The following is a 126,752-nucleotide window of genomic DNA, read 5'->3' as shown; positions in this document are numbered from 1 at the left end:
TTAATCTTATTACTCCCCCTCCAATGACTCACATACTTCTGTATACCCCAAAATTTGAGTCCTGAAGGGTCTTTATTATGCTGTTTTAAAAAGTGCCGGGAAACGCTATGTTTAGGGAACTCCTTTTTTATGTTTTGTACATGTTCCCTCATGCGTTTCCACATAGGCCTTTTAGTTCTTCCTATATACTGATAACCACATGCACATTCAAGGCCATAAACTACTCCCTCTGTATGGCATGAAATGAAATCTTTGATCTTATATATTGTGCCATCATAGTTGGCCTTGAAAGTGTTACATTTGCCGTTTTTTCCTTTGGTTGCTCTGCATGCGTAACATTTTCGGCACGGAAAAAAACCTACTTGGTCAAGAAATGTAATGCTCTTCTTTTTGACTGGTGGATCAAGTACATTTTTAACTAGTTTCGTCCTCAGGGAAGGGGCCTTCCTATATATAAATTTTGGATTATCTCCCAAAATCTTATTTAGATCAGGGTCCGTTTTAAGAATAGACCAATGTTTAGAGAATATTTTCTCGATTTTTTTATAATGGACATTGTAGTCTAGAATAATTGCCATTTGACTCTCAAAGTTCTCCTTTTTATTTTTGTCTACAATCAGTGACTCCCTCTCCATATTTTGAACTTCAATTATTCTCTTCTCTATTTCTTTCTCAGGGTAGCCTTTTTTGATAAACTTATCTCCTAAAGTCTTTGCTTGTTTCTTGTACTCTTCCTTATCAGAGCAATTCCTTCTCAACCTCACTAGCTGGCCCTTTGGTATATTATAGAGCCATGGGCGGTAATGGCAACTGTCTGATGGTATGAATCCATTACGATCCACTTCTTTAAAATAAGTATTTGTGTAAATTTTCCCTTGTTGATTCATAATGTTAAGATCCAAAAAATTAATCCTCTCATTATCAAAGGTCCAGGAAAATTTAATATTTTTCGTATTATTATTTAATCCATTCAGAAAATTAATCAACAGTTGTCTACTTCCCTTCCAAATGATGATAACATCATCAATATATCGATAATATGAGATAAGTTCACATGGGGTTTGTTTATAGATGGCTTCCTCCTCCCAGTGGGCCATATACAGGTTGGCAACACTGGGGGCAAACCTTGCCCCCATCGCAACACCCCTAATCTGCTGGAAAAAGGTATGATTGTGCCAGAAGTAATTATGTAAAAGACAAAACTCTAGACACTCCAATGTAAATTTCCTTTGAACTCGTTGGATATCACTATACTTTTCAAGTCCCCACTTCACTGCATCCATTGCTCCATCATGGTCAATAATGGTGTACAGCGAAGTTACGTCTGCACTTGCTAAAATTATTTCTGGATGACCCTCAATTTTTTCTAATATTTGAATTAAATGTTTCGTATCCCGTAGGTACGCTTTAGTTCTTTTAACTACTGGCTGTAGATAGAAATCCACATATTGACCAAGTCTTGATAGAACGGATTGGATACCGTTCACTATTGGTCTACCTGGTGGATCCTTCACATTCTTGTGTATTTTCGGTACAGTGTATATCACTGGAATACGGCAAGTTTCAGGTATCAGATATTTGGTTTCCTTTTTGTTCAAGATTTTTTTATTTTCCCCTTTTGTTACAAGTTTGACCAATTGTTTCTTATATGACAACGTGGGGTCTTTAGACATAACTTTATAAGTGGTATCATCTGCCAACTGTTGAGCTAATTCTTGTAAATAATATTCTTTGGATAACACCACTATGCCCCCTCCCTTATCAGCAGGCCTGATGACTATATTGTCTCTCTTAGTAAGTCTATTAATCCCTGTTTGAATGCCTATATTATTTATGCATTTGGGGATTTTCAAATTGTCCAAATCTTTAGTGACCATCTGTTTAAAAACTTCAATGTGGTCATTATTGTGTACCTGCGGATTAAAAAGCGATTTATTTGAAAAATGACTATGTAAAAAATTACTGCTAGCACAATTCGCTATGCTGCTCTTAGCTCCTGGTAAGTTTAAAAAATACTTTTTAATATTGAGTTTACGGATAAATTTTTGTGCATCTACATAAATAGCAAATTTATTAGCCACCTTAGGTGGTGCGAATTTAAGGCCCTTATCTAAGGCCATAATTTCTTCTTTAGATAATTCACATCCGCTTAGGTTAAAAACACCTTCCCCTATTATTCTCTTTTTCTTTTGTTGTTTCCTCCCTGCCCGGCACCCCCTCCTTTGGGTGGACTTTTCCACCTTACATTCTCCGGACTCCTGTCTCTCTCTAAAAAATCTCTCTGGGGTAATTCTTCTCTCAGTGGTTCATATCTATTGTACTGTTCTATAGGACTTCTTCCCTCACCATACGGTGGATACCATCTCTCTTGTGGGTATTGCCTCTCTGGATAGTAATTATTATATACAGGTCTTTGGTAATAATCTGGTCTATATGGGCCATAATAATTTGGATTATAGTTATTCCCTTTATAATGGTTATTCGGTCTTCCCCCATTTTGATATGGTCTCCAATTGTTACCACCCCCCTTAGACTTTTTCCGATTAGAACCCCCATTGTTATTGGGTCTCCATCCATTTCGGGGTGTATGATGTGGTGGACCATTAGGGTGATAATTGCCCTTCTTTTCTTTATTATTTTCCTGTTTTTCCTGAGTAGTTATAAACGAAAGTTTAACTGTTTCCCCCTTCTGTTCTTTAATCGGGGTTGTATTGATAGAGGCTATCTCTGATTCTGTGGAGGAACTTTGCCATTTGAATACCTGCTCTTTTTTGAAATCGTTAAGATCTCTTTGGTACTTTTTCATTTTCCTATATTTGGTTTCCTGATCAAATTTTTCCAAGTCTTTACTTAATCTTTTATTATATGGTTCTAAATCTGGAGAATCTTTCAAAGGTTCAATTCTGTTTTTTATTTCTTCTATCTGTGATTCGAGTTGTCTCATTTTCTTCTGTTTTCTTTTTAATAAGAATCTCAAGAGTTCCAACCCTTTATCATGAAAGAAGTTGAACCATTCATCAGTGGCCTCAGCATCAACTAATCCATCACAGATGGGTACGTCCCACCTAAATCTCCTGGGGACCAACCGGTCCTTGAGATATTTTTCAAAGGTGGTCATATCCCACCATGTGGATAGTTTCTTCTCCATTAGATGCCCTAATTTCCTATATAAGGTGTCTAGATCTCCATTAAGAGTGTTCTCTGTTTTAGTAAAAATGTCCTCTATGTTGATAGTTCTATTCTCTATGAATTTAAAAATCTCCATATTGGCTGCAAAAGGTATAATGGTGTGAAGTAAGCTAAATAATAAGGGATCCTCCTGCGCTCATGGGAATAATTGACAAAATACAGCTGCTGTCACTTAGCTGATACCAATAAGTGCAAAATAAAATTAAAAATTAGTGAAGCGCTTGTATCACATGAATACAATCATGTATTTCCATATAGTGTAATTATAAATCAAAGTGACCACTATATATAATAAATGTGTGTTGACTCCCTCTAGTGAAAAGAAAAAATAGTGTCAACCAAAATAGCTAAATAACACACATTAGGAAACTAAATATATAGTGCATAAATCAAATATAATGAACAGAATATATATATACGTGAAAACAGAATATTGGCCACATACAATGGTGTCTAAATTATACATAAATGATATATGCCATAGGTGAACAAGACAATATCAAAGGTGAAAAAAATATTCCATGCATGTGACTGTGCTTTAAGCTGGAACACACACGTGATCTCCACTTCTAAGTGCAAGTACTCTCCTTCAAATGGCAGCAATGCCTGCTCACCTCCCTTCCTCGACCCACACAGGGCCTCAAAGCAGTTACCACCTCAGTGGTGTATTCCTCTGGCAGACTCCTTATTCCTCCTCCTCTCTTATGCAACTCATAAAAAGACAAGAAAGCCTTCCATAGTGTAGTAAATTTAATAGGCAAAGTTAAAAATTACAAAGTTTTCCACTCACATGCTCCTTTCCATAAAAAAGCGTTTTTCCCAGCCTGTGGGTAGATATGCATGCACCTGGGGGAATCCAATATGGCCACTGTGTCCGGACATACGTCACCAGGAAGTAGACAAACCGACGCGTAGCGTCACGTGCGTCGTGACTTCATCAGGGTTACCGCCCCCTGGTGACTCAATGGTATTTATAGAGGAAAAAAGAAAAAAAAAAAAAAAAAAAAAAAAAAAAACCTAATTGGATTCCATTGTGAGAGCAGGCATACGGCGGACATCTTATTAGAGTCCTGCTCTCACATACATGAATCTATCCCATATACGAATTCTAGTGCTGGATACCAGATATAAATCTCCATATGTCATATTCAAGATATACACATATAGGAGTAAACAAATTATATATTTAAGCCTATATGAACCACATCTACATCTTTAATGGTGCAATAACACCAAATCATAAACTTTATCAATCATAAATATTAAAACCATTAATCTTAGTGGGCTTCCTTATTAAGTAGATATATAAAACATAAAAAAAAAAAAAAAAAAAAAAAAAAAAAAAAAACGCATGAGGGTACATGTTCCCTCATGCGTTTCCAAAAAAAAAAAAAAATATAAATATAAAAAATAGATAAAAATAAAAATAAAAATAAAATAAAAATAAATAAATAAAAAGTAAATCATTAATAAATAATGAAGAAAAAAAAAAAAAAAAAAAAAAAAAAAAAATTAAAAATATATATCTACACGACCATTGTAAATTAATTCGAATGAATGCTCAAAGAGCTCATTAAATACCGATTTAAAAGAACAATTAAAAATAAAAATAAATAAAGTGGCATGCACAAATACCAATAGCTTGGGTTTACAAAAATACATTCGTTATATTAACAGAATTAAAAAATATAATATGTAAGTTAATATTACCAGAGATATTTTATATGTAAATTGCTGTTACCAGATCAATTTTCTAACATTTAAAATTCAAATTTAAAAATCGCTAATAAAACAGTTGAGATCAAACTCAATATTAAGGCCATGCGGTGCCTGTGTATGCATGGTATACATCCATCTCGACTCTGCCTGACTAAGGGATTTAATCTTATTACTCCCCCTCCAATGACTCACATACTTCTGTATACCCCAAAATTTGAGTCCTGAAGGGTCTTTATTATGCTGTTTTAAAAAGTGCCGGGAAACGCTATGTTTAGGGAACCCCTTTTTTATGTTTTGTACATGTTCCCTCATGCGTTTCCACATAGGCCTTTTAGTTCTTCCTATATACTGATAACCACATGCACATTCAAGGCCATAAACTACTCCCTCTGTATGGCATGAAATGAAATCTTTGATCTTATATATTGTGCCATCATAGTTGGCCTTGAAAGTGTTACATTTGCCGTTTTTTCCTTTGGTTGCTCTGCATGCGTAACATTTTCGGCACGGAAAAAAACCTACTTGGTCAAGAAATGTAATGCTCTTCTTTTTGACTGGTGGATCAAGTACATTTTTAACTAGTTTCGTCCTCAGGGAAGGGGCCTTCCTATATATAAATTTTGGATTATCTCCCAAAATCTTATTTAGATCAGGGTCCGTTTTAAGAATAGACCAATGTTTAGAGAATATTTTCTCGATTTTTTTATAATGGACATTGTAGTCTAGAATAATTGCCATTTGACTCTCAAAGTTCTCCTTTTTATTTTTGTCTACAATCAGTGACTCCCTCTCCATATTTTGAACTTCAATTATTCTCTTCTCTATTTCTTTCTCAGGGTAGCCTTTTTTGATAAACTTATCTCCTAAAGTCTTTGCTTGTTTCTTGTACTCTTCCTTATCAGAGCAATTCCTTCTCAACCTCACTAGCTGGCCCTTTGGTATATTATAGAGCCATGGGCGGTAATGGCAACTGTCTGATGGTATGAATCCATTACGATCCACTTCTTTAAAATAAGTATTTGTGTAAATTTTCCCTTGTTGATTCATAATGTTAAGATCCAAAAAATTAATCCTCTCATTATCAAAGGTCCAGGAAAATTTAATATTTTTCGTATTATTATTTAATCCATTCAGAAAATTAATCAACAGTTGTCTACTTCCCTTCCAAATGATGATAACATCATCAATATATCGATAATATGAGATAAGTTCACATGGGGTTTGTTTATAGATGGCTTCCTCCTCCCAGTGGGCCATATACAGGTTGGCAACACTGGGGGCAAACCTTGCCCCCATCGCAACACCCCTAATCTGCTGGAAAAAGGTATGATTGTGCCAGAAGTAATTATGTAAAAGACAAAACTCTAGACACTCCAATGTAAATTTCCTTTGAACTCGTTGGATATCACTATACTTTTCAAGTCCCCACTTCACTGCATCCATTGCTCCATCATGGTCAATAATGGTGTACAGCGAAGTTACGTCTGCACTTGCTAAAATTATTTCTGGATGACCCTCAATTTTTTCTAATATTTGAATTAAATGTTTCGTATCCCGTAGGTACGCTTTAGTTCTTTTAACTACTGGCTGTAGATAGAAATCCACATATTGACCAAGTCTTGATAGAACGGATTGGATACCGTTCACTATTGGTCTACCTGGTGGATCCTTCACATTCTTGTGTATTTTCGGTACAGTGTATATCACTGGAATACGGCAAGTTTCAGGTATCAGATATTTGGTTTCCTTTTTGTTCAAGATTTTTTTATTTTCCCCTTTTGTTACAAGTTTGACCAATTGTTTCTTATATGACAACGTGGGGTCTTTAGACATAACTTTATAAGTGGTATCATCTGCCAACTGTTGAGCTAATTCTTGTAAATAATATTCTTTGGATAACACCACTATGCCCCCTCCCTTATCAGCAGGCCTGATGACTATATTGTCTCTCTTAGTAAGTCTATTAATCCCTGTTTGAATGCCTATATTATTTATGCATTTGGGGATTTTCAAATTGTCCAAATCTTTAGTGACCATCTGTTTAAAAACTTCAATGTGGTCATTATTGTGTACCTGCGGATTAAAAAGCGATTTATTTGAAAAATGACTATGTAAAAAATTACTGCTAGCACAATTCGCTATGCTGCTCTTAGCTCCTGGTAAGTTTAAAAAATACTTTTTAATATTGAGTTTACGGATAAATTTTTGTGCATCTACATACACCATGTGGGTTGAGGAAGGGAGGTGAGCAGGCATTGCTGCCATTTGAAGGAGAGTACTTGCACTTAGAAGTGGAGATCACGTGTGTGTTCCAGCTTAAAGCACAGTCACATGCATGGAATATTTTTTTCACCTTTGATATTGTCTTGTTCACCTATGGCATATATCATTTATGTATAATTTAGACACCATTGTATGTGGCCAATATTCTGTTTTCACGTATATATATATTCTGTTCATTATATTTGATTTATGCACTATATATTTAGTTTCCTAATGTGTGTTATTTAGCTATTTTGGTTGACACTATTTTTTCTTTTCACTAGAGGGAGTCAACACACATTTATTATATATAGTGGTCACTTTGATTTATAATTACACTATATGGAGATACATGATTGTATTCATGTGATACAAGCGCTTCACTAATTTTTAATTTTATTTTGCACTTATTGGTATCAGCTAAGTGACAGCAGCTGTATTTTGTCAATTATTCCCATGAGCGCAGGAGGATCCCTTATTATTTAGCTTACTTCACACCATTATACCTTTTGCAGCCAATATGGAGATTTTTAAATTCATAGAGAATAGAACTATCAACATAGAGGACATTTTTACTAAAACAGAGAACACTCTTAATGGAGATCTAGACACCTTATATAGGAAATTAGGGCATCTAATGGAGAAGAAACTATCCACATGGTGGGATATGACCACCTTTGAAAAATATCTCAAGGACCGGTTGGTCCCCAGGAGATTTAGGTGGGACGTACCCATCTGTGATGGATTAGTTGATGCTGAGGCCACTGATGAATGGTTCAACTTCTTTCATGATAAAGGGTTGGAACTCTTGAGATTCTTATTAAAAAGAAAACAGAAGAAAATGAGACAACTCGAATCACAGATAGAAGAAATAAAAAACAGAATTGAACCTTTGAAAGATTCTCCAGATTTAGAACCATATAATAAAAGATTAAGTAAAGACTTGGAAAAATTTGATCAGGAAACCAAATATAGGAAAATGAAAAAGTACCAAAGAGATCTTAACGATTTCAAAAAAGAGCAGGTATTCAAATGGCAAAGTTCCTCCACAGAATCAGAGATAGCCTCTATCAATACAACCCCGATTAAAGAACAGAAGGGGGAAACAGTTAAACTTTCGTTTATAACTACTCAGGAAAAACAGGAAAATAATAAAGAAAAGAAGGGCAATTATCACCCTAATGGTCCACCACATCATACACCCCGAAATGGATGGAGACCCAATAACAATGGGGGTTCTAATCGGAAAAAGTCTAAGGGGGGTGGTAACAATTGGAGACCATATCAAAATGGGGGAAGACCGAATAACCATTATAAAGGGAATAACTATAATCCAAATTATTATGGCCCATATAGACCAGATTATTACCAAAGACCTGTATATAATAATTACTATCCAGAGAGGCAATACCCACAAGAGAGATGGTATCCACCGTATGGTGAGGGAAGAAGTCCTATAGAACAGTACAATAGATATGAACCACTGAGAGAAGAATTACCCCAGAGAGATTTTTTAGAGAGAGACAGGAGTCCGGAGAATGTAAGGTGGAAAAGTCCACCCAAAGGAGGGGGTGCCGGGCAGGGAGGAAACAACAAAAGAAAAAGAGAATAATAGGGGAAGGTGTTTTTAACCTAAGCGGATGTGAATTATCTAAAGAAGAAATTATGGCCTTAGATAAGGGCCTTAAATTCGCACCACCTAAGGTGGCTAATAAATTTGCTATTTATGTAGATGCACAAAAATTTATCCGTAAACTCAATATTAAAAAGTATTTTTTAAACTTACCAGGAGCTAAGAGCAGCATAGCGAATTGTGCTAGCAGTAATTTTTTACATAGTCATTTTTCAAATAAATCGCTTTTTAATCCGCAGGTACACAATAATGACCACATTGAAGTTTTTAAACAGATGGTCACTAAAGATTTGGACAATTTGAAAATCCCCAAATGCATAAATAATATAGGCATTCAAACAGGGATTAATAGACTTACTAAGAGAGACAATATAGTCATCAGGCCTGCTGATAAGGGAGGGGGCATAGTGGTGTTATCCAAAGAATATTATTTACAAGAATTAGCTCAACAGTTGGCAGATGATACCACTTATAAAGTTATGTCTAAAGACCCCACGTTGTCATATAAGAAACAATTGGTCAAACTTGTAACAAAAGGGGAAAATAAAAAAATCTTGAACAAAAAGGAAACCAAATATCTGATACCTGAAACTTGCCGTATTCCAGTGATATACACTGTACCGAAAATACACAAGAATGTGAAGGATCCACCAGGTAGACCAATAGTGAACGGTATCCAATCCGTTCTATCAAGACTTGGTCAATATGTGGATTTCTATCTACAGCCAGTAGTTAAAAGAACTAAAGCGTACCTACGGGATACGAAACATTTAATTCAAATATTAGAAAAAATTGAGGGTCATCCAGAAATAATTTTAGCAAGTGCAGACGTAACTTCGCTGTACACCATTATTGACCATGATGGAGCAATGGATGCAGTGAAGTGGGGACTTGAAAAGTATAGTGATATCCAACGAGTTCAAAGGAAATTTACATTGGAGTGTCTAGAGTTTTGTCTTTTACATAATTACTTCTGGCACAATCATACCTTTTTCCAGCAGATTAGGGGTGTTGCGATGGGGGCAAGGTTTGCCCCCAGTGTTGCCAACCTGTATATGGCCCACTGGGAGGAGGAAGCCATCTATAAACAAACCCCATGTGAACTTATCTCATATTATCGATATATTGATGATGTTATCATCATTTGGAAGGGAAGTAGACAACTGTTGATTAATTTTCTGAATGGATTAAATAATAATACGAAAAATATTAAATTTTCCTGGACCTTTGATAATGAGAGGATTAATTTTTTGGATCTTAACATTATGAATCAACAAGGGAAAATTTACACAAATACTTATTTTAAAGAAGTGGATCGTAATGGATTCATACCATCAGACAGTTGCCATTACCGCCCATGGCTCTATAATATACCAAAGGGCCAGCTAGTGAGGTTGAGAAGGAATTGCTCTGATAAGGAAGAGTACAAGAAACAAGCAAAGACTTTAGGAGATAAGTTTATCAAAAAAGGCTACCCTGAGAAAGAAATAGAGAAGAGAATAATTGAAGTTCAAAATATGGAGAGGGAGTCACTGATTGTAGACAAAAATAAAAAGGAGAACTTTGAGAGTCAAATGGCAATTATTCTAGACTACAATGTCCATTATAAAAAAATCGAGAAAATATTCTCTAAACATTGGTCTATTCTTAAAACGGACCCTGATCTAAATAAGATTTTGGGAGATAATCCAAAATTTATATATAGGAAGGCCCCTTCCCTGAGGACGAAACTAGTTAAAAATGTACTTGATCCACCAGTCAAAAAGAAGAGCATTACATTTCTTGACCAAGTAGGTTTTTTTCCGTGCCGAAAATGTTACGCATGCAGAGCAACCAAAGGAAAAAACGGCAAATGTAACACTTTCAAGGCCAACTATGATGGCACAATATATAAGATCAAAGATTTCATTTCATGCCATACAGAGGGAGTAGTTTATGGCCTTGAATGTGCATGTGGTTATCAGTATATAGGAAGAACTAAAAGGCCTATGTGGAAACGCATGAGGGAACATGTACAAAACATAAAAAAGGGGTTCCCTAAACATAGCGTTTCCCGGCACTTTTTAAAACAGCATAATAAAGACCCTTCAGGACTCAAATTTTGGGGTATACAGAAGTATGTGAGTCATTGGAGGGGGAGTAATAAGATTAAATCCCTTAGTCAGGCAGAGTCGAGATGGATGTATACCATGCATACACAGGCACCGCATGGCCTTAATATTGAGTTTGATCTCAACTGTTTTATTAGCGATTTTTAAATTTGAATTTTAAATGTTAGAAAATTGATCTGGTAACAGCAATTTACATATAAAATATCTCTGGTAATATTAACTTACATATTATATTTTTTAATTCTGTTAATATAACGAATGTATTTTTGTAAACCCAAGCTATTGGTATTTGTGCATGCCACTTTATTTATTTTTATTTTTAATTGTTCTTTTAAATCGGTATTTAATGAGCTCTTTGAGCATTCATTCGAATTAATTTACAATGGTCGTGTAGATATATATTTTTAATTTTTTTTTTTTTTTTTTTTTTTTTTTTTTTTCTTCATTATTTATTAATGATTTACTTTTTATTTATTTATTTTTATTTTATTTTTATTTTTATTTTTATCTATTTTTTATATTTATATTTTTTTTTTTTTTTGGAAACGCATGAGGGAACATGTACCCTCATGCGTTTTTTTTTTTTTTTTTTTTTTTTTTTTTTTTTTATGTTTTATATATCTACTTAATAAGGAAGCCCACTAAGATTAATGGTTTTAATATTTATGATTGATAAAGTTTATGATTTGGTGTTATTGCACCATTAAAGATGTAGATGTGGTTCATATAGGCTTAAATATATAATTTGTTTACTCCTATATGTGTATATCTTGAATATGACATATGGAGATTTATATCTGGTATCCAGCACTAGAATTCGTATATGGGATAGATTCATGTATGTGAGAGCAGGACTCTAATAAGATGTCCGCCGTATGCCTGCTCTCACAATGGAATCCAATTAGGTTTTTTTTTTTTTTTTTTTTTTTTTTTTTTTTTTTTTCCTCTATAAATACCATTGAGTCACCAGGGGGCGGTAACCCTGATGAAGTCACGACGCACGTGACGCTACGCGTCGGTTTGTCTACTTCCTGGTGACGTATGTCCGGACACAGTGGCCATATTGGATTCCCCCAGGTGCATGCATATCTACCCACAGGCTGGGAAAAACGCTTTTTTATGGAAAGGAGCATGTGAGTGGAAAACTTTGTAATTTTTAACTTTGCCTATTAAATTTACTACACTATGGAAGGCTTTCTTGTCTTTTTATGAGTTGCATAAGAGAGGAGGAGGAATAAGGAGTCTGCCAGAGGAATACACCACTGAGGTGGTAACTGCTTTGAGGCCCTGTGTGGGTCGAGGAAGGGAGGTGAGCAGGCATTGCTGCCATTTGAAGGAGAGTACTTGCACTTAGAAGTGGAGATCACGTGTGTGTTCCAGCTTAAAGCACAGTCACATGCATGGAATATTTTTTTCACCTTTGATATTGTCTTGTTCACCTATGGCATATATCATTTATGTATAATTTAGACACCATTGTATGTGGCCAATATTCTGTTTTCACGTATATATATATTCTGTTCATTATATTTGATTTATGCACTATATATTTAGTTTCCTAATGTGTGTTATTTAGCTATTTTGGTTGACACTATTTTTTCTTTTCACTAGAGGGAGTCAACACACATTTATTATATATAGTGGTCACTTTGATTTATAATTACACTATATGGAGATACATGATTGTATTCATGTGATACAAGCGCTTCACTAATTTTTAATTTTATTTTGCACTTATTGGTATCAGCTAAGTGACAGCAGCTGTATTTTGTCAATTATTCCCATGAGCGCAGGAGGATCCCTTATTATTTAGGTTAAGGCACAATGGCACATATATGGTGGGATTGCCCCAAGATACGGGAGTACTGGGAGGAAATAATTCACCAAATACAGGAGATTATGTGGACTAATATTGTGAAGGATTCATGAGTATGCTTATTCCATAATACATAGTTTTCAGTGGAAAAATATAAGAATATGAGGATATTCCATTTAATAAATGCAGCAAAGGGAATGATACCTAAATTTTGGCAAGTTCAAGAGGCACCAAAAATAAAAGATTGGATAAATAGAGTGGATTATACATATAGTATGGAGGAACTGTAGAGGATAAAATGGATAAATTTAAAAAACATGGGGAAGATGGAATGAGTTTAAAATCTCAAGGAAATACACAGAACTGGTAGGAGTAGGGAATAGGCGTAGAGAATGAAGAGAAGAAAGGATAATCACCTAAGCTCCCACCTCAACGACAACAACCTCCTTGACCCCCTACAGTCCGGCTTCCGTCCCCTACACTCCACCGAAACTGCCTTACTCAAACTCACCAACGACCTGCTAACCGCCAAAGCTAATGACCATTATTCAGTGCTCCTACTCCTTGACCTCTCCATGGCTTTCAACAGTCGACCACTCCCTCCTCCTCAAAAAACTACACTCCCTTGGCCTCAGAGACTCTGCTCTCTCCTGGCTCTCGTCCTACCTATCACAACGCTCCTTCAGCGTTACCTATAATGCTACCACATCCTCCTCACTCCCCCTCTCTGTCGGGGTCCCTCAAGGCTCTGTCCTCTGGCCCCTTCTCTTCTCCATCTACACCTCCTCCCTTGGCCAACTGATACACTCTCACGGCTTCAATTACCACCTCTATGCTGATGACACACAAATCTATCTCTCGACCCCTTGCCTCACCCCTTCAGTCTCCGCCCAAATCACTAGCCTACTGAACGATATATCAGATTGGATGTCGCTCCACTTCCTTAAACTGAACCTCTCCAAAACCGAGCTCCTAGTTTTCCCCCCAGCCCATGCACCCCCCCTCCACTGACTTCTGCATCACGTCCAACAATGCCACCATCAGGCCCACCCCGCAAGCCAGAGTACTTGGTGTCATTCTAGACTCCAATCTATCCTTCCAGCCCCAAGTCCAATTGCTAACAAACTCATGCAGACTCCACCTCCGCAACATCACCAAAATACGCCCATTCCTAACCCCAGAAACCACTAAGCAAGTCATCCACTCCCTCATCATATCACGACTCGATTACTGCAACTCCCTTCTCACTGGCCTGCCTCACCACAGGCTATCCCTGCTTCAGTCAATCCTGAATACGGCGGCCAGACTCATCCACCTTACCAACCGCTCCGTTTCTGCCACCCCCCTCTGCCAATCCCTCCACTGGCTTCCGATTGCCCAACAAATCAAATTCAGAATGCTAACACTGACGTTCAAAGCTGTCCATAATACTGCCCCAAACTACATCACTGACCTAATATTAAAAAACCACCCAAAACGCACTCTACACTCATCACAAGACCTCCTTCTCTCTAGTTCCCTGGTCTCCTCCTCCCATGCCTGCCTCCTGGACTTCTCCAGGGCATCACCCATCCTCTGGAACTCCCTACCCCAATCCATCAGACTATCACCTACTCTCCTCTTCTTTAGGCACACCCTGAAAACCCACCTCTTCAGGGAACCCTACCCCACCCTCTGCTAATTCCCGATCTCCTCCACTCTTCCTACCACTCCATCCCCCACAGCTTTTCCTCCCGTACCACTATCCCTCCCTCCTAGATTGTAAGCTACAAGGAGCAGGGCCCTCTAACCCCTCGTGTATCGCACTGTATTGTTATTGTACTGTCTCATGTATTGTCTCCCATTGTAATGTACAGCGCTGAGCAAACTGTTGGCTATATAAATACTGTATAATAATAATAATATCTTAAAAGGTAGGGAAAAGAAAGGAGGAAAGGAAGGAGGAGAAGGCAGTCGCAGAGAGTATAGGAGGAACAGGAGGAATAGGTTGAAAAGGGAAAAGGAAATGGGGATTGATAAGGGGGGTTTGGGGTTATGGAAGAAGGGTATCGGGGAAAATATGTAGAGAAAAATGTTTTTTTTGTAATGATTAGTAATGTGATGGTTTATTTTTGTAATGCTGAAACTAATAAAAAACAAAAAAAAAATGAAAGTGAAACACTGATTATTAACAGGGATAAGGGAATATGTCTGGGTCTGACTGACAGGGGGACTGTCAAATCTTGCTTGAAATCCTTGAAATTCAAAATAAGCCCTGAACCCCACTAAATTCTGGTCATTTTCAAGGCTAATAGGCAAGTTTTTATTCAAAAAGGCATTGGGGTACCCTATAATGGGGAGAGGGTCCATTTATTGCAACTTTGAGGGTGACATGGAAAAAACACCTATCTTTTAATTGACATGATTAGGAAATGCATTTCAGCTGTCTCTAACCTAAAAGAGAGTGTCTCCAATTTTCCAGGGCTCACTGATGTTACTGAGTATTATATCATTACTGAACCCAGTGTCAAGGTTTGTGTCAGGTCTTATCGCTTTCTAAAGGATCAGGAAAAAGATGTTTCAGATGAAGTGAAGAGGTGAAGGTGTTGGAGTTTAGGAATAATTGAAAAATCTCAGAGTGAGTGGTTGATCAGATTTGTGTTGGTTCCCAAGCTTAATGAAGTTTCAAAATTTGGCTCTTATTCTTTGCACTGCATGGATGAGTTCACTGAAAGAGTAGGCTCAGCCCAAAATATCACTACTTTAGACCTTACAAAGGGATATTGGTAGATTTCTCTAATCGAAGATCCAGAAGAAAACAGCTTAAGCTACTCAGAGGCCTTCAGACAGCCCCAGCCATATTACAACAGGCAATAGATAGGATGTTAATGCCCCATCAGGAAATATGCCTTAATATATCTATATAACATTGTCATTTTCAGTAAAGACTGTGAATCCCATTTGCCCAAAATCCAGGCAGTGTTAGACGTACAGAGCAAAGAGGGATTTACTGTGAACCCCCAAAAATGTGTCTTAGGATGAGAGGAAGCTAAATATCTTGGGCACAAGAGGAGATGGTGAACCCACAAATCAGCAGTGTGGAGTCTATACAGTCCTTGCCCAGTTCCCTCAATAAAATGCAGATGCATGCATTCCTAGTACCCCTAGTGACGTACAACAGACAGTTTGTGCAAAATTCTGCCACCCTGGTGGCTCAGTCTAACTAAGGATTGAAGGCCGGTCATAATCAAGTGGAATGTGGATGCTAAAAAAGACCTTCCTGGAGCTCAAGTCAGCACTGTCCCAACATCCTGTTCTGGTATCTCTTATTTCTCAAAAGAATTTTTGGACTAGGAGCTGTTTTTTCACATGCCATCCATGAAGCCGCAAGCTATCACAGCCTGGTACCCACAGTAGAGATGCAATCACTGTGGATGACAGAAGGAGAGAAGGGACTGCACGGGTGAGTACATTGCTGGACCCCGGGACAGGTAAGTGTGTGTTTATTAAAGTCAGCAGCTACAGTTTTTGTAGCTGCTGACTTTTAATAAACACAAAAACATCCGGAACTCCACTTTAAGGACACATTGCACATTGAGATGAAGCTTTTGTTCACTTGAGTGTGAACACTATATGATGTAAAAAAATGAGACAAAGATAAATAATTTCAGAACTTTTTCCACCTTTAATGTAACCTATAAACTGGACAACTCAGTTGAACAACAAACTGAAATAGTAAAACTAAAACAATATGGTTGCATAAGTGTGCACACCCTTAAACGAATACTTTGTTGAAGCATCTTTTGATGTTATTACAGCACTATGAGTCTATCAGCATGACACATCTTAACTTGGCAATATTTGCCCACTCTTCCTTGCAAAAACACTCCAAATCTGTTAGATTGTGAGGGCATCTCCTGTGCACAGCGCTCTTCAAGTCATCCCACAGATTTACGATCGGATTCAGGTCTGGGCTCTGGCTGGGCCATTCCAAAACTTAAATCTTCTTCTGGTGAAGCCATTCCTTTGTTGATTTGGATGTATGCTTTGGGTCATTGTCATTGCTAAAAGATGAAGGTCCTCTTCATGTTTAGCTTTCTAGCAGACGTCTGAAGGTCTTGTGACAAAGAATACTGCTTTAGGTATACTGGACCAATTCCAGGTTTAAGTCTGGCCTTGTAAGGTTTACAGTGATTATACCCTACATTTATAGTTTACTGTTGTCCCTGACTTCAGGCTTCACTTTGTCTAAATCTTCCATGATCACAAAACAGTGAGGTGACTCCATGTGCACTCCTCCCTTCTCACTTACTCTGATTGTGGCTTTGAACTTTCCCAACAGATCTCTGCCTAGCAGCTTCACAGGGCATCCCGATATGATTTTGAAAGAATGGTTCACTATGGGACCTTTCCTATGACGGTCTGATACACTCAAAAGCAGTGTTTCCCAGGTTTTAGCACATGTCCCAGTGATACCAATTGAAGGTTCACATTCTACTCTTATCCCCTAATAATGATCTTCCCTTAAACTGGACTGGCTGGCTCCCGTGTCAATTAAAAAATCCATTTTTATGCCAACCATATATCCAACCATAAGTGTAATTTGGGGAAGTTGATCCCGGCTAGCAGTTAGCTGGGGAAATGCCAAAAAAAGAGGTAATCATGATAATTCCCTCTTCATTAATTGCCATTATAACATCCATTTTACAAAGTAAATCTCCTCCTAACAGATTATCTGCGCAGTCAGACATTATGGTAAATTCATACCAAATAATCTGTTCATTTCCTTTTCTGTCAGGGTCCCCTCTTACTGGCAAGGAAGGGGTCTTAAAAGTTGGGAGAACTGCTCTACTAATTCCCATCTCTAATGCAAATGCTGGACACAATAAGCAAAAGCAAGATATACACACAATACACAGGTAGTCACACACACAATACACAGGTACGTTTAACCAACACTTACACCAATATTCTAAGCATGTGAGAGACCCACTACCAAATGAACACCTGCCTTGGCACATCATACCATTCACTCGGCACTTGAAGAAATAACAGAATCCAACTGTAATATTCTTACACTGTCCAAACCTCCACTTTTATTATCACACAACACACAGGAGGATATATCTTATAGTCATCACAATCTGCATAATAACACACACCAATAATATTGTGAGCATTACAGCATGAAATAGACACATCTTTTGACAGCATCACAGCATAGAATTAATACATTACCAAAGCTACGGGAAGACGGGAAGGAACAGACCCCATCGGAACCATAATGCACAGGGGGTCACGGAGAAGCATTAAATGCGACCAATCAATGAGCCCATATAACTTTGGCAAGAGTCCCAGCGTCAGAGCGCCCCCTTTCGCATAGGAAGTCTCCTTACTGACCACGGTCAGGCTTCCCTTTTAAATATCCTCTTCTGGTTTCTGTCAACTTTCCTGAATTGGGCGGGCACCACGCCCACTCCGGGAGGAGCTAGCAGAAAAGTCCCATGAGGAGTCACACCCAGCCACATTACTGAATAAACAACATTTTATCTAGCAATATTACACTTTTGCCTACTTATCTACTCTTAACTTAAAGATTTCTAACCTTAAACATTTTAAAATGCACAAACAAGTTTTATCTAATTTAAGCAGTCTAATGTAACATTTCTAGATGTTACAAACACATTCAATCTCACAAACACTTATCTGCTTTAAGCAGTTTAATGTCTTGTGACTCTATTCCTTTAACCTAGAGAAATGACATCAATGTAATTTCTCAAGCTTCTGGCATCTAAGCAACGATGCTTTATTGTAAAAGTTCCCCAAGAAAAAAAGGGCCCAAGGCGGGCCCTTTTCCCTTCCACATAACTTCTATTAATGTGCTTTGATACAGCACTTTGGGAACATCCAACTTCTTTTGCAATTACCTTTTGAGGCTTTCCCTCCTTATGAAGGGTGTCAATGATGGTTTTCTGCACAACTGTTAGGTCAGCAGTCTTTCCCATGATTGTGATTCCTACTGAACCAGACTGAGAGACCATTTAAAGGCTCAGGAACCCTTTGCAGGTGTTATGGCTTAATTAGCTGATTAGAGTGAGACACTTTATACCTAGAATATTGCACCTTTTCACAATTTTCTGAGATTGTGGATTTGGGGTTTTCATGAGCTGTAAGCCCTAATCATCACAATTATGACAAATCACGGCTTGAACTATCTTGCTTTGCATGTAATGAGTCTATCTCATATATTAGTTTCACCTTTTAAGTTGCATTACTGAAATAAATGAACTTTTGCACGATATTCTAATTTTTCGAGTTTCACCTGTATATAGTGCCCATTTCTGCACTAGCCATATCCATCCCAGCTTCTTCCTTTCAAACTTTTCTAAATCTTTTCACATATTCCCTTCAGCCATACATGAGTGGCTGCCGGGGTTCCAGGATCAAATAGATCATGTATTATAAATATACTGTATATAGGCTGAAAACAGCCTATATCACCGTGCTAAAAAAATGGTGAAATGCAAATAAACAGTAACAAAGCTGCCGTTAACAAATAAATCAGCATGCAGTGACTATAAAAAATAGAAAAAAAACACATAAATGGCGCTATGTCATAACATAAAAAACTCTAACATAAGTCCATATCCAATCAAAAAATAAGAGGAAGTAAAAAAGAAACTTCCACCAAAAAATAAAAATTGTGAAAAGTTCAATTTGTTTCAGTGATGTGATATCTCTTTAAGATAGGATGATCCACCAGCAATATGATTTTGCAGTGATTAACACTCCATTGAATTCAACACTCTCCGGAAACTGGTGAATAACCACCATTGGAAAATCAGTAGAAGATCAATCTCCTTAACGGTGAATGATTGTGAAACCTCGAATTGGATAATCAGCCAGCAGTCCAAAAGAACCTCCAATCAGTTGCTTATTAATATCTCATGCTCTGATCTCCTCATCCAGAGTGGATGATATCAATTCCATATATGGGCAAAATAAAACAGCCACATAATGTGATACTGTAAAACACATTTATTGCCATAAAAAAATCCCTTAAGAAAAACCCTCACATTGAGTAAAAAGGTAATGCACATGGTAGGTAAACCATCCAATAAAATGGCCGCCGCTCACTGCGGCTAGTAACAGTCTCACCACACACTGGTAACTGTATTATCTTGCAACAGCAATCACGTGCTCTCACCGCGTGGTCTCAGCATGCGTGCTGATGGTCACACACGGGCGCAATTGGTCATTCTGACTTCCTCTAAGGGTGTGGCCATACGTGAGAACGGGCGGCCTTATATAAGGCCACTCCTTAAACTAATGGTTAGATAATTCAACTCCTGACTGCCATCTTGTGGATATATTCAGGATGGCATAGATAAACTAGATCAATCGACAATTGACTTTATGGGCATTATAAATTCTCTCTATACATGTCAAATACATTGCATCAGATTTAAATAGTAACGAACAAAACAGTTCAATATTACAGATCAAAAACAACAAACAATTAATTAAATACATAAAAATGAAAAAAGAAAAATAAATAAAATTTGATCACATTAAATTGGAAATTAAATTAAATAATACATATATATATAAATCATAACTAATAAAAAAATAATGAACACATTTAATTAATAATCAAATCAATAATCACTAATAAAGTAGTTAATATCTAATTCGATATTTAAACCATTGGGTGTTAAAGCATCAGTAAGGATCACATTGATGGTGGATCATCCTATCTTAAAGAGATATCACATCACTGAAACAAATTGAACTTTTCACAATTTTTATTTTTTGGTGTAAGTTTCTTTTTTATTTCCTCTTATTTTTTGATTGGATATGGACTTATGTTAGAGTTTTAATGTTATGACATAGATCATGTATTGTAGGCACCTTTGTCCAGTCAAACCCATGTCATATCCTAAAATTCTGTCAATTATTAATTATTAATCCCACTTCTGACACCAAATTGAAAGGATCAATTCCTGTCCGTAGCCCAACTGTCTTCAATTATTTTTGAGCTTCTGGATCCAAGAGAAATAAAGCTCAAGAAACCAAAGTGTGCAAGCTAAATCTCTGAAAGTTTAATGCGTGCAAGCAGTATTATACAAAACCAGAATGACCAATGAAATATTAATCTCTTAAAATAGAAACTACAAAAGGCTGATGATTACCATATAAGGTAATTCCATTTACTTAGAATAGAAACTAGACTCAGGAAACGAGAGCGGAGTAACAAGTGAAACTCAAAATCGAAACTAACTGTTCACACATCTAAAATGGAGGCATTATACAAAATGGATGCCAGTTAATAAGACATATTTCCTTACACCGACCACTTACCTGCATTTTGCAGGCAAGCATTGGCTCTGGGCAAAGCAACGTAATCTTATGGCACTATTTCAGGGTGTGAAAACGCCTGCACCCCCCCGCTGCCCCACCCGTTTGTCCAGGGAGAGAAGAGAGAACACGGCACTGAGTAAAAGCACTACATTTTACACGTACACGTTAGATTAGCACATTTAACCCTATGATCACCCCTATTAACCCTTTGATCATCCCGTCACCCAGCCAGTGCCATTAGTACAGTGTCAGTATATAGAATTTTTCACTGATCACTGTATTCCTGCCACTCGTGACATCAGATAGCATCAGGGTCAGTTAGCACCCCTCCCAGCCAGGGTCAGCTAGCGTTAGATTGCCCTCACACTATCGCACTCAAACTATAGGTCGCTAATCAGACCCCATTAGTAGTATAGTGTTTGTATGGATTAATATAATGATCATGAACAGAACTATACTAGTGCCTCCTTAATATAGTGTCCACAACAGTGTTAGCAGGATCAGCCCCGTTCGCTTTCAGCAATAGCGTTTAGCCCCTTCACTGTTTTTCACAGAAAATTTGTACCAATTGATTGTGGGCCAAAGCAATTTATACGCACAAGAATACGTGGCCGCCCACCCAAATTCAGCTCTTATCAGACAATTTGCATGGAAACCTATCACGGTTTCTGAATTTAAAACTTTTTTGGACCTAAACCCTCAACATGGGCATTACAAAAAAGATTGAATTGCGGTCATATTGGTCCACAGACCCAATTCATCATATGCCAGTGTTCTCTGCTGTTACATATATGCTCAACATGGATCAGCAATTTTTTTTTTCAGTTGCCGGTCGAATTTCATGTAAAAGCAATCCTAGTGGCCAATTAGCTGCTGAATCATTTTTACAAGCAGCGGGAAGGGGCATTCCCCCCCCCCGCCACCTTCCAGTTTTTTTGGGTTCTCCTATCCCACAGAGGAATCCGTGAATGCAGCTGGCAGTTCCGCTGGCTGGCCATAGAGCTGATCAGAGACCAGAATGGCTCCAATCATCTCTATGTTCTAAGAGACCGGAAGCTACGAGCATTTCATTACTTCAGTTTCGGAGGATATAAACAGCGCCATTTGTAAATTAGGAAAGCATCTGATCACACCGATCTTGGTGAGATCAAATGATGTAAGGGGAGAGAGATATCTAGAGTCTAATAGACCCCACATTTCTAAAAAAAAAAAAAATAATACCTGTCAATGCCTATTGCAGTCACATGGGATAGTTACATTTCCTGTGATAGCAATAAAAGTGATAAAAAAAAATGAATGGGACAGTGTAAAAATAATTAAAGAAAACAAAGTAGCTAAAAAAAAAAATAGCACCCTCGCCCCCTCCCTGCACCTGTGTGCACAAGCATTGACCCCGTGACGGTATGTAAACATGGTTGCACCATACATGTGAGGTATCGCCACAAATATCAGATTGAGGGCAGTAATTCTAGCACTAGACCTCCTGTGTAAATATAAATTGGTGACCTGTAAAGGCTTTTAAAGCATCACCTATCAATATTAAAATATAAGTACTTTGTCACCATTGCACCGGCATGCGCAATTTTAAAGCATGTCATGTTTAGTATCTACTCGGCGTAACATCATCTTTTATATTTTATCAATCAATTGGGCAATATATTGTGGTTTTGAGTATTAAAATTCTAAAAAGTGTATTTTTCCCAAAAGATTGTGTTTGAAAAATCGCAAATACTGTGACTAAAAAATGTCAACACCCACCATTTTATTCTCTAGGGCCTCTGCTTTAAAAAAAAATATGTTTGGGGGGTTCAATGTAATTTTCTAGCACAAAAAGATTTTTTCATGTGAAAAAAAGTGTCAGAAAAGGCTTGGTCTTCAAGAGTGGATGATGTGTGGCATAAGCTACTGTTGCCCCTAAAATGCCAGGATAGTAGAAGCAACCCGTCCAAATGACCCCTTTTTGGAAAGTAGACACTCCGATCTCATTTATTGCCAAATGTTTTTGGAAAACGAAGAAAGAAAACAAAAATTTTTTTTTCTTTTTCAAAACCGTGACAAAAATATCTGTAAAATACTCACCATGCCTCTTATCAAATTCCTTGGGGTGTCTACTTTCCAAAAAAGGGTCATTTTTTTTGGGGGGGGGGGTGTTTGTTTTATCCTGGCATTTTAGAGCCTCCAAAATTGTGATGGGTAGTGGGGAAGTTATATGAGGAAATATACTGGAGGTGGTCATTGGATTTTGGGGGTCTGTATATAGCTAGGCTGCCAAAAAGTCTCTCACATGTTGGTAGAAGTAGCAGAATGTATGTTGGAGTGTAATTCCACATATACCCATGGCATGCATGAGCAATTTATAATTTTATTGACAACTTTATATATATATATAAATAAAAATGTGTCATTTTCAAAACACTTGTTGCAAAAAATAAAATGTTCCATGGATTCAACATGCCTGCAAAATCCTTGGGGTGTCTACTTTCCAAAAAGGGGTCATATATATTTTTATCATAGTTTGTAGACGCTATAACTTTCACAAAAACCAATTAATATTCATGTATTGGGATTTGTTTTACCAAAGACATGTAGCAGAATACATTTTGGTCTAAATTTATGACTAACTGAGTTTATTTTTTATAACCAAACGAAAAAAATTTTTTTTTTCAAAATTTTCGGTGTGAAAAAAAAGACCTAATTTAGTTTGGGTACTGCATTGCACGACCGCGCAATTACCAGTTGAAATAGCACAGTGGCGAACAGCAAAAAATGTCCTGGTCATGAAGGTGGGGGGGGGGTAAATCTTCCAAAGGGCAAGTGGGATACGGAACATTTTGAAAACACATCAAATCTCAATGGGGAAAAATATCATGCCGGATATCTATACAGATATGGACTGGGTAATGTGTTAGGAATATAAGGATGTCCCATCGTTTGATGGAAATGATCAACCTACAGAGGACTGAATTCAAAGACACCCCGAAAATCAAAGTGAAAAAATAGTGCAGCAGGCTAGTCCATTTTGCTGAAATTTCATTGCAGCAACTGAAAATGGTACTCCGTAGTTTGTATGGCCCCCACGTGCTTGTATGTATGCCTGACAATCTTGGGGCATGCTCCTAATGAGATGACAGATTTTGTCTTGAGGTATTTCTTCCCAGATCTGGACTAGGGCATCAAATTTTACAGGAAAAAGCCACACCATCTAGAGTAGTTGTATTATATAGCCACAGCACATGGAAGAGGTATTGAAGTGGCTAACAAAGCCTTTTTCTTCTTCCTCCACCAGGCACACAGCAACCACATTTCAAATAAATTCTCAGCCTGCAGAGAAAAAAAAACAAAAAAACACCACACAAAAATAACACTTGCTGTCCCTTGAAAAAGTATTCATAACCCTTGAAATTTTCCACATTTTTTGTTACAACCAAAAACAAATGTATTTTATGTGATAGACCAACACAAAGTGGCGCATAATTGTGAAGTGGAAGGAAAATGATAAATGGTTTTCAAATTTGTTTATATAAATAAATATCTGAAAAGTGTAGAGTGCATTTGTATTCAGGCCCCCGGGTCAATACTTTGTAGAACCACCTTTCGCTGCAATCACAGCTGCAAGTCTTTTTGGGGATGTCTCTACCAGCTTTGCACATCTAGAGAGGGACATTTTTGCCCATTGTTTGCAAAATAGCTCAAGCTCTGTCAGATTGGATGGAGAACGTCTGTGAACAGCAATTCGAGTCTTGCCACAGATTCTCAATTGGATTTAGATCTGGACTTCGACTGGGCCATTCTAACACATGAATATGTTTTGATCTGAATCATTCAATTGTAGCTCTGGCTGTATGTTTAGGGTCATTGTCCTGCTGGAAGGTGAACCTCCTCCCCAGTCTGAAGTCTTTTGCAGACTCTTAACAGGTTTTCTTCTAAGATCGCAAATAATGAAGAATAGAGTTTAGAGGTTCAAATATATATTGCTGTACCACCCAAGATATGGCTTCCATCCAGTAGCCAAAAAATATGCAGACCAACAAAGAAATTGTGAAAAGAGATTCACAAGAAAGCGGCTACATTATGGACAGAATGCGATACTCGGAAACATTTCCAAAAAATTATGCTTTATTAAACATTAATGATAGGCAATAGGGCAATCACTCTGGTTTACCATCACCTCAGTGTGAGACAAATACACACAGACCTAAAACCATTTAAAACCACACCAACACCGGTCTGGATATATATGTGCTGCAGAGACAATGACAAACCTTGTCTAAAGCATTTGCGACACCGCACATTGGTTACACTCCCTGTAGGAGGCATTTCAAAAAATTGTACCATAGATATATATAATTGTCACATGCTATGCATAATAGCTAATACAGTTGCCATGTGGAGAGAAACATAACCCTTAGCCTATACAAGGCAATATGGGTAAAAAAATTTGCATAAAGGGGGGATATACCCCAATAATATGAATATAAATTCATGCAGTACAACCCTATTGAGGCACATGTGATTGGGGCCCATCTACCCTTGGTAGATGCAGATAGTTGCAGAAATTCTTATAAATGGAGGAGTCCCTGTTGATGTCCTTGATGGGATAATAGATGTAGATAGCAGAGCCCTGCTTTATATGGTTTCTTCACCACAACGTGTGGACTATAAACCACTTTGATATACGTAATGGAATGAGGCCCAATGGGTCTTCCGTTTGTTGCAATATATGCTGTATGCCTTGCATCTAGGTAATGCATCATAATGTCCCCATCCTGAAATAAGACAAATAATATAAGGACAGTCAATCTGGGTACTCCCGCTCTGATGTATATAATAGGTAACAAGAAGCCTTCTTCGTTATTCTTGGAACAGTCCACTCACCACCTGTGCCATGGGTAGTAAATAATGGAAATGTCCTTCATATGTACTGCTGTATTAATCCAGGGAACAACCGCTTACATCAGCCGACATCTCGCGGGTTCTGTTCTCTCCATGGCGCCTGTACAGCCTTGCATGACTCATGGCATGGGAAGATGGCCGCCTCCTTGTAGGTCGGCGTGCATAACGCCAATGCGCATGATCGGAAGTGATGTATCTGATGTATGACGTCAACGCGTTTCGCCAATGGGCGTATCTCACTCAGCTTCGTCAGGACCAAGGAGGCAGCCATCTTCACATGCCATGAGTCATGCAAGTCTGTACAGGCACCATGGAGAGAATGGAACCTGCGAGATGTCGGCTGATGTAAGCGGTTGTTCCCTGGATCAATACGGCAGTACATGTGAAGGACATTTCCATTATTTACTACCCATGGCACAGGTGGTGAGTGGACTGTTCCAAGAATAACGAAGAAGGCTTCTTGTTACCGATTATATACATCAGAGTGGGAGTACCCAGATTGACTGTAATTATATTATTTGTCTTAATTCAGGATGGGGACATTATGATGCATTACCTAGATGCAAGGCATACAGCATATATTGCAACAAACAGAAGAGCCATTGAGCCTCATTCCATCACGTATATCAAAGTGGTTTATAGTCCACACGTTGTGGTGAAGAAACCATATAAAGCAGGGCTCTGCTATCTACATCTATTATCCCATCAAGGACATCAACAGGGATTCCTCCATTTATAAGAATTTCTGCAACTATTTGCATCTACCAAGGGTAGATGGGCCCCAATCACATGTGCCTCAATAGGGTTGTACTGCATGAATTTATATTCATATTATTAGGGTATATCCCCCCTTTATGCAAATTGTTTACCCATATTTCCTTGAATAGGCTAAGGGTTATGTTTCTCTCCACATGGCAACTGCATTAGCTATTATGCATAGCATGTGACAATTATATTATATATACCTATGGTACAATTTTTTTTAAATACCTTCCTACAGGGAGTGTAACCAATGTGCGGTGCTGCAAATGCTTTAGACAAGGTTTGTCATTGTCTCTACAGCACATATATATCCAGACCGGTGTTGGTGTGGTTTTAAACTGTTTTAGGTCTGTGCATATTGTCTCATACTGAGGTGATGGTAAACCAGGGTGATTGCCCTATTGTCTATCATTAATGTTTAATAAAGCATCATTTTTGGAAATTTTTCCAAGTATTGCATTCTGTCCATAATGTAGCCGCTTTCTTGTGAATCTCTTTTCACAATTTCTTTGTTGGTCTTTCTTCTAAGATTGCCCTGTATTTTGCTCCATCCCTCTTCCCATCAACTCTGACCAGCTTCCCTGTCCCTGCTGAAGAAAAGCATCCCCATAACAGGATGCTGCCACCAAGTTTCAGAGTGGGGATGGTGTGTTCAGGGTGATGTGCAGTGTTAGCTTTTCGCCACAGATAGCATTTTGCTCTTAGGCCAAAAAGTAAAATTTTTTATCTCATCTGACCACCTTCTTCCACGTGTGCCATGACCTCCACAAAGCTTCTCACAAACTGCAAATGGGACTTCTCATGGCTTTCTTTCAGCAATGACTTTCTTATTGCCACTCTTCCATAAAGGCCAGATTTGTGGAATGCACAACTAATAATTGTTCTGTGGACTAATTCTCCCACCTGAACTGTGGATCTCTGCAGCTCATCCAGAGTTACCATGGGACTCCTGGCTGCTTCTCTGATCAATGCTGTCCTTGCCCAGCCTCTCTGTTTAGGTGGACAGCCATGTCTTGGTAGGTTTGCGGTTGTGCCAGACGATGGATTGAACAGAGCTCTGTGAGATGTTCCAAACTCGAGATTTTTTTTTTTTTTTTTTTTTATCTGCAGTGCCTTGAAAAACATTTGCAAATCTATATGAAAGCGGCACTTAATCATCAAGGCCCCTCTGTAAAGTGCTGTCCTAGCAGATAATGGTTTGAAATTCAACTAGGCCCTATCAATCAATCTTGTGTATAACCAGCCTATCAAGTTTTTCCCAAAAGATCAGTGCCATCAGCTATAACTAGCAATAGTGACCATTGTAATCCTATGGCAGGGAAGGCTTCCTGTTGTCAAAATATAATACCACAGCAGGAAGGATTCCTCCATCCACATTGACTGTATAGATGGAGGAATCTGATTATCTTTTTGCTCAGCCCACTGGTTGAAAAGGAGAAAAAAAAAAAAAATCATAAAAAACATTCACCCAGGATAACACTGCTCCTGCTCAGCAATAATAAATCTGGACGGACTAAGCAAGTTACAATGAATATCTAGTTGCAAGGCATATGGCATAGTGTATCTCCAGAGGCATAGTGTGCCAATGGCCAAACCATACTTGTAAATACAGAAATCTGTCTCTTTAAAGTACCAAGAGCCACAGATTGGTGGAAGGTCAGGATGCAAGGAAAAGAATATTACTAGGGATCACGCAACAAAAATGGACTCTTTAGGTGTGATGGTAGATCCCACAAGAAGCAGATTTTCTCACCATGAGCAAGGTGGGAATAAAAGTAAGCAATGCCTCTGTCTTTATGGCTGTTAAAACCCAGATCCTCAAGGATAAGGTCAATGACTGAGCAGGGTGGAACAGAGGTCACCGAGACAGGAGCTCTAACCTTTTTGGAAAAGGCAACAGTTTGTCAGTCAGGAATCTGTGCATGTCTCTGTACCAACATGAAGTGAAGAGCATCACTGCAACCAGTTCTATCTTGTAGAGCAGTAGAGGGAGTTAATACACCAGTCTGAACATGAACCAAGGATTCACCAGAGCATCCACTGGACCTGGCCACAAACCTATCCAGTACTTTGTTGAAGATAGGCTGCAATAACCCAGGTGCTGACTGATGTCAGGCAGCTGTGTCAGGGGAAGTGCAGGATCCAGTGCCTGAAACAAATTTTAAAAGGTCAGCTCCACTGCTGTGAAGTTAAGAGTCAGAAGAGAGGGCTTCTCCAGGGGGCAGCAGAGAGGAAAGCTCTAGGGCAGGGGTGTCAAACTGGCAGCCCTCCAGCTGTTTTGAAACTACAAGTCCCATCATGCTTCTGCCTTTGGGAGTCATGCTTGTAACTGTCAACCTTACAATGCCTCATGGTTCTTGTAGTTTGGCAACAGCTGGAGGGCCGCCAGTTTGATACCCCTGCTCTAGGAGGGAGAGAGTTGCATACTGCCGACAAGTAGTTTCATTTTTGCAGCTGCATGTCCTTGTTTAGATGGGCAATTAGGGGCAGTAAAACCACCGCTCAACCATCTGCTTTAACATCCCCTGGTAACCCCTGATGAATGAACCCTAACAGCCAGTCAACTAATATTTTCAGACACCAACAGCCCCTCTACAGGTTTATTTTTATTAAATACAAAAGTCACACAATTAAAAATGAATAAAAGCACAAAGACTAGCAGTTAAACAGGTGGTATAAGTTTTATTCCTTTACAAGTACGATTATATACAAATTAGTAACACATGTTACCATCTAATGCTTTTATTGACTCCTGTTTTTAAAATTAAGAGGGCATAGCAAACCATCAACCAGTTAAAAACAGATTTAAGAAAAGCTTAAAAACAAAACCATAACACAGAAAAAAAATAATTGCATTTTCTTATTAGTTGGAAATGCACACCTGCAAAGGCTTTCCAATGGAATAGAGCTGGAGGTCAGGTTACTTACCAAACACAGACACATCTTCAAAAGATTTTATGCAAATGCTAAGACCATAATATTTTCCATAAAGCATGTATGTCTATATGTATGTACACAAATGCTCCCATAAGTATTTGTATGCCTATATTGTCCTAAATATTTACATACAATGGCATTTTCAGCAAAAACTGTTACATTTAAGCTTCATGGATCCATATCTCGTTGCCTTTAAAAGCGATATGAGATTCTGATGAAGTGATTCCAGTTCTTTGATTCCTCATAACCTCCGTTCTGTACAACAAGCAGGTTGTTCTATGTGTTCCCTCAGATGTGCTCTGCACAACACAGGGTTTAAAAAGAACTATATGTAAAAAGATACATTCTGCCAGGCTGTACTGAGCAGTATTCGTCCAGCCATACAATACAGTCAGCTCGCAGAAGGTTTAAGCTGCCTTAGTCAATTTAAGAGAATTCAGCGGTCACTGTTACATAAAAACAAATCACAGCTGATCTCAATTTCCATATTCTAATTTACATAAATGAGAGAACAGACATTACCTGGTAAATTCTCTCACTTGATAAGTGCCTTGTTTAAAACTCATTTCATATGTTTTAGTGGCTATTCTGCATAGGTGACTTCATCAAGCTTTGAACAGCCCTTGTAGGATTGCCAAAATGCAGTTCACCTTTGTATGTTTTCCCTCGCAGTCCTGCCAGCCACAATGGGCCTCAATAATCAAAGTGCATGAAAGTCAAACTGTTGTTAAATGCCACAAATCTGCCTCCCATTTTTTCCCCTAGAATGCAAAAAAAAAAAAAAAAAAAACGTGTTGAGTATTTTGATAACTTCGGGTACTTCTGTATTGTTTGTGAAGAACTGTTTTCACAGCAACCAAGCACACCCTTCTATCCTCCCGTGAAAGTACATGCTGCGGGTTTTAGCGGTAGTTCTTTCAAATGCTTTGATACATAAGGCCTCAACTAATCAAATTGGTCAAAATAAACCTAAAAAACAGGAGGCATCCTGTTAAAGTGAACCTGCCAGTAATTTTAAACCTTCCTAAGCAAAAATCCTGTCTAAGAGCACACATGACTAGGTGCTACTAGTGTAATAGTCAGCCTTTACTGTGTGTCCCTCTGATCTTTGTTTCACTTGGTTATTAAAGGTCTCTACTCCCCTGAAGTTTGGGCCAAGCACCACTTGTTCTCCCCTAGGAGCACACAAAGGAGTCTTCTTTAGCTAATAAAAGTAGAAACCAGCACCTTGTCATGTCTGCTCTTAGGTAGCACTTCTATTTAAGAGAATAACAGAGCTGAAAGACTTGACTTTCAAATTCAAACTACAGAAAGCATTTCCAGCTGTGAGATGTGGATCAGCAGTGGACGTGCCACCAATTACTAAAGCCTATCATATTTCTTTGTTTTTATATTCTTTATCCATATTACTAACAATGACTTTTAGTCCTGAGCTGTTCAGAAAATATGTATAAGTATATGGGAGGAGGGGTGGGGGGGGGGCTATTTTAGGTGAATGAACATGCATTATTAACAGGCTTTATGCAAATGAATGCATATAGTTTGTTTAGCTTCTTTAAGCGTTGTTATGGAGTAACAGTGCAGTATATATAGTAAATGCAGTGACATTTCTATGTAAAAAGTTTTAAAAAGTCTTACACTAAATCAGCAGGAATGAAAATTTTTCTAGCATCTCTTATTTAAATGACAATTTCCATATATTTAAATATAAAGTACCACACTTAGTAGTGAAAGTAAGGAAAAGGAAAAATAAAACAAAATATTGATGAAAATCAAATGAGATGAAAGTGAATATACTGTGCAAAAGTCTGGCCACTAATAACAAAACCTTCCCTTAAAGTAATAACTACACACGACAAAAGGGCAGGGCTATACTGTTGATAAATGGCTGACAAGGTATCCATATCATTTCTGTTTATTGGCAAATTGATGTTTCCACCGCAAACTTGTTTTCAAAGTGTTTAATTATGGAGCAGCCTTGAAGATCCCGTTTCTGTCTCCCTGTGAAAAGATAAAAACATAAATGAAGTTGTTTTGAAGGGCTTTCAAGTTAAATATATTTGTTTCAAAACTGCATTGTCTTTTACTAATCTACTTAAAAAAAAAAAAATGAATTGTCTGGCAGGTACTTTGGCTTCTATGCATTGAGCCACTGAACTTAAAAAAAAAACAAAAAAAAAAACAAAAAAAACACCACAACAAAACCCCTTACATCAGGAGTTTTAATTTCACTTGCTGCATGCTTGCTCCAGGAGATATTGAAGCAACATAAAACCAAGCAACACTTCTATAAGGAGGGCAGCCCAGTAATCCTTTAGGTAGTCAGGTAAAGTTTAAAATGCTTGGTGGCCGATTTAAATCGCAGTGGTGCAGCTGCACATTATAAAGCATAGCAATATGCTCTATAAAATAACGTTTTGGTACTTACTGTAAAATCTGTAAAGTCTAAACTGGGAGCAGGCATGATCTTTGTTGCAAAAGAAATGTGCACGGTCTCTTCTGCCATAAAATGAATTTACCTGCCTGCCCACGCTTATCTTCTAATTCCTGCTGTGGCTGTGAGAAGCTAGGTACAACTACCGGCCCCATTCTCTATGATAAGTCGCCGGCGGACACAGGTATTTGGAAATCAGAAGATAACACTATGCAGGCAGGTAGGTTTATTTTATTGCTGAAGACACATTGCATGTCAATTTTTTTTGTTTATAGACTCTAGTTGTGCTTTAACCCCTTGACGCCGCCGCCTCCCAGCCCTTTAAGGGTTTCAGAAGCTGGGAGGCGGGGTTTTAAGGTCATGTGGCCGCTGTGATTCGCCGTCACAGCGGTCACATGATCGAGAAAGGTCCTGATCGAAAGAGGAGATCAGGACCTGTGAGTACCGGACATGTGTGCTGGGAGCACGCAGGGCACGCACGCTCATTACATATGTTTTTCTTAATTGCATGCAAATGTGCGGCCACTCGGCGTCAAGGCCCAGACGCCGGGACATTTGCGTGCGGCCGGCGTGAAGAGGTTAAGGTTGAGGTTCCTCCTCCACATTTACAGATCTGAGACAGATGCACAGTCCAAACACAGTAGAACTGGTAATTACACTGTCTAGAGCAGGTCCAAAGAGGTTCCTCACAGGGGAATCAGATGTTCCTTAGGCATTTCCCAGGCAGATGAACTGACATCACCCCCATGCAAGACAAACTTAAATGCGTTTAAGAGACCATCGCAGCTAAAGCACAAGGCCCCAGATATTTAAAAACAAAAAAAAAAAAAAAACAACACAACAACGACTACACAACGCGCTGGTTTGTCCTTCTGCTGGAGAGGTCCTCATGGGATTTGATCCATAGTATCACAAATCACTACCAACAGAGGACGAGGCTCTTCAATTCATTCACACTGAGACCGGTCAATAAAATCCCTAAAGGAAAGGATACCATCAACCCGATTGGAAGTGCGCTTGTTAAAGACAGATTAAAGAGAGTGTTAAGCCCTGCAATGTTGCCATTTCTGTCCCATTGGGGACAGTTCCCTTAATTTCCGGTTTCACAGCAAAAACAGGAAATGAGAGGAAATCCCTCCAAAGTGAAATAGTGTCCCCATTGGAAGAAATCCCATCTTACTGACCTGGTGTCAACACAAAATTTGTCCTGTTTATCATTACAGTTGAAAGTAAAGAAAAATCCTAAAGAGGGTGAATCTCAGTAAAAAGGGGCACAAACAGCAATAAAAACTGACATAAAATGAAAAGTAAAATAAGCAGTGTGTAGTGGTATCAGGCTGGATGGTGACTGGAAGGCTTGCAGCACTGCATAATGGTTACTTTGTACTTCTCCAGGGCAGCATGTATTCCTCTGTTATGCATTACAATCTATGAGAGCGGTTTATATTTGTTTACAATGTGAGTACACGGTTTGTGCAATTTATGAATTTTGTGCGATAATAAATGGATAAAATCTCAATGATATGAGCACAGCACTGTTCCATACACATTCAGGTGATTTAATCACATTGTAAAGAAAATGCTGCACAACTGCTTAACCTAAAAAGCTGCATTCACAGATAAAAACTGACTGGTGTCCTCTCCACTCCAAAACTTGAAAATGGTTTGCCTTTAGGTACACTTCAAAGTACAGTATATGCTGGAGCATCTACAGTGGCCAGAGATCACTTACCAATAAGTTTCCTTTCTATGGTCAGTAGCAGGGTGGATAAAAATCAATGATTTAAAAAAAAAAATTTAAAAACATTTTTTTTTTATTGAAATCGGATTTTTTTTATTTAAATTGGATTTTTGTTATTTAAAATCGGATTTTTTTAAATAAAATGCTTTTTGAGGAAAATATATTACCATTCAAAGGTTATTCCATCATGAAATAAAGATTAGTTTTTTAATTATGTAGACTAAGGCTGTATATGTTTAATTTTTTTGGTAAATAAATTCCATGAATCCATTCACAATGTCATGCTCTTCCAGAGGATTTTGTAAGATTATTGGGCAGTTTCTCTGCCTACAAGATATTATCACAGATGCTTGGTTTACTTTTGCAGTTCTCAAAACTGAATTTGACTCAGCGGAGATCACATGCCTCCTCTTCACGGCAAAAATGTTATAACATGAACAGAGTTAAGAAAAAGACCTTAATCCTAACTTCTACAAACCTATGAATACAGAATCAGCCCCTTCAGTGCTAAGTTTCAAGACGTTCAGTGAATAGAAGCAATATTTTTCTGATTGTTTGGAGTGGAATAGATCTGCACAAGAAGAAAGTGAAACTAAGTGCGAGGAGGAAGGGGCTGACAGTATAAGTTTCTTAAAATATATATATTTTGTTTCGCCAAATTAGTTACCAAACATGGATGTTTGTTTAAGCAAATACCATATGCTGGAATGTTATTGTTTCAGTTGAATAAATCTATTTAAATTGTTATTATTAAGGTAATGATTATTTTTCTCCTTCCTAAGTACAACAGAAAAGTTGTCCAAATATGAATGATTAACCTATTAAATTGGGGATAAAAAAAACTAATATGAAAAGTTGTTATTCTAAAAATCTTCATCTACTTGCATATTAAAGTTATACCAGCAAGAATTAGTCTTTATGTAGAAAGCTAGGATTTAAATCAAGCCTTACTGACTAGTGATTTAAATCGGTTTGATTTAAATAAAGTCCACCCTGGTCAGTAGGGATCTATTTTATTATAGGTTGGTAGAGAAATGACAGCGTATTGGGAAGGATAAACTGAAAAGCCCCTGTGCTTTAACAGCCAGATTGCTAGTGCCAGTAACCGTGAAGCAGAGCGGTAAACCGGACCTTAGGGCAGAAGGCCTGGATGAACTGGGAGGGCCAACAGTCGGGCAAATCTGGTCTCAGGAGTATGGGATGATCAAGAGACTGCACCCACTTGTCCTACACTACCAGAGTTTTGAGTTGTAATGGTCTGGAATAAAACTGGACACATGTGACCACCTTGAATGAGAACACCATCAGTGCCAAAACCCTCATTAAAAACCAGAGGGTTGCCTGGTTCCTGGAGTGTAGAGTCTGAACATGGGAGTGCTGGAATTTGCCCAGGGGAATAGAATAATATGGAAGATCAGGCTCTGCTATTCCAAGTGATGAGACAGTTGCATCACTGATTTCAGGAGCTTTAAGATACACTTAGGCTGATGGAGCCTGAGTTGACCCTCAGAAGAAGGCCCTCCCGATAGGCCACTATGCCCTGAGAGCAAAGCAGTGCAAGAACTGCAGATAAGCACCACCATGGTGAAGACCTGAGGTGCATTGGACAGGCCAAAGGGAAGGACAACAGCAAAATACAGGTACTGTTGATGCCCCGGAAAGATAGGGACATGCAAGTAGGCACCCTTAAAGTGCACAGAGGGCAAGAGGTCTCACAAATGGAGGTAAATAAAAAACAGCTCTGGTAGATTCCATGTAAATCAAAAAATATTTTTTGGATAGCGCCACAAAATGATAAATAACAAAAAGTGAAAAAAACAAATCATAAAAAAAAAAAACAAAAAAAAAAAACACAGCTGCAAACCTAACCTTAAAAAAGGTGCATATAATGGTAAACTAAACAGGTTGCGCTTTGCCACAATGTAATCCAAATATAACTGGTGACAAAAATAATATTGTATAATGTGAAAAATAAACAAAAAGTCCAACTATTGCGTTGTGATGAAGAAGAAAAAAAACAAACTTAAATCGTGTCCAACAAATTTCACCATGTGCCAATCCACCACCAAATAAATTGAATAAACTCACCAGAGCAATATGCTGACCAAATTATAAATCAGCATAAGCGCTTTCTGCTCTGGGAGCAATAATCTGCAGAAGGATGCAATAACTCTGAAGGTAGTATCCGTATATTCAAGGAGCAATACTCGGAGCAGGGAATACTCGGCAATATAGATCCACTTCTTAAATAAAACCTCTTCCTCAGATGTTCAGACCAACACTCAGGGTATAAGAAAACAGAGAACTCATGGTGCAGTACCTTAAAATCTTATTTATTTAAAACTCATTGCACTTACACATAATGGTGTCCCAGCCGACACCAGCAAACAAAGTGTGGTAACAATCAAAGGAACTAACCCAGCCTGTAGGAATATATTTGGTTTACATTGTGGCAAAGTGCAACCTGTTTAGACTCCATGTAAAACTTTTGTACCTGGGGAGGAAGGTGTAGAGAACATCTGGATCCAGTTTGGGCCTGATGCCTTTTTCCCCTGAGGATGGTGAACAGGTTGGAGTTGAAAAACCATAAATCACCGTTTCCTGGACAATGGCTATAACCCATTGATAGAGGAGGTGAATGTCTGCCAGACCCTAGATAGTTTGACAAAATGAAGTAGGGAAGAGACAAACAAAAAATTCCAGGTTGTAGCCTATGGATACAGTATTCTGGACACAGTACTCTAAAATGTGCTGGAATCGGGTGAACACAAAGGACAACAGTTGGCCACCCTCTCTGAGCGGGTGTGGGGGCGCTACTTAACTATGAGGAAGACTTGTTCTTAAATTTGGAGGACTTGGGGTCCAAGACTTCAGTGGAATAGTTTCAGACTTTGCCTTGGAGGCCTCAGAGGTACAAAAAGTGAGTAGGGGATTTCTCAGATGGAGATTTTCCCTTCTTTTCCTGGGGCAAAAAAGGGTAATCTTCCCAGTAGTCTCCTTTATAAAATTGTCCATGGATTTACCAAAGAGATGTTTCCCATCAAAAGGCATTCGTAAGAGGTGTTTTATTTGCACAAATACTCCACAAGTCAACAGATTTTCCAAAGGTGTACAAAAAGGAAGCTCATTTTGGATAGACTGTGTTAAATATTCACCAATCTACACAACGGAGTAGGGTCACAGGCATGAGCTCCAGTTGGAGGACAGAAGGATTCATTTGCATATATCCAGGATCCTGGGACACGATCTTGGATCGGATGGTTGATGCCTGGGAAATGGACATGGTCACAATGGCAGGTTGCAGGACAGGGGAGAATAAGGTTTTAGAAAAGACTTATCCTAAGGTTTTAGAAAAGACTAAAGACGTAGCCTTTATCCATCAGGTATTTAAATAAAAGATATCAGGAACAGTTAGGAGTCTTAGGACGGAAAAATCGCTGGGTCCACAATGGGGACAGTCCACTTCTAGGAATCATAGGGTATTGCTGGGCAAAACATTTAGGAAGAGCAAAGACCAATCAGGTTAATCACTTTACAAAGAAAGGAAGCAGAAGGGAACATAAAGGAAAATTCTTAAGATGCTGGGGGCTTTTCTTAGAGTCCAGACTCTTAACTTTGGGTATAGCTGACACAGGTAGCTCCAAGTGTGAAATGTGTCAGTAAGGACTGATATTGCATCCTAAAGTTCTGCCTGCAGACAGACTCCTGTACCAACTCCTCATATTAGAATACAATACAATCCTCCTCATCCTACAGCTAACTGTGCAGAAGCAACTGAAGCTCCAGGGAAATCAGAGATGGATGCCAAAAAAGAGGCTGTAGAAGCAAGCTAGCTGAGTCCACTATCATGGCTGCAATTTTTCCCATAGACCTCCCTTGATAAAACAGAGAAAGGAGTTGCCCCTGAATGAGTAAAGAGGTGCTACTGCAAGGGCAGGGGGCAGTGATCCAGGCTATTAGTGTCAGGGGCCTCAAGGAAGACAGTGAGGCTTGCTGGAAGTAGAAAGGGTTACAATGGGCTATCCTTTCAGCTTTCTTTGCCAGAGTCTAATGTCCTGAAGGCAGCAGCATAACTCAATTTATCTCAATACTTTATACTGTGTCCCTTAATATACGAATAAGAGACAATTTTTACAGAGTTTCACTGTTGTGTATACATTCTGACACAAAGCTAGGTTGCACAAGTTACCTCGAACTGGCTCTCTGCGCTGAAGTTTGTAGGTCTCCTTGTCCTGGCAGAGGCGGCGAATAAAGACACCCAGCTGGTCTACATTCTCAATGCGATCTGTGACCACCATCTGTTCATGAATTAAGTAGGACTGGGGAAGGTATGTTCCAGCCTAAAATTGGAAAATTACATTTTCAGAAGTGTTTTATATCTGGAATACTGATTTTTGTTTTCCAAAAGTGGTTTCAAATGTGCCATGCAAATGATAAAAGTCTCAACGTTTCATTGTGTGCATTCAGCGGATGAGGTACTCCGCATTAACATTTTTGTGCAGTTCACAACCATTTCTAAAAATCTTCCTTGTTTAAGGAAACCTGCCACTAAAAAAACATGAATGCTGCTATTGCTCATCTTCTGAAAACACTAGCCCTCTTGCTCCAATAATTAGTGACATAAAACAAGTAAGAAGATAGTGGTCTGACTTTACTCCAACTTTCCTGATCTGCATACTAGTTCCAGGTCAGTGACTCACATTTAAAGCCACATGGCTTGCATTTTTAGAAGGGGGCAAGAGAAGGCTCCTAGAATATACCACATGCAATGCAGGCCTCAATAAGCCACAGAGAGCACACTGCTCTGAGGTGCAGCACCACTCGTGAAACCATAAGTCGCAGACACCAGTATGTTCAGGGGTTTCATGGGCAAGCTGGAGTGACAGATTTTCTAGTAAGCTATACTGACATTATCCAATATCGTGAATTTGTTTCCACCTGCCTGGAGCAAAAGGGCTATAGCCTTTAAGAGCATAGAGATTTTACATCAACATTGCAAGAAAGCGAATGAAAAAAAATTCTGCAATACATTCAAGGTAGTGGTCATACTATTCACTTGGTCACCACAACATACTATAACATACCTTGATGTTGATGAGCAGCTCCAAGAAATTCCTTGGTGGCATAACAATTGATGTGTTCAAAGGGATAACATAGCATTTGTTCAGGCTGAGATCAAGGTAAGCGGTGAGTTTCTATGAGGAAAGACTAGTTAGTACAAAGCATCTTACATCACATAGTTCGAATACAAAGTGACAAAAACATATTTTTAGATCTGGAAAAGAGATTTCAGAAATTAAACTAGCCTGGGTTTCTTAGGTCTAGTCAGGGCATCAAACACAGAATGCTTTCATATACTTTCAAAACAATCCACCTTCATGTATTTCAGAGTGTTACAGTAACCTGGACCATTAAGCAAAATAGCAACTCAAGAGACATTCAGTCTCCAAGATACCCAAGGTCAATATAGGTTCATATAGAATAAGCCCAATCATCAATTCTACTGTGCCTACAGGGAGACTTCAGTGCTCTGGCTTTCCCACAACCCATCGGCTAAAACAGTTACCCTCAAGCATTATATAATTTCTGATAGCAGAGGCCCTAGAAAAAAAAACGGTGCCTGCTGCAATTTATGTTGCACAATATTTGCAGTGTCATTTATTAAAAGGAAATTTTCAGGAATACACTTAAGTGCATTTTAGTGGACACAAACAATACCCATTTTTTAATATTATATTAGGATTTAAAATTGCGCACACCCTTGAAGCTATGACAAACTATGGTACCTAAAATTGCCCATAGATAGCATGTAAAAGCTTTTAAAGTGTCACCAGTATAAAGTTAATTGCAAATTATAGCCCTAGAAGTATTGTCCTCACTTAGATGCATTTTTTACAGGGTGGATAAAAATCAATGATAAAAAAAAAAAAAAAAAAAAAAAAAAAAGAATCGGATTTTTTTCATTTAAATCAGATTTTTTTGATTTAAAATTGGATTTTTTTTAAATAAAATGCTTTTTGTAGGAAAATATATTACCATCCAAAGGTTATTCCATCATGAAATAAAGATTAGTTTTTTAATTATATAGAATAAGGCTGTATATGTTTAATTTTTTTGGTAAATAAATTCCATTAATCCATTCACAATGTCATGCTCTTCCAGAGGTTTTTGTAAGATTATTGGGCAGTTTCTCTGCCTACAAGATATAATCACAGATGCTTAGTTTACTTTTGCAGTTCTCAAAGTTGAATTTGACTCAGCGGAGATCACATGCCTCTTCTTCACAGCAAAAATGTTATAACATGAACAGAGTTAAGAAAAAGACCTTAATCCTAACTTCTACAAACCTATGAATACAGAATCAACCCCTTCAGTGATAAGTTTCAAGTTCAGTGAATAGAATAGAAACAATATTTTTCTGATTGTTTGGAGTGGAATAGATCTGCACAAGAAGAAAGTGAAACTAAGTGTGAGGAGGAAGGGGCTGACAGTCTAAGTTTCTTAAAATATATATATTTTGTTTCGCCAAATTAGTTAACAAACATGGATGTTTAAGCACATAACATATGCTGGAATGTTATTGTTTCAGTTGAATAAATCTATTTAAATTGTTATTATTAAGGTGATGATTATTTTTCTCCTTCTTAAGTACAACAGAAAAGTTGTCAAAATATGAATGATTAACCTATTAAATTGGGGATAAAAAACTAATATGAAAAGTTGTTATTCTAAAAATCTTCATCTACTTGCATATTAAAGTTATACCAGAAAGAATTAGTCTATGTAGAAAACTAGGATTTAAATCAAGCCTGACCGACTAGTGATTTAAATAAGTTTGATTTAAATCAAATCCACACTGATTTTTTATATTCTTTAAACACACGCTTTCAATTTTTTCCCATTCAAAAGTATAAGTTTACCTTTTTTAACATGGTACACCCTCATTCTGGGTGTAACATGTTACATATGCAGCAGCCTGCGCACACCATCCACCTCCATATACATTTTAATCTTCTCCTCCAGCTCTCTATCTATTTCTTTAGATTCTGAAAAAGCTGTGCAGGGCAGCAACTAGCAAGGTCATTCATTCACAGTGTTCTGTGAATGTGAAAACTACAAGTACCGACAGCCTTTGCGGCTTGCAGTTCTCAATGAACTACCAGGGTGCTGTTGAGCTCTCTAGATAGTTCTCTGAACTTCCTGTTAAAGTGCAACTGATTCTCCGTATTGCAAGTAGAGGCAGAAAGCTACACAGTCTGCAGGATCGTGGCATTACCCCCAAGATCTGCTAATCATGGGTGCAATGCTTTACAGATTCCTAACAAAATATAATTATTTTTTTTTACCTGCAAAAAATGTGAACTTACTCTTTTTTGTAAAAGTGAACTATTACTTTATTTCTACCTCGTGAGAGTGGCTTCCAAGTGCTATAAGAAGAAAAAAAGGAAAAAAAGGAAGAAGAGCGATACAGCTTCCTAGATTACATTTACAGGAAAGCAAATCGCCGGCTCTAAAAACAAATACCAGGATAATGGCTGAAAACCATGATCCTGGTATAACACCTTGCTGCACGCTGGGTAGCAAGTGGTTAAAGAACATTTCCACTTCTGCAGTCAAATTTGAGAAAACCCCCACTACATGTTTATTGTGTGTTCCCATTCACACAGAATGCATAATTTTTTTTTTTTTACATATTTCTCATCTTTTAGAGGTTTCTCAGGTGGAGGTGTTATGGCTCACTGCAATGTTATTATAGTATATTAAATTGAAATTCTCTAAACATCAGAAGATTCAGAATAGAAAACAAAAATACTAGCATTTACTTTCTATGCATACCATAGCTGGTAAATACATATCCCCAATTCCCCAGAAAATGTTTAGAAGAACCACCTCTATTTATTTATTCACTCAATGCCACCACTGTACCCAGCCTCAATGAGACTGTCAATTTTAGGCCCTTTTTAGAAGGCTTTGTGTCTGAGGGGGATGGAAAAATAATGTACCAGCAATGGGTATTGAAGGTCCAGGTATCACATTTTGTTGTTTTCTCCTGCATAATTTAGGGTGCTGCGTCACTCTGCCTCTGTTTGTAGAATTCTTGTTAGGGGTTATATTGCAATTTGACTAGATTATGTCTATTTTCTGACACATCGACATCTATATTGTGCCTTTCCATCCCTTCTTCTCCTAGTTTTGTTCCATTTCCGATTAAGTCTTCCTAGCTGCGACATGGTTGCATGCTTCCTTAACAGCAGCATTGTTATGCAGACTCATGGTTGGCAGCAGATTGTTTTTTGGATTGTATTTTGATTGTGTTTGTTGTGCCTTACTTGAGAAACCACCAAATGATCCCAGCGCTAGGCATGGAGAGGAGTGGAGGCCATCTTTCCTTCACTTATCTCTATGCCCTGGTAGGACCGGAACAATGTAATTTCCGGTTCCGGCGCCTTGCAAACAAGGCCATTTTTTAATTAATGAAATTTTTTTTTTTTTAAGCACTAGATCAATGCTTTACATTGTAGAGGAGAGATGTGGGGTCTTATTGACCCAATATCTCTCCATAAAGAGGACCGCCAATTAATTTATTTATTAATTTTTTATTTTCATTTTTAATTAAAAAGTTTAAAGCGTCACCCATGTAGATTTTTAAGTACCGTAGTTGGACGCCATTCCAAAGCATGACATGTTGGGTATTTATGTACTCGGTGTAACATCTTTCCTATTTTACAAACAAATTCAGGTATGTATTGTGGGTTTTTGGGGATTTTTTTTAAACCATTAAAGTGTTTCCAAAAAAATTGCATTTAAAAAATATATTTTTTTAAAACTGTTCATTTCGGTTTTCAGCCAAGTGCATCCTGAATTTTCCGCACCATAATTTGCATTTCGGTGCACCAATTTTTACCTTAATGCAGGGACTGCATTAAAGTTAAAAAAGTGTTGCCTTCAGAACCACTTTATGATACGCCTGCATAGTACAGAAAAGGTTAACTATGGCAAACATGGCTGAACAGCCCCTTCATAAAAGAGAACTACCTACAATTGTTTCTTGCTGGAGTATTCATAACATAGCATCTAAAAAGGGTAAGTTACAATTTTTAAATATTTAAGTTAAGTTATGTTTATGGGGACATATGTTATCCCAATTTGTCTGCAAAAGTGGACACACACATTCAATTATAAGAGGTGGGGACAGATGAGAATACTCTGTACTCTAAGGTGATGTGAAATATGGCTACATTTAAACGGTTACCATTTACATTTTAGTGTAAACATACATACAGCTGTGAAGGTACCAGGGCAGTTTGCTCTGGGGGGGCACTCAGCAGGCGGGAGGGGTCAGAAGTGCCAGTGTGGGACCCGAGAAAAGAAGGATCGAGGCTGCTCTGTGCAAAACCACTGCACAGAGCAGGTATGACGTTTGTTATTTAAAAAAAAAAAAAAAAAACACTGAGTCTTTAGTGTCACTTTAATTCTTCCTGTTGCCAAGATATTACAAGTAAAACAGGATATTCTGTACACAAGATCAGAGTACAAAAGGTGTATTGCCTTTTCGATCTAGTAATTTGCATTACACTATGAACTTTGCTCAGCAATTCTGACATATTGCCAGAGACAAAAAGTAAAAGCAACTGCTGCTAAACTTATCTTATGCCAGCAGGCATGTCATATGTTTATTCAGCATATGCACTTATGGGAACTTAGAGAGAGCATGTAATATGCCTTGTTAGGCAATAAATCAATCAGTACTATAATATGAACTGGACATCGAACCCTGCAGAGAGTAGAGAAAAGGAAAAAGGGATAAGAGGGACACTACATTAAAATAGTACAACTGGAAGAAACATCTTCCTTAAACATTCCAGGTCCATAAACACATAACTATTAGTAATGACTGCTGTACCTAAACAAAACTAGCTATTGAAAGCACATTTGCCACATTCAAGTTTTAGGAAAATGGAGCTTACCCTGTGGAAATCGTGTACAATGTCAGCTGGGTCACTATCAGCAAATTCAGGGACGGGCACATTGATCAGTTCAACTTCTTCATCTTCCAGAATCTGAATTCTCTCCTTAAATGAATGGTATCGAATGCGGGAAGAGTCTGCGTAAGGCTCAGCAAGTGTCATATCATCATCAGTGTATCTTATTCCACAGAAGTAAACGCCACGCTATTAAAAGAAAAACAAAAAAAACAAACAACATTACATGGGATGAACAGGACCCTCAGATTCCTCATGTATTGAGACTGCACTGTCTGCCCTTATGCTGTAAAGTGGTGTGCACTGTATAATGGGACACACTAGTTACAAGAGTGTACACATATACACATACATACATATATATACACATACACACACACACACACACATATACACACACACACACACATATACACACACACACACACAGTATAGCAAAGAATCCCCCGCTCACATTCTGTTGCTTTGCAGCCTGAAATGCAGGACAGACGATTTGGTTTAGCCAGTTGTATTTATTCAGTGCAACCTATAACATCCAGGCGAAAGATAAAACCAACACGTCAAAAAAAAGAAGAAAAAAGGAGAAAAATCTCCGAGTTGATAAAAGGAACAACTTCTGTCAGTATTTTGTTGAACCACCTTTTGCCTTAACCACTTCAAGTCTGGACACTTTTACCACTGTCCAGTGCAGGCTAATTTTCAGCTTTCAGCACGGCCACACTTTAAAAATGAAAATTGCGTGGTCATGCAACACTGTACCCATATGAAATTTGTATCTCCCCCCCCCCCCCCCACACACAAGTTTTCTTTTGGTGGTATTTGACCACCACTGGGTTTTTTTTTTTTTTTTCTTGCTAAATAAATGAAAAAAATATTTAAAAAAAAAAAAAAAAAAAACAAAAACAAAAAAAAAAAAAACACACACACACACAACACACATTTTTGCTTAATTTTTATAATTATAATTTTTAATAAAATTTTGCAATTAATCTTTATTCTTAAAATGTAGACCAAAATGTGTTCTGCTCCTTTTTTTGGGTAAAAATAACCCAAAACCGCGTATATTATTTAGTCTGTGTGAAAGTTAGAGTCCACAACCGCCGCCGCCACCCCCAGCCATATATACTACCCCTCTGCCCTCTTCCCCAATCTTGAGATCTCATTCAGATCCACAAGGTCCCCCCCCCCCCCCCATCGCTTTTGTCGGCAGAGAGCATACCCCACTGGCCAGTGGTGTAAATCAACTCCCTGTTTGAGTTCAGAAATACCGATACCCCATTGTGAAATGCAATCAATCCCTGCTTATATACACCTTACTTATGTTGTTTCGCCTCAGTCTTATATCTTTGCACTTCCTTATTTTGCCTTTGTATGCTGTATGTCAGCCTTTTTCAACCAGGGTGCCCAGGCACCCTGGGGCACCTTCAGGTTTCTCCAGGGGTGCTTTGGCTAAATGCCTAAAAACTGCCCAAAGATTGTATACAAACCAGTGAGTGAATGAAGCATGCCATTTATTTGCACAAATCCACATGTTTTCATTGTGCACTATTTTAACCTTCTAGTCACCTGCGTCCTAAGAACCAATGACATAATTGGTTGGTAAGGAGGTCATCGGGGGCCTGTACCGCCTCTGCAACACTGGGATCACATTACCTCAGTGGGGGAGAAAAGCTGAGAGGGTAGAGAGACGCTGGTATACTAGTCAGTACCAGTGTGCAAAGGTGTAATTGCTTTGCAAGAATAGATAATTTTTTATGGTGGATGTCCTACGTGCGTAGATGTTGTTGCATTGCATAAAAATAAATATATATATAATTTTAATTTTTTTTTTAGCAGTTTAGAATGGGGTGCCTCAAGACCGTGCACTTTCTTAAAGGGTGCCTTGACTGAAAAAAAAAAAAAAAAAAAAAAAAAAAAACACGCTTCAGAAAACATCGCTGTATACTACTTTAAAAAGTTAAGTTCTTTGTGAAATAAACTTGGTTACTCACTTCTAGCTTTCTGAAATGTGTTACGTTCCAAGAGAATCTTACCTGTGAAACAAAATACCTGTAGAGGTATGCACCACCCAGCACGATACCAGCCAACATAAAGGCCAATCCAAAACACATGCACCAACACCAGGCTCGTCTCTGTCCAAGTGGCACGACTTCTTCCACCTCCTGAAAAGACAAAAAACATTTATGACTAAACTTGTACAGATCTGTTCCCAGAAGCTATGACAGGATGACTATTACATGACAAGTCTGCAGAGCAGGTCAGTCCTTAATATCGATGGGCGCCACATAGCAGATATGTCTATATATCTCGCTCTGTATCGATCCATTCATCCCTTTCTCTCTTGTTTTTTTTTATATATAAACACCATATGCTACATTAGAAGTGCCACTGCTCATACTGACATCTGTGGGGGTATAAACAAGAGACAGGCTGGATGGGAGTAATGCTCAATTGTCAAAGTGCTTACTGAATGCATTACATGATCCTGAATATGAAGACAAAAGGATATATTTGGGATAAAGCACTACTGTACCTTTAACTAACTCACTATATACAGCACCTTACTGATGGGAACTAATTTGTTGTAATGCAGGCCAGGAACCCACAGTATTATATTTTTCAACATCTCAGGCTCCATGCGCTCTAGTGGTTTTGTTTTTTTTTTCAGCTAAAACCCACTGGGAAAAAAACACTGGTACTAAAACGTTTTAACAGTACATGTAGAGGAAAACCAAAACAAAACAAAAAAAAAAAAACTAGAATAAAAGCTGTGGGGAGCATTTTAGTAGCACTTAGCATCATTTAGCATTTTCCTCAAGATTCTAGGAGCTCAAAACGAAAAAAAAAAACCACACACCGCTAGTGTGCATAGAGCCTCAATATGCTTTTGTTACAGCAAAACTATAGTTACAATGTAACTTTCTCTTAAATGTTAAAGTGTTACTAAACCTACATCAGTAAAATCAGTCTGTATATGCAGTAAAGTATGCTGTGTATACTCACTGTGGACCTTACGGGCTTAATCCTCTGCATTGTGTAAATGCAGTTAAATCCTGACTTCTCTGATCCTCCCCTTTTTCAGTGCCCCCTCCCCAATTCCTGATAAGATATCTTATGCTCAGTTTGGTGTGTATTACTAGAGATTTTTTTTTTCTTGGGAGAGTGCATGTGATCAGCACAGGGCCGATCTGCACTGTCAAGACAGAGGTCAGGGGTTCAGCATCCTCCTGGGGGGGGGGGGGGGCGGCAAACACACATCCTCCAAGCCTTAACCAGTGCTCTGCTGAACACAGATAGAAGTCACAAAACTGCTCTAACTGCTGATGAAAAAAGGTATTTAGCAGTTTATATTTACTACAATAATTGCATTTCAGTGTACTGTGGGAGACCAGATATAGTGAATGCAGGCTCCTGGGTTTAGTAACATTTTAAGTGTAAATATATTATTTACAATGTAAACCTATTACACTAATGTTTCACAGCTGAAAACGTTATAATATGTTGGTTTTATACATTCAGATCACTTTCCAGTCCTCTCTTACTGCACATCAACCCCATGTTTATGCTCCCAGCATCTTTGAGATGTAGCAATGAGGAGTTTAAAAGCAGAAGAGTGATACAGTCATCTTTGCTGGCACCCAGTCGACTGACAGTCAGTGCAGACAAAGTTCACCAGGCTCCAGTGAACACATGCGGCATGTGCGGGACTGTTCCCCATTACCATTTAAGGAGGTCAGATCACAGGAAGAGGAGAACAGGATAACTAAAGATGGCACACCAGGAATGAAGCTCTGTTCTTGGCATTGCTTTAGTATATACACCTTTCATAGCAAATGGATTTAGATCTAATATTTAAAACACTATACTGGAGATTTACAATTCATTTTTTAGGACTGCAGGTAAAATATTTGACCTCCTGATGCCTAATTTTTCTCCACAAAGAGCTAAGGTGTGATCACATCCTGTACTTGTGAATAGGTGACTCACTCAGTGCTGTTAAGCAATAAACGTGATACTCTCACCATGACATGCTTTAAAATCAGCATAGTTCTATAGCTTGAACACACACGCACCTCAGTATTAACGAGTACAGCCCAACAGATGTCAGAAATTTGACTTTCCTTTCAAAATCATCATTTTCTATGGAACACTAGAACACAAAAAACACTCCCACATATGCGGGCCATTGATTGCAAACAAGATTTGTTAATTTGCACACACAAAAAAGTATTTTTCCTAACAAATTCATTCAAGACCATGTTACAAAAAATGATAGCCGTGGCCAATCACAACAAAAAAAGCCTGAATGAATTGATTTCAATTAAATGCTTGCTTATAGCAAAGAAAATCTCAAATTGGGGATGTGATCAGTATTTTTTTTTTTTTTTTTTACACAAAGTAGTACAATGTTACTATGGTAACATTACACTACTTTGGTCATAGTGTAATATGAAAAAAAAAAAAATCTTTAAAAAAAAAAAAAAATTTAAACACTTATCAATTTGTTTCCCGTACGGTCACCAGGCAGTGTCCCTGATTACCACCACACTAGTTATATGATGCTGTACTGCACTGGTGACAGTATGCAAAAATAAAAATTGTGAATATTTTTTTAATTTCTTCATTTTCCGAAAAATTTGAAAAAAATTACAACTTCAAAAAAACTCGCCATGCTTCTTATGAAGTACGTCGGTCTACTTTGCAAAAAGGGGTCATTTGGGGGATTTCTGCACTGTTCTGGCATTTTTGGGCCTCAAGAAATTAGATTGGCTATCATTACTTCAGGATTGATCAATTTTCAGATAGATCCCACAGTTTGTGAACGCTATAACTTTCCTACAAACTAAATAATAAATACGGATTTAGGTTATTTTCACCAAAGAAATGTAGCAGAATACATCTTGGCCTAAATTTATGAAGAACAATTATTGGCAAACTTTTATAACAGAAACAAAAACACTTTTTTCCCAAAATTTTCAGTCTTTTTTTTGTTAATTTAGCAAAAAATACAAAACCCCAGTGGTGATTAAATACCACCAAAAAGAAACCTCTAGTTGTGTGAAAAAAATAAAATTTTAGTTTGGGTACAGTATTGCATGACTGTGCAATTATCATTCAAAGTGTAAGAACGCTGAAACCTGAAAATTGGCCTGGGCAGGAAGGGGGTAAAAGTGCCCGGTATTGAAGTGGTTAAAGAAAACCCCTTCCATTTCATGCTGTCAACAATGGCACCACATGTCAGAAGGCCTGAGAAAGAAAACATTGTTTACACAAGAAAGGTGAAGGCTACAAGATCAGCAAAGCTTTACTTATATTATCCCAATCACAGCACTACCTGCCTGGAGTTTGCATGTTCTCCCTGTGCCTGCATGGGTTTCCTTCGGGTACTCAGGTTTCTTCCCACACTCCAAAGACATGCTGACAGGGCCAATTTAGACAGGAGCCAATTAACCTAAGTGTATGTATGAATGTGAGTTAGGGACCTTAGACTGTATTCTCCTTGAGGGTTAGGGACTGATGTTGGATGAGATAGATATACAAGTATCTGAAACAATAATAAATCAAGTCAGAATACTGTAGCAAAAAATTAAAGTTCGAACTGCAACCATCTCACAGAGACATCCAGGCCGTCCTTGTGCATTAACACCTCGACAGGAGGTTAACACCAAAGCAGCTGAAACTAACAACCCCTCTGCTACTTAAATTAATATCCCAGGAGTTTAATTGACTTGATTCTATACTGTGAGTAAAAAGTGTTCCTTTAATTTTTTTTGAGCAGTGTAGTTAGATATATTTATATTTAAAATGAGCAAAAAAAAAAAAAAAATCCTTTCAACATTAAGGTACAAAGAAAGATACAAAATGTAAGAAAATTCTGAAATCAAAACAAAAAAGTTTGGATGAAGGTCACTGAAGGAGTTCAAGACAAGTTAAAAATCAGGCATCAAGAAACGCCCTTCAAGCCTGAATGGTTAGAAAATATAGCTGGTATCTGTAACAGTTATAGTACACAACCAGAATATTAATAAAATCAATAGACAGTTACTGTATAAAGGTCTTTAGAGAAGGAAGTAAAAGAGCAATATCTATCTCCATATCCACAGAGCCTGACACTGCACCCGTGTTCTTCTGATCATGGGTAAAAGTTAAAAGAACATGCAACTCACGACTGTACACATGCTGCAGCTGTAATGTTTTGTAGCAAAAATTATGTCACACTCAGAGGGCAGTACAGAGTCTCTTTAAAGTGGTAGTAAACTCCACGGTATTACTTTGCTGCATTAAAATCATTAAGAAGCAGTGTATGTGTTCCTCTTTTTACATTTTGCCTAACCTGTGCCATTCTGTTGCAATCCAGCTAGGATTAAAGTAAAGACATCACGGCGCATGTGCATATTTGCAGGTATTAATGGAATGCTCTGTGTGCCCTCCTCATCTACTCTTTGCGGCACTGCATTGCAATCCCACAAGAGTACAACTAGGTGCACAGCTGTCCGATCCCGCATCGAAAATGAAGCTTGATCATCACTCAATGCGTGAGAGTCTGGCCATAACAAGAACGGGCAGAAGGGAACAGTAAAAATGGCACTGGCTTTGGATGGGAGTGAGGGAAAGCAAAATAAAAAAAAAAAAAAAAAAGGAAGGAACTGAGGGGGTTTATTTATAAGGTGGATTAATATAAAAGGCTTTTAGTGTAGTGCCTACATTAATTTTCAGGATTTCTTTGGGCAAGTTTACTACTGCTTTAAAGTGATTCTAAAAAGGTTATTTTTTTTGTGCAATAACAAACATGTCTATACTTGCCTGCTGTGTGTAGTGGTTTTGCAAAGAGCAACCTGGATCCTTCTCTTCTTGGGTCCCCCACAGGCTCTCCTGGCAGTTGGGCGCCCCCACAGCAAGCAGCTTGCTATGGGGGCACCTGCTTAGTGTGTCCATTCACATATGGAGCCACGGCTTAACCCCACCCTCTCCCCTCACTGGCTGACCAGCTGTGATGAGGAGGCAGAGACCCGTAACAGAGGAGGCTGTCATTCACATCGCTGGATTGCGATGAGCGTCAGGTAAGGATTGGGAGGGAGGGCGGCACTGCTACACACAGGTAAACCATCAGCCTTTGCAACCACTTTAAGTAATGCACATGGTTGAGATGTGGACTTTACAAGTTTAAACCCCATGGATCGCTTTTAAGAGAGTGGTAGAAGTGGCACACATGTGAAAGACACCTTCCTGTGTGTGGGTTTTTACACACACATGCACACGCATGCAGGCACCTCTTCTGAAGCACTGGTCACAACATGAATATTTTTGTGAATCCTGTTTCCATTAATTGATGCTTGTCCACTGGAACTGCTAAGTGCAATATTTTATTTGAGGGAAGGTTATTATTTGTAGACAAGACAATCTACTTTCCCAGGAATACTAACCAGATGGAAAGTTCTGCATGTTGGTTGTATGGCAAACATGCAGATGTTTACAGTATTCAAATACATGAGAAACAGCATATTTAAATTAGAGCAGTAACATTCATGGCCAAATTTCTACTAAATAACATACTTATCTGTGAAGGAGGATGTCCCATGTCACACAGGCAGCTGGATCCTGAAGAAATCATCGCTACAAGGATGCCCAGTCCTCTGTCTGTGAACTTCAATCGCCGTGGGAGGTTAATAACTGAGTCTTCTGTGAAGCTGCTATGAAAACTTGCCCGATTTGGACCCGCCTACTCCTCTATTGAAAAAAAAGGTCTCATTGTTTTCACTGCCTGTAACATGATTGTGGATGGGGTAGAGGAAATTGTGACTCTTTCCCATTCACAGCTCATGTTACATGTGGTGAAAGAAATTAAAGATCTTTTCTTAAATGGAGCAGGAGGAGGAAGAAGGGGGCAAGTCATTGTAAGGAACATTTTCACAGTAGCTTCTTTAAAGACCCAAAGCTTGCAGTACCAGACGTTTAGCAGCAGTAAGAGGACTGGGCATACCTGCAGTGAAGACTGCTATAGGATTCAGTTGTCTGTATGACATTGGACATTACAGGTAAGGTGGTTCACTAAAGCTGTAAGCCTAAAATAACTAATCTGAAATTTACGGTTTAACCACTTTCCAACTGGGATGTAGTCAAAAGACATCAGTTGGGAGTGGAACACCAGGTTTATGGCTGCAGCAATGTGTGCTTTCTCCTAAAAGTGAACGTAGCAGTGGATTTGCTGCTGGATCACTATTAGAAGCGTTTCTGGTGGTTCTCTGGCTTACCTGGCTGATCAGTGAGCCAGAGAACCAATCTGGCAATCGCAGCAGCTGGGCATTGAGATAAGTGAAGGAAAGATGGCCTCCACTCATTGCAATGGGCTAGGAGGACTGGAGCAACTTCATTACATCACTTCAGCCTAATGTAAACATGGACATTTCTTTTTTTTGTTTAAAAGCATTAGATTGATGCTGTTTTTTTTTCTTTTTAATCTAATGCTTTACATGGAAGAGGAGAGATATCAAACCACACGTGAGATATCACCATGAACATCAGAGCGAGAGCAACAATTCTAGCACTAGGTCTTCTCTAACTCTGAACTGGTAACCTGAAGACATTTGTAAAGCGTCACCTATGGAGATTTTTAAAGTAACGTAGTTTGGCACCATTCCACAAGCATGCACAATTTTAAAGCATGACATGCTGCATATCCATTTACTTGGCGTAACATCTTTCATATTTTAGAAAAAAAAAATTCTCATTCATTAAAATTTGTATTTTTTTTTTTTTTTAATTTTGTGTGTGGGGGGGGGGGGGGGGGGGGGGAATCGCTGTGCAAATACCATGAGACAAATTGTTGTGACCACTATTTTATTCTCTAGGGCAGGGGTCTGCAACCTTTAAGACATAAAGAGCCACTTGGACCCGTTTCCGAGAGGGAAAAAAAGACTGGGAGCCGCAAAACCATTGCAACATTTAAAACAAATCCGACACTGCATATATTGCGAAAAGCGCTCTGGTCATGAAGGGGGTTTAAGGGCCCAGTAAGCAAAGGGTTAACCAGGGCCACAGTGTATCGTCATAATCACAATCATAGCCTTAGGTCAGTGGTGGGCAACCTTTTTTTTCAACTGAGCCAAATCTCGCCAAAACCACGATTGAAATTTATTTTGAGAGAAACATTTTTAAAACTGAAAATACATCCCCCATATAGTAATTCATCCCCCATATAGTAATTCATCCCCCCATAGTAATTCATCCCCCCTATAGTAATTCATCCCCCGTATAGTAATTCATCCCCCCTATAGTAATTCATCCCCCCTATAGTAATTCATCCCCCATAGTAATTCATCCCCCATATAGTAATTCATCCCCCATATAGTAATTCATCCCCCATATAGTAATTAATTCATCCCCCATAGTAATTCATCCCCCATATAGTAATTCATCCCCCATATAGTAATTCATCCCCCATATAGTAATTCATCCATCCCCCATAGTAATTCATCCATCCCCCATATAGTAATTCATCCCCCATATAGTAATACATCCCCCATATAGTAATACATCCCCCATATAGTAATACATCCCCCATATAGTAATACATCCCCCATATAGTAATACATCCCCCATATAGTAATACATCCCCCATATAGTAATACATTCCCCATATAGTAATTCATCCCCCATATAGTAATTCATCCCCCATATAGTAATTAATTCATCCCCCATAGTAATTCATCCCCCATATAGTAATTCATCCCCCATATAGTAATTCATCCCCCATATAGTAATACATCCCCCATATAGTAATACATCCCCCATATAGTAATACATCCCCCCTATAGTATTTCATCCCCCCTATAGTATTTCATCCCCCCTATAGTATTTCATCCCCCCTATAGTATTTCATCCCCCCTATAGTATTTCATCCCCCCTATAGTATTTCATCCCCCCTATAGTATTTCATCCCCCCTATAGTATTTCATCCCCCCTATAGTAATTCATCCCCCCTATAGTAATTCATCCCCCCTATAGTAATTCATCCCCCCTATTGTAATTCATCCCCCATATAGTAATACATCCCCCATATAGTAATACATCCCCCATATAGTAATTCATCCCCCATATAGTAATTCATCCCCCATATAGTAATTCATCCCCCATAGTAATTCATCCCCCATAGTAATTCATCCCCCCTGTGTCAATTCACTTACCTTTTCTCCGCGCGTTCCTCTAGCTGTGTTCCCGCGCCGTTCTGGTCTTCAGGGCGGACTGTGAGAGGAGAGGAGTTCGTCACGCTGCCCCGCCTACATCCTGACAGCCAATGTTTGGAGGAGGGAGGGGAGCGGGCGCCCGGCACATAGAAGAGCTGCATTAAAAGAGCCGCGGCTTGCCGACCCTATTGCCTGTCACCTGGTGGGCAGTGTGCTCCGGAGCCGCAAGAAAGGTGAAAAAGAGCCGCATGCGGCTCCGGAGCCGCGGGTTGCTGACACCCGCTCTAGGGCCTCTGCTAAAAAAAAAATATCCATACCAGACCTAAGGGTCTGGTATGGATTTGGGGGATCCCGCTTTTTTGATGTTCGCATAGGGTTCCTTTTAAAATCTATACCAGACCTGAAGGGCCTGGTAGGGATTGGGGGGGACCCCTACACTGTTTTTAGACTCAAATTTTCATTGCGGCAATTCTATTGTTTACATTCAGCAGCTAGCAGGGAACCCCGCTGATGAGCCATTCATTATTAAGAACGCAGCTGGCTTGCCAGCCCACTTCTTGGCAACCAGCTATTCACTGGTTGTTAAGGACACCAGCGACTGTGGATATAAAAAAAAAACCCACACAAAAAAAAAACTCATAAAAGTAGCTACTAGGAGCTTATTTTTAAGCTAGTGTGTATTCCATAATACTAGAATGAAAATTAGAAAAATCTTTATGTGGTGTCCCTATTGTAATGCCAAATATCCTTCAGACTACAGCAAAATAGCATTCTCCACACCACTACATGATCACAAAAATACAGTGTGTTATCATTAGATACCTATTATTTAATCTAGAGATTTTACATTTTCTGATGGGATTCAGGGAATCAATAGGAAGTTAATGTGAAATATAAAAGCATTATTTAGAATTACAGAGAGCAAGTCATCTCCACAATTAGCGATTGATCATTATGAAAGAAAAGGCTCTGAAGCGGTTATATCATGCTGTAAATGTATCATTTTGTCCAAGGAAGCCTCTTATTAAATTAAGATGAATCTCCATGTATCAAACATGACTAATCTTCAAAGTAGACCATTCACAAACTCATATCACACAGGGGAAAACACACACACATTTCTCTCAGTACTATCCAACCAAGAAAAAACACGCTACTCAAGGTTAAGCTACATTGGTTGATCCTGATAATGAGAGATTCCACCACCTGCTGGCAGTCGCTTCATTAGCTTAGAGCTAGAGAAGATATTTAGTAGATCAGCCTTGCTTCTAAAACAACTAGCAATTAAATACTAAGAGATCGCCAAACAGACTGAACAAGTAGCTCTCAATGAAGTAGGCCACACAAGTGGCACATAGCAGTGATAAAGATCACATTGTTGTACAATACAGCCATGGCAAAAAATTGGGAATGACACAAATATTACATTTTCACAAAGTCTGCTGCTTTGGTGTTTTTAGATATTTTTGTCAGAAGTATAATTACAAGCATTTCAAAACTTGTCAAAGGCTTTGACAAGTACATTAAGTTTATGCAAAGAGTCAATAGATGCGTTGACCATTCTTTTTCAAGACATCAGCCTATCAGGGCAAATTGTAGTCAGTCAACTTCTGGGCCAAATCCTGACTGATGGCAGCCCATTTTTATATAATCAATGCTTGGAGTTTGTCAGAATTTGGGATTTTTTTTTTTTGTTCACCCGCCTCGAGGCTTGAGCACACATTCTCAATTTAATTAAGGTCTGGGGAGTTTCCTAGCCATGGACCCAAAATTATCAATGTTTTGTTCCCAAACCACTTCGTTATCAGTTTAGCCTTCTGGCAAGGGTGCTCCATCATGCTAGAAAAGGCATTGTTCATCACCAAACTGTTCTTGGATGGCTGAGAGAAGTTGTTGAGGATGTTTTTGTACTATTCTTTATTCATTGCTGGGCTTTTAGGCAAAATGGTGAGCGAGCCCACTCCACACATGAATGGTCTCAGGATGCTTTACTGTTGGCATGACACAAGACTGATGGTAGTGCTCACCTTTTTCTTCTCTGGACAAGGAGAAGGGAAAGGGGGATTCATCATAGAAAATAACTTTACCCCAGTCCTCAGCAGTCCAATCCCTGTACCTTTTGTAGAATATCAGTCTACCCCTGATGTTTTTCCTGGATAGAAGTCCTTCTTGACACCAGGCCATCCTCCAAAAGTCTTCTCCTTACTGTGCGTGCCGATGTACTCACACCTGCCTGCTGCCATTCCTGAGCAAGCTCTGCACAGGTGGTACCCCGATCCCGCAGCTGAATCAACTTTAGGAGACTGTCCTGGAGCTTGCTGGACTTTCATAATTTGGGATTTTCTTTTGCTTTCACTTTTAACCCCTTGACGCGGACGTCACACAAAATATGCGGCCTCACAGAACTGGGCTTTTTTTCATGGGGCAGCATATGTGCATACCTGTCTTTGTGCTGGGAGCATGCCACACAGCTCGCTCCCAGCACAAAGACCAGGGTGTCACTGAGAGCCCCGGGTCCCGTTCTAACGATCGTGACTCCCGATTCCGGCCCACATTATCGCTGTGATAGCCTCTGGTTGGCTCTCAGAGTGATCAGCCACTGTGAAGCCCTCCCCCCTTGTTTTTATTTCTCTCTGAATGGAGAGATACATTGTATCTCACTCCTTGCATAGAGAAAAAAAAATAGAATATTTTAAAAAATAAAAATTAAAAGAAAAAAAAAAATACCTAGATCAAGGTTTGGTGCCAGGGTTAGTGTTTGGGTTAAGATCTGGATTTTTTTTGATTGGAGAGAGGAACCAGGTATGTTTGTTTAAGGGGGCACGGAGCGCTAGGACAGGTAGTGGAGCATTTACCTTTATGTACAGAATGCATGAAGGTAAAAAACGGTTTAGGATTTCCATTTTTTGTCACATGCATGGATGTAGTTCACCAGTCCAAACACAGAACTGCCAAAGACAACTGCATACACATCAAAAGCCTGAAGAAAAAAAAAAAAATATTAAAAAAACGTGACTAGTGCTCTCTGGATGCTTGCTGTTGAGGATTACAGACAGCCCCAGTCAAGGAAAAAAAAAAAAAAAAAAAAGTGACTTTGAGAGCTTGTTTACATCATGGTGCAGAGACGTAATTTTTGCACGCATTCTCCAAGGGCACAGCAAAATCAATTGTTCTTTGTGCCCTGTTCACACCACAACACTAGTATCACATGCAGATTTTTTCCAGGCAGGAATCCGCAACATGTATAAAATTCACTGAAGAGTGCATTAAAATTGATGTCTCTGCAATGAAATCTGTAAGTCGGTTTCCATCAGTTTTTCTTCACGTATGGTGTGAACGAGACCTAAAATGTAATAATTGCTTTCACTTTAATTTCTCTCCCAGGTTGCTTTACAACACCAGCAGTCAGAATCTGTTATTGCAAACTTCTGGGCTCTTTCACACAGATGTTCCAATCGGGTATGCCTGCTCATTTTTCAGGTGGACCCGATAGGAACCTCCATTCTCCTCTATGGAGCGGCAGGTATAAACAGATGTGCCGTTTACACCCGCCGACATCTGATTCGATCTGCCAAAAAGGATGGATGGGGATCCTATTCCCCAGATGAAACCGGACAGGCGGTCCATTTTAATCAGACCACCCATTGAGGAGAGAGAGCAGCTCTGTGTCTGCTCTGCAGAAGTGGAGCAGACACAGAGCTGTCATCCGCTTGCTCAGTGAAGAGATCCCCCCGAGCAAGCGGAACCACTAAACTGGTCCACTCCGTGTAAAAGGACCCTCAGTCCTTCAAAAAAACAAAAAAAAAAACAAAGCCCAAACCTTGTGGGAACTAGGAGGAGATTACTACATGAGATCTTAAAATGATTTCTGAATTCCACAAATATGAACAAAATATATATAGCTATCTATATATCAGGGGTATCAAACTGGTGGCCCTCCAGCTGTTGCGAAACTACAAGTCCCATCATGCCTACTTTTGGGAGTCATGCTTGTGACTGTCAATCTTGCAATGCCTCATGGAACTTGTAGTTTGGCATATCCATCTCAGAAATCTTGCATTAATCTTTACATTCTAAATTGACCAATTCTGTTTTCAGGGCCTATAGCACCGGCGTGGCGAGTAAGGTTTCATTTACAAATATGCCTTCGTATAGATTACAAATCAAACAAAGCATACAGTTGCAAGAGAACAGAAGAGGATAAGGCTGGACTTGCAAACCTGTGACGACAGATTTATTTTAAGAAGCTGCAGCTGCATGATGTAGGGTGGTCTGCAGTGATGCATAGCTTTATTAGATAAACATCTGCTTTTCTATTTACCGCCACAGTTAACTATATCGTTTCATGTTACCCCAGCTGGAAGAAACCTTTAATAGAGCGCCTGTATTCCAAAATAACGTTTTAGAAGATGCAGACTTTCTATTAATCATGCCCTGGCCCTGCCTTAAAGTATATGTGAACGCTTATCTTGATAGAGATATAGTATACATATACACACGCGCGCGCAAAACTCGAAAAATTAGAATATCGTGCAAAAGTTCATTTATTTCAGTAATGCAACTTAAAAGGTGAAACTAATATATGATATAGACTCATTACATGCAAAGCAAGATAGTTCAAGCCGCGATTTGTGATAATTGTGATGATTATGGCTTACAGCTCATGAAAACCCCAAATCCGCAATCTCAGAAAATTACAATATTGTGAAAAGGTGCAATATTCTAGGCTCAAAGTGTCCCACTCTAATCAGCTAATTAAGCCATAACACATGCAAAGGGTTCCTGAGCCTTTAAATGGTCTCTCAGTCTGGTTCAGTAGGAATCACAATCATGGGAAAGACTGCTGACCTGACAGTTGTGCAGAAAACCATCATTGACACCCTCCATAAAGAGGGAAAGCCTCAAAAAGGTAATTGCAAAAGAAGTTGGATGTTCCCAAAGTGCTGTATCAAAGCACATTAATAGAAAGTTATGTGGAAGGGAAAAGTGTGGAAGAAAAAGGTGCACAAGCAGCAGGGATGACTGCAGCCTGGAAAGTATTGTCAGGAAAAGGCCATTCAAAAGTGTTACGGACTTTCACAAGGAGTGGACTGAGGCTGGAGTAAGTGCATCAAGAGCCATCACACACAGGACAGATCCTGGACATGGCCTTCAAATGTTGTATTCCTCTTGTCAAGCAGGAGGATGTATCAACACAATTCTTGGTCACTGGAGGACAGGAAGGCTGTGCTGTCACAACTAACCACACTGGGTGGGATGGATATGCTTGCACAACCAAGGGGACTGGCAAGATCACCAGGTATTTTACACAAAGAAAGTAATACAAAGAACAGAATACTTTAAGACAGGTACATGGTACAACAGACATATCAGGACTATGAAAGGTTAAGGTATCATTCGTTAATATTCATGTTCCATCAAAATATCTAGCAAGAGATTTTTTTTTTTTTAAATTACAGAGCAGAGCACCACTAGATCAGCTTAGGGCCCTTTCACACTGGAGGAGTTTTTGAAGATCTTTTGTGTATAAAAAATAAATAAAAGGCACAAGAAAAGCTCCTCTATGCATCAGGGATGTTCGATTCCTATCGCCTGACGCCCAGGACATGTAGTTCGGGGCGCCAGGCATGTAGTTTTTTCTCTACCTTTAGCCCTGCTGCGGGTAAGCAGCGGGCCTGATTGCTTCCACACAGTGCCAGCCTTTCTTCCCCTCCGTGAGGTCTCCCAGGCTCCGCTTGCCCATCTGCAAGCCTGGGACTGGCTCACCGCCATCAGCTACAAGGGAGGGAGGATACATCTGCTCCCTCTTTCCTTCTTATCCTGACCGGGAAGTAATGTTAGGAAGTCACTTTCAGGTCCCAGTTGAGAGATTACTTTTTTTTTTTTTTAAATTGTAGAAAATTAAAAAAGTTACACCCAAGCACATACCATCTCTCTAAGGTTTGAAAAGTTGTTTATTTACTTGGCGCATCTTTTATATTTTACAAAACATAGGGCAATTTATAGTTTTTTTGTGCCTTGAAATTAACTTAAGTTGTATTTTCTACTGAAATTTTGCAGTAATATCATGCGACATGAAAGAAAAAAAAAAACATCTGCAGTACACACAGTTCCCTGTATTGACAGAATGCCGATAGGGGTAGTGCATCCATACTTTCAATACTAAAATGAATTGAATAGCTCTTTCAGTTTGTTGTGCTAGGATACAGTTAAGTTCCATTCTAACAAGATGTATGTATCCACGGTCTTTTAAGAATTGTACCAGCGGAATTCAGAACTCACGGTTAAAAACTTTACAAAGACAATTTGCTCAATAAAATCATCTTTAAACAACAAATCCTTAAAAGTAACTGCAGGGGAAAGAACAAAAAAAAAAAAAAAAATTGATAACATCATACGAGAGATGTTTTGGCAGTAGGTCTGTGACAAAGCGGTTAGATACATCTACACACAAGTTGGTCACAGATATGCATTCACTTATACAGCGCTCTATTCTACTTTATGTACCTGAAGCCTGTAAATTTGAATTATTTAAGTTGCAGACTGGCAATAATCTAACTGGTACATTGTTGTACATTTGTTGTCTCTCGTTACAGTCCTCTAGTCCTATTCTTATCACTATGTAATCATGTTAAGGAGGGACAAAATTATGTGTGCAAATCTTTAAGGCTCAAGTACAGTAGTGAAGCACACTGACCCACAAGAATAGATGTACTAAATTAGCCTTATGTGGGAGGGAATGCAGCAGAGAGCTGGGGATGTTATACACTAAGAAAAAGATTCTTTTAGCCAAATGGGAAATTGAAAGGAAAAAAACCAAACAAACAGTCTAGCACAGAGCGGAGGTTGACCTAGCCAACCAAAAACAACCCTCTTGGAGTAATTTAGGTTTATGTTGTTTTTATACCACAAAATACATTTGTGGATATTCGAAATTGAAACTTACTGATTATCATGTTCTTTATTATTATTATCATTATACAGGATTTATATAGCGCCAACAGTTTGCTCAGCGCTTTTCAATATAACGTGAGACAATACAGTTCAATACAAGAGGGATAGGAGGGCCCTGCTCCTTGCAGCTTACAATATAGTCTTAAAAGTTGAATACATGTTGCTATGGTGTCTGAGCCAATGAGGCGAAAGAGACCTGGGAGAGCCGCTGCTCTTGTACCCATTGTTGGATTTAGATCAGGATCTGGTATTTGGGGGGGGGGGGGGGATATACTGAATGTTTTTTTCCTTCGTGCTTTCTATGCATGGAGGAAAAAAAAAAAAAAAAAAAAAAAACACAAACAAAACAAAAAAAACCCACAGCCTTTAGAACCACTTTAATGATGGTTCCCATCTCCAATCATCTCACACTAAAAAAAATCTGTTAACTTTTCCTGCTTGCCCAAGAGGGTGGTGTGACAGATTTCTCTTTCAATGGCAAAGAAAGGGTTTACAGTTCTATAGAAGGTTGCGATCTGCTCTGCAGACTTTGGTAAAACTACTTTTCAGTCCCATATGTGGATAAACGTGACTTTATACAGATCAATATATGTCTAGCTTTTGTACACTAAAACATTGTTTATATATAGAGATTATTGCAAATGAATCCTGCTCCTGTGGGCTATAATAATTTATATCACTTTTGCTGATTTTACTGTCCTTATTTCAAAAGATATCTTGTGCTTGCTATTACACAAATAAAAAGGTGGAGTCATTTTATTACTGTTAACACTTCTCTTTCTAAGGTGTAACTAGCTATGATTAAGGAATGGGTGAGGTCAAAAGCTTAAGTGTGATTTGCACTTGAAATGTATCCCAATATGTTTGATGTCTTAAAGCAGTAGCAAACCCCAAACCAAAATGTAACATAGCAACTTACCAATTATTAGGTGTGGTGGCTGCGTTAGTTGTCTTCCCCCCCCACCCCCGTTTTCACCTGGTGATCTGGCCAGTAACACCCCCCCTTATTAGAGTGCCTCTGCTCTGGATGAATGAGCACAGGAGGTACAGCAGCATTGTAAGTCTGGGGGGCGGGGGTAAAGTAGTGTTAAATATGCTAACAGATGTACAGTATTTACACTAACAGCCAAACTCCAACTCACACTTTATAAGCAGTTACAGCAAATTTTTAAAAGGATAAAAGGTTTCACATGACTAAAAAAAAAAAAGCTCAGTGCAAGCACCCCTGCCAGTGGTACATAGTTTGCCTTATCCCTTTAAACTGATACATGTGAAAAAAAAGAGCTTGTTCGTTTGAAAAACATATTTATTGGCTGGATCAACAGGGTAAAAATAGAAAAAAACCCTAAAAAAGAAAAACTAATACAGCCATAATAAAAACGTTTGCTTTTGGGCTTAGTACTGCTTTAGTGAAGAATTGAAGGTAACGCAGGGTTGTGTGACAGGTTGCTAACCTTTCCTTGTTGCTTTCTTTTGGAGCATGGCCCTTGACGGCCATGGAATCAATCACTGGAGTACTATTGGGTCGTTTGCCCTTTTACCACTTTTGCGCAATTGTCTCAGTATAAAACTTTTTTTACACTAATTAAAGTCCAAAATATGATAACCAGCTTTTATACAGGCAGTTTTATAGGTGCAACACTCCATTTTAAATAAACCAAATTTTCCTTTCCAGATTTTCTTTATATAGCCGTGTTGGTTGCTGTGGGCTGTTAAACAGTTAAAAAAATCATTATTATATTCTTTATTGCTGAAGAGAGTAGCTACAACATTTGCCATACAGTGTAGCTTCTATTCAGGTAAATAAAAAGTGGGGAATTTTTTTTTTTTTAGGTTTTTGCCCATAGTGACCAGATCCTTTATGTAGTTTTGAAAAATAGAAATAAAATTTGATGGGTCATGGCTAGCAACTGCACTTTTGTTCTACAGTTTGGCTTATTATAAATGCCTATGTAGCTAACATGTCCCTTAGATTGTAATAGCTTGAGTCTGAAGTTTGGTGGTTGGGGGGGGGGGCTGTTTGCATACGGACATGGTCATAACCCGGACCAATGTACACACACGAGACAAGATGGAGCTTGTGATATTACCACCCCACCTATCCACCTTGTCCAATAAGGGAACACAATAGGGGGAGCAGGAGGAAGCAGAAAAGTGGAACTTCCTCTTCAGGGTGAAGTTACACTTTAAAAAAACTTGCATCAGCAATGAAGAAACACTGGAAAAAAAAAAAAAAAGTTCCAAGTTCATCTGTTCCTAGTTATGTATTTTCCACCTTTCTGTACATACAAGTTTGTATAGCCATGGTACAAGTAACTAATTTACGGTCTCTGTATTTTTATGCACGAATATATTTAGTCAAAATGTTTTTTTTTAAACTAAATATTGGTAGTATTAAAAGAGGATTCACATATATCTCAGAAATTCAGATTAAGCATAGGAGAAAAAAAATAAAAAAAGTCACCATCAGTGACCTGGTAAAAGGAAAGGGTTGTGTTCACCTTTTTTTAAAGAGAAAAGTCAAGATCCACATAGAACTTCTGGCTGGATCTCTGGAACCACATATCTTCAGGAAATGGCTTTCACTGAAAGTAATGCCAAGTTTGACAGGCCCAGGGTTGTGACAAAATTACTTTAAACCTTTATTAAAAGAACATAGATGCTGCTATTACTATTCTTTCTAAAAATGCTAATTGTTAGGCTGTCATGTTGATGCAGTGGCTTCGATACAAGTCACTCTCTCAGTAATGCAGAAGCATGGATGCTCCATTGCAGAATACTCCATCTGAAGATATTTAACCACTTGCCTACCGGGCACTTATACCCCCTTCCTGCTCGTGCCAATTTTCAGCTTTCAGCGCTGTCGCACTTTGAATGCCTAGAGCCATGATGATCCAATGCTTTCAGTACTATCTAGACACAAACACGCGGAGCTCCACCCAAAAAGGGAAACTCTGCTTTAATGCTTCTTCCCCAGCTCCACGTTATGGATTGGCACCTTTGGGGAGCAGTAAGGGGGGGGGGAACCCCAATTTGACTAGTAGTCCTCACTTCTGCAGAAGTAGTCGTGCCCCCCCCCCCCCCGTAGTTTTCTGGGATATGACCAGTCCCAGAAGGACTACAGAATCATTCACAAAGGGCAGCGCTACTCGCAAGCTGTTGCAGCTGGGTGCCCACACTGAAGATGCTGACACCAGGGACGGGGACACAGGATGGCCACTGAGCCCGGCCGGTGTGGGGACACTGTGGAATTGAGGGACAGATGAGGGTCTTATTTTTTTTTTTCCAGAAGCTAGTTTTGTAGCAGTTTACTTTTTTTTTTTTAATTTTGACTGGACCTACGCTTTGATTGTAAAGCTTCTTATCCTAAAATAAAAAATATGTCATACCTACCTGCTCTGTGAAGTGGTTTTGCATGGAGCAGCCCTGAACCTCCTTTTCTGGGATTCCCTGCCAGCGATCTTGGCTCCTCATCTCCAAATGCCCCATAGCAAGCAGTTTGCTATGGGGGCACTCGTGCAAGCTTTAGTCTGAGCCAGGCTGCATGCGTGCATAGACACACTGAGCAGCTTGGCCCCGCCCCCATTCCTTCCTCCCTGTCAATGGCTCCTGCTGCTGCCAAGTCTCAAACAGGGCTGATGATGAACAGTGCTGGATCAAAATCAGGTTTATGCAAGTGTTTACAAAGGGGGGCTGGGGGGAGCTGCTTTTCAAAAGTTTTTTTTTTTTTTAACCTTAAATGCAGAGAATAGGAATCTTCAGGTGGTGTAAAACTTCCATCCAATATCTGGTCTGTCAGCACAGGATAAACTTGATGGCTTTATTGGTGGTCTTACATTATGCAAAATTTCAAAAAATATGAGGAAATGCTATATGAAATCAAGGGGAATTTCCCTAGGCATTTGACAGGAGATTTAAGAGGCTATTAGTAATAAATCTTGAAAAGAGTAGTTTTAGATGAGGGCGCTGGAGAGTGAAAGCACGGGAATCATGCTGCTAGTGGGATTGTCACGAAAGAGAACTTGTTGCATTGCCTTGCATGAGCACAGCACTGGTTTCCTGTAAATTTGTGGTCTGATGCAGGTGAATAGGCTTTATAGGTGACACTACCTAGACAGCTGAGAATTTCATAGCATTACCAGGGTTGTCATATTGGCAGGCTACAATAATTAATGTGCAAATTTAAGCACCAATTTTGTGAATTTAATGTTGATAATACACTGCCCAAAAAAATTAAAGGAACAATTTTTAATCAGAGTATAGCATCAAGTCAATTAAACTCCTGGGGTATTGATCTGTTCAGTTAAGTAGCAGAGGGGGTTGTTAATCATCAGCTTCAGCTGCTTTGGCGTTAATGAAATACACAAACAGGTGCACTAGATGGGCAACAATGAGATGACCCCCAAAACCGTAATGGATTTACAGGTGGAGGCCGTCATGATCGCACAATCGCTGCCACCAACATGCGACGATCCCACGATCGCGACGTCCAATATGTGACGAACGCGGCGTCAGACCCCAGCCCTTCTCACCAAACTCGTGACCGAAGGACTAGCCAATCTAAAACCGCAATGTCACGTGCGTAACAATGCCACACCCAGCTGCACCCTGCAGAACGATTTTCCAGCCAATGGACCAGAGATCGATGTACCGGCAGCCTAAGCGATTGTTACTGGGTCAGGTTAATTACGCAATTAACCCTTCACACTGCCACCACCTTCTTTTTGTCAGAGAAAGAGGAAACTCGGCAATCTCAGCTAAAACACTATGATTGAAAAAATCCTCTGCATAACACAGGCCAGTTATACAGAGGGTTAACAAACAGTAGCATTCTCTTTAGAGGCAGGGATTTGTAAATTGCAATACAGAGCTATAGAAACAGTTCAACACTTTCAGAAAGAAAGATTTATTACTAAAAGGTCAAACGGGTGCAATAAAAAATATTTACAGAAAAAGATGCAACTAAGATATATATATATATAAAAATAAATAAATATATATCTCTATCTATACACACACACACACACACACACACACACACACACACACACACACACACACAGAGAATAACAGCACAGCAAAGAGATAACAGAGAGGGGTTAAAGGGTTAAAGTACTTGCCATTAAGCCTTGGATGTAAGCAGATCAAGTTTCTGAGCAGAAGGGGCACAGGTCTCCCCCAGGTGGTATTGATGTTAAAATGGGAGACGGCTTCAACTTCCTTTCTTTGGCCCGACAGCCTATTTTGTAGTCCCCAGCAGGGGGCGTCTCTGAAGTCAAGGACCAATCCCCGCTTAGGGCGTGGAGATATGGGTGGATGCCTCAACTAGAGCAAAAATTTCCCGTAACTCATATTTTGGCCTATAACTTTCCATCTGCACAAGTGACATTCCACCCGTGGGTAGATTACCATGCAGACAGGTCTGGAGGATTGATTAGATACGAATTATGAAAGTGTACATTGAACGGTTCACGAGATCTATTTTTTGGCTTTCCTGTGTGTCCGAGACAAGGCGAGTGACCCATCAAACTGTTCGCCTGCTCATCGTACATCTGACAATATGTCCAGTTTTTATGAAAGTCTCTCATATTACAAGATATGAGACCTAGGGACAAAGTGGATTTTGAGAAGTGTTATCTGATTCTGTCACCTATGCTGAGTTAGGTTTATTAGGTCGGGATCTTTCAACTCTTGGGAAAGCTTGCCTTATCTCTTCCAAGGTGTGAAATGGCACAGGCTCTAGGACAGCTAGGCCCCGGCTCCCTGGGGGGCCTTTATAGCTCCTATGACCCTCCTGTGATATTTTGCCTCTAAGAGTGAGGGGGAAGGGGGAATGAGGGGAGAAAAATGGAGATTCTTAACAAAATGGCGGACTGCGTCAGTCTCTGGTGCGCACGTTTGCGACAGAGGCCACTGACATTTTTTCCCCCTACTCATCTTTTGACTGTTTTTCACTAGTTTTGCATTTGGCTAGGGTCAGTGTCGCTACTGGTAGCATTTGGCTATACCTGGATCCTAGGTTGCACAGGCAGTCCCAACTCCTCCACGATGGCACATTAATATGTGCCATTGCCAGAAGGTTTGCTGTGTCTCCCAACACAGTCTCAAGAGCATGGAGGAGATTCCAGGACACAGGCAGTTACTCTAGGAGAGCTGGACAGGGCTGCAGAAAGTCTTTAAACCCATCAGCAGGACAGGTATCTGCTCCTTTGTGCAAGCAGGAATAGGATGAGCACTGCCAGAGCCCTACAAAATGACCTCCAGAAGGCCACTGGTGTGAATGTCTTTGATCAATCAGAAACAGACTTAACGAAGGTGGTCTGAGGGCCCGACGTCCTCTAGTGGGCCCTGTGCTCACTGCCCGGAGCCCTAGAGCTCTGTTGGCATATGCCATTGAATACCAGAATTGGCAGGTCGTCCGCCACTGGCGCCCTGTGCTTTTCACAGATGAGAGCAGGTTCTCCCTGAGCACATATGATAGACATAAAAGGGTCTAGAGAAGCCATGGAGAAAGTTATGCTGCCTGTAATCGTTCAGCATGACCAATTTTGATAGTGGATCAGTGGTGGTATATCCATGGAGAGATGCACAGACCTCTTCTACAGGACAGAAAATGGCACCTTGACTGATATTAGGTATTGGGATGAAATCCTTGAACCCACTGTCAGACCCTATGCTGGTACCAGGGTGGATAAAAATCAATGATTAAAAAAAAAAAAAAAAAAAAAAAAAAAATTTATTTAAATTGGATTTTTTTTTAAATAAAATGCTTTTTGAGGAAAATATATTACCATCCAAATGGTTATTCCATCATGAAATAAAGATTCGTTTTTTATTTATGTAGAATAAGGCTGTATATGTTTAATTTTTTTGGTAAATAAATTCCATTAATCCATTCACAATGTCATGCTCTTCCAGAGGTTTTTGTAAGATTATTGGGCAGTTTCTCTGCCTACAAGATATTATCACAGATACTTGGTTTACTTTTGCAGTTCTCAAAGTTGAATTTGACTCAGCGGAGATCACATGCCTCTTCTTCACAGCAAAAATGTTATAACATGAACAGAGTTAAGAAAAAGACCTTAATCCTAACTTCTACAAACCTATGAATACAGAATCAGCCCCTTCAGTGCTAAATTTCAAGCGGTTCAGTGAATAGAAACAATATTTTTCTGATTGTTTGGAGTGGAATAGATCTGCACAAGAAGAAAGTGAAACTAAGTGTGAGGAGGAAGGGGCTGACAGTCTAAATATATATATTTTGTTTAGCCAAATTAGTTAACAAACATGGATGTTTAAGCAAATACCATATGCTGGAATGTTATTGTTTCAGTTGAATAAATCTATTTAAATTGTTATAATTAAGGTAATGATTATTTTTCTCCTTCCTAAGTACAACAGAAAAGTTGTCCAAATATGAATGATTAACCTATTAAATTGGGGATAAAAAAAACAAATATGAAAAGTTGTTATCCTAAAAATCTTCATCTACTTGCATATTAAAGTTATACCAGCAAGACTTAGTCTTTATGTAGAAAACTAGGATTTAAATCAAGTCCACCCTGGCTGGTACAGTGGGTCCTGGGTTCCTCCTGGTGCATGACAATGCCCGGCCTCATGTGGCGAGAGTATGAAGGCAATTCCTGGAGGATGAAGGAATTGAGATCATGGAATGGCCCCCATGCTCCCCTGACCTAAATCCAATAGAACACCTCTGGGATATCATGTTTGGACCATCTGATCCTGCCAGGTTGCACCTCAGTGATGCCCTGGTCCAGATCTGGGAGGAAATACCCCAGGACACCAACCATCGTCTCATTAGAAGCATGCCCCGACGTTGTCAGGCATACATACAAGCATGTGGGGGCCATACAAACTACTGAGTACCATTCCGAGTTGCTGCAATGAAATTTCAGCAAAATGGACTAGCCTGCTGCATCATTTTTTCCACTTTGATTTTTTGGGGTGTCTTTGAATTCAGTCCTCTGTAGGTTGATCATTTTCAATCGATGGGGCATCCTTACGTTCCTAACACATTACCCAGTCCATATCAGTATAGATATCCAGCATGATATTTTTCCCCATTGAGATCTGATGCATTTTCAAAGTGTTCCTTTAATTTTTTTGAGCAGTGTATGTGTAATTATATCTATATCTAGAATGATGATCCCACAGTGTTTTTTCATATATGTACTGTATAAGAGTATAAATGATTGTATAAGCAGGCCTGCAGAAGACTGATGGCGCTAGCAATTAGTAGGTCTTTTTTTGGCCAACATTTTTTATTAATCTCTGCTGCTTAAGGGCTCATGCACACAAGTTATTAATGCTGCTTCTAGTGGCATCTAGAATTTCACCCTACCCTGGCCTCTAAATGCCCCTCCATGTTAGCCTATGTCATGCACATGTAGGCATTAAGAGGCAGGAAAAATAAACCCTTCCAGTGCATTCTAAAGTAGCTGTGTTTTGGCTGAAAAGAAAAAAAAAAAACAAAAAAAAAAAACACAACATTGACACACATGTAAACGTGCATTAATGCTAGGCATGTCAAGAGGTTGAGCAGTAAATTTATTTCAATGGCTAGGATTCTGTCCAATGATATAAATTTACACCCAAGTACTTGACGCATTCAGAAATGGGTGTATGCATGTCAAGTAGTTTTTATGCAAAAATGAGGATGACAAGAGGAAAGGTGTTTAGGAGAGGTTAGGTTGGCCAACATTGTGTTCATGGGGTCTAAAAAAGAAGAATACAGCAAATCTGGTGATCCCAATTACTCCTGCTAAAAGAAGGTACTACTTTTGGAATTTGTGGATTTTTAACATTGTGCCACATTCTGGTCAGAGGAAAAATAAGGCGAGGATAAAATTGACAAGAAGGCATTAAAAACAAAATACAGCAGAGATGAAAAAATCCTACTATTGGGCTATTTAGCATTCTGACAGCCACCAATGGAGGCTGTCAGAATGCCCAAACAACTGCATCTGATTGGATTCAGCCACTGTGCAGCTGACAGTTGTCCCCCGCATCCTTAGATTTTTCGGGAGGCGGTCCAACAGGCCACCCACTAAGTGAATTTCAGATAGTTTATCAGCAACCAGCCAATATTCTATCTGTGTAAGGCCAGTTTAAGGAATGTTCTGCACCTGTCACCCTTGTGTGCGCTATGGTTTTTCCACAAGCCTCTACATCAGTACAGATCTATGAAGCACTGAATGTTTTTGTGAATACACAAACATTTTAGATTAGTTATTCAGTGTGCTGGACACATTTCCATCCATGTATTGTGCAGATATACAGTATAAACATCCGGTGCCATCCTTTAGACTGTCTATATTACCCATCTTTGGACTTCCACCTGTTTGATCTACTGAAAAGGATATCCCAGTTGAACTGAAGATGGAAGTTTGTTATAGTTACCCAAATTCAGTGGAATGAACACTTGAATTGTTAGGATCATGAACTCTGGAAGGATTATTAAAGCCTTGATGTTTAATGTCCGAAACATTCCTCGAATTTCATCCAGTGCTAAAACTGTTTGAATATGAAAGGCAGCTGCCATGAGCACAGTAGCTACAGATACACATACTACAGTCAAGACATACAAAATGACTATGTCCAAGCATGATCACCCCTAGTCAGTCAGATTAGAGTCAGAGGAAACCAGTTTTGATATTGCTGATTTTTTGCAACACATTACTACTTCAAAAATCAGTGCAGAACATGATTAAAAACAGCTAAATCCACAATCATATCTGAAACTAATTACCAAGTTGTACTTATGGTGTCCTTTTGCCTCTGATATTATACATGCAGAGATCTGATTTGTTTCCTTTATGTAGCCACCTTTCCTCAACATTTCATATATGGTCAAATCTGAACACGGGAAAAAAAAAAAAAAAAAATAAAAAAAAAAGAGCTTAGCTCCAATGATGTAATAGGCACTTACTCTGTGTGATTTGTATATGCTTTTCCAAGCATCATGATGTAATGAACGGGACGTGCTCAGACATGCATATTCACATTTTTCTAACCTGCATATCAGCTGTTGTCTTGTAAGTTTATTATAGGTAAAAAAGTGTTGAAAATCAGAGTTTATTAGTTATAAAGTTGCATATATAACATACAGTATCTCACAGAAGTGAGTCCACCCCTCACATTTTTGGAAACCAACACTGAAGAAATGACACTTTGCTACAATGTAAAGTAGTGTACAGCTTGTATAAAAGTGTCAAATTTGCTGTCCCCTCAAAATAACTCAACACACAGCCATTAATGTCTAAAGCGCTGGCAACAAAAGCGAGTACACCCCTAAGTGAAAATGTACAAATTGGGCCCAAAGTGTCAATATTTTGTGTGGCCACCATTATTTTCCAGCACTGCATGGAGCATGGAGTTCACCAGAGCTTCACAGGTTGTCACTGGAGTCCTCTTCCTACATCACGGAGCTGGTGGATCTTAGAGACCTTGAGCTCCTCCACCTTCGGTTTGATGATGCCCCAAAGATGCTCAATAGGGTTTAGGTCTGGAGACATGCTTGGCCAGTCCATCAGCTTCTTTAGCAAGGCCAGTGGTCATCTTGGAGGTGTGTTTGGGGTCATTATGTTGGAATACTGCCCTGCAGCCCAGTCTCCAAAGGGAGGAGGGGGACATGCTCTGCTTCAGTATGTTACAGTACATGTTGGCATTCATGGTTCCCTCAATGAACTGTAGCTCCCCAGTGCCGGCAGCACCAGACCATGACACTCCCACCACCATGCTTGACTGTAGGCAAGACACACTTGTCTTTGTACTCCTCACCTGGTTGCTGCCACACATGCCTGACACCATCTGAACCAAATAAGTGTATCTTGGTCTCATCAGACCACAGGACATGGTTCTAGTAATCCATGTCCTTAGTCTGCTTGTCTTCAGAAAACGGTTTGCGGGCTTTCTTGTGCATCATCTTTAGAAGAGGCTTCCTTCTGGGATGACAGCCATGCAGACCAATTTAATGCAGTGTGCGGTGTATGGTCTGAGCACTGACAGGCTGACCCCCCACCCCTTCAACCTCTGCAGTAATGCTGGCAGCACTCATACGTCTATTTCCCAAAGACAATCTCTGGATATGACGCTGAGCACGTGCACTCAACTTTTGGTCAACCATGGCAAGGCTTGTTCTGAGTGGAACATGCCCTGTTAAACCGCTGTATGGTCTTGGCCACCATGCTGCAGCTCAGTTTCAGGGTCTTGGCAATCTTCTTATAGCCTAGGCCATCTTTATGTAGAGCAACAATTCTTTTTTTCAGATCCTCAGAGAGTTCTTTACCATGAGGTGCCATGTTGAATTTCCAGTGATCAGTATGAAAGAGAGAGAGCGATAACACACCTGCTCTCCATTCACACACAAGATCTTGTACCACTAGCAAGTCACATGACATCGGGGAGGGAAAATGGCTAATTAGACCCAATTTGGACATTTTCACTTAAGGGTGTACTCACTTTTGTTGCCAGTGGTTTAGACATTAATGGCTGTGTGTTGAGTTATTTTGAGGGGACAGCAAATTTACACTGTTATACAAGCTGTACACTCACTACTTTACATTGTAGCAAAGTGTCATTTCTTCAGTGTTGTCACATGAAAAGATAAGAAAATATTTACAAAAATGTGAGGAGTGTACTCACTTCTGGGAGATACATGGCTATCATTGCTGACTTCTTATAAAAATGTAGTTGCCTGGCTGTCTCTCTGTCTTCAATATTGTGATTCAGGAAGTTCAGTAGTAAATACATTCCGAGGCACAGGCCTTGAACAAACAAAGCCAATTAAGTTAGAGTATGGTCATAACTGTTGTACATCCTTGCTCAAAACCCATAACTTAAAAGTAATGAAGCCAATGGATAGGTCAAGCGAATAAGAGATCAGCAAAGGTTGCATACATAATTACTGTTTGTCTATGGATGTATTCTGTATGTGCACAACCACTTGTCCTAATGTGACAGGCGTTCAGGGGTGGGTGAGCAGCTGCAAAGTGCAGACAGTATATGATCGAGGCTGCTCACCCACCCCTGCAAACATTAGAATGAGTGGCTGTATCCATACAAAAAAACATAGGTTGCCTTGACTGCATGCAGCTCTAGGCATCTTCAGCTATATAACCAGCTCACTCACACATTACAGACCACAACGCCTGTGTGATTGAGCCCGAACGCACAGGATCCACAGAAACTGCTTACAAGATCTCTTCCATAAAGCAGTAAAGGAATATGTAATCATGTATCACTAGAAAGCCTGATTTCAGCATGTTTTTCCAACCTCATGCCAAAATTACAAATCTACATTAAGTGGCTGACTCATTTTAAAAGATCAGATTGTACTAATTAATTCAAGTATGGAAATGTGTAAATAAACACACTGCCATATAACCATCAAAATATAAAAGAGCATGCACAAGACAAAAACTGTAAATTCTCAATTGTGAACAAATATTAAGCAAAACTACCACAACAAACAAATGTAAAACAAAAACGTTGAAATGATCTTTAACCACTTGCCTACAGGGCACTTATACCCCCTTCCTGCCCAAGCCCATTTCCAGCTTTCAGCGCTGTTGCACTTTGAATGACAATTGCGCGGTCATGCAACACTGTACCCATATGACATTTTTATCATTTTTTTGTGACAGAGAGCTTTATTTTGGTGGTATTTAATCAACTCTGGGATTTTTATATTTTCTTAAACCAAAAACCACTGAAAATCTTGAAAAAAAACAAAAGTTTTAGTTTGTTATAAAATTGTAAATAAGTGTTTTTTCTCCTTCACTGATGTGCGCTAATGAGGCTGCAGTGATGGGCACCGATAGGCTGCACTGATGAGCATTACTGATGGGCACTGAAAGGCAGCACTCATATATGGCACCGACAGGCGGCACTGAAGGCCACTGGCAGGTGGCATGGATGAGCACTGAGAGCTGGCACTGATGGACACTGACAGGTGGTGCTGCTGGGGCTACACAGATCATCAGTGCCCTGATGATCAGTGTACATGTCCCCTCCGAGGCATGCCGATTACCGTCTCTTCTCTCCTCACGAGCTGTCAGCGTGACAGCTCGTGGGGAGAGAAATGCAGATAACCATCATTTCCCTGTTTACATGCGATCAGCTGTGCCTGGACACAGCTGATCACCTGACCAAGCCGACATCTTCGGCTCTTTCCGTGGATCGGTGATCTGCTGTGTCTGAGGGACACAGTGCACCACCGATCGCGTTGGGAGCCACGCATGCGCGGTTAGAATGAGAGAACCGCCTTGCATCCGTCATATTACTATATGGCGGGTGGGAGACGGTTAATGAGAGCTGTTTAGAATGCTAAATATAACCCAAGAACAATTCTGAATTTATATCCAGGATTAGCTCATCTCCTGCACCAGAACTGTGTCTTGTCTGTGCCCACCCTGCTATAAAATCATTGTGCGTTACTGGAAGCCGTGATAGGTCTGCGCCCGACCCACCACCATCGCACAGCACAGGAAGGAACCACGCTATTAGTTATGATGAGGGGGTGGAATGATCTCTCACCTTCTAGTTTTTTCATTTATCTATGTGCAAGACTCCTGCAGCTGCAGGGACCCAAAAAACAAATTTTCAGAAGGGGTTAATGTTTTCTGACATGGGGGATGGGCAGACAGTGACAATGCAAATCCTGCTTGACAGAGATGACAACAGCCTTTTCCCAGTGACACGGTGCTTTTGGCTGATTACTTTGTGGGTGCATGTATGTTGTTTACAGCAGATAGTGTGGGAGAACAGAAAGCCCTGTGATGGGCCAAAGTACTTATCTATGAAATCAGATCACTCATGAGCAGACCTATCATGTGACAAAGGAACCTTGTCCTGTGATCTGACAGATGGAAAGTTTCGTTTTCTTAGTTTTCTCCTAAGCTCTCTCTGTTGGACGACTCATAGGCAAAGCAGTATTTGCATAAAACTCTGCAGACAGTTTTGCAAAGCATGTACCAGAGTATGTCTGCTGAAAACAGCATGATTGATGGGGCTTAGCCTGCTAAATGAGAATAGTTCAATTCTTTTGTGTGGATACAAATCCTTAAAGCTGAACTCCAGGTAGGATCCTAATTTTATAATTACATTGGTCTGGGTTGAACCAACAGAAGTATGCATACCTCATGTCCAATCAACTGCTGGGAAAGTATTCATAGCTATAACAAAGCACCGCCATTTTGCAGGTTCTGTGCCCCACAGCACACAGGAGATCACTGCTGCCAGTCATAGAACATTACATTCAGCCATTCATAGAATTCCACTGCCCCTGCACCTCAACCAATCACAGAATGCCTCGTATTCATAGAATAAATGGCATTCTATGAACATAGAACCTAACCAGGACACAGAAGATTGTGGCCATCGCAGTGGTAGCACCAACTACTACACCGATTTCCACCTTCCACAATGACCGCTCAGGTATGAAATAGACCAGCGCTCGACAAATCCCAGGCGCAATGGTGACTAGAAATTAAGTACTGGCACCTGCGTTCACACACTGCCCCCATAGACTTAAATGCAAAAACGCCTCCCATAGACTTCAAAGCACAGGAGACACCTTTGGACAGCAGCACTGTCTGCCTAGGGGGAGAGGAGTGTTAGATGTACTAACAGATTTAGAAACACTAACAAACTGTAGCCAAACTCCAGCTAACACTATATAAAGTAGTTACAGTAAACAGTTGTGTTCCTTTTGGGATACAGATTTCACACAAATTTAAAAAAAAAAAAAAAGCTAATTTTAAGCACCACTGTCAGTGGTAAATGGCTTGTCTCAACACTAACTGCTACATCTACAGGACAGCTTGGTCTGTTGAAAAACAACAGACTTACTGACTAAATCACTAGGTGGAAATAGGAGGAAAAAGAAAAAACGAATGCAGCCACCATGTCTAAGAATGGGTAAGCAATATAATAAATGTTTGCTTTCGGGTTTAATACTGCTTAAAGATCATACCTTTATCAGATCTGAGGTGTATTTCCACATTTGCAGCCACATTTGAAAATCTCCCAACATATGTAACCATTCACACAGCATACCTAAACAAAGAAATATTTCTTCCCTTTCTGGCTGATTATTTGGAGTAGGATTACACATAGCACTCTATAAGCAACCTCTACTGTTCATATACTCTGTTCCCTAATTGGAAACCATTCTGAACATACAATCTACCACCCAAGCCCTGAGATCTTCAACACTTTGTTAGGACAGACATCTAGGTTATAGTTGATAATGAAGATATGCCAGCACAGTACAGATTAATTATTGGACATCTTACTTCCCCAGCACCCTCCTAACACTCTTCAGAAGAGGCTCAGCTTTAAATCTTTCAGAAGAGAGCAAGAAAAAAAAAAAAAAAAAGGGAGGGTAGGCAGCATATATTTCACTAACCAAGAAGTTTATTCATTGAAAAATATAATGTCATCTGACAGCCAATCAGGGTATGCATCCCCCAGCATTCACAAGTACAGCATAGCAAGCGCAAAAGTAGTGTTACTGAGCAGCAATTTGTAAATATTTTGAGAAGTTTTGCTACGTGAATATAAAGTAGGTGTTAACCCGATTCAACTGCAAAAGTGGAAATACACTTAAAGCCCAATACTGTAATTAGCAAATAGCAAGTGAGACAGTTTGGGGTTGATTTACTAAAACTGGGGGTGCAAAATCTGGTGCAGCTCTGCATACAAAACAATCAGCTTCCATTTTTTTTTTCCAAAGCATAATTGAACGCCGATTGGCTACCATGCACAGCTGCACCAGATTTTGCACTCTCCAGTTTTAGTAAATCAACCCCTTTATGTCCATCTCTCTACTGACAAACCTAACTGCTTGATGCTCCTATCACCTGATCATGGCCTATCGTCCCATGCTGAAGTGACAGGTCATGTCAAGCCATTATCGGGTATGTGTTCCGCTTCATGCAGATGGGTGCACTCACCTATAAGGTGTGAACATTCTGGCATATTTTGGCACCTGGGGTGTCCTAGTGCTGTGTATAGCTGCCCATAGCCACAAGTGAGAGAAGGTGGCTTTATGCGACTATGCCTGCTACTTGAGTCAAAGACTTAATGTCTCAAGCACACACTACCTGCATTTGGGACACCACCTTATGCAGGTAGCGGAGCATTGCTGCATAGAGCCACCTTCACCTATTCATGTCCAAGCACAGCTATATATACATAGCACCAAAATAGGCCAGCACATTTATGGGCCAATGAGTCCACGGAAAGTCTTATGGTGGCTTTACATCATGCAATGCAATTGAAAAGAAGAAGTCCAAGTGTAACTATTGGTAAAAAAAAAAAAAGAAGAAGAAGGGGGGGGGGGTTCCCTTCCCCTCCTACCTACAGTGCAAGAATAAGTAGTTGATCCCTTGCTGATTTTGAATGTTTGCTCACTCAAAGAAACGTTCAGTCTAAAAGTCAAATGGTAGGTATATCGTAACACTGAGAGCCAGAACAACAACAAAACAGGTAACAAGCTGAGATTAGAAGCAGTCTCTTAAAGGGAGTGCTGCCAATCTCATTTTGTTACCTATATAAAAGACACCCGTCCACAGGAGCAATCAATCAGATTCCAAACTCTCCACCATGGCAAAGACCAAAGAGCTGTCCAAGGATGTCAGGGACAAAATTGTAGACCTACACAAGGCTGGACTGGGCTACCAAACTATCGCCAAGCAGCTTGGTGAGAAGGTGACAACAGTTAGTGCAATCATTCGCAAATGGAAGAAACACAAAACTACTGTCCGTCTCCCTACTTCTGGTGCACCATGTAGAATCTCACCTCATGGAGTGTCAATGATCATGAGAACAGTGAGGAATCATCCCAGAACTACACATGAGGATCTTGTCAATGATCTCCAGGCAGCTGGGACCACAGTCACCAAGAAAACAATTGGTAACACACTACCCCGACAAGGATTGAAATCCTGCAGTGCCCGCAAGGTCCCTCTGCTCAAGAAAGCACATGTCCAGGCCCGTCTGAAGTTTGCCACTGAACATCTGAATAATGCAGAGGGGGACTGGTTGAAAGTGTTGTGGTCAGATGAGACCAAAATCGAGCGCTTTGGCATCAACTCAACTCGCCGTGTTGGGAGGAGGAGAAATGCTGCCTATGACCCCAAGAACACCATCCCAACTGTCAAACATGGTGGTGGAAACATTCTGCTTTGGGGGTGTTTTTCTGCTAAGGGGACAGGACTACTACACCGCATCAAAGGGACGATGGACAGGGCAATATACCGTCAAATCATGGGTGAGAACCTTCTTCCATCAGCCAGGGCATTGAAAATGGGTTGTGGATGGGTGTTCCAGCATGACAATGACCCAAAACACCAAGGCAACAAAGGAGTGGCTCAAGAAGAAGCACATTAAGGTCCTGGAGTGGCCTAGCCAGTCTCCAGACCTTATTCCAATTGAAAATCTGTGGAGGGAGCTGAAAGTTCGAGTTGCCAAACGTCAGTCACCAAACCTTAATGACTTGGAGAGGATCTGCCAAGAGGAGTTGGCCAAAATCCCTCCTGAGATGTGTGCAAACCTGGTGGCCAACTACAGGAAACGTCTGACCTCTGTGATTGCCAACAAGGGATTTGCCACCAAGTACTAAGTCATGTTTTGTGAAGGGGATCAAATACTTATTTCCCTCATGAACATGAAATCAGCGCATCATTTGTTAGACATGCATTTCTTTTGAATTTTTGTTGCTATTCTATCTCTCAGTGTTACAATACACCTGCCATTCGATTTTTAGACTGATCATTTCTTTGTGTGTGGGCAAACATTCAAAATCAGCAGGGGATCAAATACTTATTTCCTTCACTGTATCCAGTCTAAAGTTTGGGTGTGTACTTACCCATTTTTAATCAGCTTTAATCTGATCATGTGATCCTGCATCTCGGGGGCTGGGAATTCTGGGAGCCAGCTGTTGTCCAGGTCCCCTCCTCTCCCCAGCAGCAGCAGCTCACTGACACAAGGGAGCTAGAGCTGCAGGATCATGCGAGTGAACCCTATGAACCAAAAGCGAAGTACATATTTTCAGAGCATGCAGGGTGGGTAGGTGAGGAAGGAACTTTAGGAATACTTTGGCGAGGTTCACACATGTGGGCCGCACCGGCTCCCGTCCTGCAGAAAAGAACGTGCTACTCTTTAGCAGATTTGTTGGGTTTCATTAAGAAATAATGGAACCCCCACACATTGGAAGACCATGTTTTTTGGGTGTGGGAAGCCACATGCAGCTGTGTGTGTAAAAAAGCGTTGGGAACAGTTTCCCTGCTGGTACAGGAGCACAACCAAATGAATGGACTGTGGTGCCCATGCGCCCACACAAAATGCAGATGTGTGAATCTGGACTAATGCTAGCCATGCACTAGTCAGAAAATCGTTTGAATGGGTTTTTGAAAACCGAACACATTGTTGTGAGAGCAAACAATATTGCCATCATGTAATGACCAAAATTTCAAACGATAAATTGTTTGACATAATAAATTGACATATTGATTTGATTTCTGGGTCACATATGCGCAGTACCAACCGTTTGATTTTTAACAGGCGAGAAACACACTAACTTTTCAATTCATTGTCTGTTTGGCAGAAGTTTCCCAAACTGTTCCTTCAATTTTTTTTTTGCTCAAACGTCACTACTGATTTTTGATTTGTGCTCGTTAATTGGACAAAAAACCCCCAAAAAACTAGAGAACTGTTTAAATGACAGTTTTTTTTTGTAACGATTTCTTGTCTAGTGTATGGGCACCATTAGACCTGAGCTTTCTTTCACTTGAACAAATGATGTCGGATTCAACAAGAGGATCAAACTAGATATCAAATGAGCAAGACAAAAATGGAACAGCTGAGCAACAGATTGACCTGTGTCAATCGACCCAAGTGGATCAGGTGAGGCAGAAGGGGAAAACAAAAAAAAAAAACCCACCATACACATGGTTGTAATGGTGTCAATCACTGGAGTTGTTAGCACCCATGTTTATCATTTAGAGTCAATCTACATGTCAGAGGAAAAAAAACAAAAACAAACATCAATTGCCCTGTCACCACAACAGACTGATTGGGGCTGTGACTGTTTGAGGCTTATCACCCAGCCGTTTCTGACTGTGTTGGTGAGGCGGACACGGATAACTCAATCCTGTCACTCTGGCAGTGTCTGGGGACAAATGTCACACTCCGGTGTCATGGACTGGGGGGGGGGGGCACAGTGTCTAGATGAGGGCACACAGAGAGGTGAGATCAGGTGTTGGGGGGGGGGGGCACAGCATGTAGATGATGAAAGCACAGAGAGATCAGGTATTGGAGGGGCACAGCGTGTAGATGATGAAGGCACACAGAGATCAGGTATTGGGGGGCACAGAGTGTAGATGATGAAGGCACACAGAGATCAGGTATCGGGGGGGCACAGAGTGTAGATGATGAAGGCACACAGAGATCAGGTATCAGGGGGGGGCACAGAGTGTAGATGATGAAAGCACACAGAGATCAGGTATTGGGGGGGGGGCACAGAGTGTAGATGATGAAGGCACACAGAGATCAGGTATCAGGGGGGGGCACAGAGTGTAGATGATGAAGGCACACAGAGATCAGGTATCAGGGGGGGGCACAGAGTGTAGATGATGAAAGCACACAGAGATCAGGTATCAGGGGGGGGCACAGAGTGTAGATGATGAAAGCACACAGAGATCAGGTATTGGGGGGGGCACAGAGTGTAGATGATGAAGGCACACAGAGATCAGGTATTGGGGGGGGCACAGAGTGTAGATGATGAAAGCACACAGAGGTCAGGTATCCGGGGGGCACAGAGTGTAGATGATGAAAGCACACAGAGATCAGGTATCGGGGGGGGGGGGGCGGCACAGCGTGTAGATGATGAAGGTACACAGATCAGGTATTGGGGGGCACAGCGTGTAGATGATGACACACGAAGATATCAGGTATTGGGGGGGGGGGGGCCGCACAGCGTGCTGATGATGGCACACGGAGAGATCAGGTATTGGGGGGCACAGCGTGTCGATGATGAAGGCACACGGAGAGATCAGGTATTGGGGGGCACAGCGTGTCGATCATGAAGGCACACGGAGAGATCAGGTATTGGGGGGGGGGGGGGGCACAGCGTGTCGATGACGGCACACGGAGAGATCAGGTATTGGGGGGGGGGGGGGGCACAGCGTGTCGATGATGACGGCACACGGAGAGATCATGTATGGGGGGCGCGCACAGCGTGTCGATGATGACGGCACACGGAGAGATCAGGTATGGGGGGGGCGCACAGCGTGTCGATGATGACGGCACACGGAGAGATCAGGTATGGGGGGGGCGCACAGCGTGTCGATGATGACGGCACACGGAGAGATCAGGTATTGGGGGGGGGGGGGGGGCACAGCGTGTCGATGATGACGGCACATGGAGAGATCAGGTATGGGGGGGGCGCACAGCGTGTCGATGACGACGGCACACGGAAAGATCAGGTATGGGGGGGGCGCACAGCGTGTCGATGATGACGGCACACGGAGAGATCAGGTATTGGGGGGGGGGGCACAGCGTGTCGATCATGATGGCACAGGGAGAGATCAGGTATTGGGGGGGCACAGCGTGTCGATGATGACACAGGGAGAGATCAGGTATTGGGGGGGCACAGCGTGTCGATGATGATGGCACACAGAGAGATCAGGTATTGGGGGGGCATAGCATGTCGATGATGATGGCACAGGGAGAGATCAGGTATTGGGGGGGCACAGCGCGTCGATGATGATGGCACAGGGAGAAATCAGTTATTGGGGGGGCACAGCGTGTCGATGATGATGGCAAAGGGAGAGATCAGGTATTGGGGGGGCACAGCGTGTCGATGATGATGGCACAGGGAGAGATCAGGTATTGGGGGGCACAGCGTGTCGATGATGATGGCACAGGGAGAGATCAGGTATTGGGGGGGCACAGCGTGTTGATGATGATGGCACAGGGAGAGATCAGGTATTGGGGGGGGGGGCACAGCGTGTCGATGATGGCACAGGGAGAGATCAGGTATTGGGGGGGGGGGCACAGCGTGTCGATGATGGCACAGGGAGAGATCAGGTATTGGGGGGGGGGGGCACAGCGTGTCGATGATGGCACAGGGAGAGATCAGGTATTGGGGGGGGGGGCACAGCGTGTCGATGATGATGGCACACGGAGAGATCAGGTATTGGGGGGGGCACTGCGTGTCGATGATGGCACAGGGAGAGATCAGGTATTGGGGGGGGCACAGCGTGTCGATGATGGCACAGGGAGAGATCAGGTATTGGGGGGGGCACAGCGTGTCAATGATGATGGCACACAAAGAGATCAGGTATTGGGGGGGCACAGCGTGCTGATGATGATGGCACAGGGAGAGATCAGGTATTGGGGGGGGGGGGGGCACAGCGTGTCGATGATGATGGCACACAGACAGATCAGGTATTCGGGGGGGGCACAGCGTGCTGATGATGATGGCACACAGAGAGATCAGGTATTGGGAATGGCGGAGGTGGGACATAAACAGATCCTGATGATTCTCCATGTAGCCTGAGCTCTCCCGTCAGCCATTTTCTCGAGCTTATCTCTGGGCTGACTGCAGATCCCACGACTTCCTCCATTTTACTGCTCTGCCTGTCATCCCATCAGACACCCTCACACACCGGCTATGGAGGCGATATATGGAGGGGGGAGATTCCCCTGTGGTGGGGGTCACACAGCATGGCGCTCAGGTATAAGAGGCACCCTGAGGAGATCCCATATGGGGGGGGGGGGGGTCAGGACTGATCACACCCATCAGGATGATGACAGAGCATTTCATAAGAGGAGCGGACATAACACTACACACACACACTCGGGCCCCCTGAGGATACCACCCCCCGAGGGTGTCACCTGTCCCTCTGCACACAGGGCCCCGTGTCCAGGTAGGTGGGGGAGGGGAAGAATGAGGTGCAGGGAGGCTCCCCTCTTACCTTGTCAGGAATAATCAGCACCTCGCTGTTCTCATCCTCCTTCTTGGCGTCCTTCTGCGCCAGAGACGAATTGAAGGCGAGCTTCACCATGTCTGCTCGGGGTGAGCGGCTCGAACGGCAGTGCAAGGAGCGGACAGCGCTGTGCGGATATCGGGCTCTCTTTGTTGTGCTGCCTGAGTCTCCGCGGAGAAGGGGAGGGCGCTGCTGGGCGACCGCGGGGAGGAGCCAGATGATCAGAGCTCACCTGAAACTCGGCATCCCCTGTATCCCCTGCTCCGCTCTTACTGCGCATGCTCTGTGTCCGCTGTGCGCGCTCTCGAGTTCCTGTGCTGGGTGACAATCAGCTGTGCGCGCTCCCAGCTGGGGCTCAGTCATCATATATCCTTCCACACCATTACCTGTCATGTATACATACTTCACACTCCCTGACTTCAGGGCTTAGACCAAGAAAAAATTGTAATATTCCCCTGGGATTTTGTATGGCAAATACCACAGCGAGTATAAAAGAGTAATGTTTATTATAAAAAAAACAACTAATAGACTCAGGGCTTAAAGAGGTATTAGGCCTCATTCACACCACGGTGCGGAGGCAGCAATTTTTCTGCTAGGACACAAATCAATTGTTCTCTATATGTCCTGTTCACACTACTAGTGTCACATGCAGATTTGTTTCTGTGCAGGAATCTGCGATGTGTATAAAACTCACTGAAACACGCATGTAAACTGATGTCTCTGTGAAAATTGCAGTTTTTATGCACATATGGTGTGATGGAGGCCTTACCGCTCTAGGATCTCACCTTTGCGTGTTGGACGCGCTGCGTTTGCACAGGCACAGCAGCCCATTCATCAGATCAAGACTGAGGATCAAAGAAGTCGCACTTCCTTGTCTGTATTTTTCAAGTTTTAGGCCACGTTCACATGGGTGTACTTAGATGTACATCTGTGTGAGGACTGTGTTTGCCTACATGGGATGTACAGGTATTCCATGCATCCACGTGTAGGCAGTCCCATTCATGTCATTTGGGACTCAGCTGCTGCTCCCAGTTTGACAGCCATGTGGGTGCCGATGCGTGTCCCTAAACTCACACTGTCTGCATTTGGGAATACGCACCCACAGGAATGTCAAAATGGGAGCAACTGCTGCATTCCAACTGACATGAGTGGGACTGCTTGTAGGCAGATGCACAGAACACCTGTACATTCCGTGTGGGCAAACACGGCCCTCACACAGGGGTACACTTAACCACTTGCCTACAGGGCACGTATACCCTCTTCATGCCCAGACCAATTTTCAGCTTTCAGCGCTGCCACACTTTGACAATTGCATGGTCATGCAACACTGTACCCATATGACATTTTTATATTTTTTTTCACACACATAGAGCTCTCTTTTGATGGTATTTAATCGCCACTGGGTGCATGTATTTTTTGCGCTATAAACAAAAAAGAGCAAAAAATTTGAAAAAAAAGGTTTTCTTTGTTTTTATTATAAAATTTTGCAAACAGGTAATTTTTCTCCTTCACCGATGGGCATTGATGAGGCTCCACTGATAGGCAGCACTGCTGGGCACTTATGAGGTGGCACGGATAGGCAGCACTGCTGGGCACTGACAGGCTGCACTGATGAGGAGACACTGATGATGCTGCACTGATATGCAGCAATGATGGTCACTGATAGGTGGCACTGTTGAGCGACACTAACAGGCGGCCCTGACTGGCAGCACTGACTATTGGGCACTGATGGGTGGCACTGATTATCAGTGCCCTGCTGATCAGTGTCGATTTCCTCTGTAACCGCTGCCGGTTATCGGCAGTATTTTCCTCATGCTGTGACAACGTAAGGAAAGTGCTGCCTATAACTGGCAACTGTATTTACCCCGTGATCAGCTGTGTCATCGGACACAGTTGAGCACATGGTAAAAGGTGCTGTGATTGGTCTTTTACCTCATCATGTGTTCAGCTGTTCATAAGACGTGGGAGGGCGCGTTCTGGGAGGACGTCATATGACGCCCTCCCAGAACTGGATAACCACGCTGTAGCCGTCATTTGGCTAAAGCGCAGTTACCAAGTGGTTAATTCTGCACTATAGCTGAAAGACGGCTACAGCGTGGTTGTCTTGTTCTGGTAGGGCGTCTATAGACGTCCTCCAAGAACGCACCTTGTCCCTCCTTTGCACACAGCTGATCACAGATCACGGTAAAGGGCCAATCACAGCAGCCATTTACCATGTGATCAGCTATGTACAGTCACAGCTGATCACATATAAACTGTCATGTTTCACATGACTGTCATATGCCTTTTAGTGTTTCTGTGTTTTGTTTCTGCTCCTTCTTTTTCTTTGGTTTGGTTTAGTTAATGCTGTATAGATAGCCCTCCCCCTTTCCCAGAAATGCATTGCAGATCTCGCCTCATGTCATCAAGCAGGAAACATTATGATCTTTTGACCTATCGAATGTTCATTGTTGTAAGATTCTCTCAGTTTATGGAATAAACTTCACAAGATCTACAAGATGTCTTATCGATTGAGTCACTGACTGTGGTATCCAGCTGAGGTTGAAGTTATTGTTATCTCATCACAACTGTAAGTTACAGAGATCACACTATCAATGCTTAGATTGGAGAGACAGAACATAAACAGACTTGCCAGTTATCGACAGTCTGTGTCTATGTGGGAAAGAGACCGCTGATACCCAGCAAGGCTGGTAGCATTTTGCTTGCACTGGTAATCAGGACACTGATCATCAGTGTCCTGATTATTAGTGCAGCCCCATCAGTACAGCCTCATCATTGCCCATCAGTGCAGTCTCATTCCCCATCAGTGCCCATCAGTACAGTCTCATCGGTGCCCATCAGTAGTCTCATCATTGACCATCAGCACAGTCTCATCGGTGCCCATCAGTACAGCATCATTGCCTATCAGTGCACATCAGTGAAGAAGTAAAATTACTTATTTGCAAAATTTTATAACAGAAACAAAGAAAAAGGTTTTTGTTTTTTAAAATTTTTGGTCTTTTTTTGTTTGTTTCGCAAAAAAAAAAAAAAAACACTGGTAATTAAATACCACCAAATTAAAGCTCTGTCTAAATAAACCTGAGAAAAATTTCATATGGGTACAGTGTTGCATGACCATGCTGAAAATTAGCCTGTGCAGGAAGGGGATGAAAGTGCCTAGTACTGAAGTAGTTAAGTATGTCCATGTGAACGGAGCCTTAAAGTGAAAAGGCAGATATGATCTGTATTGCATACATCTATGGTGTAAGCTTGGTATAATGTGTATCTCATACCCAAGGGTCCACTGGGGAAGCTGAAAATAATTGTAGAAGTCGTTGCTATTAGGCTTAGTTTACACTTGCATTTGGAGGGCCAGTAAAAATAGCAAGTTGAGACATGTTTTTACCACTCCTCTTGAGCTGCAAAGGCACTGGATGGGTTTATACACATGCTGTGATCACAATGCTTTGCTTCACAACAGGGCAAAACATTAAACCTCCTGTAACTCTTGGTGGGCAGTACCACTGATAAATGCAACCCATTAAAGTGACCAAGGCTGTGCTAAAACCATGAGCCAAATCGATATTTACATTCAAAAAGCCAGCTGTCAAATGAAAGGCATTCAAGAGGTGTCAGAATCACATCCTGAATGCCTGTGAGTCAGGTCTGCATGCCATTTACTGTAAATACATGTTTTCTATGTGGTCACATGACTGCAAAGCTCCCAAGCTCTCCTCTTTCTCTTGCAGCTGGTCGGAATTAACTCCTTGCCATCTGACAAGACCCTTGAGTTGTGGACACCAGCAGATATCAGAAGTACACTATGGGATTCAACAGCATAGTCGACCATCAGAGACACGCGCAGATCAGCTGCGTCTTTGCTTTGGAGTGCCATTGAAATTGAATGGCTCTTCAATGCATCACAGTAAGACTCATGGTTGCTGCAGGGTCCCATCGACTTAAATGAAGAATGTCACGAAGGAAGGTGAATGTGGCATTGTCTGGGAGGGCAAGAGGCTGGGGATTACGGCAGTAAAAACATGGATCGACCACCTGTTTTCGCCAATCTTCTGCCTCTTGTGTGAACAAGGCCAAAGAGAAGACAGCAGAGTGAAGGAGTTGAAGAACATAGCTGAAAGAACTGAGTAAGTGGAGACATTGTGGAGAAAAGAATATTTATTGTACATAGTGGAACCAAAATTGTAACAAATGCACCCAATAAACAGAAGACCTGCATTCTGGGCATTTTTCCCTTAAAGAGTATGTAAACCCAACATTTCATGTTCCTGATATGTGTCTGCTGTACCGTGTACTTGTATGAACAAGTATCCTATTATCTTTGTATTGCTTCCTTTGTGTGAAATCCTTGGTGTCCCTGCCAGTCACTCTACTTTCCTATTAAAAACTGACCACACTAGGTATAAGAGCACACCATGGTCAGTTCTCTAGCTGTGCTGGGAACTCAGCATGCTCTCCTCCATTGATCAGACTTTTGTTCACATGCCCCCCCTTTACAGCCATTCACTGGGAAGATCCGTGTGCTGATGTTCCTCCTCCTCCAGCTCTCTGTTCTTAGCTGCATAAGGATCTTGCTGGGTATGTGATCACTTATAAAACAGGGGAAAAGGGGATTTATATATTTTTTTTATATCTTTATACAAATGTTTTTGCCTTTCATTTGTATTTTAAACTAAATGGCTTGTTACACAAGGTGAGGGTTTAAATGCACATGCACTTTAATGCATAGGGCCCTAAAAGCAGTTACCACTTGTTACAGCATTCAGCCCCATCTAGCCACAGCCTGCCATAGATTTTGACAGGGCTGAATGCTTCATCTGTGCCTCCCAGGTGCACTGAAATGTTGGGAGGCACGCACTGCAGTTAGGTAGCTCTGTGTGCAAGGGGCCTAAAAGCGTCACATGGTGAGTTAAAAAGGCAAAACTATTGCAGGTCTCACAAAATGGGTTAAAAGGGTTGATTACTGCAATTTGAATTCTTGCAGATATAGGATGTAAGATGATTGTATAGGGGATCTCCAGCAACTTTGGGGAGGTTTGACTTGTCCAAGTCGCTTGATCATCGCCCCACACAGGAGATCAAAAACATGTAGGCTGTACACTAAACATGCTCAGAATAGAGAATATGAAGGCAGGGAAACAGGAGTCACAGGAGCGTGCACACAGCCAGGGATACAGGGGATACCACTTTTCATGTACAGCCTTGAGAGGATGACCCATTTCATGCAGGACAACAATAATAAAATCATACCCTGACTGGCACAAATTCAACGCTCCGTCATAAGGCTAGAAGATACAAGAGTTCACAGCATGTCTGCTGAGCTGCGTTGATCTGCATAAATCCATGCAGGCACAAAGGCGCATAGAAAACCACTGTCTTCTCTGTGCTCTGATCACACCATACATATGCGGTGGTTTTGCGCTGCATAAGAGTGCAGTAGGTATGCGCAACTCATGCGTTGTAACGGGCTGCAGTGCATGGAGTTGAATGAAGTGTCATTTAGCGACACTTCAATCAAATTTAAAAATGGAAATTATAAACAGTACAATGTGTTGTAACAACACCTACAAAATGTACACCAGCATACACAACTACAGAAAACCCTCTGAAGTGTTAAATTGGTATGGTAGAGAATAGGGCATGAGGGCTGGGCTATGTATTGGTGGATGTGGACATATTAAAAGGATGTAAGGTCAGCCAGTTATTCATTTGCAGCAGTAGATAACAGTAGGAGGCTTTAGGAGTTGAGGACCATGTTGGGAGGAATGGAGCCTGGTGTGGAATAAGAGTGATGGGGGTGGAGGAGGGAGTTGGAAAGGCATGGCGGCAGAGGTGACAGCTGGCGGAGGGAAGGAGGAGGCAACAGGAAAAAGTGACAGCCGGCGGGAGGGGAGGAGATGGGGAAGGCATTGTGCAGAAGTGACAGCTGGCTGCAGGGAAGGAGGAGGCAGAGAGCGGAAGAGAAATCCTGCTGACAGCTAAAATGTCATTGGTTGTTAAGGATGCAGCAGCCCCGTTCCTTAACAGCCAATAATTGACAGCTTTTCTTGTTTACATTTCAGCTGTCAGCAGGGGAATCCGGGGGTATCGGCTGTCAGTATCGGAGAGTTTGCACGTGAACCGATACTTGCCAGTATTTGTATCGGTGCAACCTTACTCAAAAGCATCTGCTCAAACTGAAATCGGTTTTGAACAGATGCTTTCACAAACTAGTAATGGCTTGTTTACATCTGAGCAAAACTGCAAGTGACAAAATCCTTGTTGCTTTTGTTTTTAGACATCACACAGTAGAAGGAAAAATGTCAGTTCCTCTCACTGTGTACCAGGAATTGGATGCTGGCGGTTGCATCCTTACTGGGCTAACCGATCGAACAGGAGAGACCAGTAAAGGCGGCAGTTGGGGGGGTGGGGGGGATGTTGGAGGACACCTTCCACTGCCTGTAAAAGTAATTCTGTGGCTCTATAGCTGCTCAGATTACTTTTTAGAGAATCTTCTGAAAAAAATCCACTTCAACCTTAAAGCTGAGGTCCGGCCTCTGACCTGCCCCCCCCCCCCAAAAAAAAATTAAAACTCAGCAGCTACAATGCTGTAGCTGCTGACTTTTAATATTAGGGCACATACCTGTCCAGAGATCCAGTGGTGTCCTCACCCCGATCTTCAATCGGTCATTGGGTGCTGGCGCCGTGGGAGTGGGTACCTGTCAAAACCAGGCACTCGCTCCCCCCCAACAGGTGCCAAATGTGGCAGCGCAGGCGGGGAGGAGGCCAAAAAGTGGAGCCTCCACTTTTGGGTGGAACTCCGCTTTAAGCAGTTCATAAAGGATGGGAAGTGGTTATTGACCATTTTACAAAGCTATACAGTTTTTACTTACTGAGGCACCTTGACTGCATAAGCTGTTTTCTAGAAAAGGTGAACTAAAGCCAGCCATACATTCAGAAATTTTATTTTCTTCAACCATGGATTGAAGGAAAAAAAATGGCTTAATTCTCCCATCAATACATTCAGCATTTATGGGGGAATCCTTCCCGCTGCTCTGTTGTACTCTGACAGCGGGAGATTTCCTAGCTGCCAGAATACAATGATTACTGCTACCAGCCTCGGGCTAATGGCAGTTCACCCAAGACTAGACAGCCCTGGGTCAGGTGGGTCACCTTAACCCTAACTACCTTAACCAGTGGGCCAAGAACAGCTGTTCCTTTTGCCGAATAGTTAAAGCAGTCCTACTGACAGGTGTGCTTTAAAGTATAACAATGCTGAAAAAAGCTTAAACGGCTGCCATTTTTAGATATCTTCTGATAATGCTATTTTTGACTTTAACTGTAACCCCTTAACTGACCTGGAACACATATAATATAAAGACTTCTGACTTTTCACCAACGTTTCTGGTTGTATACTTGTTCCAGGTAATTCACTTAGAATATATTGAAGCAAGAGCATCAGCATAACAGTCAAGCAAACAGCATTTCAGAAGTAGGTCAGTAAGAAGCCCATGTATTTTTCACGTATACTGTTAGAGCGTATGGCATTTTCTTCATTTTCACCTCCCATTACTTTATAAGGTAATATACTCCGAACTGCAGGGAATGCAATAATAAGAATTTTTAACAATGCTTACAAAACACAGAGAAATGCCTCACAAAACACTTGTTAGTAGTACTCAGGCATGTCCATGCTAAATGACCATTTTTGTTTAAATGTTATATTCTGATTAATAGGGATGCACAGATACTGTTTTTTTATCGGCGAGTACAACTACCAATACTTTCGTTCAAGTACTCGCCTATACAGATTACCAATACTTTGCTGTGCCATTTGCGATAATGGACACAAATTGCACTGCAAAGAATAGCATGCAGTTTGAACAGGAATGCGATTCCTGTCCAAATCGCATGCAGTTTCCCCATTGCTCCTGGGTGAACCCAGGCTTGTCATAACCTGAGTTCACACAGAGGCGGTGTGGGAAACCTCTCTGTAGGCATCCCATGCTGAGCCTCAGTGGTAGGAGAGGAGAGAAAGTGGCAGGGATTTCAAATTCCCTCTGCTGTCTTTACTCTCCTTGCAGTGATGACAGTTCGGGCTAAACGGCATCTGATTGGCATCAATAAAAAGTGGCAGTGATTTGACAGTTCGAGCTAGAGGATTTTGATCCAGAGAGTTTTGGTAGTGTTGGGGACACTTGATGTAAGAGGGAATTCTGATGGGGACACCTGATGTAAGGGGGCACTCTGATGGGGATAATTAATCATATGTAAGCGGACTCTCTGATGTGGACACCTGATATAAGGGGGTGCTCTGATGGGGAAATCTGATGAAACTGTATCACTCTGATGGGGAACCTTATGCACTCTGATGGATACCCTGATGTAAAGGGGCACTCTGATAGGGATCCTGATGTAAGGGGGCACTCTGAAGGGTAATCTGATGTAAGGGGGCACTTTTATGGGGAACCTGATGTAAGGGGGCACTTTGAAAGGGATACCTGATGTAAGAGGGAACTCTGATGGGTACACCTGATGTAAGAGGGCACTCTTGATGGGGACCGCGATGTAAGGGGGCACTCTGATGGGGACCTCGATGTAAGGGGGCACTCTGATGGGAACCTGATGAAAAGGAGGACTCTGAAGGTTACTCATAATGTAAAGAGGGACTCAAATAAGGACTCCTGATGTAAAGAGGGACATTGATAGTGAGTGACTGCACTTAGTAGGAGTTGGTATAACAATGGAAATTCCAATGGCAATGGTTCTAACTCTCTTTTAGATATGTTTTAAAATGTCAAGTGTATTTCAAAACCTCTTGTACCTTGAAGTTCTTCATTTGAGTCTTTTCTTATTATGTTCTTTTTAATGTTATGCTTACAAGTGGTATACTATACCATATTCCTACTGATTTTTCCTCATGCTTCTATATCCATTTGGTGCCTCTTCCGTTTGTGAACTCTATGTCACATTTTGTGCAAAATGGTCAATTGAGATGGATATGCCACCAATATCTTTTCTTTTGCTACTATACCAAAAGGTCTAAAAAATTCTAATAAAAAGTTTATGAAACAAAATACACAAGGTGGAAATCATGACATCACCCCCCCGCCTCTCTACCTTATCCAATCAGAGAATGCTTTATATTAATTAAGCAAATGTAAAGTGTTCTCTGAATGGTGCTTGTGCTCTCATGTTCAGTATATAGCAAGGTAGATGCTCGAAATGGGACCCAGAAGCTATTGGAGATGACTGTAGTAGCTGTCCCTTCTACAATGTTTTCCAGCTTTCATGGGAATCCCACAGATATAACACATACATACTTACATTGGTCCAAGCTGGACCAATGAGACCATGTAAAAATTGCCATACCTAGCAAATTAATTCATCTTAAAGGTTTCAGTAGACAGCAAGGATTTACTCTATAGAAGCTATTTTACAAATACTAAGAAAACCAACATCATTGGATTGAAAGATGAAAGCACATTGAATGTTTGGCAACCACTGCAGTTTTATGCCAGTTTTTGTAAATTAGACTGTTTGGAGCAAATCAATGCTGGATAACGATGTCCAGCCTCATTATTCCACTGCACTACATACAATTTGGAAGCTTGCCAGGCCCTAGATTTTTGTTATGCCTAAGTAATATGTGCATGTCTCCTACTGTCCCAGCTGGTCACTTGCCATTAATTACAATAAAAGTCTGCAGCTGGCTGCTTTGAACATGACTGCTGAAATTACCCTACATTTCTATATTTATCTATGTTCTTCATTACATTACGATGTCTCTAACCATCCATACTCACTGGTGTTCATGGTAATCCTGTAGCCAGGGAATTTCCTGTAGTTAGCTGAATGTCTGTCTAACTATATTATCCCTTGGTAACTTTTTTGGTATTGAAAATGCTTATTTATTTAATGTGTTTCCTAACAGTGAGTAAAAGCATTTCTTATTTTGTTTGACTCATATCACAAGGACCATACGTGGAATCGACACTCAACCATCATTTATAATTAAATTTTTTTCCACTGTACATGCAAAGAGCGAAAAGGTCCAGCTAGTGGGCTTTCTCTGCAAACGTAGTTGTAAAGAAAGCTTAGTTTAAAGCTAACGCCCAGGCACAAACACTTTCATCTATATATATTCCTCACAAGCCTCAAAGGATATAAATTGACTATGTGTGCACCAAATACCTTTACAATGCTAGCTATTGCCTTGTAAAATTAGCAGTGACATCATCACTGTGCTTTTATAGCCTGTGCTGATGGCAGAGCTGTTGGAGGCACCCTAGAAGCTGCAGAAAAAACAGAGCAACAGTGACTGGTCTTTATTACAGGACGCTCCTGCACAAAGGCAAAGCTGGATTCCTGCACAGATATGCAAGAAATACACAAATCACACCAATATAAAATATACACAAAGTAAAAATATATAGTGGTCCATGGATGTGTTTCAGGGGATCCATGAGAGTCAGATAAAAAAAAATAACATTTACATTCACTATAGAGCCGTTCCTCTTGTCCCAATAAATGGTTTCCATTTAAAAGAAATGTAAGAAAATGCACCCTGCCACTGCTTATAGTGCTGACTGCTAAGCGTCTCTTGACTCGTTGTTGGCCCATGTGTATCATTTAAATTTGTGTCAGTGCGCACCGAAATGAAAATTCTGGTGCCAAAACGATACCACAAATTCAGAATGCATGTGGCCGAAAACCGAACCGAAACTGATATGTCTGCATATGTGGGGATGGGGAGGCCACAATCTTTTTTGTATTTTTTCTACTTTCATGTGTGTATATATATATATATATATATATATATATATAATTTTTTTTTTCTTTTAAACTTATGATTTTATTGCTCTCACATAGGGGACCAATAGTCCTCTATGTGATAGCATATAAGTGAGAGGTCCTTTTTGTAGTGGGGAGGGGGTGGGGGGCAGTGTGTGCAAGGAGGGGGCAGGAGAGGGGCAGTGTACACAGTGAGGGAGCAGTGTATATAGAGAGGCTCCCTCACTGGCTGTCAGTATATTTCAGTGCTGGTGTTTAAATGCAATTGCTGGCTTTTTTTCCTTCACTATAGCTCAGAGAATGAGCTATCACTTTCCCCAGAGCTAAAGGAAACTTTGTTTCTTCTAGCTTGGGGAAAGTGATAGCTCATTCTCTGAGCTATAGTGAAGGAAAAAAAAGCCAGCAATTGCATTTAAAAACCAGCACTGACATATAGGGGTTTATTTACTAAAGCTGGAGAGTCCAAAATCAGACTCCCTTCTGCATAGAAACCAATCAGCTTCTAACCTCAGCTTGTTCAATGAAGCTTTGGCAATGAAACCTGGAAGCTGATTGGTTTCTATGCAGAAGGGAGTCTGATTTTGGACTCTCCAGCTTTAGTAAATAAACCCCATAGTGACAGCCAGTCACTGTATACACTGCTCCTGTCCTGCCTTTCTCCACCGCCCCCTCCCTCACATCTGCAGTACACATAGTCCCCTGTATCGGCATCTGTATAGGCTAAATTTTTTCTATCAGCAAAATACCGATGAGGCTATTTTCGGCCAATATGTTTCGGTGGCTGAAATTTTGGTGCATCCCTAATTTGTATCATTGCTCTTTGCACAACCACCAGCTTGTGTCACTCCACAATAACAAGTACTCATTTTTATTTTCTGGTAGTAGTAGTAATACTAGATTTGAGCAGAATTAAAATAGTTTTGTTTAATTTGCACAAGATTATTGTAATTACTTTGCATGAAAGGAAGTGTTTTTTTGTTATGATTGTTTAATTTTTCAAACTTCGTGTATGTTATATATGTATGAGGCAATCAAATTTCAATAAAATAAGGTACATATACACTATATTGCCAAAAATATTGGGAGACCCCTTCAAATCATTGGATTTAGGTGTTCCAGTCACCTCCATGGTCACAGGTGTATAAAGTCAAGCACCAAGACATGTAGACTGCTTCTACAAACATTTGTGAAGAATGGGTTGCTCTCATGAGCTCAGTGAATTCAAGCGTGGTACTGTGATGTGATAGTCCATCCGTGAAATTTCCTTCTTACTACTAAATATTCCATGATCAACTGCTGTTGGTATTAAAACAAAGTGGAAGCAACTGGGAAGAACAGCAACTTAGCCACGAAGTGGTAGGCCATGTAAAATGACAGAGCGTGGTCAGCGCATGCTGAAACGCACAGTGCGCAGAAGTCGACAACTGTCTGCAGAGTCAATAGCTAAAGACCTCCAAACTTTGTGTGTCCTTCAGATTAGCACAACAACAATGTGTAGAGAGCTTCATAGAATGGGTTTCCATGGCTGAGCAGCTGCATGCAAGCCTTACATCACCAAATACAATGCAAAGCGTCAGATGCAGTGGTGTAAAACATGCTACCACTGGACTCTAGAGCAGTGGAGATGCATTCTCTGGAGTGATGAATTATGCTTCTCTGTCTGGCAATCTGATAGATGTGTCTGGGTTTGGCGATTGCCAGGAGAACAAAACTTTCCTGACTGCATTGTGCCAAGTGTAAAGTTTGGTGGAGGGGGGATGTTTTTCAAGGGTTGGGATTGGCCCCTTAGTTCCTGTGAAGGTAACTCTTAATGTGTCAGCATACCAAGACATATTGGACAATTTCATGCTCCCAACTTTGTGGGAACAGTTTGGGGATGGCCCCTACCTGTTCCAACATGATTGTGCACTAGTGCACAAAGCAAGGTCCATAAAAATATGGATGAGTGATTTTGGGTTGGAGGAACTTGACTTGCCTGTACAGAGTCCTGACCTCAACCTGATAGAACACCTTTGGGAAGAATTAGAGCACAGACTGCGAGCCCGGCCTTCTCATCCAACATCAGTGCCTTACCTCACAAATGCGCTTCTGGAAGAATGGTCAAACATTCCCATAGACACATTCCTAAACCTTGTGGACAGCCTTCCCAGAAGAGTTGAAGCTGTTATAGCTGCAAAGGTAGGACCAACTCAATACTGAACACTAATCACTAAGACTGGGATGCCATTAAAGTTCATGTGCATGTAAGGGCAGGCATCCCAATACGTTTGGCAATATAGTGTATATTCATTGGAAGCAAAGTTGTGCTTATGTGAATATTTTTGAGAAGGGGGTCCATGACTTTCATAAGATCCTTAAAGGGGTCTGTTACTCAAAAAAGGTTAAGCAATATGTTTTAATGAAAATGTTTATAGTTCCTGGTGGTTAGAAAGGTGGAGGAAATATATCAAGCAAGATACTGACTCACAGGTGCCTGCTTAGTTAGGGTGGCCTGATATTCAAAATGAAATCCAGGGACACCCTAAAACCACACAAAGCATGTTACACCAAATGTTGGGTGTTGCCAAATTGTGCTAGCAGTGGGAGGAATTTAAATGGGTGTAGCGCTGTCTAGCTTAGCTAGATAAGATTTTTGTTAGAGGCTGGGTAGCAGCCTGGGAGAAGTCAGCCTGGGAGTACTGTAGTGAGTTCATCTCAGTACAGGCTGGGAGGCTCTACAGGTCAGGGCTTCTGGAGTCTTCCTACCCTTCCAGAAACTCTGAGAACTTTCTGGAAGTGGGGAGGAGGAGGACCAGATTTACATGTTTAGGGGAACTTGGTCAATCCCCAGGCAGGAGGCTGGGCATGGTGGCCAAAGGTAACCCTTAAATGTTGCAGACCCTGTGCACCAGAGTAGTGTGTGTAGGAGTTGGGTGGAAGATGGACTGAGAAAAGACTAGAGTGTGGAGCCTGGAAAGGGGCCCCAGGGAGGGTACCTACCTACAGGCTGGATGCTGGGAAGAAGGATCTCCACTGCCCAAAGTCTAATATTGAGGACATCCTGTACAACAGGGAAGAAGCCAGCACAGCATAAGGTCTGAAAGCAGCTATCAACCCACCGCACTGACAGGACAGTACAGGACAGTGTGAGAACATCTACAGCCCATGGGCCAGATAAAGGGAGAGAAGGCGGTCAGGTGCAAGACCCAACTAGTTGTCATTTGGGACAACTTAACTGTCAGCTCTTGGAATGCCTTTTCTCAGGGATACCCTCAGTGCAGCTGGGTGAAGAAGAAGGATTCATCTGGGGTCTGAGGTACATCAAGGGGACTATAGTGCTCCTTAAAGAGACAGTGCTATTGATTCCTGATCCACTTTTTTTGTACAGTGTACAGTTGTTGCTAAGACATTTGTCCTCAAGTTTGCAGTTCCTTGGGCATCCCATATACCCCTAGACCCCATTCAAGTTGTTAACCCTCCAGTAAAAAACAATTAAAAAAACAGCTCATGGACTGTCTTATTGACTCTGTGTGTGTAAGATGTGGAAAATGTGTGTTGCCATGGAGAGCTTAGGGGGACCCAGTTCACATCCAGTGGCTCCTGCAGGGGTAGCACTACGTGTGTATAGTTTAATGACTCCCAAGCCTAATTTTCTCTTGGTCAAGAGTGTACAGGCACAGAGTGTCTACTAAACAAAACGCGTCTCCTTCCTCCCAGTACAATCCTCTTCCCCCCAACCAAAACCACTTAAAAAAAAATTTCCCCTCTCATGAATTGTACTTGGAATGCCATTGCTGGTAAGTTCCAATAGTCCACCATCTGCTGAAGAATTCCCTCTCCTCATCTCCAGTGGTAGGCCCTGTACAGTTTCAGAAGGCAGCATATACTTGCAGGACAGGGGGGAGTCTGTGGCATCAGATGGAGCATGTCACCTCTCCAGCACCCCCTGCCTCACCTCTCCAATCACCACCATGCTCATGTGACAGGTCACGTCCCGGGCTGCATTTAGATGTGGCTTCAAGCAGAGGGCTCTCCAGTCACAATCCAATTCAGTATAATGACACAATTGTATTTGCAATTGGTGTCTACTGCTATCCCTTTAACTGCTACTTATCTACTTAGGACCTCCCCTTTTCCCACATTAAAACACTGTATATGGGGCAGCTTCTCTAGAATGCCCATCCACCGTCTTGTCCAGCTCTACACCCTAGTATAGTGTTGACTTACTGGTGTCAGGCCCAAATGAGCATCACAGGTCACCATCACAAGCAAGAGCAAGACAAGGCAGCTAATAATCTATATCCTTACCTATAGTGAAAAAATCTACATAGGTCAAAAGGAGGTGAACCGGGTAGATCGCATGATATTGGTATGTTACATCACATGCCACCCACCCCACCCCACATCCACCCGGGCCAGGGATTTATAAACCTGGAAAGAAATCAGGGACATGTTCTTTCAACTGGGGACAAAATCAGGGACACTTTCTTCCCCAAGGACAGCCCACTAAAATCGTGGACTGTGGAAACCAGGGATGTCTGGTCTTCCTATGCTTACTGCAAATCCAATTGCTTCAATTAAAGAGGAACTACTGTATACTTTAATGTTTTTTAGTTATACACCTAAAAGAGATCAGGGTAATTGTAAACAATCTTATCAATGTATTTTATTACAATAAAAACATTGTTCCTATGTGAGGTGTTGGGGTGGCAAGAATAAATCTAGGAGCTATAGTATAATTATTACAAGACTACACAAATACGTCTTCAATTTGGAAGAGTGTGTTCAGCTTCTGGAATGTGTGGAAATATGAGTTTTTTTTCAGTTCTTTTAAATATATGAGCTATTTAAACAATAATGTAAATTACATTATTTGCTTTAAGCCATCTATAGACTTATACGAGGTGGAAAATAACTGGTGATATTCGAACATTGTTGTTCTCACTGTTCTTCATAATGATATATTTTTTATGACATAGGCTGTGCTCAACTTCAAAACAATGGAGAGTTCATAAAGTATTCACCAGACGTGATTTTGTCCTTCGTGATTCACAGGTTTCAACCGTTGCCCAGAAAAGACCATTGCTGGGCTGCTGAAGTTGGCAGATCTACAAGGGCAGTGGCCCTGGGAGAAATGTTTTTAGGGGCACAAAAATAATAATTATTGAAAAAGCGAGAGATTGGTCTGTGCATGCTCTCATTCTGGTCCTGTCCGAGGCATGCTCCCTTCTCTCTCTCCCCCTCTTCTGCTGTATGGGCTGGTCCAGCTGTGCAGTTCTAGGTTGCAGTGGGCTGAGTTGAGGAGAGCGAGCTGCATGCTTCCGCTCAGTTCTGACAGTGTGCTGTTGGGTGTACTTGTTATGTTAATGGTGTGGCGCTATAGAAGTATAAACAGGCATATCCAAAATAGAAGAAACATAACTGTAAACCAGGTAAAAAATAAATAAATAACTAGTGCAATGTAAATTCAGCATAAATAGGTGATAATACCATAACCCTCAGTGATTCTATATAAAGGGATATAAAACACTATATAGGTGATAGCTACACATATAAGGGCAAAAAATCCACAACATTCAGTGGTTAAAACCATAAAATTTTAATGATATTAATGTACACAGAGTTCAGTGTTTAACACACAACATGCTCTTCTTGCCAATGCAGGTGACAGGTGAGAATCCTATATGGCTAGCATGCCCGCTCACCTTCCCCCTGCGACCCACAGGGACCAAAAAGCCTTGCGGATCACCTCAGGATCCTACATGCTCTCGCCAAGCTAGAGATTACTCTACAGGCTCCAAAGCTCACTCCTCCACCTTCCACTTATCCTCCACGTACAGATACCAGTGTATATATATTATATACTCATGAGGTTGTAGAGGTCATGGAATAAAAACAAAAAAGATCCTCCATAGTGTACAACTGTATGGCACATTTAATATGCAAAAAACGCCATGTGAACACTCACATTTAAACAGAAAATAACAGTGTGTTTGGGATCACCTCACATGGGTGTACTGTGAGTTCTCTGGTGTGCCAAGATGGCGCCAGACCGGAAATGAGTTACCACGTCGCTATGTCACTACTACGCGTTACGCCACGCCTCTCATAGCTTCGTCAGGATCTGCTGTTGGGTGTGATTGAAGAGGACTCTGATTTCTCTTCTTCTTCCATGCCTTTTATGTGTACTTGAACTCCTCCAACCAGTGCAGGGATAAGGTAATCCAGCGCCCATGGCAAAGTTGCCAAACTGCACCCTCCTGCCAGCCTTGTAACAGAAGGAAGGTGCCCCCATCCCTACAGTAAACCATCGCACCCAGGGCAACATCCCGTCCCGTCCACCCCTTCCTGTCCCGGTCCTGCCTCCAACTACCAGTAAGCTTAGGGGGAAAAATGGATTATATGGAGCTTGTGTGCACAATAAGGGGGGGGAGGAAGGACTGGGGGTACTCAATAGGGGGTTGTATGGAGTTAGAGAGCACATTAATGAGAGGATGAAAAGAGTGGGTATGCACAATGGGGGGGGGGGTATACAGTGGGGGGTGCTCACTTAGGAGGGCACATGGGGTTGATGAGAAAGCTGTGTACACAGGAGAACTCAGGTAAGCTGAACATTTTCTTACTACCGGTATGTAATATACTGTATATATATAGTTATGTATACAGTTGATGTACTGGCATTTTTACACATTATCGAGTACTGTGAATATAGTTTTATTTTACAGCATACATTTGCTTTATAGGGCATATATTAACAATGATTGGGCAGGTAGTTTTTGAATGTCAAGAAATATAAAAAGACAAAATTAGAAAAGTCACCAAAACTTTATATACTATCTGTTCTTTTTTAGGTGCACTGGACCCCTGGCTTTTGGGTTTTGTCAAGTTTGTTCTTAGTACATTGACCCATTACCTATTTTTTTGCCTAAAGTACATCATTAAAATACCTGATCTATCTGCTTCGGTGAGTAGACTTACTACTTTGGATGCAACTTGCAAGTTTCTTGTCAGCCTGTATCAGAATCTAAATCCTAAGCGCTTTTGGTTCACTGGTTTGTCAAACCAAACAAGTCAGCGTAGGTTGCATACATATCATTTTCAGAGTACATCTCTCAAGTCAGCAGTTTCTTAGGTTATATAAACCAGCTTAGAGGACATGACTTAAAATGCAAGGAAAATATGTGCAATGTTTTGGAATTATTACATTTTCTGTCTCTGTCAGACACTTTGTCCATGTCCACTAATGTATATGTAGCACTAACCCTTAGGAGTCACTAGAAGATTTGGGTCACCCTAAAGTTCTGCACAGCCAGGCAACACGCATCTTCACACACACTTGCATCCAGAGTCAGAAATCAGTCTTTGAGCTTTGGTTTTGTTGTTTTATTTAGGAGATTTGAACTGGGATAGGGTTAGGGGTGTACAGGATGCACAAGGGAAACTGATGAACTGAGGGCAACCTCCCGGAACCATCCACAAGCCCTTTCTGCAGCATAGTCTCTGTTGAAGAGCTAGCCAGTGTCTCCTTAATGTACCTCCCCAGACCCTATATGAACTCCTCTTCTTCATCCAGCAATCTGGGGTTATCCATGAACAGGGGATCTGGTGCCTGTTACTTTAAAAGTGGACAGTCACAAGAAGGCAGTGAATCTGGTTTCCCACCTTCCCCTATCCGCCCGGGGGGGTGCAGGGGTACTCATTCAGATTCTTTTCTGTACTGCTGGTGAGCTGGTGGCTGCTCCCAGGCCTTGTAGCTGGGCTGCTCCTTCCCTGCTATACAGGTGGTCCTCGCTCTGGGGGCCAGTGAAACTGTAAGCTTCTCATCCCACTGGGCCTCCTCGCAGCCTCCTGGCTTCAGCCTCACATCTTCCTCACTGTCTTTCACCTGAACTCTCCTGCAGCTGAATAGACGCCAACACTTTTAATGGTGTCCCAGCCCCTTGCCAAGCCTTCTGTTGTGGATTGGCTAGGATCCCTCGAGAGTGAAGCTAACCACTCCTCAGATCCACTTACTGCCTCTAGGTCCTTCCTCCAAAGCCCTAGAGCAGGGGAAAATTCCACAGGGATTGACCTGCAGAGCCTCTCAACTCCTAACCACAATTTGACCTGCTGGCTATTACACCCAGGCTACTACTCAGCCTTCCTTACTAACAATCAGGACTCTAGCTCCCCCCAGATAAACTAGAAGGGTGCTACATTTATGATACAAGATGTTTTGTAATTTTTTAGTAAGACGCTGTAAAAAATACACACACATCTCTGCTGTGATTCTACAAGTTATGTCTAGGATATCAGGCCATAGAGCACAAGAATACTTCACCAGAGTATGCACTAGAAGCTTTTTATTTAGTTTTCCGATCATTTTTTAAGGCGTTTGACATGTGCTAAGGAGGTGATATGATACTTCCTTATCACCTGTTTTGAACCTGTAAATTCCACTTGAATGAGTCACATTTGGTTGTGGTACTACCCGCAACAGGAGTTGCCTTAAGCCGCCTTTGAAGCTTGGGGGGGCGGGGGGTGGTAAGTTTAAACAAGCCCTTATTGACACTTTTTCTGGACAGCTTGGTCTGTTAAAGGCAGCTGAAAGAAAAACAAACTTGATGGTTGGATCACCCGATAAAAATTAAAGAAAAGTTTTTTAAACAAAATAGAAAATAATGTTTCCACCACATCTAATGATTGGTAAGCTGCAATATATAATATATAATATTTTTGGGGTGTTCATACCACTTTAGGTTGCTTCTGAAAGTCAACATACATTCTTTGCATGTGATTAAACCACATACAGTACGAAACGCACAAAACAAATAAAATGTTGGATCAACGAAAACATTTCCATGAGTTTACACGATCTCTGCAAACACAATGTATATCTATATCAATATCTGGTCATGTGAAGAAGTGTCCTTACCTGTTCTATAATGAGAAAAATGCTTTTGGATGTCATTATATGGAGGAAATTCTAAAGCAGAAATGGTGCTGATTATTCAGTCTTGCATGATAATTACAGATTAACCTGTGTGCTATCCACCTGGCTTTGCTTGTCTCTTTTAGTTTGGCTAGCTCTTCTTATACTAATCAGTTAAGTTTTAACTATGTCTTCAGATGCACTTGGCAGCAAATCTGACTGCTCTCTAATGAACCGTCAAACCCCATGAAAATAATACTTGCCGTTGCTTCCAAAAAAAGCAGATAGATCCACAACTTTATGATGGTGCCTGGAAACATTACCCTGATGCTCTTGCATGAGATAGTCTGTGATTATTATGCTGGCAGACACATCTTATAAGCGTGTGCATATGTCACCAAGTGTGACAAGCATGGTGACAGAAAGCTTATATGGCATAAGTCAGCCTGTTGGTTAGGGTTTGGATCTGCCATCACTTGGAGTTAATTGAAGTGGACAAGTCATGTCAGTAAAATGTAGGCATTTGTAGACATTTATAGAAATATGTCCACTCAAACTGTATCACCATTCCCACCATACATGCACTGCAGGTATGCAAATCCTCTTAAAGACATGAGTTGGCCCATTTAATCCCCCCACACGCACATTCTATACCTCAGTTGTAATGTAAGACATTTAGAAACAAATTACAACTAGTATGGTACAAGATACATAACATCATTTTTTAAGGTAATCCCAAGATTGTGTAGGTTATTGATTTGAATTCGATAGATTTAGATTGAAGTAGAACTAAAGGCAAAGGTATTTTTTTTCATTTTGGTTAGATTACAAGAGGGTTATAACCCCTGTCAGATTTTTGCCATCTCCATCTTAATGGGAAGATTTCCCTTCACTTCCTGTCCCATCCCCAAAACAGAAGGGTAAGAAAAAGTCCCTCCAAAGTGAGGAAATCTCTCGTTGTAACCAAAACTAGTGTCTGCACTGGAAGATTTCCCCCTCTATTTGTATTCAGATGGCAACACAAAATTTGGGATTTTCTTTCACTTTCAATTTTGGTGATAAAGTTAACATTGACAAATAGAGAGGATGGATCTCTCTAATGGGAGTACCCAAAGCAATTAAAACTGACAGGTATTCTAAACAGGGGTGTATCTACCGCAAGGCCAACAAGGTGTTTGCCTAGGGCGGCAAGTTTTAGGGGTGCGGCACCACTCCCCCTTGGAAGAAGGGACCTTTGAACAGCAGCGAACAGAGCCATGCAGGGCCGCCATCAGAGGGGTACCTTTGGTACTCTTGCAGTGGCCCGGACAGCAGGAGGATCAATGTGGGGGAGGACAGTTGCACAGCAATGCTCGTATACCTCTCCCTCCAGCAGCTGATGAGCCAGGACCAGGGGACAGCCTGGAGCAGGGAGAGGAGAAGTGGCAGAGATGAAAGAGCCGGGAGGAGGTGAGCTGTGTTGTGCTCTGTGGGATCTCCCTGCCTCCCTCCGTACACTGACAGATCGTATGGGACTGCACACACCTCCCCCCCTCCTTCCTGCTGGCCGAGATCAGCAGCCCTTGGAGTAGGTATGTGTGTGTGTAGCCCCATATGATCTGATAAAGGAAGAGAGAGAGGGTAGAGAGAGAGAAGAGGAGGGGGAGAGAAGAGGGGGGGGATAGGGAAGAGAGGTAGAGGGAAGAGAGAGAGGGGGGGGAGAGAGAGGGAAGAGAGAAAGGGGAGAGGGGAGAGAGAGGGGGTGGGGAGAGAGAGAGAGAGAGAGAGAGAAAGGGAAGAGAGAGAACGTAAGGGAAGAAAGGGAGAGAGGGGGAAGAGAAAGAAAGGGGGGGAGAGAGAGAGTGGGAAAAGAGAGAGGGGGGAGAGAAGGAAGTGAGAGGGAAGAGAGAGAAGGGGGGAAGAGAGATAGAGGGGGGCAAGAGAGGGAGGGAAGAGAGAGGGGGGAAGAGAGAGAGGGGGGGGAGAGAGAGAAAAGAGAGAGGGGGAACAGAGAGGGGGGAAGAGAGAGGGAAGAGTGAGTAGAGGGGGAATAGAGTGATGGAAGAAAGAGGGAAGAGAGAGAGAGAGGGGGAAGAGAGAGAGGGAAGATAGAGATAGGGAGAAAGAGAGAGGGGGGAAGAGAAGGAGGGGAGAGAGAGGGAAGGGAAGAGAGAGAGAGGGAGAAAGAGGGAGAGAGAGGGAAGAGAGAGAGGGAGAGATAGAAGAGAAAGAAAGGGAGAGAGAGAATCATATATACACAAACACTTATTGACTCTCTTGCTCTCTCATTGGGGGGGGTGCAAACTTTTTGTATTGCCTAGGACAGCACAAAATCTAAATACACCACTGATTCTAAACCTTCTTCACTCTATTCAAAGTTAAAAAAAAAAATTTTCCCTTATATTTTAAGCATTGTACTGATCTATACTATGCATTGGATCAGTGATACTAAAGATCACATTTATCACATGATTTGAAAGAAAAGCTCTATTAGGAATGCGAGAAATAGAAAAAAGGAACTTGCTATTGCTGACTTTCAGCCTGGGTTCACATATGTGCTGTGCAGTATATCACATGTGATTCGCACAGGAACTGCACTGAATTCTTGTGCAAATCACATGCGATTTGTGTGCGGTGTGATCTAAGCCATACATTTTGCATGGCTCTATTTGCACCGCACCCGCACCAAAAACATGCAAGAACTTTTTTTTAGGTCCGCATTAGAATCAGATTGCATAGGTATTGTGCATTAAATAGTGAAGCGCTCCCAAATTATCTAAAAAAATTAATATACCCTCTGTGCATACCATAAATACCCACTGAACTTAAAAATAATTGATATTAAAGGTGATAAAAAACATTATAAACTAAATCAATTAGTTGCAAAAATTCCTAAACACCTCTCATATGTACCAATATATTATTACCTCTTAATAGATCTGTGATAAAAAATAACAAATATAAAATCCATGATAAATACTCAAATAACAGTGATGAAAACGATTATCATAATAATACTAATTCATGAAAAATGTGACAAATCGTGATACTTGTGACAAACCTAAAAAATCAAAAAAAAAAAAAAAATATAGTGATTCTGCAATAAATTATATAATACATATGGCTTGTGATAAACCCTATAACAAAATAAAAAATAGAATAAAATAAATCGCTTCTTAAATCAGTGAAAAAAATATATAAATAGACTCAGTGTTTCAGAATAAACTCAAAATAGTCCATGCAAAAATGTGAAACACTCTGTGATCTTCACTTCTAGTGCTCAAGAAAGGAATCCTCCAAGGGCAGCAATGCCTGCTCACCTCCCCTCCTCGACCCACACAGGGCCAAAAGGCAAAAGACTCTCCTTAAAGGCAATCCTTTCCTCCAGACAACTCAGCCAGGAACCTCAGGACTTCCACTCCACCTCCTCTCACCACGTCATATAAGACACAAACAAAAGATGTAATCTTTGAATACAACGCTTTTCCACCTCACATCATGGGTGTATTCTCATAAATATAGGAAAACAAAAAAATATCAGAGAGATTTTAACGATTTTAAAAAGGAACAAGTTTTTAAATGGCAGAGTTCCCCGGTGGAGACAGAGACTGTATCCAATAATACCACTCCAGTTAAAGAACAAAAGGTGGATACAAATAGATCCCTTCCAATGCCGCCAAAAACAGTTAGGAATAATGATGAGCAAAAGACTAACCATTATGGACCATCATACCACACTCCCCATAATGGATGGAGGCAACAACCTAAAAATGGAGGGCCTCCATATAACAATAAAAAACCTAAAGGAAAAAATGGAGGGAATGGGTGGAGACCACAGTGGAATTCACAGTGGAATAGACCTAACAATTATCAGAGACCTGAATATTATGGTCCACCTAGACCTGAGTATTATTCGAACAAAATGTACAATTACTATCCAGAAAGAAGCCCGAGATTTTATCCACAGGAAAGATGGTATCCACCCAATGGAGAAGGAAGAAGTCCGGTGGAGGGGTACAATAGATATGAGGTATTAGGAAACGAATTACCACAGAGAGATTTTTTAGACCGAAACAGGAGCCCGGAGGGAGTAAGGTGGAAAAGCCCCCCAAGAGGAGGGGGTGCAGGGCAGGGTGGAAACAGCAAAAGAAAAAGAGAACAGTAGGAGAAGGGGTGTTCAACATAAGTGGATGTGATCTCACCAAAGAAGAGCTGATGGCTCTAGATAAGGGCTTGAAATATGCACCACCCAAAACAGCTAATAAGTTTGACATATATGTGGATACTCAAAAATTCGTTCGGAAATTGAACATTAAAAAATATTTTTTAGGGTTACCAGGGGCTAGAAGCAATATAGCTAGTGGTTATAGTAGCGATATTTTGCACAGTCATTTTAGAAACAAGTCACTTTTTATTCCACAGTTATCTAATAATCACTATACAGAGGTTTTTAAACGAATGGTCAATCATGATTTGGAGAGATTGATAATTCCAAAAGTGACAACTAACATTGGTATTCAAACAGGAATCAATAGGCTCTCCAAAAGAGATAATATTGTAATAAGACCTGCTGACAAAGGGGGTGGTATTGTAATTCTGTCTAAAGAATATTATTTGCAAGATTTAAATAAACAATTATCAGATACCACCACATATAAGGTTATTCCTAGGGATCCGACACTTTCTTATAAAAAAGTTCTAACTAAGCTTGTACAAGAAGGAGAGAAGAAGGACTTTTTGAATAAAAAGGAGGCCAAATATCTGATACCAGAGGTTTGTAGAATACCCATAATTTATACAATACCTAAAATACATAAGAATTTGAGTGAACCTCCAGGTAGACCGATAGTGAATGGGGTACAATCGGTCCTGGCCAGATTAGGCCAGTATGTGGATTTTTATCTGCAACCAGCAGTTCAAAAGACGAAAGCTTATTTACGAGATACTAAGCATTTAATTCAGCTATTAGATAAAATGGAGCCGAGTTCGGAAATTCTGTTGGCAAGTGCTGATGTGACATCTTTGTACACAATCATTGATCATGACGGGGCAGTAGAGGCAGTTACATGGGGGCTTAGAGAATATACCACTATAGGGTGGCCCCAAAGGAAGTACATAGTGAAGTGTTTGGAATTTGGCCTCCAACACAATTATTTTTGGCACGATAAGACTTTTTTCCAACAAGTGAAAGGAGTCGCGATGGGGGCTAAATTCGCTCCCAGTGTGGCCAATTTATATATGGCCCACTGGGAGGAAGAGGCAATTTATAAACAGACCCCTGAGGAACTTTTGTTATACTCCAGATATATTGATGATGTGATCATCATATGGAAAGGCAGTAGTGAGTCACTATTGGGATTCCTGAATAGAATGAATTCTAATGATAGGAATATACATTTTTCCTGGACATATGACAGTCATGAAGTAAATTTTTTAGATCTCAATATTAGAAATGAAGGAGGTAAAATCATCACTAAAACGTATTTCAAAGAGGTAGATAGGAATGGCTATATACCAATAGACAGCTGTCATTTCCCCCCATGGCTATATAATATCCCAAAGGGCCAACTGGTGAGAGTGAAAAGGAACTGCTCAAGTCAAGAAGAATATATTAAACAAGCAAAAATGATTGGAAACAAATTTATGGTTAAAGGATATTCACAACAAGCACTTGAAAAAAGTATTAAAGAGGTTGGAAAAATGGAGAGAGAGTTATTGATAGTGGATAAAAAGAAAGTTGATAATTTTGATGGACATATGGCCATAGTGTTGGACTATAATGTCCATTACAAGAAAATAGAGAAGATATTCAGTAAATATTGGCCAATTTTGAAATCGGATCCCCTGTTGAATCCAGTGTTAGGAAATGGTCCGAAATTTGTTTATAGGAAAGCACCAACATTAAAAATGAAGTTGGCAAAAAGTGTGCTAGACCCACCTGATGGAAAAAAGAAAATTACGTTCCTTGACCAATCTGGTTTTTTCCCATGTAAACAGTGTTATGCGTGTAGGGAAACTAAAGGGAAAAACAGTAAACGGAAAATGTTTAAATGCAATATTGATGGCACTGAATTTAAGATCAAGGATTTTATCTCGTGCCGTACAGAAGGTGTTGTTTATGGTTTAGAATGTGATTGCGGCTTGCAGTATATAGGAAGGACGAAGAGACCACTCTGGAAACGTATCAGGGAACATGTCCAAAATATAAAAAATGGTTTCCCAAAACACAGTGTGTCCAAACACTTCCTGAAACAACATAGTAGGGATCCGTCAGGTTTAAAATTTTGGGGGATTCAGAAATATATCAAACATTGGAGGGGTGGTAGTAAGGTTAAATCTTTAAGTCAAGCTGAGTCCCGATGGATCTACACTATGCGTACGCAGGCACCGTATGGATTAAATGTGGAATTTGATTTAAATTGTTTTATTAGTGACTTTTAATTTGGTTTTAGACTGTGCATTTACTATTGGTTTTAATATATTTTAATATATTTTAGTTATATTGTAGAGATTGATTCATGATATATGCTACGTATCCTGTATACTCGGATCATGGGTTTATTCACATGATTTATTAGGAATTCGTTTGGGTATTGTTTTTCAATTATAGGTAAATGGTCGGATTGGGCGAGGCGATGTGTGACTCAACTAACCATATATCCATTGGATTTTAATTCATGGGATTTATTTAAATAAATAGGTTCTCCTAGTTTTTTTGGGAATGATGTAGAGGAATCCAGTTAGGGTTCTGAGTAATTTTATTTTTAATTTTTTGAATCCTATTAGAAATAAATAAATTGTATGGTCTATATATATTTTTACAAATTTTTTCATTTTATATCTTATAGGTATATATGTATATATATACCTGTATACTATTTTTAATATTAAAGGTATTAATTTTATTAGATGTGAGTATCGGTATTTATATTCATGTAAATTATTGCTGGGTCTTATTTACAAAAAAATTTTTTTCCTCTGCCCCTTTATTAGTATAGATAAATTAGTAATAAAGTGGGGTATTATGTGGGTTTTAATATAATATTAATAAATTAGTTGTATTGTTTATATATGTTTTTAAGGGGAGTGTTAACAAGAATATGCTATATATGATGGTAGTGGATGGCTCCTATTTATAGCGCGGATCGAGTGCTGTAATAGGATGTCTTCTATTAATGAGGATAGTAGTGCGGACTCCGGTAAAATGGCCGCCGGGAGTCCGCCCTCTAATTAGGTATAGTGGGTTGACTATCCCATATATAAATGAATCATGGCTCTGGGGGGCGGTACCCTGATGAAGTCACGATGCACGTGACGCAACGCGTCGGAACGCCATTCCCAGTACGAGATTACATCACTTCCGATCACGTGGGGACGTTTTGTCCGGACGTAGCGGCCATATTGGTTTCCCTCCCTGTATGAGAATACACCCATGATGTGAGGTGGAAAAGCGTTGTATTCAAAGATTACATCTTTTGTTTGTGTCTTATATGACGTGGTGAGAGGAGGTGGAGTGGAAGTCCTGAGGTTCCTGGCTGAGTTGTCTGGAGGAAAGGATTGCCTTTAAGGAGAGTCTTTTGCCTTTTGGCCCTGTGTGGGTCGAGGAGGGGAGGTGAGCAGGCATTGCTGCCGTTGGAGGATTCCTTTCTTGAGCACTAGAAGTGAAGATCACAGAGTGTTTCACATTTTTGCATGGATTATTTTGAGTTTATTCTGAAACACTGAGTCTATTTATATATTTTTTTCACTGATTTAAGAAGCGATTTATTTTATTCTATTTTTTATTTTGTTATAGGGTTTATCACAAGCCATATGTATTATATAATTTATTGCAGAATCACTATATTTTTTTTTTTTTTTTGATTTTTTAGGTTTGTCACAAGTATCACGATTTGTCACATTTTTCATGAATTAGTATTATTATGATAATCGTTTTCATCACTGTTATTTGAGTATTTATCATGGATTTTATATTTGTTATTTTTTATCACAGATCTATTAAGAGGTAATAATATATTGGTACATATGAGAGGTGTTTAGGAATTTTTGCAACTAATTGATTTAGTTTATAATGTTTTTTATCACCTTTAATATCAATTATTTTTAAGTTCAGTGGGTATTTATGGTATGCACAGAGGGTATATAAATTTTTTTAGATAATTTGGGAGCGCTTCACTATTTAATGCACGGTATTTATTACTTATTGGTTGAGGTTGAGTGATTGCAGCTAGTAGATAGGGACTTACCATACTAAGCGCAGGAGGATATCCCCCCTTATTGCATAGGTATTCACACCTATGCGATCTGATTCTGCACATCGCACCGCGTTTTGTGGACCGCTTTCGGGGTATTGTTAACTTAACATACACACCCACAGCGGTTCGCATGAACGGGGTGCGCACCGCATCAGTGTGAACCAGGGCTCAAGGTCCCAGTGTGGGGTGATTAGCTGCTGGTGGAAACCCCATTGAGAACAATAGGAGACTGACAGCTCCCACAGCTATTTGCGGCCACTCGCATATAATCACTCATGAAGTGATTATCTGTGAATGATTGGCCAGAAAGCAGACTGTATTGAAGTTGATTTACAAACACTGGAGAGTGCAAAATCTGGTGCAGCTGCGCATTGCAGCCAATCAGCTTCTAACTTCAGCTTGTTCAATTAAACTTTGACAAAAAAACCTGCATCTTGCACAATGCAGTCTTAGTAAATCAACCACTATGTGTGCTAAAACCAATCATTTACAGGTAATCGCTCTGTGAGCGATTACATGTGAGCGGACGCAACTAGTTGCGGGTGCTGGCAGCCACCCATTGTTTTCAATGGGGATTCTACCAACAGCTAATCCCAGGGCACCCCCTTTGGGTCTCTTACCTCTAATCTCAATTGTTACTATTCACATGTATGAATGGAACCTAATAGTGCAGTCTCTGGAACTATCACCTGATCCTGGACTCTCTACCTTGTGAATCACTGACCTGGAACCAGTATGCATGTCAGATGCTTCAACTTTTCAGACATTAGTGGGAGCTTATTCCAGGTCACAGACTCTCTATGTTGCACAGCCAAGAAGCAACTCCACAGTGTGCACATTTAATAATAAGAAAGACAAACAGCAGAGCAGAGAGTGATATCAGTAGAACAATTCCACTCTAATGAAAATAAAACAGCATCCACTTACATATCAAAAAAAGGAACATCCAGTATGGTAGGGAAGCATCACACCATCGGGCACTGTGTGGATCCTGACTCTCTTTCCCCTTCACCTCACTGATGTTGCTGTGATATTCCATGAGCTGATGTGATGCTCCAGGCTGGATGCTCCTTTTTTAATATGTAAGTGGATGCTGTTTTTCAATAAAGTGGAATTGCTATGCTGACATTACTCTGCTGTCTTTTCTGTTGTGAGGCTGGCTTCCCAAGATGGCTGTGCAGATGCTGCGCCCGATGTGCGGTTGATCCCAGTTTCAAGCACCACCATCAATCTTCTCCATTTGTCTTTATCCCTAAGACAAGATCTCCATTACTCTGGAAGTTTAGGATTATTTCCATTCTTGTGAGTGCTATATCTTTGTACAGTCTAGTGTGCCTTTGTTACCTCTTATGAAGAGGATTCTGCCCTGGAAACGCATTATCTGTGCTCCATGTGTATAGGTACCTCCTATGCACCTCATTGGATTGTGTATAAAATCTAATGTGCCTTTTTATACTTACGTTTGTGAGTATATAATATTTTGTTTTAGTATATTATTTTTGTTTCAGTTTGAATAAAACAATTTTATGGTAATGCATGAGGCTGGTGCGCCCTCTTTTTGTGTTTTTTAAAAATAAGTTAGCAATGGCAGCCCCTATTTTTCTATACCTAGTGACTGGATGATATCCTGTCACTGTGAGAATATAAATAAATGTGACACAGGATTTAGGGCTTATGTACACGGGGCGTTTGGAAAACTCTTCTGAACGATGGAAACTGACTGCTGGAAAACGTAGGTTAGAAAACGTCAGTTCAGCCGCGTTTGCATACCACGTTTATGCGCATTTATGAGCGTTTGCGTTTAGAAGCGTTTTTAAAAGATAACCTCAGGGAACCTTCCCAAATGCCCAGAATGCACAGAAAAATAGTAAATAATTAACTATTTCAGACATTTAGAAAGAAATAGAGAGAGCAGTATGTGTTGAGATGACCTGTCTTTTCTGGTTGTATTCACTATGGATCCCATCATGAGCATAATACAGCACGTTCTACCATTTTTTCCTTCACGCAAAACCTGCCACTGACTGTGCTGGTGTACCGGGTCTATTTGAATACATGAAAACACTTTGCATGCATTTCTGATGATGAAAAAAGGCTCTGGACAGCATCTGGACATGGAACAGTTGAAAAATGCTTTAAACGCAATTGCTTATAAATGCGGTTAACTGCGTTTACAAGCATTTACATACATTTACAACCGTTTGGCGTTTGAAACGCCGGTAAAATCTACACCTGAACGCAAGTTTGGTGCGTTCAAAAAAACGACTGTAAACTCAACTGCCTGTAAACGACTGTAAACGACGATGTGTACATGGACACATAGGAAAATATTAGGGAGAATTCAGGGGCTGCTGAAAAAAACGCTGAACAGCTCCTGAACGTCAGTTTAGGAGCTGCAGTGTACATAATCCCTTAGGGTGAATGCGACATTCCAGACCAATGTTTATGGGCAGAGAAGGCTGTGGATTTTGCTTTCCCTGGATTTTGCATCTCTGGACCGGTACATTCATTCCTCTGTCCGGATTTTGCTAGACACCTGCATCTGGAGTACTCAGGTTTGAGGTGTCATTATATACCTACGTTCTGAGAATAGTCTCAGTTGGAGACTGCTCCCAGTGTGGGAGACGGAAAGGTCGCATCGAGGGGTCAGAGGACTCAGCCAAGAGACAGAGGTCTCAGTTCCAGGAGTCAGGTCAGGAGAACCCCCATCCATAGGCCAGAGGTGGTCCTTACAGCGGGGCATTGTGTCTAAAGGCTAGAGAGCCAAGTATCCAGGAGAGGTACTCTAATTGAAGCTGAGTGAGCTTATTAGCCAGGTGGTTTAGCATTTTCCAGTGCATGGATTTCTGTTGAAGTTGGAGAAGGTCCTGGGCGTGGGAAATTATTTGTGAACTTTTGCTTTCTTTTAAATAAAAGTGGGCTACCGAGCCCTTAAAAATAGTTCCTGTCCTGGTCTCCATCACGAGAGCTAACTACCCCATGTCACAACCCATAGGTATCCTGCCTTGTGTCCTGGACAATCTGCAGTGATATCTCACTCTCTGTTATCAGTAAGAGTGTTAGGACTACAGAACACACCCTAGGTGCTGTTATAGAAGAGAGGGGGAGGTATTCCGTGTTCCTATTTCTTGTCCTAGGGTCACAGGGCTACTCCTCCATAGATGGTAGACCTAGTGTTGCTATGTTAAGCCACAACTGCTAAAGACTGGTAATATGCAATGTATTGAAATTTTGTTCTTGGGGTTAGATCCAATTTAATTGTGCCTTTATGTAGGTATGAAGATTGAGATTTGGCAGCCTTCATAACTGCACCACTGCATACCTCAATTCAATAAGAACACTTATCTAAGGTTTCCTGTAGATTCACCAAAACTTTGAAGGCTATCTTCTTTTTTTCTGTACTGTAAGCAAAGTCTGCTGCTTGTCACTTTGCTGTTTGATTTCTGTACATACTGACTGTATAGCGAGAGAAGTTTCATGGTGAATGTGGCCATGGCTTAGAGTAAAAATGACTTTAATGTGTACCATTGCTATACTGTGCACAGTTCATACAATATGGTTTCTTCCTATTGCTGGCAGGCCCCCCAGGAAGAATAACATTGGCAAACTTGCAAAGTGACTACAACTACTTCTTCATTGCATCAGTTATGAAAAAACAACCTTCTTAGGAAAGTTATGCTATTTTATGCTGATATTTTTAATCTTGAAATAGATTTGATCATTGTGAGTGATAATCTTGCAGAGTGGTAAGCACACGCGAGCACTGGATATAAATGTTATCATTCAAAGTGCTTTTTTTTTCCAGAACAGGAAAGGCTACGGTTAACTGTTCTATGTCACAAGGGTTTTATATCGCCCACAGCAAGCTGACGGGTCATAAAAGACCCAGCTATTAAAAATAAAAGTGGATGACTCATAAGAATATGCACATTTTAAAAAAATGTCAAAATGTTCAGAAAACAATGTAACATGCTTACAGTAGGGCTGTATGTTAGAGATTTTGTATATAGCCCTACAGAACAGACAGTGCACAATCCACATATGTTTATCTGATGCTTTTCTGCAAACAGAAAACAGGAAATTTATATTTTCAGAAAAAAGACAATAGAGTTTATCATAGATGCACCTAACGATTATAAACAATGCCATCTACTGGTTGAAGAATATATCTCTACTGAACACTGAAGTAGTTGTTGCAAAATATTGTACATGAACATTGTATTCCAACAATGTAAATAAAATGTATGTTATCCTTGGCAGAGGTGAAGAGCAATACTCTTCTGTATCCTGGAAGTCCTAGTCCTGCCTCTATTATCACCAGACATGTTACACGGCCATTGTTATAAAAAAAAAAAAAAAAAGAAACAAAGAACTTGAAACAAACAGTGAGCCCTGGTTCAAACTGATGCAATTTTGGATGTGGTTCAGAACTCACTGTCAAGGGAGATAACATGGTTTTCTAAGGTCGTTCACACCTATGCATTCCAAATGCGGTGCGATTTCCAAAAGTGTCCTATGCGTGTTGGGTGCAATGTGGTGCATTTGTGAATCTCATAGCCTTGGACAATGGAAACAGCCGTGAAAATGTATAGGTGTTCAAATGCAATGTGATTTCAGTGTTAGAAAGAGACCACTTCACCAAAAGCATGAGGTATATACCAATTTCTAATTTCACAAAACTGGCCAGAACAGAAATCGCAGCCATGTAAAATTGCAGCAGAATCGCACTTCAACTGTTCCTTGAAACTGCATTTGAAAACACATAGAAATCACAATGCATCAGTGTGAATTAGGGCTTTTACTAAGCAACTCACAAATATTTTGTTGGACCCCTTGACAATTTTCAAGAAGTCTTACTTTTCTTCTAATCCTATTGCCCTAGACGTTATTACAGGTACTAATTTAGTACTGTAAATTTACGCAGTGCTTTACATATATATTGTACATTCACATCAGTCCCTAACCCTCAAGGGGTGTACAATCTAAGGTCCCTAACTCACATTCATACATACACATACCAAGGCCTGTTTAGACAGGATATAATCAACCTACCAGCATGTCTTTGGAGCGTGAGAGGAAACTGAAGTACCTGGAGGAAACCCATGCAGGCACAGGGAGAGCATGCACACTCCAGGCAGGTGGTGCCGTGGTTGGGATTCGAACCAACAACCCTAGTACTGCCAGGTAGAAGAGATAACCATTTAGTCACTGTGAGGCCCCCTTGTGCTTAATGGTAAATGGGTCCATGGTTTACAGTATAAATAATAATTATTATTAACCACTTGCCCTCCTGAGGATTTACCCCCCTTCCTGACCAGGACATTTTTTGTGTTACGGCGCTGCTTTATTTTAACTGAAAATTGTGCAGTCATGCAATGCTGCACCCAAACTAAATTTATGCCTTTGTTTCCACACAAATTGAGCTTTCTTTCGGTGGTATTTGATCGCCTGTGAATTGTTTTTTTTTGCGCTATAAAAAAAAGACAATATTGAGAAAAAAAAAACAATATTTTTGTCTTTTTGCTATTAAACGTGTCCAGTAAAAAAGTTTTCAAAATCAAATTTCGTCATAAATTTAGGCCAACGTATTCTGCTACATGTTTTTGCTAAAAAAAATCCCAATACGTGTAAATTAATTGGTTTACGTGAAAGCTATAGCGTTTACAAATGGCGGTATATATACTGGGATTTTGTTTTTAACTAGTAATGGCGGTGATCAGTGACTTATAGCAGGACTGCGGCGGGCATTCTGACACTGGAGGGACCTGACTTGTGTCACTGACATACCCAGTGACACCAATACAGTGATCAGTGCTAATAAAAAGCACTGACACTGTACTAATGGCACTGGGCAGGAAGGAGTTAACATGTGGTGCGATCAAAGGGTTAACTGTGTGCTGTTTTACTTTGGGCTGTGTGCTTCGCTGTAAGCAAACTGCTTTGCATGGCTCTCTTGTGCACAGCCATGCAAAGCAGTGTGCATGAGCTGACAGGGAGGAGAACTGTTTTATTTACAAACAGTTCTCCCCCCCATCAGAGATGCTCGGAAATCACCCGGTGATTGACAGCCACAGCTGCGAATGGCGGCGCGGGTAGGGCGCTCGTGCGCCCCCAACCCGGAAATGCAGAATCACGTATATATACGTGATTTTGCGCACCTGTACCGCCCTGTAGCAATATTTCTGCTATAGGGTGGACGGGAAGCAGTTATAATTATTATTATTAATAATATTTATAATAATAATTAATATATTATTATTAATAATAATAAAAAATATGAATATAACATATTATTTACCTGGCTAAAAAAGATATTGAAAAAAGAGGTTGTTGTTAATACTGACCAAAATAAACAAAAAGATAAATCTGTACCAAACAATTATATATTCCTTTTATGGATATTTCTTCACATTTCCTGACCTGTCTGACACCTATCACCAATAAACGAAGCAAGGAGAAATCTCCCAATGGGGACTAGACAATGATGAATGTTTGATGGTGATTCTATCAACTTCCCAGTTTACTAAAAATGGTTTTATTATGTTCTGTGCCCACCAGACAGAGGTCCTCACACCTCTGCATATATTCAAAATAGAAAAGCACTGACACTGTACTAATGGCACTGGGCAGGAAGGGGTTAATATGTGGTGTGATTAAAGGGTTAACTGTGTGCTGTTTTACTTTGGGCTGTGTCTGTGTGCTTCACTGTAAGCAAACTGCTTTGTATGGCCGAGACCCGGTGATTGACAGGTGTGCCGCCCTGTAGCAGTATTTCTGCTATAGTGGATGGGAAGCAATTATTATTATTATTATTAATATTAATAATAATAATAAATATGATTACATTATATATATGATTAAATAATATGATTGATACATATGATTAAATAATATTATATATATATGATTAAATAATATAAATGATACATATGATTAAATAATATATATTATTTACCTGGCTAAAAAAGATATTGAAAAAAGAGGTTATGTTGTTAATCCTGACCAAAATAAACCAAGAGATAAATCTGTACCAAACAATTTTATATTCCTTTTATGGAGATTCCTTCACATTTCCTGACCTGTCTGACACCTATCACTAATAAATGAAGCAAGGAGAAATCTCCCAATGGGGACTAGACAATGGTGAATGTTTGATGGTGATTCTAACAACTTCCCAGTTTACTAAAAAATTGTTTTATTATGTTCTGTGCCCACCAGACAGAGGTCCTCACACCTCTGCACACATTCAAAATAGAAAAGTTTTTCGTGGAGTTGTGCTTTAATTTATTTTCCTACAGAACCAAGCTATACTAGCATCCACTTTTCATTAGGGTATATTATGATCTTGGGTTACACCAATGAGTGTCAAACCACTTATCACTTCAAACCATACATAAGAATTTGTTAGATGCTAATCATACATCACAGATAGGTTATCTCATCATAACTGTGAAATGTGGTTATTTTCTACAGAGGCTTGTTGACATCAAGTTTAAAAATAGGAGAAAACATTACTTGTTTGACCTCATAGCAAAAACTAGAGACATCTCTTGCCTGGAGGTACGGTAAGTCTTCTGGAGAAATCCAGTCACAAGACTTTTGGGTTGATTTACTTAAACTGGAGAGTGTAAAATTTGGTGCAGCTGTGCATAGAAACCAATCAGCTTCCAAGTTTTATTGTCAAAGTTTAACTGAACAAGCTGACGTTAGAAGCTGATTGGCTACCGTGCTCAGCTGCCCCAGATTTTGCACTCTCCAGTTTTAGTAAATCAACCTCTTTGCTATGATAATGACAGCATGCTTACATACATCTGAAAAGGTGTGTAAGGGCTCTTTCACACAAACGTTTCAATTGGGTCCACCTGCCCATTTTTTAGGCGGACCCGATCGGAACCTCCATTCCCCTCTATGGAGCCAACATCCGATCTGCCAAAAAGGGACGGACGAGGATACAATTCCCCTTTCGTCCATCGGATCAGATTGGATGAAAACGGACAAGTGGTCCATTTTCATCCGACCGCCCATTGAGGAGAGTGAGCACCTCTGTGTCTGCTCTGCAGCAGCGAATCAGACACAGATCTGTCATCCACTTGCTCAGCAGAGATCAGCGGAGAGATCCCCCACTGATCAAGCAGATCTGCTAAACAGGTCCATCCCATCTGAACTAGCCCTTAATATCTAAACCAGCACATTATAGATAACTCCAAGTAACTCCAACTCCAAGTATGCCAGGTCTGCTTACTGCTGACCACAATCCCATGGTGCAGGATGGGACAGTAATCCGAAAGGTTCATTAACTAAATGATAACTAATGCAGGCCATAGATGGGCCAAAAATCGGGCCAAAAATCGGCCGATTTTCGCACCGTTAGTGGGTTAATTGATCGGCCGTTATTCCGGGTTTTGGCACATTATTTTTATCGGTAAAGTTGGCAAAAAATCGGCCGATTTTGCTGATCGGTCGATTTCCACGGCAATGATGGGCAAATCAGCCGATCGTTTTACCAATAAAAAATCTGCGCATGAGCCGTGACCAGGAAGAAGAAGAAGAAATTCAAGTCCGCTATTATATTTGACATGAAAAAGTATTGCGGTTGCAACAATGTATCTATTTGTATCTGAATAAAAACATCTGTATCCGAAATGGATACAAATGGATACATTGTTGCAACCGCAATACTTTTTTATGTCAAATATAATAGCGGAGCTCTCTGCAAGGGACAGAAGTAATTAAATGCCGGCCGTAGACGAGACGAAAATCGACTGATTTTTTTTACCATTGGTGTTAACGTCGGCCTAGTGAACGACCGATTTTCGTTTTTTTGTTTTTTTTTTTAACGGCCGGTTTTCGACCCGTCTATGGCCTGCATTAGGGACTGATCTGGTATTAGCTGCTGAGATAGCACACTTCTTGCATAGTAAAGCCCTAACAACAATTGGCATAGATGGTGGAGGTACCCTCATTGCCCGAAAAGATGCCACCATGCTGCTGTTTATGGTCTGTTAAAATGTTTATTTATTTAAAACTATCTCGCTCAGTTACTGTTTTTGCTGCATCTGTGAAATCATTATGTAGCGCTCACCCCCAAAGGAGCCGCTGAGTATTGGGTCCCCCTATATCCTGCAGAGCCAGACAACATGCATTTTCAGACTTCCACTCAGAGTCATTAACCAGTCCAAGAGCTGGTTTCTGTTGTTTTATTTTGGGGATAAACAACTTGGATGGGGTTAAGGATATATGGGATGCCCATCTTGAGTTGCAGTAATAACACTGCGGACAAACTTCCAGATTATGTACAAAAAGGCAGATCCTGAACTTTCTACTCCAGCCAGAGAGGCACAGTCACTTTGTGAATCAATAGCACAGTCTCTGTGAGGGGTACCTGGTTCTCTCTAAGTGAACTCTCTTCAGAACCCAGTTAGGAAATGCCCATCCACCTGGCTGTCCTTTGAAGTGTACTCAGGAGCAAGAGATTCCAAGACAGGCATGCAGCACTGTCCCTGGGAGAACTGGTTAAGTATTGCACCAAGCAGCCCTCTCTCCTGTTGGTCCCAGGGGTGTAGAGGTACTCACACTGTCCTTGTATCCTGTAGCTCTGGGTAAACTGTATTCAGGCCGCTCCCTGAGCTGGTTTCTGTCCCCGCTTGCAGGCTGTCCTTTCCTAGTGGACTGTAGGGCAGTGGAGCTCCCTCTGTCAACTTCCTCTCCTTTCCAACAGCCTCTGGCCTGGTGGTCGACCCCCCTTTTTTGGGGTCCCCTCCCAGGTGACACAGCAGCAATTTAAGCAATCTATCTTCCACCCAACTCCAGACCCCTGCTGAGATGGCTCCTTATATCCAGGGGCAGTCTACCACACTACCAGGGCCTCCAGTCTGGGATTTGTCAGACTCCCATTAATATGCAGATATGTAGGTCTCCAACCATCCGACCACTAGATTCTGGGAGGATCCATGGCAAGCTTTGGTTTCCTCCCACACTCCAAAAGACATGCTGGTAGGTTACGTGTCTCCTGTCTAAACTGACCCTAGTATGTGTATGTATGAATGTGAGTTAGTGACCTTTGATTGTACACTTGAGGGCTGGGACTGATGTGAATGCACAATATGTAGCACCCTCCTAGTTAGCAATGGGGAGCTAGAGTCCTGATTGATAGAGAGGAGGGCTCAATAGCAGCCTGGGTGTAATAGCCAGAAGGTCAAATTGTGGTCCGGAGCTAAGAGGCTCTGCAGGCTGGCCCCTCTGGAATTTCCCCTTTGCTCTAGAGCTTTGAAGGAAGGTCTAGAGGCAGTGGGTGGATCTGAGGAGTGGCTGACTTGCACTCTTAAGGGATCCAAGCCAATCCCCAACAGGAGGCTTTGCAAGGGGCTGGGACACTCTTAAATGTGTTGGAGCCTTATCTGTTGCAGCAGAGTTCGGGTGGAAGTGACAATGAGGAAGATGTGAGGCTGAAGGCAGGAGGCTGCGAAGAGGCCCAGTGTGATGGGGCTTACCTGCAGTAGCCTCCAACTCACCTGCAGTACAGGAGAGAATTTGATTGAGTACCCCTGCACCCCCTGGGCAGATAGGGGAAGAAGCACTCTGTTGGGAAACCAGATTCGCCACCTACCAGTGATTGTCCATCTCTTAATATGGCAGGAACTGGATCACCTGTTCAGGGTTACCTCCAGATTGCTGGGTTCAAGAGGAGTTCATCTAAGGTCTGGGGATGTACATTGTCAGACGCTGGCTAGCTCTCCAACAGAGACTGTGTTGAAGTGAATGGTTCAAGGAAGTTGTCCTCAGTTTATCAGTTTCCCTTGGCCATCCTGTACACCCCTAACCCTACCCCAGTTCAAATCCCCTAAATAAAATAACAAAAAACAAAGCTGAAGGACTAATTTCTGATGCAAGTCTATGTGAAGATGAGTGTTGCCTGACTGTGTAGGACTATAGGGGGACCCTAATCTTTAACGGATCCTAAAGGGGTAGTGCTACAAATATATATGTAAAGAGCTGTGTGAATTGACAGCGTTGTATAAGTACCTGTAATAAAAGAAATAATAGACCAATGAGGTCATTCTCTTCTCTTTTATTCTGTCAGCTTATTCCTTGTCAGCACTGCAGTACATTTAGCTGACTTCTAGTGCTATACCTTCCTCCATTACTGCCTGGGTATGGCATCATACCCTTAAAGCAGTATTAAACCCAAAAGCAAACATTTATTATATTGCAGCTTACCAATTCTTAGACGTGAAGGCTGCATTCATTTTCTTTTTTAGGCTTTGTTTCATCTGTTTTTATCGGGTGATTCAGCCAATAACTGCTGTTTTTCAGAAGCTCAAGCTCTTCAGCAGAATGTATCAATTTACATGGATGAGACAATTCAACACTGGCAGGAGTGATTAAGATGATCAGCTATTATTATTTCTTCATGTAAATCTTTTATGCTGAAAAGAAAAAAACAGTTTGAACTCCAGCTAACACTGTATAAGCAATTTGTTATTTATTTAAGGTACTTATATAGCGCTGTTAATTTATGCAGTGCTTTACATATATATACATTCACATCAGTCCCTAACTCTCAAGGGGTGTACAATCTAAGGTCCCTAGCTTACATTCATATACTAGGGCCAATTTAGACAGGATCCAATTAACCTACCAGCATGTCTTTGGAGTGTGTGAGGAAACCCACACAGGCACAGTGAGAACATGCAAACTCCAGGCAGGTGGCGCTGTGGATGGGATTTGAACCAATGAGCCTGGTACTGCCAGGTGGAAGTGCTAACCATTTAGCCACTGTGCTGCCACAAATAATTAATATCTGCTAATTCATTTAACACCCCTATCCCCAAGGCTGACAATGTCACTGTCTGCTGTGTCCTGTACCCATTCCTCCAGAGTGGTGTCTAACTAATACAAGAGGTGTGTTACTGGCCAGATCACCAGGTGAAAACAGAGGGGAAAAAAGCAGAAGGAAATAAAACTAATGCAGCCACCACATTTAATGACTGGTAAGCTGTAATATAATACATTTTTAGCTTTGGGTTTGATACTGCTTCAAGATCCCAAGAGCTGTGGTAAAAAATGATAAGTCAGCCTCTGAGCCTTGTGGTTTGTGGTATTGGGGCATCCAAAATGTACCCTACCAAGAATCCTTACACCTTCAGGGCCATCATTTTACTCTTAGTTCCAGTGGTATAGTATTATTTTGTTAGATTTTTTGCTGCAGCCATCCTGCTCCATTATGTGCTGTATGTGGCATAATATAAATGTTTAGAAGTGACTTTGCATTGATCCAGAACAAAGCAACATTCAGTCCCCACTATGTAAAATTGTATTTATGCTCCTAAAAATATTAGACACTCAAAAATTGTAACATAATAGATCTCACAGATGACAACGCTATTATAGCACCTTATGAATTGCCAAATATCTTGTATATTTGTACACCATTTGGTACAAGAAGTGCCCATAAATATACGCTTCCTGTGTGTTTAGCTGATAAATCAGGGAACAGAGCCTTTCTCGTTAATTTGCAGGCTTGTAGCTGCTATTCTCCTGTACAAGGAACAGGATGGCCTCATTACCAAAGGTTTCAGAGCAGATGACGCACTAGTCCTGCCAATGAAACGCTTTTGGCAAAAAATCTCTGCATCCTGTTGTCAGCGTAAACTTGGTCAGAACTAATGGCATCAGCTGCTAGAACTGTATTGCTGCTCGGCCCGCTTGCTTTTATTCCCAATCAATGTTACATCACATTGATTTGAAAATAGCATGTTACCAGGAAGGAGCAGCTACCTTGGGCTTCATCAGACCTCAGTCAGCCACAATGTTTTTTAACATCAGATTGAAGTTAAATTTATTGTCACAATTAGGCACCTGTGCAGTAAATCAGTTTTGTCTCATACTGAAAAATAGAATACATTTCATTCAGTCTAGTATCCTTTATAGAAAAATATACTTTCCTGACAATTAAGTAGTATAGCTCAAAGTAGTTTTAAACCCTCCTGTTTTTTTAATTAAAACGGTGTTCAAGCCAGAACCAAAAATGTGATATGTTGCAGCTTATCAACCCTTAGATGTGGTGGCTGCATTAGTTTTCTTTTTTTGGCTTTTTTTCCCCCCATCTGCTGATCTGGCTAGTAACACTTCTCCTGTATCAGGCTCCATGCACACTAGCGTTTTTTTAACCACTTCAAGTCCGGACACTTTCACCCCCTTCCTGCCCAGGCCAATTTTCAGCTTTCAGTGCTATCACACTTTGAATGACAATTGCGCGGTCATGCAACACTGTACCCATATGAATTTTTTAGCATTTTTTGAGACAGATACAACTTTATTTTGCTGGTATTTATTCACCACTGGGATTTTTATTTTTTTGCTATATAAATTAAAAAGTCCAAACATTTTGAAAAAAAAAAGTGTTTTTCTTATAAACTTTTGCAAATAAATATTATTTCTTCATAAATCTTGGCCAAAATGTATTCAGCTATCTTTTTAGTAAAAAGAATAACCCAAATTAGTTTATAACCAAAAATTATAATTTTTTTACATTTTTAAAATTTTTTATAGTATGTATGGGTTTTTTAATTTATTTTTTTAACATACCGTCACCCTAGCAGTACAGTGTCACCATAATGACACTGTACTACTTGTGGGGTGTAATGAAGATTTTTTTATTTGTTTTTTTTACACTGATTGCTTTTACACCCATAAAGGCTGTAAAAGCAATAATTTCTCCTCTCTGGCTGCATTCTTGCAGCCATTGAGAAATTCTGTGTGAGCTGTGATTGGTCACAGCTTGTCACATGGTACAAGGCTGTTGTGACTAGCCTTGTACCATGTGATCTCTGTGATCATTCACAGATTTCACAAGTAGTAAGCAATGATGTCAGAAGTGACATCTTGCTTACTACTATTCATGTGATCACTGATTGGCCAATCAGTGATCACACGATCGGGACTTCACACAGAGGTCCCGTACAGCGGTCAGTGTCCTCCGGACACAGCGGGCACCGGATCGTGGTGCCATGCACTCCTAAGGAGGGCACACAGGCAGGAAAGCGGGGAGGACGTTTATAAATGGCCACCCGCCCCTGCACTGCTCCCATCCGGCCGTTTATATACATGGGCCGGAAGAGAAGTGGTTAAGCTGCTATCAACATTTTTTTTCTGCTCCTTGAGGCTAAATTGTGTTATCCTAGTGTATGCCTTGCACACTACTTTAAGCTATTAGCATTTTTTGTGCTTCAGCGTCTAGGAGCAGAAAAAAATGTTTTGTTTGTAGAGTTTTTTGGAGTGTTTTTCCAGCAGAAAAAAACACTAAACGCTACAAAAACGCTCCTAACAGCTTTTTTCTAGATTTTATTTTTCTCTACATGTACCATAAAAACGATGGAAAACAGTTGGATAAAAAACCCAAATTAGTTTATAACAAAAAATTATAATTTTTCTAAAAATTTTTTTTACATTTTTATGTAAAAAAGCTCATAGAAAAGAAAGCTAATAAAATGCTACTAAAAACGCTAGTATCAGTGTTTTTTATCCAACTGTTTTCCATCGTTTTTTCAGCCTAACAACGCTAGTGTGAATGGAACCTTAGTGTGCACCCACTCTCAATGAAAGAGCACAGGGAGCACATTTGGACTGCAGCATTGTCAATCTGGGAGAGGGGAGTGTCAGATGTACAAGCAGATTTAGATGCACTAACAAACTGAAGCCAAACTCCAGCTCACACTGCAGTTACACAAGCAGTTACAGCAACTGTATTTTTTTTTTTTTGGGAAAAAGGATTTACATAAATAAATAAAAGCTGACCATTGTTAGCACCCCTGTCAGTGGTAAATGGTTTGTCTCATCCCTCTAACTGCTACATTTGCAGAAAAGCTTGTTTTGTTTAAAAACAACAGACTTACTGACTGGATCACTAGCTGAAAATAAAGGAAAGAAAGCCTAAAAAAAGAAATAAAATGCAGCCATTACAGCCAAGGCAAAATCAGGGATATTTTTTTCTTTACAAAATATATACATAAAAATTGTGTGTTTCTTATAAAAGCTGCTTGCATCTTCACACTCTGTGCCCCTTCCCTGAACTTCCTGTTAAGTAGTGCGATCAGTAAAGTTACAGAAAGGTCACATGACTTCCGGCTTTGGAACTATTATGCTGAGTGTTGTAAAAAATGCACATTTATGACTGTTCTAAGAATGAATACTAACCTCACTTCTCACAGCCAGGTGTAATTCAAAGAGCATGCATGTCTGTCCTATCAGAGTTACCGCTGCTCTCTCCATGCATACCTCCCAACTTTTGAAGCTGAGAATGAGGGACAATTCAAGGTGACAGCGACCTGCGGCATGCTATGTGTGCCACTGCAAAAGTGGGTGTGGTTACATCTATGATGGCTGGGAGGGGACAATCTGGCACCCCCTGGGTACCTCAACCGCTAAGCCCTTTAGCTGCTGAGGCAGTGCCTGGGGGTGAACATATGCTACAGCAATGATAATTGACTTTATTATAGCCACAGGATGAATAATACTCCCTGTTGAACACGACCCATTTAAGTGAATGGTGCTGCTCTGCAATGCCTCCTTACCACCTATTAAATGCTCTCTGAAGAGCAGTTCGAATGTTGATTGCTTTACAGAGACCGTGTGATCAAACCCTTGATTATTTAGTTTTCAAATTATTTTACTTTTTTTTTGTACAATCTTTATTTTTACATTTTTAACAGCCCTGTTGGGAGGCTTGGGTGAAATGTCAGGGGTCTAAATAGACCCCTGATGTCTCACTTTTGAGACAGAGAAGGGGACTGAGGACAGAAATTCCTCAGTTCCTTTCTCTGCAGCCTCAGCTGCACTAGACAGTGAATGAATGTGAATTGCTTTGTGCCGAGAGGCTTCCTCTT

At 40.6% G+C, this 126,752-nt stretch overlaps 1 protein-coding gene and 1 long non-coding RNA gene across 2 annotated transcripts; one reads left to right on the top strand and one right to left on the bottom strand.

Annotated features, from left to right (window-relative positions):
* Positions 1–29,387: 29,387 nt before the first annotated feature.
* Positions 29,388–83,219, bottom strand: ITM2B (integral membrane protein 2B). The gene is made up of 6 exons (XM_089679097.1): positions 82,963–83,219; positions 45,854–45,982; positions 43,806–44,009; positions 38,922–39,032; positions 38,027–38,177; positions 29,388–31,663 (listed from the first exon to the last, which is right to left on the bottom strand). Exons 1-6 carry the CDS (start codon positions 83,050–83,052, stop codon positions 31,578–31,580), a joined length of 771 nt encoding a protein of 256 aa, XP_089535223.1. The 5' UTR covers positions 83,053–83,219; the 3' UTR covers positions 29,388–31,577.
* On the top strand, positions 82,806–87,211 carry LOC149473252 (uncharacterized). The gene is made up of 2 exons (XR_016312998.1): positions 82,806–82,914; positions 86,703–87,211. It is a non-coding gene; the product is annotated as an uncharacterized LOC149473252 (long non-coding RNA).
* Positions 87,212–126,752: the final 39,541 nt, after the last annotated feature.

The sequence above is a fragment of the Staurois parvus genome, unplaced genomic scaffold (genome assembly GCF_062004578.1).
Source record: "Staurois parvus isolate SC_StPar_1 unplaced genomic scaffold, SC_StPar_1.0 ptg000017l, whole genome shotgun sequence".
Taxonomy (NCBI): Eukaryota; Metazoa; Chordata; class Amphibia; order Anura; family Ranidae; genus Staurois; species Staurois parvus.
This window is presented reverse-complemented; position numbering and strand designations above follow the sequence as displayed.

What these genes read in the sequence shown, in the direction of transcription:
- ITM2B (XM_089679097.1), bottom strand. Translation starts at nt 83,052, where the DNA reads ATGGTGAAGCTCGCCTTCAATTCGTCTCTGGCGCAGAAGGACGCCAAG. An exon ending in ACAGGTATTTTGTTTCACAG is followed by an intron (nt 44,010 to 45,853) that starts GTAAGATTCTCT and finishes TTCTTTTAATAG; the next exon opens with CGTGGCGTTTACTTCTGTGG. An exon ending in GCGCAGAGAGCCAGTTCGAG is followed by an intron (nt 31,664 to 38,026) that starts GTAACTTGTGCA and finishes ATCTTTTCACAG; the next exon opens with GGAGACAGAAACGGGATCTT.